The sequence below is a fragment of the Panthera tigris genome, chromosome C1 (assembly GCF_018350195.1).
Source record: "Panthera tigris isolate Pti1 chromosome C1, P.tigris_Pti1_mat1.1, whole genome shotgun sequence".
Lineage (NCBI taxonomy): Eukaryota > Metazoa > Chordata > Mammalia > Carnivora > Felidae > Panthera > Panthera tigris.
Genome location: NC_056667.1, coordinates 92,626,941 through 92,746,642, shown reverse-complemented (window position 1 = coordinate 92,746,642; position 119,702 = coordinate 92,626,941). Strand labels below are relative to the sequence as shown.

Sequence of the window (119,702 nt, the reverse complement as noted above, 5' to 3'; positions counted from 1 at the left end):
TCAGTTTTGGCATATATACATATATGTACTCTCTCTATATATGTCTGTGATTATTAGGTGCACGGTGTTTATAATTTTTATATTTTATGTCTTCCTGCTTTATTGAATATGTTTTTAAAAGTTTATTTATTATTTATTTTGAAGGGGAAGGGGCAGAGAGAGAGGAAGAGAGAATCCCAAGCAGGCTCTGCTCTGACAGTGTGGGTTCGAACTCACAAACCATGAGATCATGACCTGGGTCAAAATATTGAATACTTTTTAATATATAATGACCTTATATATAATATAATATATATATATAATATATATAATGTCCATATATAATATATAGAATATATACATATATTATATACATATTATATGTACATGTATATATTATATGTATATATATATGTACTGTCTCTTCTTTGTCTCTTATAATATTTTTTGACTTAAAGTCTATTTTGTTTGATATTAGTATACACATTTTTGGTCTCTTTTGGTTACTATTTGCATGAAGTATCTTTCTCCATCCTTTCATTTTCAACCTATTTGTGTCTTTGATCCAAAGTGTGTCTCTTACAGCTGGCATACAGTTAGATCATGGTTTTCTTTTATGCATTCTGTCAACCTGTGTCTTTTGATTGGAGAGTTTAATTCATTTACATTCAAATAATTTATTGATAAGGTATAACTTACTTTTATCATTTTACTATTTGTTTTCTATTTGCCTTATAGTTCCCCCCCCCATCTCCTGCATTACTGTCTTCTTTTGTGTGTAGTTGACTTCTTGTCATTACAGTGTTTATTTCCCTTCTCATTTCTATTTGTGTATATTCTGTAGCTACTTTTCTTTGTAGTTCCCATGGGGATTACATTCAACATCCTAAAATATAACACTCTTATTCGAACTTACATGAGATCAATTTGAATGGCACTCAGAAACTCAGCTCTGATGCATCTCTATCCCCTCTCTTTGATTATCAATGTCACAAAATTACATCTTTATGCATGTGTGTCCCAGAACATATAGTAATAATTTTTTTTAATGAACTAGTTTCTTAAATTATGTAGAAAACAAAACGACAGTTGCAAACCAAGGTTGTAATAGTACCATCTTTTTATCATTATCCAGGTACTTACTTTTACCAGAAGTCTTTATTTCTTCATATGGTTTCAAATAACTCTAGTGTCCTGTCATCACAATCTGCAGGACTCTTTTTAGCATTTCTTGCAGAGAGGTCTAGTGGTAGCAAACTCCCTCACCTTTCATTAATCTGAGAATATCTTAATTTCTACCTGATTTTTTGAAGGATAGTTTTGCCAGATGTAGGATACTTGGTTGACGATTTTTTAAAAACCACTTTGAATATATCAATCCACTACCTCCTGATGTTAAAGGTTTCTGAGATATATCTTCTGATAATATTTTGGGGGAGCTCTTGTATGTGACCAGTTGCTTCGTTCACATTCCTTTTAAGATTTTTATCTTTGTCGTCATCTTTTGGGAGTTTGATTATAAGTGTCTTGGTGGGAGGGTCTGAATTTATCCTAGTTGGAGTTTGATGAGCTCCTTGGACATTTATATTCATGTCTCTGGGAGGTTTTCAGTCATTATTTCTTTAAAAAATCTTTACACCCTCTTCTCTCTGTCATCCCCTCTGGGACTCCCACAGTCCGCTCAGTGGTATCCTACAGGTCTCTTAGGTTCTGTTCACTTTTCTTCTATTTTTTTTTCTTTCTTTTTCTCAGATTTGATCATTTCAGTTGTCACTTCTTCAAGTTCCCTGATTGTTTGTTCTTCCTGCTTCAATCTTGTTTTGAATGCCTCTAGTGAATTTTTGATTTGGGTTTTCTATTCAGCTTTGGAATTTGTTTTTGGTTCCTTTTTATGTTTTCTATATCTTTGTTGATATTTCCACTTCATTCGTACATCATTTTCTTGACTTTGTCCAGGTCTTCTTTGAGCTTTTTGAGAATCAAGACTGTTGATTTAAAGTCTTTGTCTAAGGGGGCCTAGATGGCTCAGTTGGTTAAGCATCTGACTTCGGCTCAAGTCATGATCTCATGGTTCATGGGTTTGAACCCCACACTGGGCTCTGTGCTGACAGCTCAGAGCCTGGAGCGAAGATTCTGTGTCTCCCTCTCTATCTCTGCCCCTCCCCCACTTGTGCTCTGTCTCTGTCTCAAAAATAAATAAACATTAACGTTTTTTTAATAATAAAAAATAAAGTCTTTGTATATTATGTCCACCATTTCATCTTCTCAAGAATAGTTTCTATTTTTTTTTCCTTTGAATGGACCATAACTTTCTTGTGGTTTATGTCTTGTGTTCCAAAAAAAAAAAGACCTGGACATTTGAATCTTATAATGTGGTAGCTCTGGAAATCAGATTCTCCCCCTTCTCCAGGGTTTTCTGGTATGTTTGTATGTGTGTGTGTGGGCGCGCGCGTGCACACGTATGTTTTCATTGTTATATTGTGTCCCTTTGCCAGAGATCATCCTGAGGCAGACACTGAGGGTCTATGTGGTACCTTTCTAAATCCCTCCATATATGTGGTTGCCTTTCAATGTCCTAAACCTTAAATGACTGGCTTCCAAAAGGAGAAAAAGTGAAAAATGAAGTGGGGAAAGCCATGGCAATGGCCCTTTAAATCTCCCAGATTTAAAGGACCCAGTTGGTGGGTCCAGGTAGCCAGGAGGCAAAAGACAAGACCCAATAGATGTGGCTCAGCCTGTACCTGGGGATCAGACATGTCTAGAGCTGGGACCAAGTCAGCTGCTACAGTGCACAGTAGTGAAGGGCCCACTTGGCCATGAGGCCTCCACAGTAGGTTGGCACTGTCCTGGCAGGGCAATGGAGAGGGGCCTCAGAGCTAAGTATAGCAGGTGAGAGGTCTATTTGAGTTCTTCAAAGCAGAGTCAACCACAGGATTTGCCCCAGCCCCTCTCCTAAGTCAGGGACCTATTCCTAGGACAAGGTCTCTACCCTTCACCTCACCTCAATAACCCTGACAGCAGAAGAGAACATCCAAATGGGACAAGTGCAGAGAAATGTATTGAAGGCAGTGGGCAGCTGAGGTCTCAAAGCACTCCTAGAACTCTCCAGGGCTCCAGGGTCAGCTATGTTCTGGCCTGGAAGGAGCAGCGGGCTTTCTGCAGGCAAAAATTCTTCTTTAGGCTCTGAGATTGGGGAGGGGGAAGAGCCTGACTCAAGATGTGGAGCCCATCAGACTTCCAGCAGTGAAGGCTTTATGGAAAGCCCAGGGAGGCCAGTCACTTGAGCTTCCAACTCTTGATTTCAGCTCAGGTCATGATCCCAGTGTCGTGGGATCAAGCCCCATATTGAGCCTGCTTGAGATTCTCTCTTTCTCCCTCTGCCCCTCTCCCCTACTCAGGCTCTCTCTATCTTTCTCTAAAATAAGAAAAAGAAAAAAAAGAGTTGTGTTATACAATGTGGTATCCACCGGCCAGCCACATATGGCAATTCAGAGCTTGAGATGCAGCAACAGAGGAACACAAGTCTTCATTTGATTTAATTTCAATTAGTTTAATTTTTAAAACTGATACTCAATTTGGTTATTGAAAAGCTTTTAGGTATGTTTGGGACATGCTGGGTATGTGAATCAATTTTTTTAACTATAAATGTTTTGAAATCTAGATACAGGTCAACTATTTCCCATGAAAATGTAGGGTCCAAAAGGAGATATGCTCCAGATATAAAATAGACATCACATTTCAAAGACTTAACAGGGAGTGGGGGGGAAGCTTGTAAAATATTTCATTAATAATTTTTAAATTGATTTACATGTGGAAATGATACTATTTTGGATATATCAGGGTTAAATAAGATATATTACTAAAGTTACTTTCTTTTTTTTTTCTTTGTACCCAGTAATGTGGCTACAAGAATATTAGGCAGGTGGCCAGCATATTTCCATTGCAGAGTGCTGGTCTAGAGCATAAGAAGATCAACAAAGAGCCACCTGGTGTGGCAGTGCTGGGAGGGAGCCCAGGGGGGTTGTGGAGCCTCTGGACATCACAGAGAGGGAAAGGAACAGGACTCATAAAAAGCGGGTACTTGGAGTTCCAGCAACCCCACTTTGGCTAGTGGGCCCTGGGAAACTACAGCTCACCTTCTTTATGGAGCATAAAAGGAGGACATGTGGCTACAAATACCTTATTTTATCGATTCTATGATGACTCTCTCCCCTCGCATTCTATCATCTAACACTCTAACGTCATCAAATCAAGTGATTTCAGAATCAGGATGTCTTACAATCAACAGTACGTTGTAGTTTACACGGCAGCATTATTCCGATTTCTTATTTATCCATAAAATAATTAACGCATCTTGCAATTGATGGACTAGAGTCCGTATGCTTTCTTCCCCTGATATGGCTTTTTTGTCATAGTCTGTTTCTCAGAGCAGACTTGTTGTACTTTAATATTTTGTGATGCAAAGTGTGTGGGAGGTCTAGAACAACATTCCAGTGCAGCCGCAGAACAGCACATGTTCCTTTAGTGGACCTCAGGGCCACAATGGTCTCAGGAACACCAATCCAAGGTAGTGACAGTCAGTTGTGTCACATGTACCATCAGTGAGGCACCTCTACCCTGTCCCTTGACGGTACTAGGCAGCTAGTTGCTCAATCCCTTCACACTGAATAAAGAAGACTTCCTTCATCTGGAAAATAAGGATTATAATACCTATTGTTCAGATCAAGTGACATATCTTCAAGCCTTAAAGGGTTATGCCCAATTACAAAGTACACAACAAAGACAGAAAGCTGTTGTTTACATGGGTTAGACTAAGAACAAGAAGATGGAAACTATGTGAGAAAGACACAGGCAATCCCTGGCTGGCTCTTCAGGCATGGGCTGTGGTTGGGTTGCTTAACTTTTATTTAAAAAAAAAAAAAAAAGAAAGTCTGGGGCTCCTGGGTGGCTCAGTCAGTTGAGCTTCCACCTCTTGATTTTGGTGCAGGTCGTGATCCCAGGGCTGTGGGATCAAGCCCTGCATCGTGGGGTTCATGCTCAGTGTGGAGCCTGCTTGAGATTCTCTCTCTGTCCCTCTGCCCCTCTCCCCTGCTTGTGCTGTCTCTAAAATAAAATTTAAAAAAAATCAGCCTTTCCCCAGCTCTGTTGACTTAAAAGTAGTAATTTTCAACCTTGTCTGCACATTAGAATCACCTGGAGAACTGTTTCAACAGTACTGATGGCCAAGTCCCATCACAAGCCAACGAAGTCAGAACCCCAATGAAGGCAGTGGCCTCTGTAGTTTTAAAAGCTCGCCAGACGATTCTTTCATGGGCCAGGTTGAACAGCTGTTTTACAGTACTTGCTGTCTCCTTAGCAGAAAGAGAATATCTGCACACCAGGATTTTGTCAGAAGATGGAAACCTAAACCCTGCTACTTGATACTTGTCAAACGCTCTGCTGCAAGAAATAATATTCCATATATTATTTCTGCCATCTGTTCATTCCTTCAGACACATTAAGTTGTAACCTCAGGTTAAAACAGACTTCGAGAGGGGCGCCTGGGTGCCCCAGTGGGTTGAACATCCGACTTCCGCTCAGGTCACAATCTCACGGTTCATGGGTTCGAGCCCCGCGTGGGGCTCTGTGCTGACAGCTCAGAGCCTGCAGCTGCTTCAGATTCTGTGTCTCCCTCTCTGCCCCTCCCCCCTCCTCAAAAATAAGTAAGCATTAAAAAATTTTTTTAATAAAATACAATTTAAAAAAAACTAGACTTTGAGAAAGTGAGTCTTTAGACCACACTTTAAAAAAAATTGTGGAAAGACACATAACATAAAATTCTCCATCTCAACCTAGACCACGCATATGGGGCCCCTCACAGAATAGCTTTAATAGAACAGAGCTGTGGCATTTTGACACCTGCCTGATTTCTGGGGAGACCCTGGGGAAAAAATCCCTTTTAGGGACTTGAGCCCTCCTGACATCTCCACAAAACACTCAAGCAGAAGGAATTGATAGCCTCTGGCTATTGTTTATTGCTCTTACAAAAGGTACTCTGTGTCTCTTCCCAGACCCCGTAGATCCTTGGCAAAGAAAGAACATCAGAGAGTCCTTATTGTGGTGGATCCTAAAACACTTCCTTAGAAGGATGTTGCAAAAGAGAGTCCCTTGAAACCTGTCATTGGATTTTCCCTCATGGATAATATAGTTGGTATTCACTACGTTTAGTAGGATCCTGCAGGAAACATTCTTCCAGGGGTCATTCCTGGAACAGGGTGACTTTCCCCAAGCCACTGGTTCACTTTCTTATTTCATAGCACAGAATTGCATAACACATTGTACTTCATTCTTGTCTTGAGTTCTAGGCATGCCACAGCCAAATTGTGTCATCTGGAAAGAACACAGGATCTCATGACGTTCAATCTGTGTAAATCTGGCCTCTGACTCAATGCTATTTCTTATCTTTTTATTTCACTTTTCCTCTGATTAACTCACTTTTTATAATTTTGTCTTTTTTTAAGACTCTTGAAATGCCTCTTGGAAAAAAAGACCAACATAGGAGAGAGACAGTCATGGACATCTGAGAAGTACAATTATTTTTAAATTTAAAAAAAATTTTTTTTTAATTTATTTGAGAGACAGAGAGAGACAGAGCATGAGCAGGGAAGGGGCAGAGAGAGGAGGAGACACAGAATCTGAAGCAGGCTGCAGAGCCTGATGTGGGGGCTCAAACCCACAAACTGTGAGATCATGACCTGAGCCGAAGTCAGACGCTCAACCGACTGAGCCACCCAGGCGCCCCTAAATTTTTTTTAATGTCTATTTTTGAAGGAGAGAGAGACAGAGTGCAAGCAGGGGAGGGGCAGAGAGAAAGAGAGACACAGAATCCAAAACAGGCTCCAGGCTCTGCGCTGTCAGCGAAGAGCCTGACGTGGGGCTCAAATTCACAAGCTGTGAGATCATGACCTGAGCCGAAGTCAGACGCTTAACTGAGAAATACACTTATTATGAAAGAAAGCAACAACCTGAACAACATTCACCGTCAGACACAGCATTGCTTTAATATATGGGCCAAGAATGTTATTTTTATTTTTTTATTTGAAAGAGAGAGCACACAAGCTGGGAAGAGGGGCAGAGGGAGAGAGAGGGAGAGAGAGAGAGAGAGAGAGAGAGAGAGAGAGAGAGAGAGAGAGAGAATCTGAAGCAGGCTCCATGCGCAGCACGGAGCCTGACACGGGGCTCAATCTTATGACACTGGGATCATGACTTGAGGTGAGTCCAACACTCAACCGATTGAGCCACCCAGGCGCCCCTGGGCCAAGAATTTTAAATAAGTGTGATGGACACTGTCACTGCCCTCCAGCCAAAGACCACCAGGAACACAGAGGAATAACAAGCTGGGTTTATTGGTTCTTGCAGGCCAGGGAGACCTCACAGAAAACCGGAGTGTCTCACGAAGAGAGTGTGAGAAACACCCTGTTAGAGGATTCAGGTTCTGGTTGGGTGATTTGGGGGAGAATCCCAGGAAGCGGGGCTCACTCTAGATTGGATGCTGTCAGAAAATTACGGGGAGGGGGGGAGTTCTGTGGTTGGGTATTTTGTCACAGTGATCTTTTGTTTGTAAGTAAAATCATAAAGTGATCTTGTGTCATTTTATCATGGTCCCAGAGTAACTGGGAGGTTGTTACTCTGTGGGATTACTTGTCCAAGAGGTGAACAGAATGAAGAGGCACAAACTTCCAGTTATAAAATAAATATGTCCTGGGAATGAAAAGTACAGCATAGGGAATACAGTCAGTAAAATTTTAATCATGTTGTATGGTGACAGTTGGTAACTACGCTTACCATGGTGAGCATTTTGTGATGTATATAATGTGTCCAATTACTATGTCGTATATCTGAAACTAATGTCATCTTGTATGTTGACTATAAGTTTTACCACTAAACAAACAAGAGGAGAACAGAGTTCTGCTGTATCAGCACACCTCTGAAAGTCAGAAATCAGGAGCCACTTTATTTCTTTCTCAGGCCCCACCCCACCTTTGGGCCAATGACAGAGTCAGACCGCGGAGCACTAATTCATGAAATCCAGATTTCTCCCAATGCTGAGACTTTCCTAACCAAGATCAGAAGAGTGTGCAGGTAGTGTAGTGTTATAACTAAACCAGAACTCATCCTTCCTTCTCCCTCGATTGTAGGATGAGTCGTTGAACTATCTGACATGACAGTGGCCATGCAGTAACATTTAAGGGCATGATACATTTGCCAACTGTAAAATAGGCAATTATCAGAAACAAATGACGATGCATCCTTGTAATCGGTCTCCACGTCAGAAGGTAAAGGACTGATTTCCTTTTCATGAAAACAAAGTAATGAAGTTACCCATTTTTAAATAGGATTGATGCACTTAGTTTTTAAATTGACCTAAATCAAATCAGATTGTTAATCTCAATCCAAAGTCCTGAGCGGAAGCTGTCTACTTCTGAAGTAGCATTTTCTAGAAGATTCCTGAGAATCTCAGTTTCAGAGTTCCAATAGAACCGACATCCAGCAGTCAGGAGGAAGTATTGTGTATCTTTTGAGCTGGTAAATATTAACCTAAGGATGAATACTTGAAAATTTTGGTACCGGATCAGTTATTAACAGAATATATAAGATTCTTTTCATTGAAGCTCTCTAGGGCCGTTTACTTCAGGGGTCTTTTCCAGAACACAAAATCTGTTGTTGATCGTAAGTGAGCGGTTGGGAAAGGCAGCTCAGACCTGTTGATGATAAAGCTAGAGTTACTTTATGAGTCCCTTCCAGAATGTAATCATATCTCAATGATATCCTGTAATAGAATAGAATCTAAGATCGGAGGTGGGATTTTCAAACACATGGACCAGCCTCTTCTTAATTTATGAGAATATAACCTGTGAGTCCCAGAGGGGGTTGCTCTTATACACATTAATGCTAGTGGTAATATTTTAGGCCATGGAAGTTTAAGGAGGCTTTGCTAATTTGTTTTTAGAATTCCATTAGTTTTGTTTTTCTTAAGGACTATGGATGACAAGAATAAATAGTAAAGGTTTTTGGGTAAAAGGCAAACTTTATAGTGTTTCTTAGTAACAGTACCAGTAAAATGAGTGTCTGTCATTATTAGAAAGACAAGTGGAAATTTCCCAGGGCAGGAAAGGAAATCAAGCAAAAAAAAAAAAAAAAAAATGTTTTTTTGCTACAGTTAGAGCCATAGCTCCCTGGCAAGGAAAATCTTTAATCTTCTCTGAGAAGAAAACAGAAAATAACCAAAACATACTTCTAATCCATTGCAAGGGGTCATTGTATAAAGTCCATCTCCAGGCGTGAAGGGCTCTCAAGACTTCAGTTCTCGTCCATATGCCACCTTTATGTTTCATCAGGATCATATTGTCAACAGTGTGACATGTTCTTAAAACATCCTTGGCAACGCTTCTAAAAGACCCCACTGATGTTGGTTTAATATTGTTGCCAGTGTATCTCTATTATGAGTAATGTCATGAAGCATTTTTGCTAAACTCCGTTTAAAATTATCTATACATTTTATATGTCAGCTGATGTTATACATCAGTCATTCTGAGAGCACAAAAACTATCCTTATGCAATTTTTCCCACTTCTGAGTTTTTCCACTTTCCAGTTTTCCAAATCGAGGATTTGTCTATGATGGTGAAAAATAGCTTTGGGGCACCTGGGTGGCTAAGTCAGTTGAGTGTCTGACTCTTGATTTCAGCTCAGGTCATGATCTCACAGACTTGAGATTGAGCCCCTCATCATGCTGAGCATGAAGCCTGCTTAAGATTTTCCCTCTCTCTCTACTCCTCTACCCCACTCAGGCTCTCTCTCTCAGATAAAAAAATAAAATCAAATTTAAATTTTTTTAAATGTTTATTTAGTTTTGAGAGAGACAGAGTACAAGCAGGGGAGGGGCAGAGAGAGAGGGGGAGACACAGAATCCGAAGCAGGCTCCAGGCTCTGAGCTGTCAGCACAGAGCGCAATGCAGGGTTCGAACTCAAGGATCGTGAGATCACGACCTGAGCCAAAGTTGGACACCCAACCGACTGGGCCAGCCGGGAGTCCCGAGGCTTCTCTTTTCAATGTCATCACTGGAGCACCATCTTGGGGAATGCTGCTTGTGGAGCAGGGAGGTCAGCCACAGCTGACTCTCATTACTGTGAGATTCCCAGTCTTGGTGTTTTGAATGATGTCCCGCTCTTATTATAGCTATTTCCTTAGGTAACAGCAAATCAGCTAAAACCTTTTTTTTAACTTGTCCAATTTGTGTAGGTTTTGTCAAAGTTAGAAAGCTCTTCCTTTCTAAAGCATTCCAAACTTGCAGACTAGAGCAAAAGCACATCTACTAACAGCAGCTGGCAGGCCCAGGTAAGGGCAATTATCTTAGTCTTTGGAACTGATTTGATTTCTGGAACGGTCTATATTTCAAGTGTGAATTTAGGTCCTATGATAGCATTTTAAAATATGAACAAATACAATGAGTTCAGGGCTATCCAAGGGAATTTCTAATAAAATGATTTAAGAGTGTGGGAAAAGCGTTGAAGGTTATGAGAATCATTTGGTGAAGAAAAGGAACCTCTACTTACCTGCGTGTAACAGAACCTAAGCATTTTACATAAAGGACCCCAATACTAATTTTACTCCTAAGGTATGTTATTTTTGTTTTTTTTTTAAATTCTTTTTAATGTTTATTTATTTTTTGAGAGAGAGAGAGAGAGAAAGAGAGAGAGAGAGAATGAGCAGGGAAGGGGCAGAGAGAGAGGGAGACACAGAATCAGAAGTAGGCTCCAGGCGGTCAGCACAGGCTCCAAGATCCCAAGTAGTTCTACACAACAGAAGAAACAACAAAATGAAAAGGCAGCCTATGGAATGGGAGATAATACGTGCAAATCATATACCTGATAAGACAATAATATCCAAAATATATAGGGAACTCATACAACTCGAGGTGGGGAAATGCCCCAATAATCTGATTTTTAAATGGGCAGAGGACCTGAATACACCTTTTTCTAAAGAAAATATACGGATGGCCAACAGGTAAGTGAAAAGATGCTCCACATCACTGATCATCAGGGAAAAGCAAATCAAAACCACAATGAGATAGCACCTCACAGCTGTCAGAACGAGTGGTATCAAAAAGACAAAAAGTAACAACTGTTGGCAAGGATGTGGAGAAAAGAGAACCCTCGTGCACTGTTGGTGGGAACGTAAATTGGTGTAACCATTATGGGCAACGGTATGGAGGTTCCCCAGAAAGCTCGGGTGCCTGGGTGACTTAGTCGGTTGAGCGTCTGACTCTTGACTTCAGCTCAGGTCATGCTCTCAGGCTCATAGGATCGAACCCAGGATTGGGCTCTGGGCTGAGCATGGAGCCTGCTTACGATTCCCTCTCTCCCTCTGCCTCTTCTCCTGCTCGCACTCTCTCTCTCCCTAAAAATGAAAAGAAGGAAAGAAAAGTTAAGTATAGAGGTACTGTATGACTCAGCAATCCCATATATCTGACAGAAATGAAATAACTGTGTCAAAGAGATGTCTACACCCCCCTGCTCGCTGAAGCATTATTCACAATAGCCAAGAAATGGAAACAACCTAAATCTCTATCAACAGATGAAGACATAAAGAAAATGTGGTGTATTTATACAATGGACTATTACTCAGCCATGAAAAAGAAGCAAATTCTACCATTTGCAACAACTTGGATTATGTTATGCCATTATGCAAAGTGAAATAAGTCGGACGAATACGTATGATCTCACTCGTATCTGAAACCACCACACTCACAAAATCAGAGAACAGATTGGAGGTTGTTAGGGGCTGAGAGGTGGGGGAAATGAGATGTTGGTCACAGGGGACAAACCTATAGCTCTAAGATGAAAAAGTTCTAGGGATTAATGTACAGCATGGAGACCATAGTTAACAAAACTGCATTGGCCCCTTGAACGTTGCCAAGTGGATCTGAAATGGTCTCTCTACACCCAGAAAAAAATGGTAACTGTGTGAGGTGATGGATGTGTTAACTAACCTTATTGCGGTAACCATTTCGCAGTCTCTAACCATGCACCTTAAACGTACACAATGTTATATGTCAGTTATATCTCAGTAAAGCTGGAGGAGGCCAAGTGGGCCCCCTCAGTGCCTTAGTTCTTTTCACAGAATCAGCACCGTAATTCTAGATACATCTTGTTTCTTTTTCATATAACCCCGAGTTAAGGAAACCTAGCAACAGGAAGAGCAGCCTGTTAATCAAGGCTGTGCATCAGAACCAGTGGCGGAAGAGAAGCTATTATTGTAGGTTCCTGGGCTCTGCCCAGACCTGCTGCATTTGAATATTGGGTGGATGGTGGTACAGGGCACTTGCATGTACATTTTTTAGCCCCATAAGCACTGCCGTTGGGCAGCGAGGGTTGAGAGCCTCAGACTGGAGAAAGCATCCCTGGGCTGGGTGGGGTACTACCTGAAGTCCTCCAGGATCTTTTTTTTTTTTTAATTTTTTTTTTTAGTTTAACTTTTGAGAGACAGAGAGAGAGTGAGCAGGGGAGGGACAGAGAGAAAGGGAGAAAGAGAATCCCAAACAGGCTCCACACTGTCAGCACAGAGCCTGATGCGGGGCTCACACTCACGAACCACGAGATCATGATTTGATCCGAAACCAAGAGTGGGAGGCTCAACTGATTGAGCAACCCTGGCACCCCCTCTTTTTTTTTTTTTTTTAGAGAGACAGCATGTGAGCAGGGGAGTAGGGCAGAGAGAGAGAGAAAGAGAGAAAGAGAAAGAAGGAGAGAGAATCGTAAGTAGGCTCCATGCTCGGCATGGAGCCCCCACACAGTGCTAGATCCCACGACTGCAAGATCATGACCTGAGCTTAAATCAAGAGTCGGGTGCTCAATTGACTGAGTCCCCCAGGATCCAGAACCAGAGAGTGAGCCTCTGGAGGTGAGGTGGGAGGGGAAATAGTGAGAAGGAGGTGGAGGGGGAGGAGGGGCAGAAGCAGAGAAAAGAGGACCTGAGCTGAGGCAGGGACCCAGCCACACCGGTGGCTGCTCGACTCCTGGCTTGTCCTTCTTTATTTCTTTCCAAGTTTGTTCTCAAACGGGTGACCCCTCCCAGGCTTCAGGGGGTGGGGGGTGGGAAGAGCATGTTCAGACACCATCACATTCATTTCTCACACCCTCCCTAAACATGCAGAACATGCCTGGACAGTCCAGGACTTCTCACTTTGTGTAAGGGCTTCAACCGTGGAAATTGAGTTCCCTTCAACACCCTCTTTGTCTTGAAAAACCAGAGTCTGAAATACTAATAAATGAGGCCCTGAGGCTGGGAAATCAATATCGGGTGGAGCTAAGTGCCCCAGAGGTATTTTGTCTGGGTTATGCAAATGTCTACAGACAGCCAAGGTAGGAAAACTCCAAACAAGCTGATCAACGAGAAGGAAAAGAAACTGGTCAGACATTCAGTGAAATCAGGCAGGAGAAAGACTCGGAATCTGGAGGCAGCTTCTCATGGTGGCATGGGTTCAAATCCTAGCCCTGCCCTTTAGCAGCCAGGGGATCTGGGGCATGTTACTGAATCCCTGTACACCTGAATCTCCTCCTCCGTTTACAGTAGTACATACCTGCCTCGTAGGGTTTGTTTATTCACCACATGTTTACCAGGCACCTAATTAATGTGCCAGGCACTCCTGTGAAATTCAGCAGTGACCAAAATAGACAAAGTTCAGACTTTACAGAGCTTTCATTCGGTGGGAGTTGTTTTGGGGATTAAATCTGCTAAGACGTGAGAAGCAGTTAAGAGCCACGCCTTGCACATAGTAAATGTTCAGTAAATGTGCACCATCTTCCCTCCATGTCTGGCTCCGCTGCCCTCCCACAGCTGTCAGCATATTTGGGCGGAGGGGTTCTCTTCCAATGTCCCTTGAGGCTCTGTTGTTCTCTGACATTTGACCTCACATTTGGCTGTGGGCCTTACAGCTAATACTTCTGGGAAAACACTGCCTCTGCCCAGAGGGCTCTGCTCCTCAAACCAGCAGAGGCTGGGAATGGTTTTTCTCGTGCTTTTTGCCTGAGGCTGCAGGTCCCTAGCACCAGGTGGTAGCCCCCTTCCCCTGGCCTCTGCTCCTGGATGCCTCCAGGAACGAGGAACGATAACTTCCTGGCAACCAATTTAAGTGTGACAAAGGTGTTTAGGAAAGAGCACTATTCCTCTTTATAAAAGGGGCCTGTTGGCTGAGATGGCAGAGAGCATGGAAGTTCTCGCCTTCTCTCATCCCTGAAATGCAGCTAGATCAGCACCAAGCCATTTGCATACCTAGAAAATTGATCTGAGGATTTACACAACAATCCGCATAACTTGAGCCACAGAACTCGGCAGGTACGCGGTGCAGAGAGGTGAACTGGGGGAGAGAGAAGCTGTGGAGGGTAGGGAGCTGTTTTTGTGGAGAGAGAAGAGAGAAAGGGGGGAGAGTGCAGGAAAAGCACTCCCCCCGCAGAATAGCACTCCCCCCACAGAGAAAGAGAGAGAGTGGAAACGCCCACAAGCGACTGAACAAGAAAGGGAGAAAGGAGGAGAGGGTTTCAATACCATTAGGACTCTATAAACAGGGGAGCGCAGAGTCTGAAACCCCATAGCTCGATACCTGGTGGAGCTCTGGTGGGAAGGGCGAATCCCCAGGAGCAGGCAGCGAGGTCTGAGGCGTCCACGGGCCACACAGGAGAAGCGGTTCCCCCGCTGGGAAGGCATCCGGTAGAGGCCGTAAGGCCTCCCACAGGCAAAGGTCCCGGCAGACCCCGGAGAACAGCCACGTTTGCTGGTATTGGAACAAAGATGTGGTGAAACCGCCCCGGCTGTGTGTTGTGTTTTGCCATAAGCTCTGAACTTCCGCCGCCTCATGATCCCGTGAACTTTCCCTGGGGCAGGCAGGCACCCGGCCACAGTCGCTGAGGAGGCTCTGCAACAGCACAACTGCACAAACGTTCCCAGGGGGCAAGCCGGCACCTGGCCATTGCTTGGCGACATCGTCCCCCAGAGGGTCAGAGTGGGCCCGAGCCACAAGGCTCTCAGAGGTGAGGGGTTTGGAAACACAGCCCCAAATGAGATAGAATTCAAGAGGGAGGTGCTGCCTGGCAGGCTGACAGCTTGCACCTGGACAGTGTAGAAGCGGTGAGTGGACAGAAGCTGGCGTCAAAGGAGGAGTGCTTGATTGCCGGTCTGTGAGAGCACAGACTTCTGATACCAGAGACTGGGAAGCTGGGTGAAGCCACTTTCGCCTCTCCCGCAGGTGCACATACATGGGCATGCATACCACACTGATCCACCCCAATAAGCTAAGTAGTGCCACCTAGTGGAGAACAAAGCCATTACACCAAGCCCGGTCCAACTGAGTCAACCAAGTTCAGGACTTACAGGACCACCACAAGTCTCCCCTCCTGCCTAGTGTACAGACTATAAAGGGCTTCATAGTTAGACTTCTAGGGGAAACTAATTTCTTTCGGATTTCATCTGTTCACTGGTCCATCTACTCGTTTCTTTTGTTTTCTCTTTTTCTTTTCTTATCTTGGATACAAAAAGAGAAAAAAAATTTTTTTATCGGGTGCCTGGGTGGCTCATTCAGTTGAGCGACCAACTTTGGCTCAGGTCATGATCTGACGGTTTGTGAGTTTGAGCCCCGCGTCAGGCTCTGTGCTGACAGCTTAGAGCCTGGGGCCTGCTTCGGATTCTGTGTCTCCCTTTCTCTCTGCCCCTCCCCTGCTTATGCTCTGTCTTTCTCTCTCTGTCTCAAAAATAAATAAACATTCAAAAAATTTTAATTGTTTTTATTTTCCCTTTGAAATTTTGAAATTTTTTGATTAAATTTTTTATTTTTTGTAAATTTGTTATTCTATTTTACTTTCTTCACTTCATTTTATTCTATTTTATTGTATACTTTTTTATTTTTAAAAATTTTCTTACTTTTCTTTTCTTTCCCTTTTTTCCTCTATTCTATAAAGCTTCTTTCAACAACCAGACCAAAACACACACCTAGGATATAGCTTCCTTCATTTGATTTTTTGTGTTGTTTTTAATTTTTTAATTTTAATTTTTTATTTTATTAATTCTTTTTCTTCCTCCAAAATGACAAAACAAAGGAATTCGCCCAAAAGATAGAACAGGAAGAAATGACAGTCAGGGACTTAATCAATGCGGATATAAACAAGATGTCTGAACTAGAATTTAGAATCATGATAATAAGAATACTGGCTGGGGTTGAAAAAAGCATAGAATCCCTTCCTGCAGAGATAAAAAGCACAGAATCCCTTTCTATGGAGATAAAAGAAGTAAGATCTAGCCAGGATGAAATTTAAAATACTATAACTGAGATGCAATCTCGAAAGGATGCCATGGCAAAGATGGATGAAACAGAGCAGCAAATCAGTGACATAGAAGACAAAATTATGGAGAATAATGAAGCAGAAGAAAAGAGAGAAACTAAGGTAAAAGAGCATGATATAAGAATTAGAGAACTCAGTGACTCGTTAAAAAGGAATAACATCCAAACCATAGGAGTCCCAGAAGATGAAGAGAGAGAAAAAGTTTAGTTTTTTAGAGAGAAAAAGAAAGCTTATGTGAACAAATCATAGTGGAAAGCTTTCCTAACCTGGGGAAAGACACAGACATCAAAATCCAGGAAGCACAAAGAACTCCCATGAGATTCAACAAAAACCAACTATCAACAAGGCATATCATAGTCAAATTCACAAGATTCACAGACAAGTAAAGAATTATGAAAGCAGCAAGGGAAAAAAGTCCTTAACCTATAAGGGAAGACAGATCCGGTTTGCAGCAGACTTATCCACAGAAAACTGGCAGGCCAAAAAGGAGTGGCAGGATATATTCAACGTGCTGAATCAGGAAAATATGCAGCCAAGAATTCTTTATCCAGCAAGGCTGTCATTCAAAAAAAGAGTTTCCCAGACAAACAAAAACTAAAGGAGTTCGTGACCACTAAACCAGCTCTGCAAGAAATTGTAAGGGGGGCTCTGTGAGCGGAGAAAAGATCAAACAAACAAACAAGAAGATCAAAAGCAACAAAGACTAGAAAGGACCAGAGAACACCACCGGAAACTCCAACTCTACAAGCAACATAATGGCAATAAATTCATATCTTTCAGTACTCACTCTAAACATCAATGGACTCAATGCTCCAATCAAAAGACATAGGGTACTAGAATGGATAAGAAAGCGAGATCCATCTATATGCTGTTTACAAGAGACCCATTTTAGCACTAAAGACACCTTCAAATTGAAAGTGAAGGGATGGAGAACCTATCTATCATGCTAATGGTCAACAAAAGAAAACTGGTGTAGTTTGATGTCAGTATGGCTACTCTGGTTTTCTTTTGGCAACCAGAGTAACCATACTTATATCAGAAAAACTAGATTTTAAAATAAAGACTGTAACAAGAGAGGAAGAAGGGCATTATATCACAATTAAGGGGTCTATCCATCAAGAAGATCTAACAATTGTAAACATTTATTCCCCCGATGTGAAGCACCCAAATATATCATTGATTATATAAATCAATGAATCATAAACATAAAGAAATGCATTGATAATAATACCATAACAGTAGGGGACTTCAGCAACACCCCACTTATAGCAATGGACAGATTTTCTAAACAGAAAATCAACGAGGAAACAATAACTTTGAATGACACACTGGTCCGGATGGACTTGACAGATATATTCACAACATTTCATCCTAAAGCAGCAGAATACACTTCTCAAGTGCACATGGTACATTCTCCAGAATAGATCATACACTGGGACACAAATCAGGCCTCAACAAGTACAAAAGATTGAGATCATACCATGCATATTTTCAGTCCACAATGCTATGAAACTTGAAATCAACCACAAGAAAAAATTTGGAAAGACAATGGATATTTGGAGATTAAAGAACATCCCTCTAAAGAATGAATGGGTTAACCAAGAAGTTAAAGAGGAAATTAAAAAGTACATGGACGCCAATGAAAATGATAACACCGCAGCCCAAAATCTCTGGGAAGCAGCAAAGGCAGTCATAAGAGGGAAGTATATAGCAATCCAGGCCTTCCTAAGGAAAGAAGAAAAGTCTCAGATACACAACCTAACCTTACAACTTACAGAGCTGGAAAACGAATAGCAAATAAAACCCTAAACCAGCAGAAGACGGGAAATAAAAAGATTAGAGCAGAAATCTATGCTTTCGAAACCAAAAAAACAGTAGAACTGATCAGTGAAACCAGGAGCTGGTTCTTTGAAAGAATTAAAGAAATTGATAAACCCCTAGCCAGTTTGATCAAAAAGGAAAAGTAAAGGACCCAAATAAATAAAATCAAGAATTAAAGAGGAGAGGGGCCCCTGGGTGGCTCAGTTGGTTAAGCATCTGACTTCAGCTCAGGTCATGATCTCACGGCTCATGAGTTTGACCCCCATGTCGGGCTCTGTGCTGACAGCTCAGAGCCTGGAGACTGCTTCAGATTCTGTGTCTTCCTCTCTCTCTGCCACTCTCCTGCTCATGTTCTGTATTTCTCTCTCTATCTAAAAAATAAATAAAAATTAAAAAAAAGAATGAAAGAGGAGAGATCACAACCAACACTGCAGAAATACAACCAATAATAAGAGAATATTAAGAGAAATTAAATGCCAATAAATTGGACAATCTGGAAGAAATGGAAAAATTCCTAGAAACATATAAACTACCAAAACTGAAACAGAAAGAAATAGAAAATTTGAACAGACCCATAACCAGTAAAGACATCGATTTAGTAATCAAAAAGTTGGATGGCTTTCGGGGGGAATTCTACTAAACACTTAAAGAAGAGTTAACACCTATTCTTTTGAAGCTGTTCCAAAAAATAGAAATGGAAGGAAAACTTCCAAACTCTTTCTATGAAGCCAGCATTTTGATTCCAAAACCAGACCAAAACCTCACTAAAAAGAACTACAGACCAATTTCCCTGGTGAACATGGATACAAAATTCCTCAACAAGATAATAGCCAAACAGATCCGACAATACATTAAAAGAATTATTCACCATAATCACGTGAGATTTATACCTGGGATGCAGGGCTGCTTCAATAACTGCAAATCAATCAATGTGATACATCATATTATCATATTAATAAAAGAAAGGACAAGAAACACATGATACTCTCAACAGACGCAGAGAAAGCATTTGACAAAATGCAGCATCCTTTCTTGATAAAAACAATCAAGAACGTAGGGATAGAAGGATCATCCCTCAAGATCATAAAACCATATACAAAAGACCCACAGCTAATATCACCCTCAATGGGAAAAAGCTGAGAGCTTTCCCCCTAAGGTCAGGAACAAGACAGGGATGTCCACTCTCGCCTCTGTTATTCAACATAGTATTGGAAGTCTTAGCCTCAGCAGTCAGATAACACAAAGAAATAAAAAGCATTCAAATCAGCAAGAAGGAAGTCAAACTTTCACTCTTCGCAGTTGGCATGATACTCCATATGGAAAACCCAAAAGATCCCATAAAAAACTGCTAGAACTGATCCATGAATTGCAAAGTTGCAGGATACAAAATCAATGCATACAAATCGGTTGCATTTCTATACACCAATAATGAAGCAGAAAGAGAAATCAAGGAATCTATCCCATTTACAATTTCACCAAGAACCATAAAATACCTAGGAATAAACCTAACCAAAAAGGAGAAAAATCTATACACTGAAAACTATAGAAAGCTTATGAAAGAAATTGAAGAAGACACAAAAAAGTGGAAAAAATATTCTATGCTCATGAATTGGAAGAACAAATATTGTTAAAATGTCGATATTACCCAAAGCAGTCTACATATTCAATGCAATCCCTATCAAGATAACATGAGCATTCTTCACAGAGCTAGAACAAACAATCCTAAAATGTATATGGAACCAGAAGAGAACCCAAATAAACAAAGTAATGTTGAAAAAGAAAACCAAAGCTGGAGGCATCACAATTCCGGACTTCAAGATGTATTACAAAGCTGTAATCATCAAGACAGTACGGTACTGGCACAAAATCAGACACTTAGATCAATGGAACAGAATACAGAACCCAGAAATGGACCCACAAACGTATGGACAACTAATCTTTGACAAAGCAAGAAAGAATATCCAATGGAATAAAGAGAGTCTCTTCAGCAAATGGTGTTGGGAAAACTGGACAGCAACATGCAGAAGAATGAATCTGTACCACGTTCTTACACCTTACACAAAAATAAACTCAAAATGGATGAAGGACCTAATGTAAAACAAGAAGCCATCAAAATCCTAGATAAGAAAGCAGGCAAAAAAACTCTTTGACCTTGGCCGCAGCAACTTCTTAATACATCTCCGGAGGCAAGGGAAACAAAAGCAAAAATGAATTATTGGGACCTCATCAAGATAAAAATCTTCTGCATGGTGAAGGAAACAATCAGTAACACTAAAAGGCAACCGACAGAATGGGAGAAGATATTTGCAAATGACATATCACATAAAGGGTTAGTATCCAAAATCTATAAAGAACTTACCAAAGTCAACACCCAAAAAACAAAGAATCCAGTGAAGAAATAGGCAAAAGACATGAATAGAAACTTTTCCAAAGAAGACATCCAAATAGCTAATAGACACGTGAAAAAATGCTCAACATCACTCATCGTCAGGAAAACACAAATCAAAACCACAATGTGATGCCATCTCACATCTGTCAGAATGGCTAACATTAACAACTCAGGCAACGACAGATGTTGGCAAGGATGCAGAGAAAGTGGAACCCTTTTGTACTGCTGGTGGGAATGCCAACTGGTGCAGCCACTCTGGAAAACGGGATGGAGTTTCCTCAAAAAACTAAAAATAGAACTACCCTATGACCCAGCAATTGCACTACTAGGTACTTAACCAAAGGATACAGGTGTGCTGTTTCGAAGGGGCGCACGCACCCCAATGTTTATAGCAGCACTATCAACAATAGCCAAAGTATGGAAAGAGCCCAAATGTCCATCGATAGATGAGTGGATAAAGAAGATGTAATGTATATAATAATATATAATATATATATAAATATATATATCAAAAAGCAATCAATCAAAAAGAATGAAATCTTGCCATTTGCAACAACTTGGATGGAACTAGATAGAGGGTATTATGCTAAGTGAAATTAGTCAGAGAAAGAGAAATATCATATGACTTCACTCATATGAGGAGTTTAAGATACAAAACAGATGAACATAAGGGAAGGGAAGCAAAAATAATATAAAAATAGGGAGGGGGGAAAAACATAACAGACTCTTAAATACAGAGAACAAACCGAGGGTTGCTAGAGGGGTTGTGGGAGGGGGGATGGGCTAAATGGGTAAGGGGCATTAAGGAGGACACTTGTTGGGATGAGCACTAGGTGTTCTATGTAGGGGACGAATCACTGGATGCTACTTCTGAAATCATTATTACACTATATGCTAACTAACTTGGATTTAACTAAATTTTTTAAAAAGTAAAATAAATAAATAAATAAATATTTTTAAAAAATAAAGAAGGGTCATGTTTGTATTTACTAATAATCCCAGCTATATTTATTGAGTGCCTATTACATGTCTACTGCATATACTTTCTCACTGAATTTTCTTTTTTTTTTTTTTTAACGTTTATTTATTTTTGAGACAGAGAGAGACAGAGCATGAACGGGGGAGGGGCAGAGAGAGAGGGAGACACAGAATCGGAAGCAGGCTCCAGGCTCTGAGCCATCAGCCCAGAGCCCGACGCGGGGCTCGAACTCATGAACCGCGAGATCGTGACCTGAGCCGAAGTCGGACGCTTAACCGACTGAGCCACCCAGGCGCCCCTCACTGAATTTTCACAACCTCTCTTTTAACTACATATTTCTTCCCCCATTTTACAGGTGAGGAAACTGAGGCTCAGAGAAATTAAGTAACCTGCCCAAGGGCACACAGTCACTGAGGTACATTGGACTCAGTCAACCCCAAGGTCTGGCTCTACACGGGGCACCACACTGCCTACAAAAGGCTGCGGAGGGAACCCACAAGACTGGAGGATCCAGCAACAATCCAAGACTGTTTCCAAACCCCGTGGGAGCTGACATTAGATAAACTTGGCAAGTAAGCAAAAGGCCCTCACATGCCAAGCACAGTGGATGTTTCTTAGATGGCTTCGTGTCCTTTGCATTCATTATCTGCAACAAACTCAACTTCACAAGGCCAGAATATTTCAATGTAACATAGAGCTTATAAACACTCCAAGTGGTGTAAACACGGCAACAGATATGCCAGAGAGAGACTATAAGCCAGAAAGAATGTGCTGCAAACTTCAGAACAGTGCACCCGGGGTCAAAAGCATCACTGAGTTGCCAAGAGGCCCCTCGTATTAAACCTCAGGGCTTGTGGATAATGTGAGAAGATTAGCGGAGTACTAAATACAAAGAAAGTATGTAGAGAAAGGGTGGGGCCAGGTGCGGAAGGCAGTGAGCCAGATCTGGCAGGAGCACAAACCAGGTTATAGGCTTGGCCCCGGGAGACTGAAGATGGCCTCACCTACAGTCAGGAGATGTGACCTGGAGCAGGGGAGGAGCAGGGATCTCCAGGCGGTGCAGATGGTGGTGGTGGTGGTGGAGTTGGTGGTGTGGTTCAGGACGCTCTGTCCTGGTGGAGCATCAGGGGTTGGGGACCTGATCAGAGGAGAGGCCATGAGAGCTGGGGCCTCGCTGGGCCATCTGAGATTCCAGGCAGATTGCAGCCTGGCTGAAAACTGCCTGATGAAACATGAAGCAGAGGTCGTGTGAGCTCATGCAGAAGGGGCCGGGAGGGAAGGGGAGGCTGTGGCTTAGTAGTATGGAGGGATCAGGACACACTTTGGATCCCCAGGTCTCTGAACCTTCAGCTAGGAGACCAGGCCCCACCCACCAGCTGCTGGGTGGGAGCCTTCTCACACTGGCCCGGCCCTGAAGGCAGAGGGAATGCCGTTAGTGTAGCTGTTGGGGGTGAACTGTCTGCTGTCCCCTCTGAGCTCACTGTCTGCACAACAGAAGGTGCAGTAACCCCTTTACTCTGGAGGGAGCGCAGGCTAGAGAAGCACAGAAGAGGAACCTAGACGGATCATCTGGCTTCTGGTAAGCAACGTGAGAAGGCTGGGGAACCCCGACACATCGCATGTTTAGTAGGCTGCTCGGTTACCAGGAGGGTGCAAGCTTAAGTGTTGATTCTCTGTAAGGCCTAAGTGTCCTCGCCCCATTCCTGGGCAGGACAGCTCCAGAAGCGCCCCCTTGTGGCAGGACGTGCACCAGCCCTATCCTCCCCCCACCCTCCAAGGCCGGGAAAGCCCCGCTTCGCCCTGCGGCCCCAGAACCCTCCAGGCCTCTCACAGAGCCCTGGGCGGCTCCGTTCTCCATGCCACTCTGATCCAGGGAGGGGCACGCCCGTGTCCGCTCTACCGGGACAGCCCATTTGGGCGCCACCTGTAAACTGCAGCTCTTTGGGTTCTTTCGGGTTCTTTGCCCAGGTAGGTAAGCCTCTCCCCCAACCCCCGGCGTTGCAGGAAGACTGAGGCGTCCCTGGTGCATCCCTAGTAAGTGGCTCTCAGGGGACCATGGCTGCCCTTTACTGAATGAAGACCTGAAGGGCAGCCACTTTGCACATACTGTTACTCCCTACCTCCTCCCATGCGGTGAACAGTATTATTGGCCTCTTTGCACCAGTAAGAAAACTGAGGCTGCGTGTTTCTCCTCACTTCCTTTTTCTACCAAAGTGAAATTCACATAATATACAAGTAAACGTTTTAAAGTGAGGGCTTCAGCGGCAGTCCGGACACACACAGTGTTGCGCCACCACGACCTCTAACTAGTTCCACAACATCTTCATCACCCCAAAAGGACCCCGACAGCCATTAAACCGTGAGTCCTTCCCCATTATCCCTCTTCCTCAACCCCTGACAACCAGCCATCTGCATTTCGTCTCTTTGGATTTAAGTGTCCTGGGTATTTCATGTCAATGCAGTCACGTCCCACCTTTGTGTCTGGCTCCTTGCGCTTAGCGTAGTGCTTTTGAAGTTCACCCTTGTGGTGGCCTGGGTCAGTACTCCAATCCTTTTTGTGGTGGAATCATATTCCATTGGAGGGATAGAAGGCATTTTGTTTCTTCATTCCTCTGTTGGTGGGCACTTAGGCTATTTTCACTTTTAGGCTATTGTAAACAGTGCTGCTCTGAGCATGCGAGTGCATATATTTACTTGAGTAACAATTCTCAATTCTTTGGCACAGATCCTAGGAGTGGAATTGCTGGGTCAGATGGTCGTTTTATGTTTCACTCTTTGAGGATGCATCAAACCATTTTCCACAGTGGCTACACCATTTTACATTCCCACCAGCACTGTATGAGGGTTTCGATGTGTCCATGTCCTTGCCAATGCTTGTTATCCACCCCCCCACCCCGTATCTTTTTTTTTTTTTTTTTAATTATAGCCATCCTAGTGGTTGTGAAGTTGTACTGAGGTTGATTTTTTAAAGTGAATTAACTACATATTTAAAGAAAACTGGGGCGCCTGGGTGGCTCAGTCGGTTAAGCGTCTGACTTCAGCTCAGGTCATGATCTCGCAGTCCGTGGGTTCAAGCCCTGCGTCGGGCTCTGTGCTGACAGCTCAGAGCCTGGAGCCTGCTTCAGATTCTGTGTGTGTGTTTCTCTCTCTCTCTGCCCCTCCCCTGTTTGCATTCTCTTTCCCTCAAAAATAAAATAAAAACATTAAAAAAAAATTTTTTTTAATAAAAAAACTGTTAAGAAAATAACAGCATGGCAGTGTGTGGATAGGGCAGGTAAGACTGGCAAACCCAAAGCCTGTAGTTTGGAAGCAGAGAAACAGATTTTCGCCTGTGGGTCACACTCCTCTGGCCCACCCTGCCTCCCCCCAGCAGCCCAAGCCAAACCCAACCCAGACTCTGCAAGAGGATGGCAAATCTCCTCTATCCCCTGCATGAAGGTAAGTTCCAGGCTGAGGCAAAACTCTTGAGTTCAAAGGGCCTTCATTGTGTCTCCCATCTTAATACTGCAGAGAAAGCCCACACCACCTCTGCAGGCCCTGTGGTGGGCCTGTGCGCAAGAATGCCCGGATGTGGTTCGCCAGCGCTCCCCAGTCAGGTCTGTGGGCTAGTCCCACCCTGACCTCTCCCCCGTGATTTTGGTTTTTAACTTCTTATCCAAGTATAACGTACAGAAACTGTAAGTCTATATAATCTGATGTATTTTCACGCACTCAGATAAAAACAGTACATTATCGATACCCCCTAAACATCCCCCCAAATTTGTACCAACCCAAGAGTAAGCACTAATTTGACTTTTTTAAAAAAGGGTTTTTTTTTTTTTTTTAATGTTTCATGTGTTTTTGAGAGAGAAAGCATGAGCAGGGGAGCAGCAGAGAGAGAAGGAAACAGAGGATCCGAAGCTGGCTCTGCACTGACAGCAGAGAGCCCAGTAGGGGACTGGAACTCACAGACTTCGAGACCATGACCAGAGCCAAAGTCAGATGCTCAACCGACTGAGCCACCCAGGCACCCTACTGGTCTTTCATGGATGAGGTTTGCCTTGAGGCTTGCATAGATGGGACTACATAGCACAGACTCTTGTGTCTGGCTTCCTCCATCAGCAGTGTTCATGTCGTGTTCCTTCATGCTGTTTTGTGTAACTGTAGCTTGTTCATTTTCATTGCTGTCCGGCATTCCATTGTGTGGCTGTGCAGGTGACGGGCATTGAGCGGTCTGCAGCTTTGAGCTACATGACTGGGGCTGCCGTGACATCCTACCTAGGGCGGGGTTTGCAGGGCGCCGGTCCGCCCGCCCGTGCTCTGCTTTGACAGGTGCGACCAGTTTTCCGTAGCCTCACCGATTTACGCCTTCCCCTGAATGCATGAGCATTCCCACTGCCTGTCCTTACCACCACGTGGTGTTGTCAAGCTTTTTCCTTTTGGCCATTTTGGTGGGTGTGGGGGAGTAGCTGTTTGAGGTCTTAATTTACATTTCCCCGATGGCAAATAAAAACGATCCCCTCTTTGTGTATGTATTGGTCATTTAGATATCCTCTTCTGTGAAATGCCTAACCAAGCCTTCTATTTTTTTTATAAAATTTTTTTTATTTTATTTTATTTTTTTTTTTTTTATTTTTTTTTTTTTTGAGAGAGAGAGACAGACAGAGCACGAGCAGGGGAGGGGCAGAGAGAGGAAGACACAGAATCTGAAGCAGGCTCCAGACTCTCAGCTGTCAGCACAGAGCCCAACGAGAGGCTCGAACCTCAGATCTGATCTGAAGTCAGCTGCTTAACCGACTGAGCCATCCAGGCGCCCCGCTTCTGTTTGTGTTCGCTGTCTTTTCCTTACTGATTTGGAGTTCTTTATTCTGCATACAAGCCCTTTATTATCCGCTCTCATTCTGTGGTTTTTGATAAATAGAATTTCTTAATCTTAATAGAATCTAAATGATCATCTTTCCCCATCATGCTTAGTGCTTTTTGTATCCTGTTTAAGAAAGCTTTGTATTTCATGGTCATCAAGATGTTCTTTTATATTTTCATCTAGAAGCAGACCTTTAGGACATATGGAATTGACTTTTGTATATGGTGTGAGGTTGGACCTGGCATTATTTCCATATGCATACCCGGTTGACCCAGCACCAGTTATTGAAAAGGCCATCCTTTCCTGACCCCGTTTTGGGGTAAGCGACGATAGCCGTTTCTCTCTTAGTGAAGGCAGGAGTGGGTAGAAGACATTCTTCTTTCTCTAAGTCTGGGAAGAGGATTGTACTTGGGACTATGTCTGTCATAGCCACATGAGTAACAAATAGTCCCTAGGAGAAAAGAACCCTGCCCAGGAGCCAGGAGGCTATAAGGAAGTGAAGGGAAAGCACCAGGAACCGATAGAGACACATAGGTGGGACATTCGCAGGGAGTTCAGGGGATGGGGTTTGGGCTTGGCAGGTGTGAGACAGAAAATGGGGACCAAGAATTAACTAACTTTGGGTCACAGAGCCAGGGCTGCCCCAGAGAGCAGGGGTGGTGACCAGGGCCCAGAGCTGCAAGCACAATCAGGATGTCCCACATGTGGAAATCTACTGAATGGAGCTGGTAAGGCCCAGGACATAAGCCAGCCTCCCCCCACCGTCTGAGGGATCAGTCCCCATCCTGCCCAGCCATGTTGGGCCCCTTGGCCACCTCGTTCACAGAACCCAAAGGAAGGAGGGTGGGCACAACGGGGAGAGCATTGCGCCACATCCTGGATCCACCACTTACTAGCTGTGTGACCATGGGAAGGTTACTAAACCTCTCTGTGCATTTGTTTCTTTCCCTGTACATGGCAATAATAATAGTGCCTACTTCATGGGGCTGATCTGAGGATTAAGTCAGATCACACCTGGCATATGGTAAGTGCCCAATAAATGTTAGCCATTGTTACTATCCTTGAAAGCTAAATTCGGGCCCCCAAACTCCCTGCCAGTGCTATTTCCCGAGCACCCATGCGGAGCAAAATGGAGCGGGATCTAGAACAGCACAACCAAAGGGCCAGAATATGCATCTCCAGCCTTGTCCAGGAGAAACCATGTCCACATCAGTTGGCCCCTGGGCAGCAATCCTTCTATGGGAGTCCTGGCTTAGCCTAAGCCAAAACTCTCTGGGGGAATTCCTATGTGAGCCAGCCTGCCTACTGGATTGGTGGGGTGGGGCCCCACAGATGCCCACTGCATGAGTTAGCGGATATGGGTGCCCAGAGAGGGTGCCCCAGCCCAGCCCCAGAGCCAGAACCTGCAGGGGGAAGCCAAAGCTGGTCTCACGAAGGTCTTAGTACCGTCACCCTGTAGACAAGTTGGACACTGCAGCAGGCCACCAGTGCAGGAGCAAGTTCAGCAAGAAGCTGGAAGGGCTACAACCCCCTGGAGGGAGGGACACTCTTTTCCCTATCCTAAGATACCAGCAGTTCTGTGAGCGATCAGGGTCACGTCTGCCCAGAGGGCCCACCTTTTCCTGACTCACACGAAGGTGACATTCAGGTGAGCATCAGCCCTGGGTTTGTGCAGGACCCAGGTGCCCGAGCAGCTACACAAGGTAGCTGGTGCACCAGGACAGGATATGCCAGAGGGGGAGGGATAAGAGCCACGCACCTGGATTATTCACAGTGCGGACTCCAACGCCCCAGACAGACTGCCCCAGGGAAACCTCGGCGTGATATGTGCACTCCCATAGCAGCATTGAGGCACCCGGACAACTCTGTGGGCGCTGAGCCTTGTTCAGCTACGGGGCAGGATTGGGGTGGAACAGAGGTGACTGTATCTTCATATGATTTATAAGCCTCTGCAGGATGCTGCTGGGAACTCCTAGACCCAGCTGGGGGACATCCTCCAAGAGCAGGTGCAAGAGCTGGTAATACAGCCGCTCGTACACCCTCAGGCTGCAGGCTCGGGGTCAGGTTGCCACCTAAGTTAGGGAGGCTTTGCATTGATAAGAGCCCCTGAGTGATCAGGGAGCCAAAGCAGACTGTTCTCTGCTCACCAAGCTGTTCTCCCCAGCACGAGGCTGTGTTGACCCAAGGGAGGGGCATCTTTTTCTAAATGCACAAAGTCACTCCATAAGCTAACATGCTCTGCCCGGGGGCACGTGGGTGCAGAGGAGGAGGCCTAGGGCCAGTGAGGCGGTTCAAAACCCTGCTTCCAACTCACTCTTCACCAAGCCACTGCTTGCTGACTTCTGGGAAGAAAAGAAAAAAAAAAAAAAAAAACATGCTTGGTACTTTGATTCCCCTGTTACAAGCTGAAAAGTAGCTTGCCTGGTCTGGTGCACATTTCCTGTGAGCTGAGTTAGTGGGAGTCAGTTCCTGTGGACTGGTCATCTCTGGGGGCTGGGACAGACTGAGCATGGAACCTGCAGGACCACCTCCCCCAGCAGCCTCTTAAACCCCGTCTCCATCTCCATCTTGACCTCTGCTAATACATTTCCCTGCCCAAGGCCCTCAGTGAGAACTACAACGCAGTCTCCCCTCCTTCCTCCTCCCCTCTTCCTCCTCCTGCCTCAGCACCAGCCTCCCTCCCAGGCAAATGTCTTTCCAGACTCTGGGATGTGAGTATCCATTATCCACCATGGATATAGAACATCTTTAAATTCCTGTTTGGATCCCACCTTATTTCAAAACAGTTTTAGTCTCCCGGTAGGAGTACGCACACCCCTGTCCAACTCATAAGGCTGTTGCAAAAACTAAATGAGGAAAATTACAAAGCAAGTGTGATGTTGTTGCTATTTTCTCCAGAAAGGAATTAGCCCACCCTTCTCTGACCGCCCCCTGTCCCAGTGGAGTTGCCAGTGGTAACTCCATAATTTTCCAAGTCCTCTGGGCTGAACTCAGGCACCATATAAGATTTTCTCCTTCCCCAGAGTGGAGCATTAGTTTCCACTGAGGCTTTGTGAGTTTCATGGATGCACTGAGAGTTTTCTGTGCGCTGGCCACTCTGCTGAGAGCTGTGTATTTAGCATTCAATACCAACTCAGTAGACCCTCCTATCCCCATTTTATAAGAGAACTGAAGCTCAGAACTCATATAATTTACCCAAGATCTTACAGGGAAGAAGTGAAAGAGCTGTATCATGAAATGGTGATTTTTATCCCGGGGAACACAAACTCGGATACCTCCCTGGCAGTGTGTGGACTGGGTCACATGTAAGGCAACAGGGATTGGGGGTGGCCTGTGGCAATCGGAGCACACACCTGCCTCAGGGCATTCACAATCTCAGTCTTTCATCCGGCCATTCTGCCACGCTTGTATTAACCACTGGTCCTAACTGCCTCCTCTCAAAAGCTGCTCTCCATCCCCGCTGCCACCACCCAGGTCCTTGTCACCCACACCTGGGATGTTGCAGGAGCCTCCTCCGTGGCCTCACTGGTCCTGCCTCTGCTCCCCAGAGCCAGACACCATCCTTTCCCTGAGCACCCAATCCTCCAGAGACCCACCCCCGCAGACACTCGGCACTCACAACCCACCCCCAGGGACCATCAGAGAGCGGAAGGAACAAGGACTTAACAACCAGGCAGTTCTGGGTTCAAATCTCAGCTCTGCTACTTGCTAGCTGGATCACCTTGGATAAATTACTTAACCTCCTTGGCCTTCAATTTTCCCTAAGAGGAGCGTCATGATGGTAACCAGCATGGAGTTTTTAGCCACACTAGATGTATTCACGATCGTGAAGAGTTCAGCCCAGTGCCGGCCCCACTGTGGGAAACATGTGGTGGACACACAAAGCTGGGAAGGGGGCGGTACCCTCTCCCCTTTGTATGTCACCCCCAAATCTTGGAAATCAGGGGTGACTGGGGACTTGCCCCGTTAATAAATGGAACGCTCAGGTTTCAAAGCCAGGGCAGTCTCTCATCGGCAAAACAGAGACAGAAACTCCAGCTACCTGTGGTCTTGCATGGATCTAGAGAAGACTGTGGCAGGAGTCACTTGCCTGTGGCAGGAGCAGGCGCCCCAAATCTGCACAGCCTAGTTAGGGAGGCAGGAGGGCCAGAGGGCCAGCCTGCGGCAGAGGTTGGGCTGATCCCTGGACCGGAACAGGTGCAGGGCGGGGCCGTTTCCAGCCCCTTCCAGACCCTGCCTCTGATTCTTGGACGCCCCACCCTCTTCACCACCAACTAAAACTCATCGCATCCCTCATCAAAGATAACACTGCTTTGCTTTAAATGTAACAGGGCTTTGACAAATTTGCTTTTGACATTACTTAATTACGGGTAAGTCATTGAATTTACTATTGGCTATGATTTCTCTTCAATCATTGTGCATATCCTGGAACTCTTGCCAAGAATCCAACTTACAAATTGTTTTCAAATATAATGACATTTATACAGATACCAAACTGAACAGATATTAAAGTTGACATGCTACTTTCTGAAAGCACTTGATTAAACATTTACCCATTTTGATACGGTCTATTTCATATTTTTGCAGCCCCCCAAAGCTTTTCTTTCAGGGCTTTGGCATCTCCTAGGCCCCTGAGAGCCTGCCCCGGCCCCTGGGCAGGATGAGAGGGTTTGCTCACAGAACCAGGTCACTCGAGTGCACCCAGGCTCCATATCCACAGACTGCTACAAGATCCCCAGGGCGCCTGGGTGGCTCAGCCAGTGAAGCATCTGACTCTTGATCTCAGATCAGGTCTTGATCTCAGGGTTGTGAGTTCAAGCTCCCTGTTGGGCTCCATGCTGGGCGTGGAGCCTACTTTAAAAAAAAAAAATAATAATAATATCTGCCTGTCCAGGGCTACCTGATCTGGGCACGTTTATCCTCAGCCCCAAAACAAAATGACTTGCCAAACATTGGATTAAATGTGATTTAACACTTAAGCTTTTATTGGAGTTTCATAGAATGAATTTACAAATGAGGCAATACCTTGATGGGGCAAATGTTCTGACATAGGCTTTATAAATTAGGAGGACTGTCACCCTAACCAAACACTACCACCATCCCCAATGTGGGGGCACAGCCAGGACCCACCCTCCTCTCCATAACTCCTCTAGGAGGGGGCACTGGGAAGGTGAATGCTTTGTGATTGGCAGGTCAGACTGGATGAGGTGGGTATTGCACTCTGGGGCCTTTTAAAATAGACCAGCTTTGTCTGTTTGTTTTTGTTTTTTATGAAGTAAGCTCTGTGCCCAGTGTCGGGCTCAAATTCATGACCCCCAAGATCAAGAGTCACATGCTCTATCATCTGGGCCAGCCAGGTGCCCCTAGAGCAGACCTGTGTTTTAAATCACCTCCGCTGCCCAGCCTCATTCCCCACCCCTCTCCACACAAGGGGCAGGCACCCTGGCTCCTGACTCCTACCACTACTAGGCTACTCCGGAGCCAGGAGCAGAGGAGGGATGGCTGCCTCCCTCACAGAGACGTCTGCACACCCCTGCCACGCAGGGTACAAGGAGGGGAGTGAGATGATTCCAAGAAAAGGGAAGAAGGTGGCAGGACGACATGAGAGGCATCAGGGAGGCAGAGGGCAAGGAAAGGACTTTAAGCTTGGTTTACACACTTTCACTCATTTCTACCGAAAAGCAGTAAAAAATTTAAAAATCACATCTTGGACCTGGTCATTTCACTCATAGGCATCAAGACTGGGGAAGTATCTGTAAAGCATGTAAGGATAATAACGATTAGTATTTACTGAGCACTTAATGTTTTCTATCCAGAGATGGGATTGACTGAACGAATCCAAAATCAACACACGAGGACAGTGTTATTATTATTCCCGTGAAATAGGTGAGGACTTGGAGGCACAGAGAGGGGAAGTAGTTTGCCTTAGGTCACACAGCCAGACAGCAGTGGAGCAAAATTCAAACCCTGGTCGTCTGACTCCAGAGCGAACACTGTTAGTCATGACATTAGGCCATAGCCATTCTTAATTTTTTTTTTTTTAACGTTTATTTATTTTTGAGACAGGGAGAGACAGAGCATGAACAGGGGAGGGTCAGAGAGAGGGAGACACAGAATATGAAGCAGGCTCCAGGCTCTGAGCTATCAGCACAGAGCCCGACGCAGGGCTAGAACTCACCGACCGCAAGATCATGACCTGAGCCGAAGTCGGCCGCCTAACCGACTGAGCCACCCAGGCGCCCCAGGCCATAGCCATTCTTAAATAGAGAAGAGCTGTGATGGTAAATTTTGGTGAGGCTTACCATAGGACAGCGTGCTGTAATTAAAATTTATACAGGTGTATCTCGTTTTATTGTGTCTTGCTTTATTGCACTTTCCAGATACTGCATTTTTTTACAAACTGAAGGTTTGTGGTGACTCTGCCTAGAACAAGTCTATTGGGGCCACTTTTCCAAAAGCTTTTGCTCACTTGTATCTCTGTGTCACAGTTTGGTACCTCTTACAATTTTTCAAACTTCTTCATTAATATTGTTTTAATATTGTAATATTATCTTCATTAATATAGATCATGGTGATCTGTGACCAGTGATCTTTTATGTTACTATTGTAATTGTCTAGAGCAGCACAAACCATGCCCATATAAGACAGCAGACTTGATAAATGTGTGCGTTCTGACCTCTCCACCATCCAGCCATTCCCATCTCTCTCCCTCTCCTTGGGCCTCCCTACTCCCTGAGACACAGCCATATTGAAATCAGGCCAAGTGACAACCCTACGATGGCCCCCTAAGTGTTCATGTGAAAGAGTCGCCCGTCTCCCATCTTCAATCAAAAGCTAGAAATGATTAAACTTAGCGTCGAAAGCCAAGATTGTCTGAAAGCAAGGCTTCTTATTAGGAAGTTGTGCACGCAAAGAAAAGTTCTTGAAGGAAATTAAAAGTGCTCCTAAAGTGAACACATGAATGATAAGAAAGCAAAACAGCCTTATACATGGAGAAAGTTTGAGTGGTCTGGATAGAAGATCAAACCAGCCACAATATTCCCTAAAGCCAAAGTCTCCTGTTAGGGGCTACTGCAGCTGGTGACTTTGAGTGGAAGCCAGCGCTCATCTAACATTCCAGAGGTCCTCAGGCCCTTAAGAATTAGGCTAAATCTACTCTGCCTGTACTCTATCAATGCAACAACAAAGCCTAAATGACAGCACATCTGTTTACAAGACGGTTTACTGCATATCTTCAGCCCACTGTTGAAACCTACTGCTCAGAACAAAAAAGATTCCTTTCAAAATATTACTCACTGACAATGTGCCCGGTCGCCCAAGAGTTCTGATGGAGACGAACAATGAGATTCACGTTGTTTTCATGCCTCATAACACAACTTCCATTTTGCAACCCATGGATCAAGTCATTTCAACTTTCAAGTCTTATTATTTAAGAAATGCACTTCGTAAGGCTGTAGCTACTGTACATAGTGATTCCTCTAATGGATCTGGGCAAAGTAAATTGAAAAACTTCTGGAAAGGATTCACTATGCTAAATGCCATTAAGAACATTTATGATTCATAGGAAGAGGTCAAAACAGCAACATCAACAAGCATTTGGAAGAAGTTGAATCTAGGCCCCATGGATGACTTTGAGGGGCTCAAGACTTCAGTGGAGGAAGTAGTGGCAGATGAGGTGGAAACAGCAAATGAACTAGAACTATAGGTGGAGCCTGAAGAAGGGACCGAATGGCTGCAATCTCATGCTCAAACTTGAACAGATGAGGAGCTGTTCTGATGAATGAGCAAAGACAGTGGTTTCTTCTTTTTTTAATTTTTTTTTTAATGCTTGTTTATTTTTGAGAGAGAGAGAGAGAGAGAGAAAGAAAGAAAGTGGGGGAGGGGAAGAGACAGAGGGAGAGACAGAATGCGAAACAGGCTCCAGGTTCTGAGCCCTCGGCACAGAGCCTGATGCGGTGCTCGAACTTGGGAACAATGAAATCATGACCTGAGCCAAAATCGGACGCTTAACCGACTGAGCCACCCAGGCATCCCAGGACAGTGGTTTCTTGAGATAGAATCTGCTTCTGGTGAAGATTGTTGAAATGACAATAAAGCATTTAGAATATCACACAAACTTAATTGATAGAGCGGCAGAAGCGTTTGAGAGCATTGACTCTAATTTTGAAAGTTCCACTGTAGGTAAAATGCTATCAAAGAGCAGCACTTGTACAGAGAAATCATTTGTGAATGGAGGAGTCAGCCAACGGGGCAACCTTCACTGTTGTCTTATTTTAAGAAATTGCCACAGCCAGCCTAGCCTTCGGCAACCACCACCCTGATCAGCCAGCAGCCATCAACATCCAGGTGAGAACCTCCACCAGCAAAAAGGTGATGCCTTGCTGAACGCTCAGATGATGGTTAACATTTTTTAGCATATTTTTAAATTAAGGTGTGTAGTCTGTTTCTTAGATATAATGCTATTGCACACTTAGTAGACTGTAGTATAGTGTAAACATAACTTCTATATGCACTTGGAAACCAAAAATTAATTCAACTCACTTTATTGTGATATTCGAGTCCTCATAGTTGTCTGGAACCCAGCCCGCCAAATCCCTGAGGTATGCCTGTATTTATAAAGAATATTTTAATAAAATGTGGACTTACATTAAAATATTTTAGGAACACAAAATTATACATATTATGATCTCCACTTAAAAATTCCTTTTTAGAAAAGAACCTAAAGGAATATATGTATATATATATATTCAAAATACATAAATAGATCACAGACAGATGATCTGTATGTTGAAACTGGTGGATTGTGAATGGATTTTCTTCTTCCCATTTTTCTAGATTTTCCAAATTTCTCTAAATGAAATTTTTTTCAGATAGGAAAAACTATTAAGGCCTTACTGTCTTAAAATTACTTGCTCTCAGTAAATGTTTAAAAAGAGAAATTTCTGAGAAACTAAAAAACCAGAAACAAGTCATTTTTTTAAAAAAGTGGACAGGTTGCTAAGAAACTCTTTAAATTGGTAGTATTCTTGGGGCACTTGAGTGGCTCAGTTGGTTAAGCGTCTGATGTCACCTCAGGTCATGATCTCACCATCGTGGGGTTGAGCCCCACGTTGGGCTCTGTGCTGACAGCTCAGATCCTAGAGCCTGCTTTGGATTCTATGTCTCCCTCTCTCTCTGACCCTCCCCTGCTTGCACTCTGTGTCTGTCTCTCTCTCTCAAAATAGTAAGTAAACATTTAAAAAAAAATTTTTTTTTTTTTAAATAAATTGGTAGTATTCTTAGGGCTAGGCCTCAGCACACACTCAGAATGTACCAGCAGTGAGAAAACGGAATGGATTCTGTTATATGGAAAAGCATCGTTCCTTGGGTAGACGAGGCCCAGTGTGGGGTTGGGGAGCCCTAGACCATGAGCTCCCTAGCTTCCAATCCAGGTTCTGCCACAGACTACTTGCACCTCCTGAGCCTGTTTCCTGAACCAGAAATCAGCCACAGTGGTACAGTCTCTTGCTCATCACTCTGCTCTAACATTCGATTTTACCATGTGTAATGGGTACAATGAACTAGTGAATGACACCTTCTAGAGACTGATGGACCCTTGTCCTTGTCTGGGAGCAAGGCTGGTGGCTAACGGCCCTCAGGAGCCAGGGGCATCAGGAGAGCTTCTGCCCAGAGGCCCCGGGTGAGGTGCAGATGCACTGTCTGCCAAAGGAGAGGCAGGGCTGGGGCAGAGCCAGCTAACAGGAGGGGAGGAAGCCAGCCTCCTGTTCCCTCACCAGGCCCTCGATTGCACACGCTCTCGCTGTTCCAGGGCTAATTGTTTCTGAAGTGCAAGCCCATCCACTCCCCACTTGGTAGCAACAGCATCCATAGGCTTCTCTGTCACTCACCCAAGACCCAGAGCAGCACAGGGCACATTCCACTTTTCTCCTTTACTTGGGCAACACACTCCAGCAACCTCTATGCCTTGGAAGGTGGTCCAGAGAGTGTGCATTGAACATGGACTGAAGCCAAGTTGGTTAAGCCTGGATTCTGAAGGCACAGGCTTGCTCCAACCCTTCTAAGAAAATGTGCCAGGGAGCTTGCATATGTCTGTGCCACACCTCCCACCCACGGACAGAACCTCTGAGGGTAGGACCTGGAAATGGCATTTTATTTATTTTTTAAAAAATGTTTAATATTTATCTTTGAAAGAGAGAGACAGAGCGTGAACGGGGGAGGGGTAGAGAGAGAGGGAGAGACAGAATCCGAAGAAGGCTCCAGGCTCTGAGCTGTCAGCACAGAGCCCGATGCAGGGCTCGAACTCACGAGCTATGAGATCATGACTTCAGCCGAAGTCGGACGCCTAACCGACTGAGCCACCCAGGCGCCCCTGGACATGGCATTTTAAACAAGTTGATGTCCCAAGTTCGAGAACCACTGGCCTCAGGTCTGCTTGGAAATAACATGTTCCCACATGTACCCGGCTATCCCAAAAGGCTGGAAGTGAGAAAGTAGGAGGTGGAAGGGGATGCTGGCCCCCTCAAAGTGGTACAACAGGGGTGTGCCCTAGACCTGGGGTCAAGTGTCTACTTCAGGGGGGACAGGCTGGATGAGAGCCTGGGGCAGCAGATGGGTCCCTGGTGGACCTCTCCTCCCACCCAGCTTCCTTCATCAGTTTCCACGTGTGCAAATACACATCGGCCAAGCCCAGTCACCCACTTTAGGATTCGCTGTGTACCTCTACCCACAGTGCTCCTGGATCTACCCTCAGCCACCCCCACCATGACTCTCCCTCTCCCAATAGACATCCCACCTGCCTCGTTACTTAAATAACCTTTATTTCTCATGCACTAGGAAAGATGGGATTGTATGAAACACTGCATTTCACAGCAAAGACCTCAGTCCAGAACACAACACAGGGGACCAAGTGGATTCAGGTCTGGTCAAAACTCTGGGGATCACAGTGGGGATACCACCTCCAGGGCTGGTGACAGATTCAGGACCCTCCAGCTGCAATGGCTCCAGATACAACACAGGGCAGCTGCCCCCTCCCACAGAGGCACAGGAAGCTGACACCAGAGGAGCATGTAGACCGGAGGAAGGACGGAGAAGGCTGCTAGGCAGTGACTTGGTGGAGGCGGTGGTCCAGCACCTCCGAGGCCCGAGTCCAGGCAGCCAGGGCTGTGACCGAGTTCAGCCCAACTGTGCTCACCACAGAGCTGCTGGAGCTCCACGGACCCTCAGCAGGTATGCACGGGCCCCACCTGACTGCTCCCCGGACACACACACACGACAAGATCTGCCCAGGCAGGACCCCAAGGGCTAGAGGGGCCAGCCCCCCTCAACCATCCCTAGCCCCTGTGGACACTTAGATGCCCACAGGACAGCCAGGCTTCAGAGGGTCCTGGGACAGGGCCATTGGCAGGGCAGCCAGCAAAGCCAGGCCTTCAGGCCCAGACAAGGGCAAAGCAGATTCTGGGCACCACTTTCACAGAGGTGGCACAGGGACAGATCCAGGCTGGAGACATGCGGGACAGAACAAAGAAGAACAGACACATGCAGACACAACAGGGTGGGAGGGGTCTGAGAATGAAACGTGGTCGAGGTGCTGAGATGCAGGGAGCCCTGTGTGGGCCAAGCTCACTGAGGCCCCGGGCTTGTGGTGACACCAGCCTCCTCCGGGATGGTCTCCAGCGTCTCACTCTGGACAGCCTGCGTGATGAGCGCCAGCTCCTGGCACAAGGTCTCATAGCGGTAGCCCACACGGATGTCCGGCACGTTCGTACGGCGAATATCATTGCCCTCAGGGCCCTCCTTGGTATAGTTGGGTCCCAGCCAGTGGCTCTTCACCTGCGGTGGGCACGGTTATCAGGCAGGGCCTTCAGGGGCCACGCCCCAGCCCTGAACCATCCCAGGGCCAGCATCCCTGGGACCTCCCCAAATGCAGAGAAGGAGAGGAGAGGGTGTCTGCCAGGTTCTGGGCGGGCGGCTGTGGTACCTTGTGGGAGAAGCCGCTCATGAGCACACTGTTGCGTGCCAGCTCACACATGTCGCAGGAGCTGAGCTTCCACACCTGGGTAGCGATGCTATATTCCTCCATCAGTGGCTCCTGCACAGGCCAGTTTCCCTCAGACAGGTGCACCCGGGCCTGCCACCCAGTCCCTGCCCACCCCTACCCTCATCCTGTACCCGCGCCCCACTCTCCCCGGGAATTTGCCATGACATGCTGCACACTCCACCAGCAGGGGGCAGCACCAGCCCTGAGGCCCAGGCGGTGGGGGGGGAAGGAAGGGGGGGACCTTTGCAGCCTAGAACCACCGCTGGCCTGGATGCCCTCCAGATTCTGACCTTGGTGAAGTGGAACTGCAGGGGATCGTCAGTGGACAGCGAGACCATGAGACCACGAGACAGGTACTCAGGCAGCGGGTTCCGGTGATAGCTGAGGAAGAGGCTGTTATTGCTGAGTGGGGACATGGCGATGCCAATCTGGGCCAGGTAATACAGGTACTGCAGGACTGGGGCCTGGGCAGGCAACAGGGAGGGAGGACCTGTCAGAAGGCCTCAGGGCTGGGGAGGATACCCGGTTCTGGAGGGCACAGGCCACAGGAAGAGGAGATGGGGGAGTCCGGGCTCAGTCTCATGTACAAAGAATCATTTATGGCCAAAATCCAAGCTGGGGCCTCCCTGTGGAGGCTGGGGTGAGGCAGAGTGCAAACTGAGGGTTTGGTGGGAAGGAAGATAAGCTGCTGATGAGGCCCAAAGGGTTGAAAGGAAGGTGAGCAATTGGGAGGGGTGGCTGCAGGTGCACACCCTGACCTTACGCAGAAGCAGCCCGTGAGAGATGTTCTCCGCCAGCATGAAGGCCGACACCAGGTGGTGGATGGGCCCGGCTTCCCCACAGTGCGGCCTCAGCACAAATGTGTGGAAGCCCCTCTGCCTGGGGGCATAAAGATAGTGTCAGCTCCCGAGCCTGGGCCCCTGAGTCCCCACCCAGTGACCGTGTGGGTCTGGGACAAGGGGCCAGGGGCAGATTCTTGGCTCTGAGAGCTGAGCCATGGAGCCCTGAGGGCGTAGAAAGAACGCACTGGGTCCAGGAGTTGGGGCAGGAGGAGGGTCAGGGCTCTGGTGGCCCCAGGCCAGGGCAGCGGGAGAGACAGTGGGGGGAGTAGAGACCCTACCCTGGTGGAGCACGCACCTGCGCAGATGGTTCAGCATGGCCATGTTGGCAAAGGTGTAGTACAGGTAGTAGGCATAGGGTGGATTGTCCTCCTCCACCCAAGCCTCGGGGAGAGGACTCTCCAGGTTGAAGACGTGATTCTCGGGCTTAGACTCATCATCCACACTGTCAAAGCCATCCACCTGGCACAGGACCCCAGGGTCAGGCCCAGAGCTACAGCCGCACCTGAGGCCAGCCACCCTCCCCACACCCCGCCCTGTGCCGCCCCCTCACGTGCTCCAAGAAGAGGTGCAGCTCGGGGTGGCTGGCAGGGTGCACAGTGGCCTCAAACAGTGGCAGGAAGATGTTCTCCAGCATCTCTTGGAAGTTGGCCAGCTGGCCCTTGGTACGGTACACGTCACTGCAGGCGGGACGTACGCACACAGGACGTGCAGGTCAGTAGGCACCAGAGCTTGGCCCGAAATCAAAGAAGCACTTTTGAACCACACTGGGTGGGCCAGGCTGGACAGACCATGAGTGGAACCGGGCAGTTCCTCTTCTACTCAGAGGGCTTGGCTGGGACGGGGGGGTCAGCCATCCCTGGAGGGCAGGAGGTAGGCCCTGGCCCCTGGAACTCTGGCCCCCACGCTCCCTCCCACTCCAAGGGCCACTCACAAGAGGCGGGGCACTTGCACGAGCCAGCGCACGTTGGGGGAGTGTACTTTGTGCTTCACGGCCCAACAGGCCAGCTTGTCCCACTCGTCCCTTGAGCGCCCATAGATGGAGAGTCGCAGCTCCGCGTTCTGGTATTTGCTCTCCTCCAGGTCTGACATCACCTCCTGAGAGACACACATGGGGCAACCATCACACTCAGGCTCCCACCGTCCCTGTCTCTGCACCCACCATGTGTGCTCCGTCACACGTCTTCATGCCTCTTACCCACCTTCCTCACCTGCCTCCCTGACACCAGACTCCCACGGTCTGGGGAAGGGCTGCTCAAGGCTGCTGCCCCTGCACATGGGCCCTGGCAGCCACTCCTCCTCACCTTGATAATGTGGGCAAAGTACTTTCCAGAGACCCTGTTGTCGGTTTTGATGAAGATCTCTCGGAGGACAGACTCCCCAATGGGGTTGTATTTGGCATTGAACTTGTCAAAGCGATGGAAGGTGTTTCTGTCCTGGGGAAAACAGGCAGGCCCAGGTCACCCCTGCCCCTGGTTCACATACTGACCCGGCCCCCCCGCCCCTGTGCCACCAGGACAGACCGCGTGCATGTCCAGCGTGTCCACACTCAGGTCATAGGCAGTGAGATTCATGCTCTCAAAGACCTCCCGCAGCGTCTGCTCGCGGCCCTGCTCCACGTGCACGATCTCCTCCAGGTGCCACTTCATCGCCCGTTTGATAAAGCGCAGCAGGTGCTTCTGGTTCATGCAGGACGAGGCGTGGATGTGCGTGTCCACCTGGGGTGGAACGGGGCTGCTGGGTTCCCTGGAGGCCAAGAGAGCCTGGGGCTTGGGCTAGGAGAGGACTCTGCACAAGGAATGCTGGGCAGGGGGTCCAGGCCCTGCAAGGGAGGCCAGGCAGGGGTGCAGGACCGGGCATGGTGTGGGGGCCCACCTTGCGGATGTTGTAAAAGTCTCGGTGTGGAACCTTCTTCTGGGCGGCCAGCTCCTTCATCTCGTTGAGCAGCACGTGCATCTGGAACTTGGAGCTCAGGTACTGTAGCCGACGGTAGCAGAAGGACTTTCTGGGCAGGAAGAGAACACGGCAGGGGCTCTAGGACACGAAGAGGCACCTGGGGAGGGCCTGGGTAAGGAGGCAGAGAGGGAGGGGGTGGGAGGGTGCAGGACTGAGACTGCCCAGGGGGCAAAGACAGAGGGAAAGTCTAGGACTCAGTGACTGAGAAGGGGTGAGAGATGGTGGCAGGTGACTGGGGCAGGGCTGAGGCTGGAGAGTCCAGGCTGGGAAGGGAGCCAAATGTCCGGGACAGGCAGGGACTCACATGGGGCCATTGATAATCAGGGCCATGAGCACATTGACATCTGCCACAAATTCCTGCAGGTCAGGGTATGGCAGCTCCATCTCTGAGCAACTGACACATAGTGAGAGCTTAGGTGAGAAGAGCACGTCGTGCCCCATGGAACCCCCTAAGCCAATGCAGCCCCCACACAGCTCCCCCCGCCCCAGCACTCCCCACACCGGCTTACTGATCATCAGGTTCCCTGCGGGTGTAGACGTGCACCACGCCCTGCACCATGCGCAGACCCAAACCCAGGTCCCCAGGCATGGTGCTCGGCTCACAGTGCTCATATGGGTGCTGCTCCAGCGCAGGGGGGTGCACCGGGGCATCTACAGGGATAGGGAGGGTGGAGTCAGGGCCAGGGCTCCTCCTGGCCACCCACTGCCCAGCCCAGAGGCTCCATAGAGGGCGAGAGCTCCTGCCCCTGCCTCCACCCACCATGTACGGAGAGGCTGGAATGAGCCTGGGTGGGAAGAAGCAGGCAGGGTGGAGGTTTCTAGGCACCAGGCTCAGGGAGCCTGGGACACCAGGGCACTTAGAGTAGGGCATGAATGGGGGTCCCACCAGCAGACACAGGGGTGTCAGGGCCCTGCTCATAGGTCCGTGTCTCCAGAGGCTTCTCAGCCAGCTGCTGCAGATACCGCCGGGTGGTAGGGCAAAAACTCTGCAGTGACAGGGCCATGTACTTCTCCCGGATAAAAAGTGCCCGCACCACACTCTTGGCTGCATCCAGCAGGTCTGTGAATGGCACCTGGAGACAAGGACATGGGGTCACTCTCCTTGGTCTCAGACCCACACCAGGCCCACCCTCGCCTCTTCCCCAAGGCCTTGACCCTAGAAACAGCACATCAACTAGCTAACAGCCAGACCCTCTGCCCCTCCAGCTTTTGAAACAAGAAATGCCCACGTAGGCCCACCCAGTTCCCAAGCTGGGGGAGCCAGCCAATGGAACACCGTGGAATTGAGGGGAGTGAGACCCAAGGCCCTGACCACACTGACCCCACACTTCTCCTCGCCGGAGATGGTGACCCGCTGAAATTCCCGCTCTAGCACCACGTCTCGGTCCCGCAGGCCCCGGTCACCTTGCCCCTCGCTCTGCTCCTTGAAGAGCCTACAGGGGGAGAGTAGAAGGGAGGGGGCTGGAGCCAGCGGCGGGACAGGCCCCAGCCCCACACCCCCACATCCCCTGTGCCCCTCTGCCCTCCTCACTGGAAGTCTGATTCACTGTCTGTCTTCAGGAAATCTTGCTTGGCCCGAAGCAGGATATCTGGCTCCAGCCTAGAAGTGAGAAGGGCAAGAGGTCAGGCAGATGACAAGAGACAGCCCTTGTTCCCAGGTCCGCAAACCGTGCTGGCTGCCGTGCACATGTTGTTCCTCATGGCCTCGTGGGGCTGTAGAACCCTGCACTGTGGGTGCTGGCTTGCCCGCATTAGATATGAGAAAGCACACCCAGAAGTTGAGCAGCATGTTCTAGGCCACTCTGGTGGGTAGAAGACAGAACCAGAATTCAACAGCCTAACTCCAAAGCCTGTGTTTCAGACCGCTGCTCTATGCTGCTCCCTAGTGGGCCCCAGAGAGAGGGACAGGATGGGAGAGGGACAGAGACAGGGCTCTGAAAGTGTCCCAGTAGAGACGGAGGGACACTGGGCAGATTACCCTGTGCCCCCTACCCCCAACCCTACAGCTGTCAGGCTGTGCCCTCTCCTACTGCTACCTGGCTGTGTCCCCCTACAACAGTGGCTGCCAGGCTGTGCCCCACCCCCCCACCCCTGCAGCTGACTGTGCCTGGTCCAACCCATAGCTGCCATAGCTGGGGCTGGGGGCTTACTTGACATCCTGGCTGATCTGCCTCTCCAGGCGCTGCCTCCGCTCCTCCAGCTGCTCAATGGGGCTCTCCTCAGGGAACTCGTACGGGGCACTACGGAGCTCGCTCTCAGCCAGGGAGCGGCTGAACAGCTCCTGGTGGGAGGGAAGGAAGGGTCAGTGTGTCCTAGCCCTCAGCTGCCGGGCCCTCACTTGCTGAGTCTAGGGATGGGTAAGGGCAGCAGGAGCTGGAGGTACCTGGGAGAGGCTAGGGATCAGGGCACAGCCAAGCGTGAAGTAAGGGGACAGCTGAGATGGAGGGGTGTGGGGAGCAGAGACAGGGCATGGGGACAGCGGTGGAGGGACACAGGGTGAGGTGTCAGGCGATACCTCGGCAATCTCCTTGCATTTGTCATCCATAGACGTGCGTAGGTCGAGTGGGAAGTGCTTGAGGCAGGGGGCAGGGCCTGGCAGGGATCGGGCAGACTGCAGCGGAGGGGCCCCCAGCCCACCCCGAGCCTCTGTGGAGACAGTGATGCCAGGGTCAAAGGGTGGAGGGCAGGGCCTGTGCGCTCTAGAAGCGCTGGGTCCCCACAGGTCCCAGGCCTGCCCCAGAGAGAGGCCAGGGCTTGGAAAGTGGGCAGTCCCCCCTCAGAGACTGAGGAATGGGCCTGCATGTGGCTCCCAAAGGACCTCACCCTCACAATCTAGCACAGGGCCCCTCACGCATTCCAGGCTCAGGAGTGGGGGTCCTGAGTCTGCCCCTAGAGCAAGTGGATTCCCTCACTCCAGGAATAAGACTCTGAATCCTGGACTAGAAACAACTGCCTCGGTAAGCAGGAGACCCCGCGCAGGCAGGCACACGTACACACACACGTACACACACACACACACACACACACACACACACACACACACACACACACACACACACACACACGGTGCTCATTAAGGACCCGGTGGTCACGCTAGCAATCCCCAGCCCACAGCTTCCAGGCCGGCCAGGCCAGGAGCAGACCTGCCCCTGGCCTCAGCAATCCTCCTCAAGAAACCAGGGCCTGCACCTGATAACCCAGACCTACACAGCCCAGGCAAGTCACAGCTGCCACTTAGCTCTGAACTGGAGACCAGACCCTAAGGGAAGAGGAGGAAAGGAAGTGGAGGACCTGGTTGGCAGCAGTAACCCTACCTCCTCCCCAGTGGCCTGCCTTCTCCCCCAGGACCCCAAGGCTGCCAAGATGTGGCCTGGCCCCGGCCCGCCCCTCCCACTGCTGGCTGCCCCTCCAAAGGGAGCTGCCACAAACAGTCTGCGCCACTCGGAGGCCCCAGGATCTGGGCCGGAGGCCCCAGGGAGGGCCTGGGGAAGGGAGTGTCAGAAGCCAGGGCCTCTCCACATGGAGGACAGAACTCCTCAGCTGTACCACCAGGAGGCTGGCACTAAAGGCCTTGAAGCTGCTAGTCTACAGGGGCTGCCTGAGCTCCCAGCCAACCCCGAAGGACCCTCCTTGGGCTCACCAGCCCCACCCTCCCCACCAGGAAGCTCTCCACACCCAACTGGGCTTTCCCAGCCAGCTCTGAAGGATATTCCCTTCCAGCAGCCTCCTTTCCCCTCTCCACCGCGTCTCAGGGACAGATTGGAGGCTCTGCCCAGGTAGCATGCTTTAAAGTCTGTGGACCCACTTCATGATCCCCCAGAGTAGGGTCCCAAGGCTGGACAAAGGGAAGAGGAGGTGCCTGCGCCAGATCCAGGACCCAGCCCCTGCTCTCCCGGGTGTCTGCCTGGGTCCTACCTGCAGAGTTCAGGCAGCTCCAGCCAACAGCCCTGTGCCCCTGGCCCGCTTGTTTGCTGAGTGGAGCTGTAGCCAGTCCCCCAGGACAGCTCAAGGGGCCGGCACGGGCTGTACCAAGTGCAGCAACATGCAGGGGAGACCCTAGGATGACAGCAAGCAGGGGGCTAGGGAAGCCCAGGGGAGCCAGAAATCAAGGAAAGGAGCATCAGAGTTGGGAAATGAGAGGAACTGGAGAAGTGAACAGGGCCTTAACCTCTACAGTACCAGGGCCCAGCCTAAAGTGGAGCCCCCAAGGGGGTGGACCAGGGTAGGCTGATAAGGGCTGGGCAGTCTGGCTGAGAGAGGCCAAGCCTCCTTAAAATGCACTACCATTGGGGATAGTGAGTGGATAGGGCCCTGCTGGCCAAAGGGTAGGAGGGGAGAGAGGTAGGGGTGAGCAGCCCTCATTTCCAAACTCAACAGCCCCAGGCCACTTCATCTGCCCAGAGGCCTTGTTTTGCTCCCCACAGTCCCCTGGGTCCCCTGACTATGGGGTTCCTTGAGACAAACAAAGCCTCTTCTAGGGAGAGAAGTTGGGTGGCAGTAAGAGAAGTGACTCACTCCAAGTAGGGACCAGTTACTGAGTTTCTCTGCTGCCCAGCGGGGCTGGTTCACAGCTGCCCAGACTGCTAACCCCCCGTTTCAAGCTTATCACTGGGGACGAACCATCCAGGAGAAGCATGGGAGATAAGGGACTAGAATTTGGAGAACTTGAGTCTGACTGTTCCCACTTATAGCATATCTCTGCCTCCCAGAGGCCTCAGGTCCTATAATAATGGGGTGATAAGTGGGTCCTGCCCTGCCTAGCCACAAACTGCCATAAGGCTCAAAGAGATACGTTTCTGCAAGTGTTCTGTAAAACACCATAATCTGTGATTTTGAACTCCAGGGGCCCTCCAACACCTCTCACTTTCCCACCTACTAGAGAGGGTGAGAGGTTCTGAGGCCCAGCTCAGACCAAAACAACCAAGCAGTGAATGGTAGCAAAGAGGACAGAACTTGATGGGGGTGGAGACGGGGGCGGGGGCGGGGGGCGGGGGGGGGGCGGGTGGAGAGACACAATCTCATACTTGGAAGAGGGCAGAGCAGGAAGAGGAAAGAAAAATGGGCACTTGTTCCACACAGAGGGTGTAAGACAGAGCTCAAGGTTCTTGCCTGCCCCAAAACCTTGATCCTACACAACTCCTCACCATTCTAGCCCCCTGCAGGAGAGACCAACCACAGACCTCTGGGGCTGGTCTCTATCAGGTCAACAAGAGCTGAATCCAAGGTCCTAATCTCAACTTCCTCTCTTAGCAGAGTGGCCCAAGATCTACACTGAAATGCAGGGGACACCAGGACAGGTTCCAGCAGCCAGAGCCATTCGTCCAGGCTGCAGGCCCCTGCACAGGGCTGCTGGGGTTCACTAGAGGTATATACTCCCTGAGGCCAGGCCTAGAAGACCCAGCTGCCTGTCTGCTAGTCCCATCCCCTGAGTCTGTGCCACTGCAACACACACACACACACACACACGCACACAAGCAGAGTCCACCAAAAGCCAGAAGGGACTGCTCCCATCAACTCCAAGATCTTGTCACCTCATCTACCCTCTGCCCTGGAGCCCCCTCGCTCACTGCCAAGACTGCCTTAATAGGCAGAGAGGTGTCCGAGGCTTTGACCCATAGATATCAGATGCTCCCACCAAGTGACCACCCAAAGGTATACAGATCTAGCTCCAGGGTACACACTGTCTGGATAGCCCAGACCTGGACACAGAAAACACAGACCCTCAGGACTACTTTCCTCAGGTCAGGATCTTCAATGGCATAAGAAAACAGAGGCGGTGGATGATTAGGCTATAGGTACAGACTGCTGCTGAGGGGAGGGGGTGAAAAGACTGGCTTGACCAGGTCACCAAAATGGGGGCGGTCCTTCCTTAGTCAGGAAGCCTGGGGACAGCAGACGGCAGGTAGATATCCCTCAGCAAGCACAGACTCAGGCAGTCTAGCCCTCGGGGAGATGGGCACAGCTACTCCACGCTGCCTGCTCCAAATGGTGCAGAGATGTCTATCAGAATAGGAGCCAAATCAAAGGGTGTAGGAGCACACACAGGCAGGCAGTGGCCCCAGCCTGAGCCCCCAAACAGGCCTGGCCCGAGGACACCCCATACTTATGAGGAAGCTCACAAGACAAACCAGGAGAGAGCAAACAGCAAATAACAGATACCGTTGAGCCCCCAGCCCTGGGATGCCCGGTAGCAACAAGCGTGCCCTAACATCAGACCCCCAGGAAGGGGAATACGGACCTCGGGTCCTAGGAAGGGGCACTAACCACAGGACAGCCTGAGACTGTCTGGTGAAGCCACAGCTGCCAGCAGTGTGGCCAGCCCACAAACCAGTCAGTCCCACACATCTCCCTCTCCATTCACACACACTCCACATGCAAACGGTCTTAAGCACATCCACATGCTGACACGTGTGCAAACACACCTCTTGCTGCACCCACACCCGCACCCACTCCTCATTACAGAGGGCAGCACCCCCAACATAGAACATAGAGACCTGTCATCTTCCACCCCACCGCCCTCTCTGCACCACCTCCCAAGCCAGCCGTCCCTGGGATAGAGGACAAGGGGCACCACCGCAGAGAGGGCGCAGGAGAAGGGGTACCCCCTCTGATGGGACCAGTAGCCAGGGCCAGCGGTGGTGGGGTAGAGCCAGTGGCTGAGGCCAGGAAGCACACACTCACCTGGTACTGCAGAGGAGGCCTGCAGGCTGGCCAGCTTCTTAAAGGGATATTTGGCCTTGGGACTGCCGGCGCCAGATGGGTTGGATGCCATGGCTCGCGCCGCGGAGATGGCGGGGGGAGTCTGAGCCGCACCAGCTGGGCCTGGCTCTGCCACATCCAACCCCTTCCTCCGCCCCGCCCTCAGCGGGAGTGACTGATGCAGGAAGCAGAAGCCCCGCAGGCGGAAGAGGCCCTGGCCACGATTTCTGATGTTGTCTAGGCAACCTCGGGGAGGGGGACCTCCATCCCCGCCTCTTATCCCTTCCCTTCCCTCCTCAGACCCCGGAGTGACGCGACTGATGGGTGCTGGGCCTGGGGGGATGGAGGTGAGCAAACAAGATGGGGAAGGGCCAGCCCTTAGCACTCCACTGACCCTTTCAGAGCCCTTGCCCCTTGTCAGGGATCTGGGGCAAAGGAGTCAAAGTCCCGGCTAGCTGGTCCAGCCAGCATGGGAGAAAAAAATCATAATAAACAGGAATCCAGCGCCAGCTCCAAGCTCAGAACACACTTCTTTCAGAGCAGGCATGCTCCGTGAAAACCCAGCCCCTCTGGGACACAGTCCCCTTTTCTCTTCTCCGTCAGACACCCAGCCCCAGGGGTAGCCCAGCTCTGGGAGGATGGGGTAGAACAGAGAATCCCAACCCAGTAGGGAGGAGCCTGTCTTGGGAAAATTCCACTGGTCGGCAGGCGCTACCTTCTAGGAAGGCAGAGAGGCCAGGAAGCAGGGGCGTCTCTGGGGGGTCTGGGAAGGAGACCCAGCGACTTCTGACTTTTCTGTCTTTTCCGCACTCAGGTTCTGCTTTCCCAGGCCTGCCCCAGGAGGAGACGGCCACCTTCTCTAGGTCTGCAGACTGTGCTGAGACCCCCCACCCTCTTGTCTCCCTGGCCATGTACTTCTCTGTCCCAGAGACCCTCCCCCCCCCCCCCCCGACACAGGCACAGACACTCACCTGAGGCCATACTGCCGGAACCCGGAGGGGTATGTGGGAGACTGCCCGCCAGGGTCCGCACAACCGGGAAGCTGGGGTCGCAAGGGAGGGGAGGAGGGCTGAACCCAGACCCTGGCCAAATCGCTCCAAGGATCCCTGGCTCTGGCACCGAGATGGAAGAAGTAAGGCAGTCTTTCAAAATTGCCCGCAGGCGGGAGACGGACCTCCGCGGACCTCGGCCGCTGAACTAGCCTCGAAGACCCCGGGGAGTCCCGACTTCCAGCTGTCTGCTCAGGAGGCGAGCAGGCCACGTGCTCCCCAGAGAGCAGGACCCGGAACTCGTCTGTGCTTCTTTCAACACTCTCTGGGTGTTCAGGATCGGACTATCATAGCTGGACTGTGGTGGAGTCACGCAACAGGTGCGACCCCACCGAAGCCTAGCCAGCGCCTCAGGGCGTCTCAGCCGCCCCAGGCCCCGCTGTGCCCGAGGCCCCGCCCCCTCCGGGCAGGCCCCGCCCCCGCCGTGTTCCTCTTCCCCTCGCCACGTGGGCAGCCGCCACTCCGCAGTTAGCCAGGCGGGTCTTGGGCAAGCGTTGTGCGTCAGCTTCCTCATCAGTGAAATGGGGCGGTGTAATTGCACTCAAGGGAGTTGTTCTGAGCATGAAACGTTAAGCACCTTTGCACGATGCCTGGCACAAAGTCGATGGCCCATAAAAGATAACTAGTATTGTCTCAGGACTCCTTCATTTTGTTTTTTAAGATTTTATTTTTAAGTAATCTCTACACCAAAGGTAGGGCTCGAACTCACAACCCCAAGATCAAGAGCCACAAGCTCCACCAACTGAGCCAGCCAGGCACCCCCATTCATTCACTTTTAGAAGTCATTCCTGGGCATTCTCATTCCGTGTCCTCTGCTTTCTTCTGGCAGGCATAGATAAAACAGGGTGTGTCCTGCAATCCAGGCTCTCCTTCCTACATTTACTTATGTATTTATTGGTTAAAAGCTTAGGCTCTGTAGCCAGAATGCCTGGGTTCAATTCCAGACTCTTCCACCTACTTTGTGATTGACGGGGAAGTTACTGGACTCTCTGTGCTCCTATTTCCTCTGGAAAATGACTGTAAGAGACCCTGCTTTGTATAGTGGTCGTTAGGATAAATGAGTTAATATAAATTAAGTGCTTAGAGCAGTGCCTGGCCTGTAGTTACTACTCAGTTATTGTCTGTGTCTTATCATTGCTATGTCCTTGTCCTTAGTTCCCTGTTGACAACCTCATATGGTGATGATTCTCTTGGTGGCCTAGAAAGAAGTGGAGTTGGGATGTTTGGAGAACTGCAGACACCCCACCCAGCCAGCACCCCCACTCCCAAGTAACACAGAATCCTACCTAAAGGGAACGGGGGGAAAGGGGGGAGCTAAGACTTCACTAAACATAATCAAGTGTATTAGCAATAATTAATCTTTTCCCTATTTCTCCACCTGTGGGAGCCCTTTGTTCCCCACACCCAGTTGTATTAATGCTGTTTGTCCAGCTCCTCCCAGTTCTCCCCTACAGCCAAATTCCTTCCCAAACTCTGCCTCCCCCACCTCTCCCCAAGCTGGATTCTGGACCCTGGACCCTACTATCTGTGTGTGTCTGGTGTCACATCTATTGATTTCTGCCTGCTGCTCCTCCTTACCCTGGGCAAACTCAAAAAACTATGGCCTCCATAAACATGGCGGTGGGGGAGTTCACCTCACAAAGAAGCAATCAAACCAATAAAACAAAGGAAATAACGATGTTTACCCATCAACTTAGCAAAGATTAAGGGGAAAAAATCCTAATACACGCAAGGGTGTAGTGAGATGGGACACACATACACTACTGGACACGAACATCAACATAATCTTTCTGAAAGCCATTTGGTAATACATAATCAAGAGTCTTCCAAAAGTTCCTATTATTTAACCTAGTAATTCCACTTTCAGGAAATTGTTCTTCTAAAGAGCTGCCAGAAAAATATGCACAAATTTGTTCATCACTGCAATGTTTATCATATAGAAAGGCTGGAAACATAAAGGTCCAACAACAGGGAAATGTTTCAATTTTGTCATATGCATGCAATGAAATACAACAATTAAAAATTGTTCTTGGAGAATTTCTTAATGAGGTGGAAATGTTTACAATGTAAAGTTTGGTTTCAAAAAAATGAATGTAAAAATCTGTACATACAGTATGGCCCTAATTATATGACATATATGCATAGAAAACAGACACACCAAAAAGTTTACAAATGATTATCTGTGGGTGGTAGAATTGGGAATTATATTTCCTTCTTTATACTTAACTGCATTTAAAAAATTGTCTACCATGCATAGCCATTACTTTTATATAAATCAAGGGAATAGGAAACAACAAACAAATCTGTAACAGCCTCCACACCCCACTCCCAACAGACCCTCCTGGGTCTTAATCCCAGACTAAATTGGTCTTGGGATCTTTAGGAATCTTGAAGCTGTTGGGCTCTCAACAATGAATGACAAAATAAATCTCAAAATTAAAAATCAAGCAGCAGGTAACCATGTAGAATGTCAACTGTACTCTGATAAAATGCATATTTTGACATAGTTTTAAGGGGCGGTAGCTTGCATTGGGCTAGGTCTCATTCGGATTCTCCCTTAATCCGGACCTACTTACCTAACCAGCCCATAGGTGGCAATCCCTGCCCTCCACCCTACCCAGGCAAACCGGTTCACTAGTCCCTTCATGTTCCTCCCTAGTCCCATCTGCAACACACCCTTCACCCCACAACCCTCCCCTATTTCCAGGCCATTTGGTACACAGTGCCTGCTAGGAAGTGTGTCCTGATTACAGCTAAGCATCGATCTCTCCACCTACACAACACCAGTAAGAATCTAAGCGGGGTTCACTGTCTACCCAAAAACAGTTTGGAAAGTGAAGGAGTGAGTCATCCTCTTTGGCCTCCAGCTTCTTTCATGTTGGGGCCATAATGTTGTCTTTGAGCCTCTGAGATCTTCCCTAGCTCTAAATACAGCTCCCTCCCTCCTACTCTATTCACCAGATGGTTCCTTAAATGGCCCTCCCTGAACCCCGGGCCCCCACTCAAGTATGCTCCTTAATTCTCTGAAGAAGGCTTCTCTTAGCCCCTGGCCCGCAGCTCACTTGTGATGTCAGCCTCCCCACTAGGCCAGACCACTCTGCAGACACCGGACTCTGGAGAGAACACCTCTAGCCTCACAAAGATCCTTGGCCAGAACAGTTTCCCAAAGCATCCCCTATGCTTAGATCCTTCTGGAACCAAGCTACTTGGTTCTGGTTTCTCAGCTTGTTCAAGCAACCTGTCCCCCAGCATTGTTTACAACTCCATACAGCTGCATCCACCCATACTAGTTTGTAAGTATTCAAATGGCTCTAGCCATGCCCTGTCATTCCAGGCCCTCACTGGCTAGCCCCAATGCCCCTTTGTTGTCCTCTCCCAGCCCTCCTCTCCACGCACCTTTCCCTGCACCTTTCCCTCTCCTGCCCCACCAGTCACATCTCATTTCCCAGTCTTCCCAGAGCACACGTTGCACCTCGGGCCTCCATGCATTCTCTCATGCTTTCTTTCCTCTCCCCAAAATGCCTTACCTCCGTTTCTATTGTTGTTCTGCTTTCTCTGTTGCAAGTCTGTTCATTTTAGTTGCTCCCTCCTTTCTTCTACAGAATTTTTCAGTCTGACAGTTAAATGTGTTTATAATGGTCTTTCCTACCAGGGGTGGAGGGTAGGTTTTAAACAGCTTTGAATTCTCCAGCACTAGCACAGTGTTCCTTCAATTCAGCTGCTTCTCTGTGAATTTACCCCACCTCTTCCTTTGGACTGGAAGGTCCTGAGGGCAGTTCTTCATTCATGACCTCCCTACTCCAGCTGAGACAAGGCTTTCTCCACAATCCCCATCACTGAGGGTAAGACAGATCCTGAGGTCTCCCCTTAGCTCAGGAAACAGGACCAAATTTGTTGGGAAATGGTGAGTCTTTCTTCACTCAAAATGATTGGTTATCAGGCTGTGAGTAGGACTCCTGAGCTCTAGATGATTTTGATGCTAATTTATTAATGTGAGGATCATATTTCTGTGTTTCTAAATGGGAATAGCACGTACATGCTTTTCCTACTCCACCAGGTCACTGAACCCAAATGCAATAATAAAGTAGAACAGTCACAGTTTCGAAAGGCATCAGAGCTGAAGACGGCAGGCAGGAGGTCACTGGCATCAGGATGGGTCAGCACAATTAGAGGCCAGGCAAGGGTCAGGAGCTCTCTTACTCAGCTTAGTAGTCGGAATGGGAGCCCAGCAAACTACAAAACAAGTAGGAGCAGCACAGAAGTTTGCAGAGGTGGTAGCTGAAAAAGGAACAAGCTCGAACATTTTCTCCATGCGTCAAACAAGTTAGTGGTTCCTTTAACATTGCAAGTGCTACTGTTTTCGAGCTCATGCATGTTGCCTGTTTCCTCCAAGTGTTCTTTCACTGGCTGCTTATGTGGGGGTCGTGGGAAGAAGGATCACTTGATTTGCTCATTAAACTATAGGACCTTGAACAGGTTACTTACCCCTCAAGTCTCAGTTCTCTGGTCTGTAAACTGGGGACAGAGCACTTACCTTGAAGTTAGTGTGAGAATGAACTGATAGGAGCCACATTAACTCGGCCAGCACAGTGGCTGGCAGTCCCCTGCTCTGAACACAACAGGCTTCAGCACAGCTCTGGCCTAGGTGTAGGTTACCAATATTGTGGGTAGGCTAGGGCTGGGCTGGGGAGGTATAATTACTGAAACCTTATAGCCAAGATTCCAAGACAATCACAATTTCAAAGACACTCTCCTGTTTTAAGTCAAGAAGCACTTGCCAATTTTTGATTGGGAAAACATGATCACTAGGGAAGGCACCGTGGCGGCTACCTATTTCTCCATCAGCCCTGAGAGTCTGGGCTCCAGGCCCAGGGCTTCTCAGTCAGATGCTCAGATATGCAGCTGAAAGGTGGTGGAAGGAGGAAAGAGCTCAGCAATGGCTCAGGGTACCTGGTAGGTGGGAGGCCCTGGGGCTCCCTCCCAGCTTCTCAGTCCAAATGCACAGGCCACTACAGTGCAATTCCACTCTAAAAGGAAAGAACACATTAAGCCCTTCAAGCTCAGGTTAAGTCCTCAACTCCTTGGCTGCGCATTAGAATCACCTGGGGAAATTTGGAAATCTCCACACCTAGACTGTATTCCAGACCAATTAGATCAGTATTATTTTTTAAAGCTCTCTGGGTAAATTCCAAAGTACAACAAAAGTTGAGAACCACTCTTCTGGATCAGGTTTTTCCAAACTTGCCAGATGATGATAATCACTTGTATTAGTTTAAAAGAGTTTCTCAGGATCTGGAATTAGCACTATTGCCGGAACTTAATGATTCTAAAGCACACCCCTTTATAAAAACATATAGGATATTTTAACATCTTTGAAATGTGAGTGATCTTCCAATCAGTGAGACCTAAGATTCGATAACACACAGAAACAAGCATCTCAGGTGATCCTCATGATTAGGCAGGTTTGAGGAAAAAACAATTCCCTAGTACCTCCTAGGGCAGCACTTCCCGAACTTTAACATGCTTAGAGTCACCTGCGATCCAGTTAAAATGCAGGCTCTAAATCAGATCTAGGTTAAAGCCTGAGATCCTGCACTTCCAAGAAGCTCCCAGGTGATCTAGGCTGCGCCTTGCACCACATTTTGGGTAGCAAAATCCCGAAGTACTGAGGAGGCTCCACCAGCAACCCACTTAATTAAACGGAAATAACTGGCATAGAGAAATATGACCGATGGAGAGAGTCTTCCATAGGTCCAAAAGAGAACTCCTGGGTTCCTCTCTGGCATTTCTTCCCAGGAAGGGGCAGCTGGAATGAGGGCCAGAGGGAGGGCTGCCCCAACCTTTGCAAAGCCAGAGGCTAGAGTCCAATTTCCCAAGGAAGCAGTTTCCTGTATGAGGCAGCACAAACTCCCACTCTAAACAGCAAAGTTCACTCACCAAGTAAGGGTAGGCCTCAGGTGGCTTTACAGAGTTGGAGGCCCGCTCTCTCTGTGTATACTTTTTCTTTCATTCATTCACCAAACTTTTACTGAGGGTCTGCTAATAAACCACACGGTCTAAAGGACTCACATATGAATCAGATTTGGTCCCTGACCTCCAGCGGAAGCAATTCAGCCTGGGAGAAACCCACTCATAAAGCAAAGTACAGTATGAAGGGATAAGTGCTACAAAGAAGCACATAGAGAGATTACCCAACATAGCAGAACAATGCTAATAACTTCCTGGTGCAGCAGCCACTGGAGGAGCTGGAGGAAACATTTCTAATTTTTCCAGGAAGGGCACCACCCTAAACAAGATTTCCTTGCCAGGACCAGCCTGGTATGATGGAGAGGGTGCTTTGATGCCTTGAAGCCCTTGAAAACAAGACTCTAAAATCTGGAGTCTCAGGACAGGCAGAGCTTCCTATGTTTACACATCTAATCTCTAGAGCTAAAATGCAAGTGAATCCAAGGAAGAAAGAGACTTTTAGGAGATCAGCCCCTCAAAAGGATGGGACAGCTGTGATCTCATTCCAGAAAGCTCCAGTACCCGCATTCTGTCCTCCTGTGTCAAAATCCAGCCATTTTCTTAGTTACAGAAACACGTCTTTGCCCTTTGTCATACTGAGCTCTTAATTGGCTTGACCCATCACATTGCTAGATAAAAAGGCTACAATCCCTAGACTAAGTAGGTCTCCAGCTGGGGTAGAAAGTCTCACCCAAGACAGGCAGGGGACGAGAACCTAGAGCCTGCTCCCTCACCAAGCCCCTTATCGACCAGCTTTTGAGGAAGACTACAAAACTGATACTCGATCCCAATTTACTTTTTCCTTATCTTCCATCTCACAGATAGGAAACCCTAGAGAAGAAGCTTAAGGGCCAGAAGAAGCAGCGGAGAAGGAGATAGCAGAAAGATGGGGAGTGGAGTCAGTGCTGAGGACAAAGAACTGGCCAAGAGGTCCAAGGAGCTAGAAAAGAAGCTGCAGGAGGATGCTGACAAGGAAGCCAAGACCGTCAAACTGCTACTGCTGGGTGAGCGAGATGGGAGGATGAGCCAGAGAAGAAGGTACTGCTCCTTCCTGCTTATCCTGAATGGTAGATGGGTTCTAGCCCACCCCATGGGGAGGACGGATGGCCGGTTATTTTCCTCTCCCCATCTGGTCTCAGGCTAAGGGATCAGGGCTCTAGGGCTGAGCACAGCCACCCCAAGGAGATGCAGAATACCAAAGCTACCTTGGAATAGTTCTGCTCTTCCTTGAACCAGGAAGTGTGCAAGGGCTGGGAAAGACCCATCCATCTCCAAATCTAACCAAACCCCACACCTCACAGCTTGGTAAATGCCGTGAACCCTGGGCTTAGAGTTACCTGATCTGCAGTCAGAAAGCTCTGAGTCAGTGGACTCAGAAGTCCTGCCATAGCATCAGTGCCATGTAGTCCCAGAAGCAGGCCCACTGGTTCTTGCCACATAAATGGGTTCCTTCTCCTTGCCTCCAGTAAACATTCTGTATACATTTTATAACTAGGGAGCCAGCCCTGAGGGAGGAGGAATGTCTACGGCAGTCCTTTCCTGGCTTTCTGTTCAGTAGCTGCCTTGAAAGCCCCTTCCAGATGGGAGGTTCATCAACTTGATGAGCCCTAAGCAGATCACAGGTCTGTGCTGAAAAACGACAAGCACCTTCTTCTGTTGGTCAGAGAGATTGGTCACAGCTGCAAACAGAACCTCTTGGTTCAATAAAGAGTTTGGGACACCTGGTTTAGGAAAAAAAAAACCCAACAGTAGTACAGAGATAGGCTAGCTGGGGGGTCTTTGCAGCAGCAGATTAGCTGGCTGGGCTGTTTCCAAGCCCATGAGGAGCCTGTGAACTGGAGCCCCAGGCGGTGGCACCTCCTTTTGCCCAGCCAATCTGTGAGCATACCACTGTAAGCTGGACTCAGACTCCAAGAAGCCCAAAAGCTACAGAAGGGGAAAGATATAGCAAGGCCACTGAGAGATCTTTTAAGCCTAAGCAGCTTTCTTCTACATTCAGGATAAGCAGCTTAAAGGGAACCAGCATAGACTAAATGGGAGGGAGATTAGGGCATCAGGGCAGTGCAAACTGGGGGAGAGAGTTGAAGGGTATGTGGAGGGAGAGCAGAGTGTAAATGAGAGGATAGTAGGGCATTTTAGCCAATAAGGGAAAAAGCAAGATGATGAAAAAAACTATTTCAGTGAAGTTATCCAGCTCTCTGCAATCCTGCTCCAAGATCACTCTCCTGAGTAAAACTGGGCAGAGGAGAAACGTGTTAAAGGAATTCCCTGACTCTATCGGTGGTTCTCAACAAGATTTTGCCACCACCCTCACCCCTCACCAGGACACTAGGGAATGTCTGGAGACATTCTTAGTTGTCACAACTGGAAGAGAAGAGTGCTACTGGCCTCTAGTGAGTAGAGGCCAGGAATGCCACTAAACACCCTACAATGCACAGGACAGCCTCCCACAAAAAAAATAATTGTCCAGCCCAAAATGTCAACAGTGCAGAGGCTGAGAAACTCTGCTCTAAATCCAGACTGAATGGCCTGAGCTCAAGCCTGGCAGAAATTGAGGGCAGCAATCATCCCTACAGGTTGTCTCCTAACAAGACTCCCAAGCAAGCCCTGGCTTAGACTTCTCACAAGCCATCTACTGGAGGGTTGGGGAGAACTGGTGGAAACCTGAAGCATAAACATTTCTCCCTGCAGGTGCTGGGGAGTCAGGAAAGAGCACTATCGTCAAACAGATGAAGTGAGTAAGAACAAAGCCCCCCGAGGACTGAGGTAGGGTGATGAAGTCAGTAGAGCCAGTAGAGGCATGGAGGGTGAAGGGCTCTTCATCCTGAAGGCACCCAGATGTAAAGGATATAAAGAACCTGATTCCCAATGCCCCTCATCTGCATGCCCTTTTCCCCTCACCCTCCACTTTGGCACAGCAATAGGAATAGATTGTGTTCTTATGACCCTTTCAATCCTTCCAGATCCCCAATCCCTTAGGGCTGGTTACTCAGGTCCAACTATGGGCCGGGTGTCTTGCAGGATCATTCATCAGGATGGCTATTCGCCAGAAGAGTGTCTGGAGTACAAGGCCATCATCTACGGGAATATGCTGCAGTCCATCTTGGCTATCATCCAGGCCATGTCCACACTGGGTATTGACTATGCTGAACCAAGCTGTGCGGTATGTGGTTAACAGCAATGCGGTTAAGGTTGGAAGGAAAGGCTAATGATCAGAAAACAGGCAGCTGACAAGCTATGAGGAAATATGGGTCAGAAAGGAGTTTCATAGAACTAAGTCCTACCTACTGAGCTTCCAGTCTTTTTACTTCAGTCTTGGAGAAGTATGCAATCCCTACCTTTATAATACATTACCAAAACCTGTTCTCAGCTTCCTCTGCCTTTTTGTTTTATCTTACCATCTAAAATGCTCCCCTGGGCTCCTTGCCTGGCTATGGAACTTTTACAAGCTAAATCCCTAGTTCTGGCATTTGTCTTTTCCTAGCTTTGGATCATTGAAAGAACAAAGGTGATGGTTGTCTACCATCTGATCTATGTCATGGTCAATCTGGTCTTTAAACTTCCAACCTCCCTGTGAGCAGAGGGCCCACATTTTGTGGCGGTACTCTTTTGAACTAAGGATGGGAGACAGAAACACCACAGAGGAAGCCCCTGGAACCTATTTTCCCCTAGACATCCTAGGACTGGAGAAATTGCCACCCTCTACATCTCAGAAGCACACTCAAAATTAATCCATATGTTTTCTTAACATCTTCACTGGCTGCAATCTCCATCTTAGGCTTTAGTAGCAATGCAAAATGCTTTCTTTTCAGTAGTATTCCCAGGAGCCTCCTGGAAAGCCATTACTCCTGTGTAGTTCTCAGCCAGGTTTCTGCCTTACAGGATACTGGGCGACAGCTCAACACCCTGGCTGACTCCACTGAGGAGGGCACCATGCCTCCCGAGCTGGTTGAGGTCATCAGGAAGTTGTGGAAGGATGGTGGGGTGCAAGCCTGCTTCGAGAGAGCTGCAGAGTACCAGCTCAATGACTCAGCATCTTAGTAAGACTCTGACTGGGGAAGGGGTGGGATTAGCTATAAACAACCTTCTAGGAGAAATCACAAGCAGACTAAAATTTCAGGCATGAAAGCTGGAGTCACAAAGGACTGAATTCAGCGTGGATACCTGTTGTGTTGGGCTTAAGCAGTGTTTTACTATGCTTTGAACTTAATGCCTTTAGAGAGGGACACAGACATAGTTGCCACCACTCTGCTGCTTCAATCTGGCTCACTGCAGCCTATAGAGCTGAAGACCCCCAAATTAAAAACAAATGTGCCCTGCTTAGTAGCCCTCAGACTGCTGTCCTCTTAAATTCATGCACATAGTCTCTCCTTTCAGAACCACAAACACAAAGACAGACCTGCAGTTCTGCCACATGCCCTCCCAGGAAACAGGTGATTAACGATGGCCTTTTCAGGGTGGAATATTCTAGCTGGTAACCTAGGTGTATTTACTTAGGCCACCAACCAGAAACAAATGCCTCCTTCACACATAGCATTTTACATCAGGGTGCCAGGGCAAGGGACACAGAAACTTCCAGGGCAAACCAAAGGAAGTAGGTCAGGGATTTAAAAGAACCAACTTTGCAAAGCTGATTCCAAAAAGATAAGGTACAGAGAGTTTATCAAGCCTACCTCAAACAGCATGGTTTCATAGATGGGCATGAGCTCTGTAGTCAGACAGACCTGGATTTAATCCCTCTTCTGTCATCTAATTTTGTAACACAGTTATCATTTACCATCCACAGAGCACTTACTCACTAAGGCCCAGGCATTGCTGGGTGTGTGAGGTGCACCACCTTGTTTGATTATTCAAGGTAGATAGTACTTTTTATTAGTCCGATGAAAAACTGAGGTTCAGAGAAGTTAACTAACTTGCCCAAAGTCACATAGTTAAATGGCAGAGGTTGAAGTTGACTCCAGGTCTATTTGACCGCAAAGTTGAATGCTTTTTACAATATACCATAGTGCCTCTTGACCTTGGACAAGTTATTCAACTCTTCTGAAATTAACATTCATCTGTAAAATGGGACATGAAACTTGAAGGTGTATGAGGTTAAATGAGAATTTAAATGTGAAAATACTGGCATATACTACACACTTGTTAATTTTCCTTCCCTTCTTCTCTGTCATCCCACTTCACATCTGCCTTCCTCTTGTCTTTAAAAAAAAAGTTTTTTTCATGATAATTGTCAAACACATATGAAAGTAGAATAATACAGTGAATCACCTGACTTCAACCGTTACCAGCTCATGACCACTCTTGTTCCATTTTCTCTCCATCTCCCACTGGATTATTTTGAAGAAAGTCCCAAATATCCTATCATTACATACTAAAAATTTCACTATGTATCTCTCAAAAAAAAAAAAAAAGAGAGAGAGAGAGAGAGGCTCTTTTTAAAAAAAGAAATCACAACATAACCATCACACCTAAATATTTAATAATTCCTTGATGTCATCAAATATCCAAGCCAGTGCTCATTTAAGTTTCCCCAGTTATCTCAACTGTTTGCCCCTCAACTTGATTCAGGATATAAACAAGGTCCATGTATTAAACTGATTCACGTCTCTTATGTCTCTGAAGTCTCTTTTAGTCTACTCCTGCTTCTTGTTAAATTTATTTTTATTTTAAAGAGAGCATGAGTGGGGGAGGGGGAGGAAAAGGGAAAGTGGGGGAGGAGAAGAGAGAGGCGGGGGGAGAGAGAGAATGAATGAATGAATCTCAAGCAGGCTCCACGCTCAGCACAGAGCCCGACACAGAGCTTGATCCCACGACCCTGGGATCATGACCTGAGCCAAAATCAAGAGTCGGAAGCTCAATCAACTGAACCACCCAGGAGCCCCTACTCCTGCTTCTTGTTGGAACTTTTGACACTCATTTAAACCACCAAATCTTACTGAAGGATCTAGAAAACTTTGTAGCCAGGCAAAACTTAAGGAAAAGTTATCTGATTTGACTTAAATGCGACAGAACCCCTGCCACAACTGGGCATGCCTCTCAGCCCACACTCCCTTTTGTAAGGACACATGAGGGTTTGAAGGAAAGAACCCTAGATTTAACAATATGGACTCTAGTCCTGATTCCATCACCAAGTTAGTTATATAACTTTGGGTAGGACCTTTACCTTTCTTGGCCCTGGCTGTGTAAAGTTTAATCCATTCCAATCTCTTTTCTCTAGCTACCTGAACCAATTAGACCGGATTACAGCCCCCGACTACCTCCCTAATGAGCAAGATGTGCTACGATCCAGAGTCAAAACCACAGGCATCATTGAGACCAAGTTTTCCGTCAAAGACTTGAACTTCAGGTGAGTACACAGCTCTCTGGGGGGCATCACAGATACACACATGGTTCCCTGGGGTCACCTCAGATACCAAAAAAGGGGACTGGGGATGCCTCTTGGCCTTCACTAAAGCCCAATCTGAATAACTATCCTATTTGTCCCTCTTTCCTCCCCATTTCCCATCTCATTGCCGACTGGCCCCAAAGTGGCCACCCCTCTGTAAACACCAAGTACATGTGCTGCTTCTTCCCTCAGGATGTTTGACGTGGGAGGGCAACGATCAGAGAGAAAGAAGTGGATCCACTGCTTTGAGGGAGTCACCTGCATCATTTTCTGTGCGGCCCTCAGTGCCTATGATATGGTGCTAGTGGAAGACGACGAAGTGGTAAGTGGCCCTTACAGTAAGCAGCTTTGATAGACAGTCCCCCTGTGACCCTTCCCCTAAGCTTTGTGTCACCAATTCTTCAGCTTGGGTGATTTCAGCTAACATTGACAGTCTAGCAGTCCTCTGGCACACAAATCAATGCCTCAGTAAATAATTCTAGAAAAACTTTCCCCTTTTGCAGGTTCCAGGTTAGCACTTTGGAGGTCTAGATTTACTAGAGGTGAGCTTGGTCTCAAATTAGACATCCAGGAATCACCTGGATATCACACAGCTCACAAGAGGAACGGAGTATTAAAGGGACAAGGGATCACAACTGGGCAAAGCGCAGGGGTTACACTTAGGACTCTTCCAGGCCACCTATGGAAATAAAGGATAGGAGATGAAAATGATACAGCAGAAAAACAATGTATGATGTGCATCTTTGTGCAACAGGATAGAAGGGTTGGACTACTAACCTCACTTGGAAGCCTAAATATGTACTGTCAACAGGACTAAGGGGAGACCTGCAGACCAGGTTTCTCACATGCCACTTAAATTGGCACGTGGAAGACTACCTGAGGGGTGAGTCTCTTGAGCCTGCAGAATTTAACAAGATAGGAGCTCTGCAGACCAAGTGTCAGCCCGCCCAGTCTTGGAGTCTGAGACAGAGAATATCAAGGCATGGAACATGCTAATGGAGGCCCATAGCTTATTGATAGGAGACAAAGCTCCTATACTCCCATCCCTGTCTCAGTTGTTCTCCCTTCTCCTTAGTAGTTCAAGTTCACATTAGAGCACTATGAATATCCTCTAGCCAAAATGTCTTATGGGGTCATTCATTTTTCAAGATCTCTTCCACCTTCAACCCTGAAGTCTATGAAGTCTTAAGGGGTTCTACAGGAGCATTAGCAATGACAAAAGGCCACAAAAAGTAGATTTGTTTTCTTTCTTCATTGGGTGAAAAGATGGAGCCCAAGTCAGATAATAGCATACTTGAAATCCTAAAGGCCCTGCTCCCTAAAAACAGGCTGGTCTGGGGCACTTGGCAACATCTAGACTCTGCAGATACATAGCACCACTTCTCACCTGCTCAGAGTGGCAATCAGAGGAAGAAATAAGGGAGAAGGGCTTGTGGTATGGCGCTGAGAAATTCTCTAGTCCTCACCATTTGACACTGGGGCAATAATTCCTATTACGTTCCTGCCCACACAGAGATCCAGGACTCTGTAACAGAAGCTTATCAAAATCATCCTGAAAAGAAAAATTATCATGGAGATGCAAATGGGCACATGACAACTCAGGCCTAGTTTCAACTCTGTATAAGCAGCACTTACGGAGTCAAAGTCCTTCGCAGTGCCCTGGCTGCCAAAGATTGACCTAACATTTATTGTACACCTATATGCCAGCCACTATCATAGACACTCATACATGATCTCATTGAACTTCCGTAACAACCCTATGAGACAGGGAAACTAAAACTCAGAAAAGTTCAGGGATTTCCCCCAAGTCACACAGCTATGACAGAAAAAGGATGAGAAAGGCAGCTAGATTTCTTTGGCCCTATCCCACCACACTAAAAAGAGATAAGCTATTCCCCAACTTTCCTCTTACATTTGGAGCACTAGTCTCTCCAAGGGGAACAAGAACAGGAAGTAGACAATAGCCCATAAGCTCAGTCTGATATCTCTGATGATGTCTCCTCTTACTAGAATCGCATGCATGAGTCATTACACCTCTTCAACAGTATATGTAACCACAAGTTCTTTGCGGCTACTTCCATTGTCCTCTTTCTCAACAAGAAGGACCTCTTTGAGGAAAAAATCAAGAAAGTCCATCTCAGCATTTGTTTTCCAGAGTATGATGGTAAGTGTCAAGGGATGGAGATAATGGTAATGCTTTCTTGGTAACGACTGGTGATTGCCTCATTTCCTATACCAAGAAGACATAAAGGAACCTGTCTTTAAGAGGTACTAAGTGTGAAACTCCTTTGCTTTGCCAGGCTGATGATCCCTTATCCCTTAAAAAAAATTTTTAGTGTTTATTTATTTTTGAGAGAAAGAGAGAGAGAGAGAGACAGCATGAGTGGGGGAGGGTCAGAGAGTGACACAGAACTCAAAGCAGGCTCCAGGCTGTCAGCACAGAGCCGAACATGAGGCCCAAACTCACAAACCATGAGATCATGACCCGAGCTGAAGTCAGACACGTAACTGACTGAGCCACCCAGGCGCCCCCCTGCCCCGCCCCGCCATATCCCCTTAATACTCAGTTCCTCTTACGCGCTTTGTGATGTCCAAGTGATACTTCGATGTCTAATCTGAGAAACTTGGGTATTCAGTCGTAAGTTTAAAATCAAATGTCCCTGGAACAGAATAGACAGGATGCAGGAGAGCCACAGACTATTTAAATGATACCTCCCAGAAATCAAGGGCAGAGACAAAGAGATCCCTCTCCTCAATTCTGTTGCTCAACTCAAGTGATAAACACTGGAGTACAATAGAGAAGAGGACCCTCCCTTTAAAATTATGTTCCCAACTGCAGCTGTCCAACACATTTCAAGGATCAAGTGGGTCACCTAAAAAGTAAGTGAGCAGGGATGCCTGAGTGGCTCAGTTGGTTCAGGGTCTGACTCCTGATTTTGGCTCAGGTCATGATCTTGTGGTTCGTGGGATCAAGCCATGCATTAGTGTGGAGGCTGCTTGAGAGTCTCTCTTTCCTCTCTCTGCCCTTCCCCCAACTTGTATGCAAGCACACCATGTGCACCTGCACTCTCCCTCTCTCAAAATATATAAATTTTAACATTAAAAAAAAAGCCAGCAGCTAAAAAGGGTTAATTTATCCCATTTCTTCACTATTTTTTCTGGAAAACCAGGGAACAACTCTTTTGAAGATGCAGGGAATTACATCAAGAGTCAGTTCCTTGACCTCAACATGCGAAAAGATGTCAAAGAAATCTACAGTCACATGACCTGTGCTACAGACACACAGAATGTCAAATTTGTATTTGATGCAGTTACAGATATTATTATCAAAGAAAATCTCAAGGACTGTGGGCTGTTCTAATCCTCATCACTCCTCAAGTATACATTCCACAAACAGGCTTGGAATCTGGTTCATTTCAAGCAGAAAAATCATAGATCAATATACCATGGCATGAAGAGTGAATCCATTCTCCCTTGGAGACAGACTCTACATGATCACAACTGTGTCCCATATATTCTTTTCAAAGTGGGGTAGCTAGTGCAGTTTAAAGAATACAAACCCAAGAGTCAGAAGACCCAGGTGCCAGTACTGGTTCTGCAATTTACTACAAAGTATAAATATTTCATTTCTCTGAGCCTTGAGTCCCTCATCTATAAAATGAAGGTAACTTTTCTACTACTTCACAGGGTTATTCTTAATGATCACAAACATAACTAAAGGGAAGGAACATAAAAGCTGTGTGGTCAGAGTCACAGAAAGAAATCCTATGTAAAAGCAGCCATTTATGAAATTCAAGACCAAGTTTTTAGATGAACTATCCCAAGCACAATAGCAACTTTCCCTACTGTCTGGAAAAAATTAAAAAATAAAAAATGAGATCTCAGCAAACCTTACCATCATTTTTTACTAACAGACCCTATGTGCCTTAGCTCAGAGATCTGGATCACTGAATAGAAGATGTAAGTTTGTTAGTTTCTAAGGCACATGTCTAAAAATGATCATCTTTATTAAGCAGACTCTCTCTCTGCCCCCCAACTACTGTAAAAACTGAGTTTCCTTTATCTCTGTAAGTAACTGTCTCAGGTGCACAAGACACTTTCTGAATAAATTTAGAAGACTTCAACACACTCCCACTTGGAGTATTAATGATTTTTATTGCTACCACTTCTCGATCACAGAATTTAGAGTAACTGAGCAAACCTAGAATTCTCATTTCAACTGCTACATGTTTCAGAACAAAAAAAAGCAGCTGATCTTGCTTTGGGCATTGAAAATCTTTGCAGTTGGATCCATGTGATGCCTGGCTGAAAACAACATCTCCTGATACAGGACAATAAGTAAATTATTTCTCTGAACTCCTTTGAGGGGAAACGAAGCTTGCATTTATCTTGACAGGAGGTGGCGAAGTCAAGTACAGATTTAGCATCTACAACTACTAGTGAGGAAAGCTCCTGGCGTCCAAGATTTAGTATATAAAGGAAAGTGTCAATTAAAATGAAAATCTGTTCCTTGCCAGAAACACATATTCACACTTAGCCTGTTACTAGCAATATTGATACTAGAGAGCCATATGAGCTTGAAATACACTGAAGAATAAATTTGCAGCTGTTAAAATTGGACTCATTTAATCGTCTTTTTGATTCCATGAAAAGAAGTCAACTTGGGAGAAGTACCAGAGAAATAAGGGAAAGTACTCTGACTATTGCCAATTATAAAACTTTACCACATAAAAAAAACCTGGGCAAGACTTCATGCATCCAAGAGCTCTGTTCAGGGACTGTTTCTAAATGGCATATTCCAACTATCACTAACCTGTTTTGCTTTAACTCCATATACAGGGGTTATGAGCCTTTTTTTGCATGATGGATCCCTCCAACAGTCTGATGAAACCTATAGACCTCTTCTCAGGATATTTAAAAATGCGTAAAATTATAAGGGAAACCAACATACTAGGAATAAATTCTACCTTTGGAGCCCTGAAGTCCCAGGTTAAGAATCCTCACTCCAGCTAAGATCTTGTCTATTCAGGCCCCAAATCTAATTTATCTCACTTATCCCATCTTCAGATAGGGTAGCCCAACTTCCCCACAAATTGTATCAGATTGTTTACTTCTTTTATTATCTTCTCCTTGCTCTTTGACTCTAAGCAGGACTTGGTTAGAGGCCAAACTATAAAAGCCTACCCTAGGCTTCTTGGTTACGGATGTTCATATAGAACCGGCCCTATAGTCCAAGCATGAAAATAGCCAATGGGCCTGGTCTTCTGGTACTCTACTCACTCTGCTGTCTTTGTCTTCTTTTGCTTCCTTTTAAATTTACACTATAATGTTGAATTTTATCATCAGAAATTCTTTCTTGTAACAAGGTAGGTCAGAAACAATTCGACCTGATTTTCATGAACTGCAATCTTAATTCTTAAAATGGTAAAGCTAGAAGGAAGTTTAAAATAGTCCAGGCCCATCACTAGTAATTTATAGATAAGAAACTGAGGCCCAGGGAGAAGGAGTGTCTTCATCAAGATCAAACTGCTAGGAAGTAGCAGAACTAGAACTCCAAAATAGGTCTCCTGAATCCCAAGCCAGCATTCTATATATGTACCATGCTACTGAAAGCCCACCATACACCACACTATTCAATTTTCTCATTTCCCTAAGCTCCTCCCACTCCCAAATTCTTGGTTATTTTTAAATTATGCCATCTCTAAACCATATTTAACAAAATCATCTCCAAACTGAATACAAATCAGTCTCAAAGTGGAATGTGAAATTAGCATAAAATAACAAAAATATAAATAACTTTAAGTTTGTTCGTTGAAGGTGTAATTAATATCCCGTTCATATCCTTAGAGGGCAGAGATCTTAATGTAGTTCCCTTGCAGCGCATTTAGCCACTGATGACAGTAAGCCAAATGTGAAGTATGTTCCATTTCTTGTAGATCTGATGACAGTTGCTTTTCTTTATCTTTTTTACAAAAATACAGTACAATTAACACAAAAGGACAAATACTATACGATTGTACTTACATTCCCAGGGGCTGGGAGGAGATGGGAATGGGGAGTTAGTGTTTAATGGATACAGAGTTTCAGTTTAGGAAGATGAAAAAGTTCTGGAGATGGGCAGTGGTGACAATTTGCACAACAATGTGAATGTGCTTAGTGCCACCGAACTATGTACTTAAAAATGATTAAGATGGTAAAGTTTATGTTATGTATAGTTTACCACAATAAAAATATAATGGAAAGAATACAACAGAATCGGAACTGTGCTTTTACGTTCTGTGGATAAAAGCAGCACAAAAATTCAGTCTTAAAAGCAATATAAAAGACACATTTACTTGTAACACTTCCTACTCTGATAAAAAAAAAATTCACGCAACATGTACCCCAAATAGTCCAAATCAGGGTAGCCCCATTCCCGAGGTAAGAAATAACAGCATTGAGAACCCACTCTATAACTGGAGATGTGCCGTAGACCAAAGTGTGCTGGCCATGCTGGGTGGAGAAGGTGGTGAAGGGTGAAGAGCTCTTACCTCCCACTGCCCTCTCTACCCGGCACAGCCCCCGGAGCACAGATTCCAGCAGGCTTCAGTGTTGGCCCAGGGATTGCAAGTGTGCCAGAGCTTCTGGTGATCCTGCTAGGTAAAAGCATGAAGACATTTCTGTGAGGTCAGACAGACATAGTGCAGACTGCAAAAGGGAACTTTTCTGCCATCTGGCCATGAAAAGGCAAGCACTAGTATGAACAGAAATAAAGAACTGAATTTAAATGCAAAACAAAGACCTTTGTTTTTACCCAGCTGCACAAATTTTAGAGAAATTTACAGTTGAACTTCATTTCAGGTGTTCAAAATGAATATGGGAAAAGTGATGCTGAGAAAAGACGGCCGGCTACAATGAATACAACTGTTGGGACTGCCTTATAAGATTACTTGTTTTGCAGTATAGTATAATCTTGAGTATCATAAAGAATATTTACAAAAGCACTTTTAAATGTTATTTCGATTGCCTCAGGATTACAGAATGTCATAGCTGAAAGGAATAATTTAGTCCAACTTTAAGTAACAGATGAGAGATGTTAAGACAGAGATTTCATAGATGATTGGAAGCAGGGAAAAGACCAGAATCCAGAGTGACAAACAACTCTCCATAAGATTCTGAGAGATCTCAGGACCTTTATCCTCCATGAGCACAGATGAACAGTTTAGGAAGAACAGAAAGAACAGGTAATTTCTTGTGATTTGTTATGTCTACTGGGAATCTCTCTTACATTTAAACAAGCCTCTAGGTAAAAATGTTTGGATAACTGAAAGGAGTATGGGGGCAGGAGACGAGGTTGGTGGGGTGGGGGGTAGTAGAGGATAGGAGATAAGCCACATTGTACAAAATTTAATATTCCAGCTGTCAAAGATCTTACATCTGAATGCTAATACATTGAGACGGTGTATCCCAGCAGTGTTATTTGCTAATATTGGATTATTTCTGCTACCTTGTTGATTTCCACTAGCTTTCAGGAAGAGAACACGGGGTTAGCAGCAAACATACATAAGAGTCTTCTATTTGGCTGCTCAAACAGTCCTCTTATTTATCTTTTCCCTAGCCTTGTTTCAAAAGGACTTTCCAGTCTGTAATTTAGAGCTAGCTAGCTTTGCTCTTTATCCACCAACTGTAAATGAATATTCATGTTATTTCATATATATAGTTAGACCTCTGTCACAGGATTTTGTCTTTACTTTGAGGTAGCTTTCCATTTTCACTGAATAAATGCAGTAAAAAAAAAATTAAACCAATGTTTGGAAACTTCAAGTGTTTTGTCTTAATTATGTATAAAGATTAAATACTCTGTATCAAAAGTGTAAGAATGTTCTTTGACTTAACAGTTCTCATACTAATTTTTTTGGTGGACGGCACTCTAAGTCACATACAAAAGGTGCTTCTGATTTCTTGGCAAATAAAAAATGCCTCAGTCGTTTACTAGTGATTTTTTTAAGGTTAAATCTGTCTACTGTTTGTGTTGATCTTTAACATTGGGTCCCATTCAGTTATCCCCCAAATGTTGGCCCAGGTTAGCTTCATCAGAACCACCTGAGAAATGTATTTAAAAATACATGTTCCCAAGACCTGTAGACTTAATTTAGTAGAGTTTAGCCAGGGAATCTGTATGTTAATCTTGCACCTCAGGTATCTACTACCATATAACCTTCTTTATTATCTCTCACTCCTAAGAAGACTGGAGTTGAGCCAGGTATGTAAGCCTGACATAGTATCAGAAAAAACTGTCCTGTCCCGACTTGTTCTGGAGTATGTTCTCCTAGCAGAAGTAATTCATATAAGTTATGAGAAAATGGGGGTGGGGGTTAAAACTTACACAAAGGTAAAGGAACACAGATCTTGACCATCCAGGAAGTTCATTCCTTGTACCTCACCTAAATCTTTTACTTCCTGCTAACTAGCTCCTAACAAGCTAACTAACTGCTAACAAGATCAACTTTTGATTTCAGTCCCCTAAGCAGCCTGGTTTTCTCTTGTGCTTAGACAGCCATAAAGCTATGTGGAGAGTTGTGGCTGGTCCAGGTCAGATCTCTGACTTGTACTGTGAAGCCTGGAGAATGAGCTGGCAGTACTAGGAAACTGAAATAACCTTGTTCTTCAAGTTAGTATAAGAGGAACACCTGGGTGGCTCAGTCAGTTGAGCGTTCAACTTCAGATCAGGTTGTGATCTCACAGTTTGTGGAGTCAAGTCCCACATCAGGTTCTGTGCGGACAGCTCAAAGCCTGGAGCTGTTCCAGGTTCTATGTCTCCCTCTCTCTCTGCCCCCTCCCCAACTCATGCGCACGCATGCTCTCTCTCTCAAAAATAAACATTAAAAAAAAATTGAAGTCAGTATAAGATATGAAAGATTTCATAAGTGGTAAGAGTGAAGAAAATTAGTGCTGTTTTAGTTATATTTAAATGAGTAAAGGACTGTGGTTTTTTTGAACATCTGGAAGGCGACGGGCACCTGGGTGGCTCAGTTGGTTAAGCGTCCTACTCTTGATTTTGGCTCAGATCCTGATCTCATGACTCATGAGATCGAGCCCTGCATTGGGCTCTGTGCTAACACGTGGAGCCTGCTTGGGTCTCTCTCTCTCTGCCCCTTACACACGCGCACACTCGCGCTCTCTCTCTCAAAATAAATAAACATTTGAACATCTGAAAGGGGTAAAAAAGATCAACCAAAGGGAGGTTTTTAATGGGAATGAAAGACTACCTTATATGTAACTGCCAATACAGCAACAAGCTGTGCAACGCGATTCTCCAGAGCTATGCTAAACAAATGTATAAATATATGAAACAACTAGTCAGGCTAGACAAGCAATGTACAAAGAAAGTCACAGCTACAAATAGGACAGTGGCTAGGATATAAGAATATAAGGTGGGCAAATGAATTAGAAGAACCAGCAGTTATTTTTAAATGCTCTAAAATGTGTATATAATAAAACACAAATAGAACACATAAAAGAAGAAGAAACAAGGCAAGAAAATAGTTTTTAAAATTTGGTCCATCTATTCTTAGAATGCAGCACTTTATAAAAAATAACAATCCATCATTGGAAACAATAATAAAATGACACACTGAACTAGAGACTTAGAATTTAAACTGTCCAAGATGAAATGTCATCCCAAGATCCACTTATGAATAACTGTAAAAGTTTTTGGAATTTTTGTGCCAGGAGGTGAAATCTGCTGCAAGGCTGAGTTTGTAAGGTCGGGCAAGACTGGCCTTTAAGGAGACTATATCCTCTTTAAATAGAGCCTAATGAATGGCATTTCTACAGCCCAAGGTTTTAATCAGGTGCAGATGGAACAAAATAAACAGCAAAATAAAGCTATTGTTCCAGTCCTTCCTACTAGGGTCTATTTACTGTTCTTTATTCATTAAAATTTAATTTTCTTAGATGTGCTGGTTTCTCAGATGGTCCAAAGCCTGGCCACATGAATACTGAAATGCAGTCCATCACAAACCTCCAGCATTCTCCACAGAAAAGACACAAGGCAACTTTTAGTTTCTTTGATTACAAATACCAATCCTTTTTTCTCCAGGCTAGTACACATGATGTTTCACCCCCACACTCTGGCTCTGCTATTAGAAAAGATCTTTTATTTCAAAACACAACAGTGATTTGCAAAGCTGGTAAGAATCACCTTTTTAAAATGATAGATCACTAGGCCCACCAGCCAAGAGTCAATCTCTGAAATGGATCCAGGTGATTTTGACTTAAGGCATATCTGAAAAACAATGACTTGAATTGTGTCCCTGTGTCCTCCAGGAATGTGCATTTAGACAAATTACTTGGGATGGTAGGGTAGGGGGTGATCTTCATGTAAATAAAGAAAAATGTAAATGGCATGGGGGCAAAAAAATCAGAGAATTACTATTTTTTCATTAACAGAAAAGCTAAAAAATGAACGTATCAGATAGACATATTCAAATGAAAATACAAGGTGCATTTCAAAGTAAAATTAACGCATTCAGATTATTTGTTATTTTGGATTATCATCAACACCATCCCATTAGCCCTGACTATAGAAAGACTACAGTTAAAACAATATTCCACGAGTTCTCATTTCCAGATGATTCTAGATCACAAAATACAATAAGGAAAAGATTATTCAAAATGAACAGGAACTATCGGTCCTATCTACATTGTGGGCATAAACTAATCACCAATCGAAGCTGATCATTTTTTCTTTCTTTTAGATGCAGTTTTCCCAGCCCTAAAGAAATTGTTTAGATAGTACCGTTATAGCATCTGCATAGTTATACTTTTCCAAAAAGAGTAAGAAAAAAAATTCCAATAAAGGCACTGAAGTGCTGTGGCTTGCTTTCTGAATTAGCTTTGCTGACCATCATTCCTTTTTCTTTTTTTTTTAAACTAGTAAAAGGTCACATCAAAAGATGACATAGAATCCAATCTGAAAAGACTGGACCCCAAAGGCACTGCTCAAACTGCTGATTTGGAATGCTCACAATACATTCTCTTCACCTGCCTTCCCCCAAAGGCCCATTCGATATTTAAAGACATTTGCTGTACATTATACAAAAGGACCTACAGGCCGAGGTGAATAAAGCTCTCCACAAAACCAAAATGTAAACCCGGAAAATGGATTATGATTGCATGTCACTGACACAGATATGACATAAGACCCTCAGTCAGGCCAAAATAAAACAATACTACTACACCAAAAGACTAGACCTTCAGGGAACCCTCTACCTAAACCCACTCTCAGACAAAGGCCAAAGCACATTCAGCAGGAACAAAAAGAAACAGAAGAAAATATTTCCAGAAAGGACTAATTACAAACAGGAACAAACCTGGACTCTTTACTCACCATTTTAATACTGCTGCCAACTATAACAGATTAAAATCTGTACATACAACATAGTGGAAAAAGTCCCAAAATGCAGGAGTTTTGTCAAAAGAAGGTACTGACTAAGGATTACTACAATTAACATTGCTACAATAAAAACAATGGCAAACAGGGATTTGGCACCACATTTACAAAGTAAAAGCATGCACTGTTAATACACTTTAGATGTTTCCCAACAGAAAAGGCCATGGAAGATGGAAAACAAGGGGCATCTTTTACAGAACTCCCTATGACTGAGACAAACAAGCAAGAACCAAAGTGGTCAATTTAGTAGATATGTAGCAGCAAAGTCACGGTTTCCGTTTGGAATTTTGCAATTTGCATTTCTAATTGACAGCTGCCCTGGGTGTGTCCATATCCAAGAAACTAACTTTACATCCTACATCAGCATTTACCTAGTAATTTGGTAATCAGCATAAACCAGGTTAACCTTAAACCATAAACTTAAACAAAAGTTAGAAAGTGAGAATCTTATTACAGAACTCTCCAATGTAATTACCACTTAAAAACCATGATGGTACTTTGAGCAGGAGAGTAACATAAATTTCATCCAAAAAAGCTATAGTCATAGCCCCAATAACCATAAAGAATTAAGTAATTATGGAAATATGATGTTCTGACCATACCAAAAGTTAAAAACAAAGAGCTCCTACTAAGAGGAGTATTTTCAAGATGATCTGGTCACATCATGTGCATAGTTAAGATTGTGTTTTAATAAAGATTCTCTTGCAAACAAAGAAATAAAATTTAGTAACATTATTCTCTTGATGAAAAAAAAAACTTTAAAAATGAACTGGTGGTTTGTTAAGAAGGAAAAAAAAGAGTAAGCTACATATTAAAGTTCTGGAATGCAGCACCTCAACTTCACATCGGCCCTAAACATTTGAGATTATGAAATCCAAGTGATGTCTTAATGATCGAATCATACTTTATACAGTCGTTCCAATTCCAATGTCTGACTTTAGCATCTCATGTCAATTAAGAGTTCCCTAATACAGAAGATTGTGCTAAAGAGTGCTAAGATTCTGCATGCTGCTGCCATTCCCTGGTCCCGTTCATGCTTGCAGCTGCCCAATGAGACAGCAAAAGAAGTCTGGTCTCAACACTCCACACTGTAATAACTAGAAAAGAAGAACATTCTTAATTAGAATAGTTTACAAAGTCCAGGGACATCACTAGAGCACTATAACTAAATTGTCTGAAGTTTTACCTTTCATTAATCTCCAACCCTCTTCAGTAAAGTCCACATTCCTTTAAGTTGTTTTTAATGATGACATCCGTAACAGCATCAAAAACAAACTGCACATTCTTGGTGTCTGTGGCACAGGTGAAGTGAGTATAGATCTCCTTGGTGTCTTTTCTTCTGTTCAGATCTTCAAACTGGCACTGAATATAAGCAGCTGCTTCTTCATATGTATTGGAACCTGAAGCAGACACTCAATATTCTCAGTTTAAATTATAATAGCTGCCTGCACTCAACTAAGTCAGGCCATCCCCACTGACTGATGAAGAGAGGGAATAACCCAAATGAATATAGACAGATTTCTTTAATTCTATAATCATTAGGCTTTCTTTTTTTTTTTTTTTTAACGTTTATTTATTTTTGAGACAGAGAGAGACAGAGCATGAACGGGGGAGGGTCACAGAGAGAGGGAGACACAGAATCTGAAACAGGCTCCAGGCTCTGAGCTGTCGGCACAGAGCCCGACGCGGGGCTCGAACTCACGGACCGCGAGATCGTGACCTGAGCTGAAGTCGGATGCTTAACCGACCAAGCCACCCAGGCGCCCCTAATCATTAGGCTTTCTTGAGAGCAGACTCTAAGTAAAACAAAATCATCACACGAAAAGATCTAGGGAAACGAGCCTTTTCCTTTTTCCCCTTTCATTTAGACGTTTCAGCTAAAAAACCAAAAATGTATAAAAGGAAACTAGGGAAGTAGGAAGATGCGTTGCTAGGACACAACTGTTGAAAAGGTCAGAGAGCCTGTGCTCCTTGGAGTGATCTTGACATAAACAATTCAAAAGAGTTAGTCACGCTTCTTTTCAAAATCATACCAGTTTTAAGGAAGCTGAGCTTCAGAGCCTTATGGCAATAATTTAATGAAAGGTAAACTAGTACATGTGAAAGGGAAAGGGGCCTGAATTATGCCCTTTAAAATGTGTTTCTGTGGCATATAAATTATTAACTTATCTCAGTTAAGCTGTCATTTTTTAAAGGGGAGGGGGCTCAAAAGAAAACCTTATTTTCAACTCTTAACACTTACCCACACGCTTCTACACCATCTTAACTGCCTGTGAGCCTTTAGAATTGCCCTAGAAACTGACTACAGAACCAGAAAAACTCAACAACAAAAACACAATACTTTATTCTTGTAAACCAGAGGCTGTTTTCCACAAATAACATTTGTGAAATTAAGTGACGTTAGACACAGCAACAAATACCAACAAGAAAGGAATGTTATTTAAGCAGAATATTTAAAGAAATAAAGGAAGACAGCCTGGTAGGTGCTTGAAATAGGTTTCATGAGCTCTGCAGAACTTCTGTATATTAAAGGAGAGAGGGGGACTGAAAAGCGAATTCTGGCTGGTAGAACAGATACTGACACTTGGGAAATGAGGACCGTGAGACTTCTTAAGAAGAACGAAGCCAGTGCAAGACAGGCTTACAAGTTCACCACAAAAAAAAAAAAAAAAAAAAAAGCTATGATATTGAGGGCTCTTTGCTATGTGGAAGATTTTCAGCTAGAACACTGTCAATCCTTCGACTTAAGATTTCTCTCCACCTTAAAACCTGGCTACTTTTCTACTCACCTCTCTCCTGATTCTGACTACATTTGCAAATTCCCAAAGAAAGGCCAGGGGGCTTATGCTACATCTCAACTTTTTAGCCCACCACCTCACTTAAAAAGTTACCTGTATCTCCACTTATTTATACCTTTGGTCTTAGAGAGGTCTCCCTTCTGGTTCAAAATTTAACTGCTCTACCAAGACTTTTAAGTTGAGGTGAAATTTACATAACATACAAGTGCACAATACAGTGGCATAATGTATTCACAATGTTATGCAACCACCTTCTCTCTCTAGTTTCAAAACGTCTTCACCAACCCAGAAAAACAACCCATTCCCAATAAGTAATCATTCCTCATTCTCCCCACAGTACCTCCCCCCATCTCCTGGTAACCACCAACCAATCTGTTGTCCCTATGGATTTGTCTATTTGGGGAATATTACACAAAACAATCACACAAATGTGACCTGTTGTGTTTGGTTCCTTTCACTTGGCATAATGTTTATCAGGTTCGTATAAGTTGTAGCATGTATCAGTACTTCATTCCTTTTTATGGCTGAATAATAATAATAATAATAATTCCATTGTACGGAATTCCTTGATTCCTTCCTTTCCCACCTGCTTACAAATCTTGCTCCATCAATTACATCCAATTTTTACAACTTCTGCTATAAAATCTTACCTCCAAGCTTATGAACATTCTTAAATCTTTCCTTCCCCTGTAATCCAAGTTACAGTAGGCTATACCTATCTTCATTTCTCCACTTCCCACTCAGTAACTCACTGTCCTGACTCTACTCTTACTGACACTGCTCTCAGTAACACTCACGATCTCCTGGATCGCTAACTCCAGAGGCCATTTTTCAATGTGTATCTTACTTTGTACACAACATTGCTGACCACCCCTCACTCACTTCTTAAACTCCTAGCTTTTGATACCTTGGCTCTCCTGGTTCTCGTCTTTATACCTAATACAAACCTTTCTTTCTCTCCTGCCAAAAAAGTCTGAAATTCTCTCTCATTCTATCCATGGTCCTTTTCTGTTTTCATTCTATATCATCACCCCATGTCATCTGATCCATTTCCATGCTGTATTTATACATGATCTCAAATCAATATATCTAACCCCCAATCTCTCCCAAAACTCCAAGGCCACATATACACCTGCCTATTAGATACCGCCATCTGGATGTTCTTCAGATACTTCAAAATCAATATTCCTAAATATCAGTTAGAGACCACAGCACCAGCAGCCAATCAAGACAGAACTCTGGGAGTACCTTTGACTCTTCTGGCTTCTTTACCTTAGCTACCCTCTTCACTTTATTACAGAAAGCATTTACAGTGTCTGCTCAGCTAAAAAAAAGTTCTCCTTCCCTGAAAATATCCAATTCTGATCTAAAGGTTATAGTGGTGCAGCCCTGGCATTTCGTGTTTGCATCCCTGACATTAACTGGGCTAAGTATTTTTACCTGGCTTAACCTTGGCCAGAATCTGTCCCCTAGGAATTTGAACATGGGGCCAACCATTATCAGTTTAGCCTGGTCTTTTATTTAAAAAAAAAAAAAATTGTTTTTAAGATTTTATTTCTAAGTAATCTCTCCACCCAACATGAGGTCAAACTTACAACCTTGAGATCAAAAGTCACATGCTCTACCAAATGAGCCAGCCATGTGCCCGAGCCTTACCTTTTAAATGCAGGAGAAAAGGGTGCCTGGGTAGTAGTTCAGATGGTTAAGTGCCTGACTCCTGAAATTGGCTCAGGTCATGATCTTATGGTGGTGGTGGGATCAAGCCCCATGTCGGCTCCACGCTGACCATGGATCCTGCTTGGTATTCCCTCTCTCTTTCTGTGTGTCTCTCTCTCTCAAAATAAACATACATACATACATACATACCTACCTACCTACCTACCTACCTACCTACCTAACTGCAGGAGAAAGACCATGGCAGGGCCATCTTATATCACATAAACTGAGTAGCACAGAAAGTTGGTAAGCAGAGAAAAATAAAGAAGATACACAGAAGGAGAGAAGAGATGGGGAAAGAAGTACTTCCAGGATCCCTGACACTTTTCTATTTTCTAGTTCTAAATGCATTCTTAAGATATGTCTGCGTTCTTGCCCTTGGCTTCTATGATATATCCCTGTATCTTCACCTGAAGTTTTTATTTGTATCCTAAGTGACTCCTTACTAATTCAACTCCCCTACTATCCATCTTTATTGCCATTTATTATATCATCTTTCTTTTTTCATATTTTTTATGCTTTATTCTTTTTAAATTAAAAAAAATTTTTTAATGTTTATTTTTGAGAGACAGACTGAGAGTGGGGAGGGGCAGAGAGAGAGGGAGACACAGAATACAAAGCAGGCTCCAGGCTCTGAGCTGTCAGCACAGAGCCCGATGTGGGGCTCAAACCCACGAACCGTGAGATCATGACCTGAGCCGAAGTCAGATGCTTAACCAACTGAGCCATCCAGGCTCCCCTGTATCATCTTTCTAAAGCAGTTTCTCCTACATCATGTATCCGAATCAAAATCCTTGGACAGCTTGCCCCTATCTCAGTATGAAATACAAAGCCCTCCGTGAGCATCCCACCCATCACTTCAACAACTCCCTCCCATCACTTTAAGCTCTGACAATACCAAATTCCTTCTAGGTTCCAAAATGCATCATGGTTTTTTTTTTTTTTTTTTTTTTTTTTAAACCTCCATATATTCCTACAGGTTATTCCTTCTTCCTAAAATGCTTTTATTCCTCAGTATACCTCGTCATTTCTAATTCATCCTCTCGTTATCTCACTCCAAGTGTCATTTCCTCTGGCAAAAAGAGGACACTGAACCCACAGCAGTAACCACGTCTTCTGTTAATGAGCATTTCATACTATAATGAAATTCTTTATGTGTGCCCCTCTCTCTACAACTACTGTGTCTTGAGTGCAATGACTGCATCTTCTCGTATTTTGTTAACATACTTACACCAAATTTTGATTTTTATTTTTCTCTATTTTCCTCAAACGGTGAGGAAGACAGAAATATAAAATAAACACAGTAAACTCAATTATGTCAGGAACAGCACTTTAGACTTAACTGGTCTTAATCACATGCTTAATGTTAATACCACTACCAGTGAACACTCCATAAGGTTATACATGCATTGTTTAAAATAAAAAGGCAGGTATAGGAATGCCACTGAAGTGTGAACAAAATCGTTCATGATCTCTTACCCGTGTATTCTGGATAACAGATAGTTAATGGACTCCTCTTTATTTTTTCCTCAAAAAGATCTTTCTTGTTGAGGAAGAGAATGATTGAAGTGTCTGTAAACCATTTGTTGTTACAAATGCTGTCAAACAGTTTCATGCTTTCATGCATTCGGTTCTGAGGGGGGAAAAAAAGGATGTCAGTAACAGAAAGCAAAAGTGGATTAACTGTTAATGAAAAAACAGACCAACAAGTTTTAAAAGCACTGAATGGCATTCATGGAAATAAACCAGAGACTGACAACTCAAAAGTTAATCCAGTCCTCATTTTTGTAATTCTTGGAGGTTGGGAGATGGGAAGAAGAATGGCTACCAAGAGCACTTAATCCTGCCCACATACTCAGTGTGCTGTCATATCTCTTAAGAATTAATAGAGCATGGATCAGTATTTTAAAATTCTAAACCCACTGACAGGGAAAAAAATTAAGGAATCAAGTTTTGGTCCAACGAGCAAATGTATGCACTGAATCTTCCTAAGTTATTTTCCATTTCCTGGCTGCATTAGACTGCCTTTTTACCAGAAAACCCAACATACCATCTCCTCATCCTCAGCCAGAACAAGGTCATAATCACTGAGGGCCACACAGAAGATAATTGCTGTCACTCCCTCAAAACAGTGAATCCACTTTTTGCGTTCTGATCTCTGGCCACCTACATCAAACATCCTGAAGTAAAGGGAAAGAAAGCACAAATTCAGCAAGGTCACAAACACACCTCTCCCTAAACTGAAATGTTTAGGGAACCTCCCACTATTGCGTGTGGAACACCCCATTTATAACAGAAAAGACAAACAAGCAGCAGATAAAATGTAGTCGAACTAATAATCCATGGTCAAAAGAGAATAACATGAGCAAATAAAATCTAGGGATAATCAAAATTCTCATTGTAAATAACTAGCTGAGCCTTCTCTATCAAAGCTTCTATCAGATGAAATTATATCTCAAAAATCAGCAGAATAAGCACTGAAACGGATTAAAGGAAGACGGGGAAAAAAAGACAGGAAAAATGAAGAGCTGAATAATATAACTTAAGATAACAGCAAGAATAACTAATATTTACCATTTACCATGGTGCCAGATACAATCCTAAACATCTTAAGTACATTAACTCATTTGACCCTCACAACACTCCTATAAGTACAATTATCATCTCCAGTGCACAGCTATGTTAAGTAATTTGCCCAAGGGCACACTACTAACAAATGGGGACTGGAGCTCTGAACCCAGGCACTCTAACTCCAGCGCCCTGGCTCTTACCCACACCACCACTCTACCTCTCGAAATGGTTTACTCTTTAGTTAAAGAGAACACTGAAAAACTAGAAATCTCCAACTTGCATTCTGCTTCCAAAATGTTTGTTTCCCTTACTTTGTAAAAAAAAATTCTTCCTTTTTTAAAGGCGAGGTTTAAAGCTGAGGTTTTTTAAAGCTGAGGTTCCTTACTTTAAGGAAAAAATATTTTAGAGATTAATTATGGAGAAGGCAAATTGTATTTCAGGGTAGGACTCTAAGAACCCAATATCTAAAAACCAAACTTATTTAGCCTGTGTCTCCGAACTCTTAGGTCTCATCTAAAGCTAACTCAGCTGTTGACAAACTTTATGTTCCACTCCAGATGAGTTTCAGTCCATCACTCCCTTTTGGGGGGCTTACTTAATATCCTGGCTCAACTGCTGTACTTCTGTCAACAGCATCCTCATCTACTTCCTACAGTAAGGGGAACACCTGCAGTGCTTTGTCTGTTAGCTGGTACCAGTGTCTGAGGAGGTATGCAGGTAGGTTTAGTATGTCAAGATCGACAGTGGTGACGAGGAGTCTATTTCCAAAGAATTTTCCCAGAGAAATTGAGAGAAATAAGACATCACTGAGTAATTTCTCAATGTACATTTGAAAAGAACAATCATATTATCTCTTCATGACTCAGCCTTTTCTTTTAGTTGATTTAGCACCTTTTTTTCGTTTGTTTGTTTTTCCAGCCTTTGGTCATGACAACTGGAATGATACAATCACAAGCTGGCTTTGATACAGGGTCATATTATAGGTTTGAGGAAAGTGGACATCATATATATCACCATAAAAGTCTCTCAAGGGGAGACACACACTGGTACACCAATAATTTCAGCTTACCCCTTCATTTTCTTCTACAAAGTCCATGAAACTGGAAGAATATTAAGATGTCCCCAAGGTGGGCTTTTAGCACATATTAACATTTACAATATAATTTACTAACAGATGAACATTTTATAAACATTACCTCATAACTGAGAGGCAAGTAAGCAATTACACAATGCCTTGCATATAGCAGATGCTCAATAAATGTTTGAATGAATGGATAGTGGTTTTGCCTAGAGAGAAGAGGAAAAGGAAGAAGTGATAGTACTTCATAACAAGATATCTACATGCCAACAATTAAGTGGGTACAGCACCTTAACGAAGCCTGGCTACTGATCCTGACGTAAGAAGACCAACAGGATTTACCCAACTAAAGATCAATCCATGACATCAACAAGAATGTTTCCCGCACTAAATAAGGTTCACCGCATATAATTATAAATGGATTACTAATCTTACTGTACACAAAAGGCATCTCATTCTTATGGCTTCATGGGTGATAGATAAATCCATATGGTCTTTGCTACTCTAGTTAGATACATTCATCAGTGCTAAAGAGAAGTAGCTCTCCTATTCTACCAATATTCAGCTGAACTACTATTTTTTTGCACCATGTTTCAAACCTGTTTTGGTTTATTAAGATTTCAAGACCTCCACTGGAATCTAGTAATACCTAAACTCCATGTGGATTTCACAAATCCTGCGAAGCAAATATTTTCAGAGAGAAAAAAACTGAGAAGCTCCTAGCTAGAAGTTACATTTGCGTTTGACACTGCGGAGTATCACAGGCTACATACAAGCATAATGAAGCAACTGGAAAGAACATCATATAGTGAAGGGGAAAAGCTTACTCCTAATCTCAAAGGTCACAAAAGCAGAAAGTGGGAACCAAAAAGACAGTTCTAGTATTTACAAAAGACCATTAACACACAGATAAGCTGAAGCCTATTTTAGAATAACTAATGCTAATGAGAAAGTCCTTTGTATTCATATTCTAGAATTCTCTCTCTCTCTAAAACAACCACTTTTTCTATATCATCATAGTTCCCCAAAATACCTCTATCTCCAGATTGATTTTCCATTCTATACTACATTAAAAACTCAGTTGTGCATGATACTGTGCACAATGCAGTCCAAGAGCCATGACAGTATCAGCTCCATTCCATTAAACTTAAAGGGAAATGCACTCCAGTAAGGAAGGATTGACATGGGTGAGTAAAGCATGTCTATTTTAATATCAAAATGGCAGAACAAAGCCACACGACTAAGCCAAAAAACTAGTTTTCTAGCCTTAGTATTGTTGTTACCTTTCTAAACGACAAACGTTCAATACCTGTTTTGATGATTCCAACAAAAAAGCAGCTGAAAAGAATAAAAATAAAATAAACCGATAACCATATGATTACTTTTATTGATATTTACACTTTAATTTTGAATTTAAATTCCTCCAAATGGACAAAAATATTTGATGTTATCTGGACAAAGAAGAAAGGTTTGGGCCCCCATTCAGTTAAAACATTCAAATACTGGCTGACGAACATGACGGTAGGTTTTTAAACCAAAGAATATTGCCTAGAGAAATTTTACCCTGATTAAGAGATTAACTAAAGGAAAGATATCTGTCTTTGGCACATCTAGCAAAAAGGCGAATTGAGGACTTACTTGAAGTATAGGTCTTTGAAGGTGAAGTGCGTTTCCACGATGCCTGTGGTCTTCACTCTTGTCCGCAGGACATCTTGCTGAGTTGGAATGTAGTTGGTTTGGGATATTCTATCCAAATCATTTAGGTAACTAAATAAAAAATACATTTATTTTTACCTGGTGAAGCCAACCACGTGCACAGCAAGTCAACAGACTAAACTATAAACTCGTTCCTTACCAAAAGTAGATTCTGAACTTGTCACTAAAGTGGCAGAACAAAACCAGACCTGCAGTATCACAGAAGTCATCATGAGAAAAAGCATGAACCTAGCACAGAACAATTAAAGTTCTATACATACCACACAAAAGTGGTTTTAATTCTACCAAAACTAAACTATGAGGGCCAATTAAAAACAAATATCGAGATGTTATTCTTATTAAAGAAAGATTCCTGAAATTTAATGCTAAATACTGAATCAACTGTGCATTGCACAGCACGAAAACAAAACCAAAACAAAAGCCCTCAGACATTTACAGTCAATGGGTCATTTGTAGGCTCTGATGTTTGATAGGACATTAGAGAATGGTGTCTACATTACTAAAATTAAAATGAGAACTATTTTCCATTTTTCCATATTTCCTGTTTTCATTCATGAAATGGAAAACTTGTGGTTTTCTTAAAAATCTAAGTCCAAAAACAAATTGTAAGTATTCAGTGAAATAATTAAAAGACTGCTTCAAAGCTAAATTAAAATTCTGGTAATTTCAGGGTTTCTAAAGATTTTTTGGCTAGGGGCGCCTGGGTGGCTCAGTTGGTTAAGCATCCGACTTCAGCTCAGGTCATGATCTCACACATGGCTCGTGAGTTCAAGCCCCACATCAGGCTTGCACAGGCTTGCACAGGCTGTCAGCACAGAGCCTGGAGCCTGCTTGGAATTCTCTCTCCCTCTCTCCCTGCCCCTCCCCAGCTCACACACTGTCTCTCTGTCTCTCAAATAAAAATAAACATTGAAAAAACATTTTAAGATTTTTTTGGCTAGAAAACTGAAGAACAGGTGGCACCATTATAAGTGAATCATTAACGAGCTTCTATAAAACTAAGTACTACTATTAATGTTAAGGAATCAGTCAAGCCTCAACCAAAACTCAGGGGGAAAAAACTCTATAAATCACATGTTCTCTGGTGTAGTTAGACGATTCAGAGCTCAATGAAGTATGTTTTTTTTTTAAAAAAAGGTAATAATTACAATCTACCTTTCATGACTATTGGGAGAATTATTGAAACTACCAACATTTGCAACTAAAACATATTAAAAGATCCTTGTTTCTAAAGTTAAGTTTTCATTTAAATAATAACTAAGTTTTTCAAATATAATTTAACTTCTTTCAGGGTGCCTGGGTGGCTCAGTCAGTTAAGGGTCCAACTTCAGCTCAGGTCATGATCTCAGTTTGTGGGTTCGAGCCCGGTGTCAGGCTCTGGGCTGGCAGCTCACAGCCTGGAGCCTGCTTCGGATTCTGTCTCCCTCTCTCTCTGTCCCTCCCCAACTCACACTCTGTGCCTCTCTCATTTTCTCAAAAATAAACATTAAAAAATTTTTAATTTAACTTCTTTCTAGAACAAATTAGAAAAATATGAAAACAGATTATTGAAGAAAATATCTTAATGCTCAGAAGTGCCTTCAATTAATACAGAAATGCATACAGGTACCAAGAACTCACCAAGCCCCCAAAAGGCACATTCAAAAAATACATTCTGGATACAGGTCGTATAAATAAACGTAAAAGAAGCAAAATAGGATAGCATGTAATAGCCTAGCACAAGTATCAATTACAAATTCTCTAAATATGTAACATTTAAGAGAATTTCCTTGACAAATAGACGCTTTGACTTCCTTCCAAGACTCAACATTCTCTTTCTGTACAAAGTCTACTATTGTGATCTGGCAAAAGATTTATAAGTGATGACTAGTACCAGAGAAATCCATAGTGCAGCCCAGTCACAGAGCTGGGTGCATAAAAAGGGATATCACTATTCTAATTTCCCTCACTAGCTGGCAAAGTCCTTATGCAGACGGAACTTAAACTGCATTGGAAGAGATCCCAGATCCAGCTGCAAAAGATTTCTCTATTTCATTTACTTATTATAAACTACCACGGAGTTACTTTTCATCGTGCCAATTCTCCCATTTACATTTCAAGAGGAAACATTTTTCTCCAAGTCATACAAAATGACCACGGGCTATATAGCCCTAAACTGAAACCATCTTTACAAGGGATACTATAGACTTCTAAGAGTGTCTGTTACTTAAATGTTTCCTTATGAACAATGAACTTTGTTAGGGTCACCAAATTATTTTGTTATAGTTTCACAGGGAAAAATTACTTACTATGAAGCAGAATCATTAAGCTGATACTCCCTGGATCTGCTGAAGCAAGCTTGTACCCCACCATCTCGCCATAACCGTTTAATCACTCCTGCTAGTTCTGGAGTCATGACTCCTTCTTCAGCACTGCCAGCCAAAACAAATAATTGTCGAGCATCATCCTGAAAAAAGCAATTAAGAAAGAGAGACAAATGATTCTCCATTCCTTAAAGATCTGACAAGAGTCTCTGTAAAACACACACATACACAGGGCTGCTTGGGTGGCCCAGCGGTTAAGCATCTGATTCAGCTCAGGTCATGATCTCATGGTCTGTGAGTTCAAGCCCTCTTCAGATCCTCTGTCTCCCTCTCTCTCTGCCCCTTACCTGCTTGCTCACTCTCTCTCAAAAATACACACACACACACACACACACACACACACACACACACACACACAGTATGTTACGTTATTTTAAGAGAGGTATTAAAGAGACCTTTCCAGGCAGGGCAGTCTGAGAGAATTTACAATGAAGTCATTCCCCCTATTCACTCCACTACAGTTAGAGGTGCAGAGCTAAGCTGAGGAATTATTTCAGTCCCTCTACCACATACCACCATCCCCTGAAAAGATCTCTTCTGACTACCCTACAAATCACCCTGGTTAATCATGATTTTTAACAGAAAAAACTGGTCTGTGAGATGGGCACATAGAACATATTCCCATTCTGTTAAAGGAAGCCTACAATAAAAGCAGAAATGAATAAACTAACATGTAAGAGGTAAAGTCTAAACACGTCAGAGCAAGTAAAACATTAATTGCATTTAAGGAAAAAGTGTTCTCTTCCCCTCCGGCTCAGACAGAAGAACAGGAAGAAGAGGAAATTGAGATAGTTAAGAAGTCTGGAAGCCTAGTGGGGGAAATAAATCCCTCAGAGAAAAATTCAGTTTCTAGATTCCCCAAGGATTAATAATCCTCTGAGAGAAAGGGGAAAAAAAATAAAGAGGGAAAAAAAAAGTTACAAAGAGATCTGATCAAAACTCATGAGTCAAAGACAGAGCTTTGTAAGTGGTTATAGTTTTTAAACCTGAAACATGTGAACTGTAGAGAAGACAGAAAAGGGCTATGAGAACTCTTGATTGTTTTTGCTTTATTCTACCCACCCTTACTTGTTTAAAACTCAACTAAGTTTAGGGGCGCCTGGGTGGCTCAGTCGGTTAAGCGTACGACTTCGGCTCAGGTCACGATCTCGCGGTCCGTGAGTTCGAGCCCCGCGTCGGGCTCTGGGCTGATGGCTCAGAGCCTGGAGCCTGCTTCCGATTCTGTGTCTCCCTCTCTCTCTGACCCTCCCCGGTTCATGCTCTGTCTCTCTCTGTCTCAAAAATAAATAAAATTTAAAAAAAAAAAAAAAACTCAACTAAGTTTAACACTAAACTAAGGTCTCAATCTTTAAAAAAAAAAAAAAAAAAAAAAAAAAGATTAAAAAGAAGAATTTGTGGAGTGCCTGGCTGGCTCCATCAGTAGACCATGCAACTCTTGATCTCGGGGTTATGAGTTCAAGCCCCATATTGAGTGTAGAGTACTTAAGAGATAAAATTAAATCTTAAATAAATAAACCCAGGTCTCATGGGATGCTTTTCCCACCTCAAATCTCACATTTATCTTCCTCAAAAGATTTCCAAATAACTATTAAAATCAGATACTAAAGAACACATATACTGGTTAAAGAAAAAATAAAGGGGGAAGAGGAGCAATCAATTGTATCAATAAGTAGTCATTATGAAAATAAACTAGCAAGCAAAAAAGCATTTCAGACCACAGGTGAAATCACAACCCCACCCAAACTCCTAAGACCTCTGTGTTCCCAAAACTCATGCACCCACCTAAGCAAAACAAAACAAAACCAACCATGCCAAATTTGGGATCTTCAGCCTTAAAAACTTTTGCCAAGTAACAGCCCTCCTCTAGAAGATGCTTTCCTGCATTCTTTCAGTAATACTTTAGGCCCATCCCTAAGAAACTTCATCTAACATGTATATTCCCCTCCTCTCTTTTCAAAGATAAAAATTTTATTTTTTTTTTAGGTTGATTTCTTTTTGAGAGAGAGAGAGCGAGGGAGCAGGGGAGGGGCAGAGAGAGGAGACAGAGAATCCCAAGCAGGCTCTGTGCTATCAGAGAAATAAAGGCACCCCATTTATTTAAAATTTTTATCTTTGGGGAGCCTGGGTGGCTCAGTCAGTTAAGCGTCCAACTCTTGATTTCCACTCAGGTCAGGATCTCATGGTTCATGAGTTCAAGCCCCATTAGCCTGCTTGGGATATTCTCTCTCTCTCTCTCTCTCTCTCTCTCTCTCTCTGTCTCCCTCCCTCCCTCCCTCTCTCTCTCTCCCCCTACCCCTCCCCTGCTTGTGCTCTGTCTCAAAATAAATAAACTTAGGAAAAAAATTTAAAGAAACAAATGACTGAGGGAAGTTGAAAAAGTACACTGATTGGCAAACATAATACTGAGCATGTCCTTCTACGTATATATAGTATTGTGCTTTATTTAACATGTGAAGACTTTATAGTCTATTCTGAAATTTGAACTATACTCATGCAGGTATTCAAAAAGATCAATAAGCATTACTTTTTTTTAAAATACTACAATTCTAGCTTTAGAAACTTTATTAACAGAGAGACAGCGAACACTATAGCTACATATTTTTGCTGTCCTGACTTTGTAAACACTGCTTTAAGAAGCAACACTTTTTCCTTACCACTTGATCTCTTCCACTGACCTACTCTTGCTTCCCCACAATAAACCCTCTTTACAGGACTTTAAGGAGACCTCTCTTGGGGCACCTGAGTGGCTCAGTCGGTTGGGCATCCAACTTCAGCTCGGGTCATGATCTCACAGCTCCTGAGTTCGAGCCCCACATCGGGTTCTCTGCTGTCAGCATGTAGCCCACTTTGGTTCCTGTCTCCCTCTCTGCTCCTCCCCAGCTCAGGCTTTCTATCTCAAAAATAAATAAAAAGATCAAAAAAAAAATTTTTTTTAAAAGAGGCCTCTCTTTACAATGAACTTCATATCTCTACCCTTAAGCAGATATGAAAAAGCAACCTACCCGCCATCCAGCTCTATTCTTGTCCATTCACTCTCTAACCAACCAAAGAAACTGGACAAGGATAAGTGAGGAATTATAAATATAAACCTTTACATATGGAAGAAAAAGAGAAACTTCAAAAAAATTATGTAGGGTTGTTGATTAGGATGGGTGTATGCTGGAAAGCTAGGTGATTCAGGAAGCCTTAACAGGCATTAAGATGTCGACTACGTCTGGTGACACAGGAGTGTTAGGACCAAAAGATTAATGACACAGATCTGACAAAGGAAAGAAATGAAAGGAGGTCATTTAAACTATGGTCTGAATGTCTGTGTCCCTCCAAAATTCATGTGTTGAAAACTTAACGCCCAATGTCATAGTATTAGGAGTTGGGGCCTTTGGGAGGTACCTCGGTCATGAGGGTGGAGGCCCCACGAATGGGATTAGTGTCCTTATTAAAGGGATGCCAAGGAGTTTCCTTCTTCTTCTGCCATGTGAGGACACAGTGAAGTCTGCAACTGAAGAGGGCCCTCACCTGACCACACTGGCACTCTGATCTCACACCTCCAGCCTCCAGAAGTGTGTGTGATAAATATCTGTTGTCTATAAGCTACTCAGTCTGTATTTTGTTACAGCAGCGCAATTGGACTAAGACACAAATCATCAACTGTATCTGGTGACAAAGCAGTGTGAGGACACAAACATTAATAACAGCTAATTTGACAATGGAAAGAAAAGAAAGGAGGAAGGATGATTAAGAGATATAAAGGACAGATGGTGATAGATAAAGGAAGAAACAAAGAGAAGGAGTAAATAACTGAGATGGAGTAAAAGCCAACAAAGAGAGGGAAGGGACTAAACACAGTAGTACTGACCAGTTATCGGATATGGCAAACATGACAGAGATGGAGAGTTAGGTGACAGGAAGGGATGAGAAAAGGGAGGGAAAAAATAAGAACACTGGGGAGAGCTGGGGGGAAGAGGAAAGAAAGGAAAAGAAATGAAAAGCAGGAGGTAGAGAAGGGATGGAAAGATGTAAGACAAAAATGCTTTGTTTACTCTTGCATTCACTAGCATACTTTTCCCTCTCAGATGCTTAGAGAAACAAAGTCTTCAATTTTTGTAATATGGCACCTTTTTACAAAACATAAAAGTCGTGCCTCACACATTTCCTCATCCCTTCTTTTGCTACTCTTGTCTCCAATCATTTTACAACCTTTTCCCTGGCTCCTCTTCCCTTACTCCACTTCTAAGATTCCTAGTCAAATACCAACCAATTATGACCATCCTTTTGTAATTTCTCCCATCAACAATTTCCCCACTTATTTACTGAATATTAATCTGCATTAATAACTTATTATTTGATAAGTTGAGAGTAGATAAGAATTCCTAAGCTAGTTCACAGACACAGAGGCTTTGCTTTTCCAGGCAGAGCCTCCTTTTATTGTCCATAGCGCCTAGGAATAACACTCTGAACACAGCGAATGTCTGCCTTAGGTCTAGGAAATCATTCTATACTTTACAAGCCTTCTCTTAGACAATATAGACTTGGACTATATAAAAGATCTCCTACCTTCATTTTAGCCTTCTCCCCACTGCACCAAACACTCTAATTGACAAACAAGAATTACAAAGTACATGAAGTGTTATAATTAATCAACATAACTTTTGACTATCTGACATGTGTAATTATCATCATAGGACGTCGTATCATCCAATTCTATAGGCTGTAGTCCAATGTAGTATAGGGATATAGTACCTTTGAATACCTAAAAATCGCCCCTAAAATTTTGACTTAGTGTCCATGTCCTTATCAAGTTTACTTTGGGAGACTGATTTTGTCTTTTATCTTTACACCTCAGAAGTCAGAGGCACCTCTTTTAGATTATTTCAACTTATTAGCATTTACTACTATAAAATAAAAGTAATCAGTGCTATAAAAGAAGTGAATAAAAGAGTTATCACAGAAACCTACAGTATACCCACAGAATCCCATTTCCTTGACTCTTCTTTGTGGCGGTAATCTAATATCTTCTAAAGCTGGTTGCTAATACTTCTCAAATGAGCAACCGTATTTTGCTACATCTTATCTTGTTGCTTACCTTCATTTCCCTAAAACATGAAGCAAATTTTGCCTAACTGCATCTACTCAAAGGGAGCAAGTGAAGAGGAAATGAGAAACACTTACTGCTCTGGCAGCTTCCCCAAAGTCAATCTTTAGCCGTCCCATGGCTCTTATGATTGCAATGATGGACTGTATGGTATTGCTGTAGACAACTACTTTATATTGTTTACATTCTTCCTCCGAATAGCCATCCTCATGAATGATTCTTTAAAAAGAAAACCATAGATCATTACCACGGACATAAAATAAAAAGATACTACAGACTTCCATGCATTATGAGGAAGTGTAGTTTTACAAAAGGCCATGTTCCAACTTACTTCATCTGTTTCACGATGGTGCTTTTACCAGATTCTCCAGCACCTGAAAGAAACAAAAACCAGACTTTGCATTCACTTGTAATTGAACAAAGTATGAAATCGACATGAGGGATAATTCTAGACTAATGGAAACCACAGGTCCTAGGGCAAACTTAGGTGAGGCTTTCTGTCAAGAAAAACTACTAAACTGGGGTGCCTGGGTGGCTCAGTCAGTTAAGCCACTTCCACTCAGGTCATGATCTCCCGGCTCAAGGGTTCAAACCCCACGTCAGGCTCTATTAGAGCTGACAGCTTGGAGCCTAGAGCCTGTTTCAGATTCTGTGTCTCCCTCTCTCCCCTGTTCATGCTGTCTCTCTCTCTCGAAATAAACATTAAAAAAAAAAAAAGAAAACTACTAAACTTTCCTATTAGAGTTTTTTACTTTCTTAGCATAACTCAGCAACCAAATATAATCACTGAAAGTAATCCCAGGACCTATTTGATATCATTTGTGTAAAGTAGGCATGCTCAAGGAGATAGGGCAACGTAAACACCTCTAGGAACTCATCCTCTACACAAAACATCATGATGTAGAAAATAAACACAGGTAAAAATGAAATGATTAGTTTTTGGCCTATTAGTAATTGGCCTATTAATTCCTCTGTCAACATCCATGGATCTGAGGAATGTTCCAAGAGCAATCCTCTCAGCCATGTGACTTGAGTTCAAAATAGAAACACAGGAGCCGTCGCCTCCACTGCTTTTTTTCTCTATATATGCTCTCAAAACCACATTTCCCCCGTCTGCAAGCTGGAATCACTTTAATGATCACCAATGTCAGATGAGTCCTCTGAACTTGTTATTTCACCTGCATTTCCCACCTTTTTAATTAATTAATTAATTAGTTAATTCTCCCACCTTCCAATATGCCTATATCATACCACCTCTTCTCTCTCTCAAACCTTACAAACTCTTTCCCACTTCTGACTCTCTGGTGATGATCTTTCCTCTCCCTTCTTGGAAAAATTAAAGCACTCAAGAAACTAGTTCATAACCAAATCCCATAACCAAATCCACCAATCTACCTGTACCCCTACTAATATTCTCTATCTTCATCAATGGATGAACGGTCTCTGCTAATGTCTAAGACTAATCCCTCCAATTGTGCCCTAAACCACCTGATTTTACCTATTGACAGTCTTGGCTACTGCAATTATCCCATGTCACTCATATGTGAAGTTCTCTCTTCCCACTGGGACACTCTCATCAGTATACAAACTTGCTGTAGTATCTTCCATTTTAAATCAACACACACCCCCATTCCAGCCTTTCCTGGACTCTGCACATATTCCTCTAACTACTACTCCATATTCTCTTTTTCTGAGTTGTCTATATCCATGTTCTCCGGTTCTGTACTTCCAATTCTCTCCTTAAGCCACCCCAACCAGATGTTCATATCTACCACTCTACTGAAACCACTTCTCATGGTGTCTAACAGCTTCCATTTTAACAAACCCAATGGTCAATTCTAGGTCCTCATCTTACCCAACCTCTTGCACAGAATTTGTCCAATGATGACTTCTCCCCTTGAAATATTTTCTTCACTAGGCAGGCTTCCAGACCCCATATCCTCCTCGTTTGACCCCTAACCCACTCCTCAGTCTCCTCCCTCTGGTCTCTGAATCCGAAAGGTTATAGTGTTTCAGCACTTCTTCCTTGGGCCCTTTTCTCTACCTACATTCATTCTTTAGGTCATTTCATCAAATCCCCTGGTCTTAAACACCATTTATAAATCGATAGCAATAGTTAATATCTAGGGTACACTGCGTGCCAGACGCTGTTCTAAGCACTTTGCTTTTATTAACTCGTTTAATCCTCACAATAACCCAGTGAGGCAGACACTTATTTTCTCCATTTTATAGATGAGGTAAATGAAGCAGAGAGATGCCGAGTTAACTTGTCCACAATTAAAGCCAGTAAGTGGCAAAGCTGAAATCTGTATTCACACAATTAGGCTCCAGTTGTTGGATACTGCTTCTATGCTAATGATTTCCAAATTTATATCTCTAACCTTGGCTCCAGAGTCATACATCTAAACCACCTACCTGATAAATCTCATTAGATTTTGAATAGGCACCTCAAACTTAAGATGCCCAAAAGTGAGTTCCTGCTTTCTTACCCTTACCTCCAAACAAACCCTGCTCCACCCTGTTCTCATCTTAGTAAATACTAGCACTTGCCCGGTTGCTCAAGCCAAAAATGGTAGGTCACATGGAACTAATACACAGATGGAATGTAGGTACCAGTACCAACATGTATATCAAATATTAGTAAAGCTTAATTTTTGAAAAATAAATATATAGTTGTAACAGTTTCTTCTTATACCACATAGATTATCATAAGCACATTGGAAACCACAAGGCCTGGATCACTATAAAAGCTTCCTAAATGGTCCAATGCCTGAGACCTTGCCTTTCCTATGGTCAGTTTTCCACTCAGTAGCTGGAATGAACTTTCAAAAGGTAAATCAAATCATGTCGCAAATCTGCCCCAAAACTCCTATGGTCTCCAATTACAGCTGACCCTTGAATAACACAGGTTTGGACTACACAGGTCCATTTATACACATTTTTTTTTCAATAAATGCAATACACTACTGTAATATTTAAAAAATTTTTTTAACGTTTATTTATTTTTGAGACAGAGAGAGAGCATGAATGGGAGAGGGTCAGAGAGAGGGAGACACAGAATCTGAAACAGGCTCCAGGTTCTGAGCTGTCAGCACAGAGCCCAACGTGGGGCTCAAACTCACGGACTGCGAGATCATGACCTGAGTCGGCCGCTTAACCGACTGAGCCACCCAGGCGCCCCAGTACTATAATATTTTAATAACATTTTCTTTTCTCTAGTTTACTTTATTGTAAGAATACAGAAAATAATACACATAACACAAAAAATGTGTTTATTATTTGTTACTGGTAAGACTTCCAGTCAATGGTAGGCTACTAGGGAGTGCCTGGGTGGCTTGGTCAATTGAGTATGGGACTCTTGGTTTCAGCTCAGGTCATGATCTCACAGTTTGGGAGTTCAAGTCCCACATCAGGCTATATGCTGACAGTGCAGAGCCTGCTTGGGATTCTCTGTATCCCTCTCTCTATATCCCTTCCCTGCTCTTGCTCTCTCTCAAGATAAATAAGTAAATAAATTTTAAAAAATAGTAGGCTTTTAGTAGTTAAGTTTTGGGGGAGTCAAAAAGTTATACACAGGTTTTTCAGTATGCAGGGTGGGGTGGGGGTATTAGTACCCCTATGCCATGTCATTCAAGGGTCAACTGTACACTCAAATTAAAATCCATGGGCAGGGGCACCTGGGTGGCTCAATCGGTTGAGCATCTGACTCTTGGTTTCAGCTCAGGTCATGATCTCAGGGTTTCGTGAGTTCAAGCCCCACATCAGGCTCCACGCTGTGGCATCAGGGAGCCTGCTTGGGAGTCTCCCTCCCTCCCTCCCTCTCTCTCTCTCTCTCTGTCTCTCTCTGCCCCTCCCCAATTTGTACTGTCTCTGTCTAAATAAATAAATAAATAGCTTTAATTAAAAAAAAATTTTTTTTAAACGTTTATTTATTTTTGAGACAAAGAGAGACAGCATGAACGGGGGAGGGGCAGAGAGAGAGGGAGACACAGAATCCGAAACAGGCTCCAGGCTCTGAGCAGTCAGCACAGAGCCCGACGCGGGGCTTGAACCCACATACCGCGAGATCGTGACCTGAGCCGAAGTCAGACGCCCAACTGACTGAGCCACCCAGGCGCCCCTAAATAACTTTAATTTTAAAAAAATCCATGGGCAAGAAGGGAAAACAAGCTCTGGTCCCTGCCTACCACTTTACCCTCAATTCCTATCATTCTCCACTTTGTTCTCTCTGCTCTTGTCAGACCAGCTTTCTTGCTCTTCTTCCAACATACCAAACTGGTCCTCAGTGAGCTAGATCCTGACTCATGCTCCCTGGCATTTACTATTCCCTCTGACTGGAAAGTCTTTGCAAGAGTTTCTTCTTCCCTCAGAACAGCCTTCCCTGATTAATCCATCTAAACAGTCCCCACCCCATCACTCTCTCTCTTACTCTAGGTTATATTTTTTCAAAGCACTGATCAGTTCTTCACATCACAGATTTGTTCATTTCCTATCTCACTAGACTATAAACCCCATGAAGGTTTAGTCATCTCTGTATTTCCAGGACCTAGAACTGGTCATGACATAAATTGGCTAGCAAATAAATATTCTGGAACAGATAAATTACTAATGCTTAATAAGCACAATCCTTTACTAAATATTTCTCAACTCTACCAACCAAAACTGTTAGTTAAAACAAAATTCAAATAATTTGAAAATTCCAGGAATCTACATTTTTACATACTCAAAAAGGACATTTCTGTCCGACTTTATCTCTGCTCTTATCATAGCAGAGATATTAGGGGTAGCACTAAATATTCATATAACACAAAGAATTTTTTTTTAATTTTATTTTTTTAATTTACATCCAAATTAGTTAGCATACAGTCCAACAATGATTTCAGGAGTAGATTCCTTAGAGCCCCTTACCCATTTAGCCCATCTCCCCTCCCACAACCTCTCCAGTAACCCTCTGTTTGTTCTCCAATATTTAAGAGTCTCTCATGTTTTGTCCCCCTCGTTTTTATATTATTTTTGCTTCCCTTCCCTTATGTTCATCTGTTCTGTTTCTTTAATGACACTGTTAGAAAAAAGTGCTTTCTCCCATAGATATCTAAAAAAAAACCTGAGGCACCTGGGTGGCTCAGTCAATTAAGCATCCAACTCTTGATTTCTGCTCAGGTCATGATCTCATGGCTTCAGGACTTCGAACTCTTGTGTAAGAGCCTGGGATTCTCCCTCTCTCTCCCTGCCCCTCCCCTGCCTGAACTCTGTCTCTCTCAAAATAAATAAATGAACTTAAGAAAATAAAAAAAATTTTTTAAATGATTCAATTCTGGAGAAGAGAATACAAAAGCATACAAGGTATATTTTAAATACTAATTTAAAACACAGAATTCCTAGATGACCCCATGTTAGCAACAGCTACTAAATTAACTAGGAAAAATAGAAATAAATGAAGTAATGTGCACATTTTTTAATATATTGAAAGCAGGATTTCTATCATTTATGTTGGACTGAATGAAATAATCAATGAGTCTATTATTCTCAGAACCAATTTCTACCCATCTCATTAAGTTCCACCCTATGAAGGTGGTGATTTTATTTATTTTTTAAAGCTTTATTTTATTTTTGAGAGAGACAGAGACAGCACAAGTAGGGGAGAGGCAGAGAGAGAGGAGAGAGAGAATCCCAAGCCAACTCTGTACTGCTAGCACAGAGCCCAATGGGGGGCTTGAACTCACAAACCGTGAGACCATGACCTGAGCCGAAACAAAGAGACGCTTAACCAACTGAATCCAGGCACCCCTGAAGGTGACGATTTTAAAAAAGTATGTTGCCCTGCTTCTCATGTTTCCAAGGTTCCCTGATAAAATGTCAGTCTGTCCTTCTCTTTACTATCACACTACATATATTCACCCAAGCTTTTACTAGGCATTCAGTTCCACCTCTTAAAGGCACCTCTTACTGACCACAGAACTAAATAGAAGATGTATTTTATTGGGTGTTCCAGGGCATTTTGTGCAAAGAATGAATTGCTTTATACCAAAAGTCTTTGACCATTCAGCTTCTAGATCAGCAAGAAAAGTGCCACCATCTTACCTGTCTTCCAAGTACGAAATCTAAGAATCATCTGGAACCCACTCACTCTTCTCTCCTTACATCAAGCTGTAACAAAATCTCTCTTCTTATGCATTTCTCAAATGAATCCTTTCTAATCCTCACAGGGCTGAGCCTGACAGTGTTACTATTATGTTACTGCTGAAATTTCTCAAACTTGTAGCTCAAAGCCCCTCTTTCTTATCATTTCCAAATGGCACTAATAACTCTCTAAATTCTTCTAACATTTTCTATAACCCTTTCTTATTAGGTCTGAACTCTTAATTTTTACCTCAATCCTCTTGTGTTCCATTGCTTTGGTAGTAAGTTTCCTCTCTAATAACATCTTGCTCTTAGGCCTTCCCAAAACTGCTTCCCATGTCTCATCTCCCTCCCCCAATACGTATTACATGATGTTTGGAACTTTCCTAATTTTATTCACTTTTTTTTTTTTTAATCTATCTTCCTTTAAAATTCATCACAAATTTGGAGCGCCTGGGTGGCTCAGATGGTTAAGCAGTTCACTTCGGCTCGGTCACAATCTCATGGTTCATGAGTTCAAGCCCCACATCAGGCTCTCTACTGTCAGAACAGAGCCCACTTTGGATCCTCTGTCCCCTTCTCATTCTCTCTCTCTCTGTCCCTCAAAATAAATAAACTTAAAAAGAATTCACAAATTTAAGCAGATATTCATTTTCCCATCTTCAATCTACCACAGTAAAAATATTAAAGAAACAAAGAATGGAATAGATACAAAGGAACTGCAAAGATACAACCTATAGCTTGGAGAGGGAGGAAGTAAAGAAGACTCTGTAGGCAGGAGGGATGGAAATGGTCAGGGTATAGGATACAGAGGGGAGAAAAGTCAGGAGGGAATGGAATCATTTCGACTTAGAAGACTCATCCTTAAAACAGTATGTATCTAAAGGACATCTCCTATAAAGAGGAAGAAAGGATTGGGGAGGGGAGGGGAGGGAAGTATGGAGATTTTTGAGAGAAAAAGGAGAAAAGGAGCCAAATTAGATGGTCTTACTCACAATAAAAGGAAGGCAATCTGCAGAGGATAAAGGGGTAGAATTAATTTAGAAAATCTTATAAACAATCAAATAGAACAAGGTCAGATGAAAAACAATTCACCAGTATATACTCTACCATAAAATCATTATATTTACCTAAATACATCCCACATTTCATTCTTAAGGAGCTCCTGGTGAGGAGACACCATCACATGTTCCCCCTATTTCTTCCCATAACATAAATTATGGGCATGAAAAATGAGAGACGGTGACAATGTCTTTGCAAAACTTTTAAAGGCCAGTGAAGTGCTAATATAAGTAAATAATTATCATGAGCAAATACATTCAACTTACATACGCACTGATTTTAAAAAATTAATTAACCCTAGGGCACCTGGGTGGCTCAGTCAGTTGGGTATCCGACTTTGGCTCAGGTCATGATCTCAAAGTTTGTGGGTTCAGGCCCCACATCAGGCTCTGCGCTGGCAGCACAGGACCTGCTTGGGATTCTCTCTCTCTCTCTCTCTCTCTCTCTCTCTCCCTCTCTCCCTCTCTCCCTCTCTCCCTCTCTCCCTCTGTCCTTCCCCCACTCTCAATCTCTCTCAAAATAAACTTAAAAAAAATTTTAAAGAAATTAACCCTAAAAGATGGTTGATATTCAAAAACACAGTCACTCGATGCCTTCTCTTTCTTCTTTCATTTTGACTAAAAGAAACCTTACAGCCAGTCCAAGCAAGGTACCGGAGTATATTATGCTTTTTTATACTCCTGTGCCTTCAGACACAATGAATTTCCTTATCTGTAAAACAAGGGTCAATAGGAGATGTTCAGAACAGTACCTGGTACATAGTAGGCACTCAATAAATGTTAACCAGCTATTATTTGTGAATGCTGTTTTCACTGTTTGGAATACTACCAAGTAATATTAAGTCCCCAAAAGTTTAATTTAATAAAAACTCCCTAGATAGTGTATGTTGGTTCAAAATCCAGCAGAAATGGTAAAACTACTTAGCAGCTATTTCACAATAATAAAACCCTAGATGGAGGCTGGATTCTCACACTACAACCGAAACTTAGAGCCTAAATGCCACAGCAAACTGTGTCAAAGCATTAATCATTTTCTCCACCCTACCATGAGGAACAAAAACACTCTCTTCTTTAAATATATTTTCAGCCCTTAGATACTCCTAACTACCTCTCCTCCCACACTTCTCACCCATCTGCACTTCTTACAGCTTTTCTTTGAACGTTCCTCAAAGGTTTTTGTACCACTATCATGGGTACTAGCAGTTATTCCAATAGCAACCCAAACATCTCCTTTTCCTTTTTCCTTTGTGGAGAAATCTTGAACTCCTAGAAGTTCAGCATTTTAAGTAGGGCATAGCCCCCTTTCTAGAGGTCTGCATAGCTAAGTCCCAATATGGCACTATTTTTAGACAATCTTCTAGCCAGTGCTAAACCAAGATACTCTTCTTGGTCTTTCTACAGCCCACCCATGCTCTCCCTTCCACCCCTTCCAGACACATGGGAGCATACGACTAGATCACGCATAGACAGCCTCCCACCCACAATAGGCTGAAAGCCTGATCAGCAAATATATTTGATTTTTCTAACTTCACTTAAAAAGATTTTTTTAGTCAATGATACCATGTCGTAATAAATTCAGTGGAAAAGCAGATTTTAGTGCTAGCTCTACAATGACTACCTGTGTGACCTTGGGCAAGTCACCTAACTTCACAATGCCTGTCTATCTCCTTATACATAAAATGTGAAGGGCTTTGGCCTAGATTGCACTCTAACATTCTATGACTACAATTATTATAATGCTAAAAGTAGATTAAAACTCTACTTCTGACACACAGAGGCTTCAGATCAAACCACAGATCCACATCTTCCTATTATCCACGTCTTCCTATTTAACCCAACCATTCAAAATAGCTGCCATAATACAGTGATCAGCATGCTCTCCAATCACCCACTCCTGCTCAAGACTGGACAAAAAGTACAAAGAATTAAAGAGTGCAGCAATGTAAAGAAGTAAGAGTTATCTGGCAGCCAACCTTCTATATTTGTTTTTCAGGGTATTCTATAATTACATAGGCTCAAACTAACAGAACATTCAAGTTAGCAATTCAAGTTACATTGCTTTTCTTAAAAAAAAAACAAACAAAAAACAAAAACAAAAAAATATGAGTACCTCTAACTAAAGATCACAGCAGCAGTCCATGCTGTTTCTAATAATAAACTTATCTACTGCTCCCATTGATTTCTTTTTATTAACAGGCATAAGTAACTAACAAAATGAAAATTCAGATTAAAGTTAAAAATGACATTCGTTCAAAATGCTTTTCAAAGTACCATACTTAATACAAAAACCAGTTGCTCCCGAATCAGTAAAAGAAAAGGTTAGCAGAATTACAGACAGGAAAAACATTATGTAGCAAATAAAGATTGTTATTCATTCTTTTTTTTTTTTTAAACAAACATTCTCTCAAATGTGCCTGGAACTGGTGGACACAGAGACTTCAAATACAAAAAAGGAATGTGTGGTCTCATGGAAAAGTTAGATCTATTTTTCTTAGGAAATTAGTAAGTTTCCATAGCCTAAAATATCAGAATAATCACTTCACCCAGCCCCTGTCCCTCCAAGCAAGCCATGCCTCTACATATGAACACCGTTGAAAACCTACTCAATTCAAACTACAGCTCTCTGCTGAAGCCGTCTTCATTCCCTCTCCACGGAGTTACTACTCCCACTCTGATGGCTGACACAGATTCTACCCTTTCGGCATGAGTCCCAGAGGTTAATTTCCAAAACTAAGTCCCAAACTATCATTCTAAGCCACTTCACCTCATTACCTCTAGCCAAGTCTGTCTACTCTAAAAAAAATTATTTGCTTGTCTTTCCAACTCCTAATCTCCTTGCTTTTCATAAACTGCTAATTGGTTTTCTTGATTTTGATTAAAATGGTAATGAAACTCTTTCTAGTAGGATCTGAAAACCCTTCCACATCTATGTACTTCTCCCTTAAGGGCATGCAACGATGCTCAACCTGGCCCTACGGCTTAGTGTCAAACACCATAACACTAATATTTGGTCAAACTACTGTAATTACTTGGGTTTGAACCTGTTTAGGACTCCATTAGTCCTAAACTCAAAAGCACACTCCTAGAAAGCACCAAACAGTGCCTTCCTTCTTTTTGTGTTTCTACTCCCCCACCCCATCTAGGACAGAGTAGGCACGTAATAGCTGTGGGATGAATGGCTTGAGTTTCTGTGAGATTCAGTAGTTGCCTAATCACATTTTGTAAATGCCAGCTGCAATGGATGGAATTTTCAATGTGGGCAGTTAACAGAAGATTTCCATTCCTTTGCTATCTTTACTCAGCCCTACACCCATGCCTGGCTAGGCCTTCAACTCTCACCCCACAAGTATACCTGACAATAAATATGGACTCACCCACAAGGCTTCTATTCTTCTTATTCCCCTCTAAACCTTACTCTCAAATTCTACCCCAGCACCCTTGCACCCACCATCCGCTTCAGTGAAATAAACTGCTATGAATATGTCCTGAACATCCTGTGTCCCAACATCTAAAAGAGCGCATGGAACATAGTGAGTACTCAAATGTTTGTTCAGTGAATGGATGAATGAATATCTTAAAGGTAAGAGATGACAGTAAGTTGTGACTGGGACAGAGATAATGGGTCTCGTCTGTGAAAAAGATTTTTCTAGGAAGCAATCACATACCCACAACCAAAAAGGCTTAAAGCACATTTAAGAAGTTTCTGATAAAACTAAACTGACATAGTAGACATAATTTCAGAATATATGCCTGCCTATATCCCCTAGAGATATCCCCACCTAGCTTCCTCAGTGGGCAATTGCCTACAAGACCTAAGCCACTCCCCAATCTGTGATTGGATCAGGAGTAAATACCTGACACAGGAATCACCCAGTCACAGGCTGACAAATGGCCTACACCCTGTGTGACCTAGCTCCAAAAGATGAGTAGGACCAATGAGATTATCTGAGGAATCTGCACTAGAGGATACAGAAAAAGTCATCCTAAACTATAAGATCACAATGTGTAAAATCCTAGATTAATGAGGGGGGGGGAAAAAAAAGAGGCAGCTCACTCACTTTAGAATATGAAAATGGTAACTTGAGTGTTGCTAAAGATCATGTGTCCCCTTTGGGCAGCTGGCCAATCAAGAGGGAGAAGTGGGGTTTCTTCTACACTTTTGTGGAATATAAAAAGAATGCTTAAGGGAGCAGTTATTTGTAAGCAAGGAGGGGAGGATTATCATGACTGCCTCAATGTTCTGATTTTGGACCTGGTGAGTAAATTTCCTTTTATTTCTTTAAAAGCAGAGCAACAGGAGCGCCTGGGTGTCTCAGTTGGTTGGGCGTCTGACTTCAGCTCAGGTCATGATCTCACAGTTCGTGAGTTCAAGCCCCACATCGGGCTCTGTGCTGATGGTTTAGAGCCTGGAGCCTGCTTCAAATTCTATGTCTCCCTCTCTCTCTGCTCCTCCCCCACTCATGCTCTGTCTCTCTCTCTCCTTCAAAAAATAAATAAAAACATTAAAAAAAAATTTTAAAGCAGAGCAAAAATTGTCATTTTAGTGCTGATGCTAAATTATATGGTATGTATATCTGACATGATTGAAAACTATTTTTGCAAAGGTGTATTTCTTTCTAGCTCTGCCTCAAAACTTTTCTTGTGAGATAGAAAATGTAAAATACTCATTTTTAACCCATACAGAAAATTTTTTATATATAGTGATGTCCTCCAAAATTAACTGGAATATCACATCCATTCATCAAAACCCACATTTTACATTTAAAAATTTTACATTTAAAAACGTTAGAATCAGATCCCTACTTAAGTCTCCTAAACATTGATGGCACATACAGCACTTTTCTATACGTCTATTTAATCAAATATAAATGCCACATCTAAAAAATTCACAAATAGAGGGGTGCCTGGGTAGCTCAGTTGGTTAACTGTCTGACTTCGGCTCAGGTCATGATCTCATGGTTCATGGGTTTGAGCCCCAATCGGCTCTGTGCTGACAGCTCAGAGCCTGAAGCCTGCTTCAGATTCTGTGTCTCCTTCTCTCTCTGCCCCTCCCCTGCTCACGCTCTGTCTCTCTCAAAAATAAATATTTAAAAAAAATTTTTTAATTCACAAACAGTAAAATACTATAAACTGAGTTGTCAGGTCACAAAGATGCCTACAATTCCAATTTCCTCTACCACATAAATGTTCACCAATACTGAAAGTCAAAACTCAAAAGTGTGGAGTTCATATATATATTTACTTTTACTAACCTTTTGCTACAGCATGAATAGCAGTGGAATGGCAAAAAAAGGCAGCTAAGAGGAAGGAGAATGCAAAGTCCCTAGATGATTTACCTCCAAATTATATCTATATTCACCTCTATAAAATAAAAATATGGCTTAAAAGACAGCTACTAAAATTTAGAATCAACCTCTCCAAAGCCCTTGCACACCTTTCCAGCTTTTTCTCCCACATTCCTCCTATACCAACCCTTCATCCCAGGCAAATCTAACTAGTTGCTCACTCATGTTTCTGAGCCTTTGTATATACTACTCCCTCTGTGTGGATGCACTTCCCTCTAGTCTTTGTCTTAAGAGTTCCTATTTATCCTTCAAGGTCCACCTCAAATGTCGCCTCCTCTAGGAAGACTTCCCTGGCATGTTTCTTTCTCCTCCTCCCAAAATTGGTTACTCCCTCTGTAACCACATTCCACGTATATTACCATGGTTTACTTGTATATCTCTACAACTTTAGCTGCTTAAGAGTTCTATTTCTCATTTATCTCCAGGCTAAAAAAGTACCTGTGCACATAAAAGATGATCTGAGATACCTTATCATAAATAAGCTCATAAATGAGCCTCCTCTGGATAGTGCAACACTAAAAACCAAAAAGTTCAATAAAAAGCAGCCTTGACTAAACGCAATGCAGTGTCCTAGATTAGATCCTGGAGCAGAAAAAGAACATGAGTGGAAAAACTGATGTAATCTAAATAATTATGTAGTTTAGTTAACATTAATGCACCAATACTATGCACTATTGTACACCAATATTATACATTGTTGACCAACATACCACAGCTATCTAAGATGTCAATATTAACAGGAACCAGGTAAAGAGTATACAAGAACTCTAGGTACTATCTCTGCAACTTTCCTATAAATGCGACATTATTCCGGGGCATCTGGGTGGCTCAATCGGTTAAGCACTTTTCTTCGGTTCAGGTCATGATCTCGCAGTCTGTGAGTTCAAGCCCCGCATCAGGCTCTGTGCTGACAGCTCAGAGCCTGGAGCTTGCTTCAGATTCTGTGTCTCGTTCTCTCTCTGTCCCTCCCCCACTCCCACTCTGTCTGTCTGTCTGTCTCTCTCTCTCTCAAAAATAAACAAAAAAAATTTTTTTGAAATAAAATGTGACATTATTCCAAAATAAAAAGTTTATTAAAAAAACTTTTAAGTAATCTAGAAAAATCCAAAAAAGTACAAATATTAATGAGAGTGTGAATGTGGATTTTAGTTATAACCACAATAAAAAAAATAAAAGGATGAGAAATATACTTCTCAGAAGCAGAGGGAGGAAGGACATTAGTTTTTAACAACCTGATATGAACCAAAAATACGTGATGATTTAGTAATGCTGAAAAATGGTCTAAGAGATTGGTATTTTTAAACTGAAGTAATTCAGTGTTTAATTTCAAAAGTACATAACTCAACATTGAAATAACTTCCATGGAAAGTTTAAGACTGCACTATCCTAACACATACATCAGAACTACATTATCTATGAAAATCATGATAGTAATTATATCATTACATCAAACAGAACCTTGTTTTGAAGTTAATGATTCCGACGTTCTAACTTCAGGAAATAGATGGGGAAATGTTCTATCAAAAGTGTGTCACTTTAAAACAATCCTTCTGTAATTTACAGTAATCTGTAAAACATAATTTCCAAGAGCCTGGGCAAAATTCATTTCCATACGACACTATTTAATAAAAAAATATAAAAACTAGAGATATCAATATATGACTACAACAGAAATCCAAACATAGTGTAACATAGTAAGTTCTTAGAATTCAATGGAATACTATTCAATTTTAAAATCCAACCACTGGGGCACCTGGGTGGTTCAGTTAGTTAGGCGTCTGACTTTGGCTCAGGTCATGATCTCATGGCTTGTGGGTTTGAGCCCCATGTTGGGCTCTGTGCTGATAGCTCAGAGCCTGGAACCTGCTTCGGATTCTATGTCTCTGTCTCTCTCTGCCCCTACCCCACTCTCTCTCTCTCTCTCTCTCTCTCTCTCTCTCTCAAAAATAAATAAACATTAAAAAAAAATTTTTTATATCCAACCAATACAGGAAATTATAAGATAACAAGAATCAAACTACCTTGCTAATTAATTTTAAAGAAGTCTGATTTAGGGGTACCTGGGTGGCTCAGTCGCTCAAGCGGCTGTCTTCAGTTCATATCACATTCTCCCGGTCTGTGACTTTGAGCCCCACATTCATGAGTTCAAGCCCCCTATCAGCGCAAAGCCTGCTTCAGATCCTCTGTCTCCCTCTCTCTCTCTCTCTGACCCTCCCCTGCTCACTCTCTCACACTCTCTCTCTCAAAAATAAACATTAAAAAAAAAGTCTGATTTAAATGGTCCCTATATCACAAGAGTAATAAGTGTTAACAGCAGGCCACATAAATAAAAGTAGGAGATACAAGCACAATTTAAATGTTAAGAGTGTATGTTTTAATCATGGTGAGACACCTGACTGTATAGCTGTAGATTTATATGAGCAACTAAAGAAATTTTTGAATAATATCTACTTCAAAGTTAAGCAACAAAAATTTTTCAAGATATAAAACACTAACATCATCCAAAAAACTCAGTCTTTTTGTATTAATATTAAAAATATTTACCCATTTGTGAATTAGACTTGGTGACAAAGAGAGGCCCATAACAGCAAAATAGTAACGGAACAATGAACACACTAACGTCTCTACTAGCTCTGAACAAATCTATTAAACTTTTAAGTATCTTCCAAGTCTAACTTGAAAATCAAAAGAAATCCATGTGTAAAGACTATACCCTTCTGAAGCTTGTTTCTAAGATCAACCAGGCCATTAGTCATGTACAACAAGTCAAAACAAATTTGGTCTTTTTGGTCCTTCTTGTTTGGTTCATATCAGATATATTCATTTCTGTTACAACTTAATAGTAGTAAGACATGAAAAATAGGATAGTTCCCTTACATAGAGCACTGTATAAAAACTGGGACAATTAAACAGTGATCCTAACACAATGTTATACAGTTCAAGCAGCTTGAATTACAGATAGGATACAGACGACTGCTAAGCAGGTAACAGGATAGCCCAGGTAGATAAAGGCTTAAAGATAACTCTAACTTGCTAAACACTGAAAAAGAATTTTACCAAAATGAAGACAATTAAAACTGGAGGGGAAATCAATCACTACAACGCTTTTCCTAATATTCTCTTGAAAATTTACATTATGGGCACTTTATGAATTTATGTCTTCCTAAACAGCTTTATTACATTAAACTAATTTCGGTCAAACTCAAGAATAAGAGAAATGACAACAAAAACAGCCCTCCTTATAACTCACTAAAATATTTTATCTGGCCGATAATATTAATATCGCAGACAAGAAACCCCTAAGATTGGACCTCATTGTACAGAAAAAGTAAAATGAAGCTCAAAGATTAGGATGAATCCCCAATTTTCAGTATCTTTGTTCTTTAACCCTACACTACATGGGATCATCTATTTATGAACTCAGTTACCAGTTCAAAGAACTGTCTTTTATTAGTGCTAGTCTATTACATTCTGCTGACTAGAAAACAAGTTTTGAAACAAACTTCAGTTATCTGAACCAATTTAGTGTCCCCTGCTCTATACACTTCTTATGAGACCCATATTTCTATTTTTTGGACTTTACTGCTAATCTTCTAGTTCCTGAGTACTTAAAATATCTTTTCCTCTCTACTTTCCCTGACAAGCCCCATTCTCCAATAAAATAAAACTAAACTAAACATAAGAAGACAGCATGGACAGTTGCAGCAATGATTCAAAGGTTACATGCCTTGTCAAATCTATTAAGTACTAAGACCCTACTCTAAGGTTATCTCTGTACTTACTTCAGAATTAGCATATATAGGGAAGATTACAATATTGTAACTCCTGAAAAGGACCATAATTTCAGGCTGAAGAAGTGATAAATGCATTTAAATAAAAGACACAAGAGACACAAAAAAGTGCTTATAAAAAACTAACCTATTTTTGAAATAGGACTTTTTATTTTTTATGCCAGTTTCTTCTTCTTCTTTTTTTTTTTTTTTTTTGTACTGACACAAGATGCATCCTCACAAGAAATGAAATAACGGTCTATGAATCTTATGCCAAAAAAATGGCAAACATTATAAAGAATACCATCCTATGAGAATCTAATGAAACTATGAAAGTATTACTGTTATTATTAAAGCAAAATGAATGCTACAGATTATAGGTACTATGGAAATTCAAATTAAGAAGCTAGTGTAACCTAAATTAAAGGAAAAGTTCAGTATTATAACTCTCTAAACATCAAAAAACACTACTTTCAATAATAAGCATATTCAGCCAGTAAATGCAGGTATTTAAATGTGAATAAATTGTATAAGGTTTAAGTGAATTAGATGATTCCAATCCTCTGCATGCAACTTAATTTTTGCCATACCACCCCCAGCAAAATCCTAAAGAACAAAGCATTAATCTCGTTTTGTATAAAACTATTTTCTCAAGATCCGCTAAGGGATCTTGATGTAAATGTAAATCTTTCTTTATATCAAGAAATAAAAATCTAAAGATAACACAAAACTAAATAATTCAATAACTTACAAAACCAAATGATAATATTTAATTTCTTTTACCACAAGAGTGTTATTTATTAAAATTCCTTGAAGACCTCCGAAAACATAGTATTTGAAAAAATCAAATTAACTGTCTGAAACACCCCTGAAAAAAGTAGCATTTTAAAATGATAAGCTTTCACAGACATTACCATAAAAAACAGAAGTTACCAATATCGAATACTTGCTTGCTAAGGATTTTACATACATTACCTTAGTGCATATTATGAAACAGGCATCATCATCCCCACTTTATGTATGTGAAAAATAAGATTCATATAGTTAACTTATATGCTCTGGGTCTCACAACTAGGAAATGAAAGTGGGAATTGAATTCAGTTCTCTGTGACTCTGTAAGCAGTGCTCTTACCCATTCTTACACTAATGCTTCCCAACTTTTGTCACATGATGGCACACACTAAAAATTGTATTTGTAAGCCTTACTAAGGTAAACTGGTGGAGCTTGGTGAAAATAATATATATTTTCCTTAGATCAAACACTTATGACATGAAAAATAAAATGCCAAGTATTACAGATGATATTAAACACTAATTGGCATAGTAAAATATTTTCATGTGCCGTGTTTCCAAAGTTTACAGAAGGAATCATACTAAAAATGTTCAAATATCATTTCAACTGTTGTGAAATTTTTAAGTTATGAAAATGACTTAAAGTTTCAAAACTATAAAAAAATTTACAAACAGCACACTTATATGCCATCCTATGCACTGCACTCTGGTTGGGAAGCTTTGCATAATATAATTTGTCTTTCCACAGAATATTATGATTAATTTGGCATTAGCAAGATCTTCCCAATAACACACCTAAAGGAAATTCAAATCAAAGGTAATAAAAAAATTTTAACATTCAAGTATTCCTTCCATTGAAGTATAATTCTTCCATTGAAGTATTACTAATTTGGCCCACACCAGGTTCTTAATTTGAATTTCTATAGTACCTATAATCTGTAACATTCTTTTTGATTTAATAATAACAATAATAGCTAGGGGTGCCTGGGTGGCTCAGTTGGTTAAGTGTCTAACTCTTGATTTCGGCTCAGGTCATGAACTCAGTTTAAGGGATCCAGTCCCACGTTGGGCTCCAGGCTGAGCATGGAGCTCTCTTGAGACTCTCTCTCTCCCACTGCCCCTCTTCCGCACTCACACTCCTCTAAAAAAAATGTTTTTAATAAATAATAGCTAATATTCATTGAGCTAATCCTATGTGCCAGGCTGTGTTTCACTTCACATTATTATCATATTTAATGCTCATAGCAGTCCTATGAAGTAGCTCTATTTTCTCCATCTTACAGATGAGGAAACAGAGGCAGAGAAACTGAGTAAGTAACTTCCTTACAATTAGTAAATGGGAACTAGAATTTGAAACAGTTTGACTTCATAGCCCTGGTTGTTAATCACTATACTAAACTACATTCCTCCAGATAGAAAATACCGTAATATTTAATGAACACATATTACATGCCAGGAGAGACAAAAGTAAGTAAATATATCTCAACTTAGATTAAGTTTGACAGTTTCACAGTGATGAAGTAAAAATGACTACATCAAAAGAGGTATTCTACAGAAAAAGAAAAAAAAAGGTATCTGCATACTGTGATGAGTGCATTCTGCTTACAGAAAAGAAGGGAAAACTTTAACTTCTGCTCATAATGATATGCTTCAAGCAAGAGCATCTGTGTCTGCAACCTATTTGAATTTGTTGATTTAACTTGCTCAAGAATATAAAAAAATCTTACTTAAAACAATGAAATTGATAAAAATTAAAAGCAAATGTTTTAGTACTTTGATTTTTACTTCCTGCTTTTGAAGTCCCTAAGTCATCATGTATTTAATGTTGTTTTTAATTAAATGCACTATTTATAAAGTTCTGAACAAAGATTTTTCCAGACATTTGCTTGCCTAAATTCTGCCTGCCAAATCCTGCCATTTGGAAGAAAGCCTCACAGTTTACAACTGTATTACACTAGGCTAATGTCCTAAGGGGATCTCTGATGGCCAATGTAAATCAAAACTTATAAATACACCTTTAATTTCATAACCAATCAATCAATACAGACAACATTAATGCCTTGGGTATAATGGTTTATATTAAGTGTCTAAAAAACCCCAAAGAGCCATGTCCAACATTAGCTGGTTCATGCTAGTTAATAGCAAATATTTAAGGAGCACCTACTATATGCCATGGACCATGCTCATCCACAAAAGATACCTGTTCTATAGAGAGTGGCAGTCTAGAACTACAATTCGAATTCATATGTTATAAAAAGTCAGATATTGAAACCAAAAGCTCAAGCTCCAATGCATAACTTTCCCCCTAGATCCAAAGAGCCGTTCCCAGTCGTCCGCAATCGACAAACCACTAGATACATTAACATCAAGAGACTAGCATGGGCACCCAGCACATCCTGGAATACAAAATATGCCTTGGGTTATGGTAGTGCATTCTGCCCTCTGGAGCTTTACACCCTGAAAATCTGGCAATTCTCCTAAAGCGACTCATTTTCCTCAAAAACCAATTGTTTTAAAAAGTTCTTTTGTTTACAGAAACCAATACTCCTACTTACTCTTCTCTAAAAGAATTGTAGAAAATACTAATAGTAAAGGAATCATGGCTTAACTTATCAGTAAGCTAATACCAGGGTCTATGACTTACTGAGTCTCTAAAAGCCAGTCTCCAAAATGTTTAAACTAATCGTGCGGAGCAAAATGCATCTGACTGTACCTAAAAACTGCTCAAAAGGAATGTCGGGTAAAATAAACAGTAATTTTCTGAAGCCAGTATTTTTAGTTTGAAGAAACCAAAAAAGATTAAAAAGTTCACCAGAAGTTTGTCACAGCTTTTATACTGTGTCCAATTCCATAATTTATCCTAAGATAACTCCATTCCCACTGCAGTCACCCCTAGCAACTATTCAGCAGCTCCCAAGTATGTAATCTTTTGTCCGCTGTATCTTTTGCCACAAACCTCAAACAAGCCAGTCCTTAGATTTCCTCAGCTCACACCACCTCCCCCCTTTATAATAACAAAGGAAAGAGTTATAAAACCTTAAGGGAGTAAAAATGATAGAAAAAGGTGGAAAAGTATAGACAGCCTCTGTACCCAAGCTCTTTTATATCTGAGAACTTATAATTTTATCTCAACCACACATCTTCACGTTCCAGGATAATCCAGGGTTCCTTCACCCTACCAACAGTTCAAATTGTCCACTCGCTAATAAATGACAGGGCCCTTATGTGACCACTCGGTCCCTGCCCCTTTATTTACATTAATCATTCAAGCATCCCAACTACATCCTGTCAAAGTAAGTTATCACCACGCTCCAAACTCATAAGCCATTCTACAACCCCAACAAACTCTACCCCGTCTTCTTTGCTATGAACACATTCTAACCCTCTGAAAAACCTTCCCTAATACCAGCTCTTCCTTTATGAGCCTTTCCCATATTCCTAACATGGGTCTCAATGTCCTACTGCCCCACACTCCCAAGCTCTCTTCAGTAAACGCAATTCCAGCACGGAGTCACACCCTCCCTCCAGCCTAATTCCTACAACTCCAAACCCCACCCCCTCCCCTCATCACGCCCTCCAGAGCTTCAGCCACCAACGAACACCCCGCCCCACGGCCGTCACGCCTCCAGATCCCTTCAGGGTCCTTTCCGCCGACTGGGCCCGACCCTCCTCAGGGCTCCCGAGTGCCTAGGCCCTCCCGTGCACCCTGCCAGCTCCGCCCTCAGCCCCTCACCGAGTAGCAGCAGCTTCACTTCTTTGGCCGCTTTCTCCCCGTCCTCCCGCAAGTTGCGGTCGATCATCTTGCTCCGCTCCACCGCCGCCTTGTCCTCGGCGCTCAACGTGCAGCCCATGGCGGCGGCGGGAGAGGGGACAGAGCCCGGGCTCACTCACACACCGCGGAGACTGCGACTCGGCTCGCTGAGACAGCGTCTAGTGCTGGGCGGCGGCCCTCTCCGTCAGCTCCCTGAGCGCCCGAAGGAACCGGATATCCGGCGTTTACGACACTTCCGGAAACGCCCCGCGACGGTTACTGCTCAAACCTGTCCAGCTGGGGTAGAGGAGGAGCAACGAAAAGCGGAAGTACGGGGAGAGGGCCGGTAAGGCAGAGCGGCGTTTCCGCGGAGTAGCCAGGTCTGATCGAGCTTCTGTTACGCCGCTCGACCTTAGTGCCTCTTCTCCTTTTCGGCTGCCTTATTTGGATAAATGGAGGAAAACCAGGGACTGGCTTCTCCCGTTCGTGGCACCCTCCTGAGGTCACACAGCAGGCTTTGGATTGGAGGTTGGGGAGGGTCCCAAATTAAGAGGCCACAGCCCGCGCCGGAATTTCTGCTGGGGATTTCTCACTGGTCGGAAAGCCCCTTTGATCTCTGGCTATGGAGACCCGGAGCCCCTTCCCAAGTGTAGGAAACTTTCTCTGCCAGGGTTGTCTCAGCCCGGTCTACGGGATGAGAACAAACTGCAGAGCCTGGGGCCCGGCCACGCTTCAAATCTGAGGTCTGTAAGACTGACCATGCCTGGGACCTTAGCGATCCCTTTCTGCCCTCCTTTGGCCCACCGCTTCCTGCTCTCAAAATGTACCTTGGTCCTTGTGCCGTTAGCTACGAGTTGCCAAGTGACTATGTTGGCAAAAGGCCACTTGAAATCGCCAAGATATTCTGTTACCTGAAAGGTAAGCGTGTAGTTCCTCCAAAAAATTTCCATGCCGCCTTTCTCCAATATAAGCCAGTTTTAGTGCCGATAGATGATCCTGCGTTAAGGGGCTTCGGACTTCTACCAAAATCAGTTAGCCTCAGTCCCACACCCCGAAACAAACCAGTGCATCCTGCGAAACTCCTACTAAAATTTCCCGTTGTAGTATCACACAAAAAGGGAAGTTCTAGTAGATTTGTTTCTCAGCTCTCTCATCACCTGAAAATAAATCCACTGCAAAAGCTGGAGACTCAGCCCTTTCACTCCTAATTCTGGGTACTACCGTGAAAGTGGTCCTAAATCACCCTTACTACCAAATAGCTGCACAAATACTCTCATCATACATTCTAGAGAGGAAAACTCTCGTAGTCCCCCAAACTTTCCCCTGGGATTAAAAACTATTTCCTTAATAGAATTTAAACCTTAGAAGATAAGGCCCCACCAGAAAGCTCTCTGTGGTGATGATTCATTAACTGGGGGGATTTCTTGAGAGCCACAATAAACAACTTCATCCACTATAATTTAGTAATGCAGGTTCTTCAAAGTTTAAAAAGCCTCCTACTCATTCCCAAATGACTGTTAGAATAAAAGGGATGGCTTTCTCATAATCAATACTTATGGGGGAATAGGGCAAGAGGAAAGGGAAGAAAAACCAATATTTATTGAGTACCTATTTGCCAGGTATGGCTAGGTGCTTCCACATGGTCATCTCTTTTCATCCTCACAACAACCCTGTGAGGTAGGTAATGTTACCCCCATTTTACAGATGAATAAATAGGCTCAGAGAAATTAAGCATCTTTCCCAAGGTCACACAGTGAGTAAGTAGATGTCTGCCTCCAAACTCACCCCTTTTCTACCATGCCACTATAAGATGTTACTTGGGGAGCCCTGATGACACAAGATTTTCATCTAGGCTTGAGGGTTACCCCAACACCACTGGGGTCCAGGAAAAGTGACAGGAAAGTTGTCTCAACCTGTTGATTCTTGAGCTGACTAGAGAAGTCAAATTTGGTCCAGGAACAGCTTGCACAGTCAAGGATTAAATAGCCAACTTTACCAAGCGATCCTGGTGACTAGAAAACAACTGGAAGGTGGTCATGGCAGAAATTGTTGGGAGAATTCTCAGCATAATAGAAGAGAAATTTTTGTTTCCTTCATGATCCACTCAAGCAGGGAAAAATAAATGGCAAATGAACCAGCATGTGTCAAATTCTGTAATAAATGCCAGTGAGATCACAGTGTCAGGAGATTTCAGCCTGAATTAGAGATACCCTTGCACTTAAAATTTTTTTGATATATTTGAAGGAAGGGTTGGAGGGCAAAGTCAAAGGAAAAGGAAAAATAAATTAACAAAATGGCTGCCAGGCAATGTTTAATGTCCCCCTCTCCCCATTCCCTCTCCCCACAGCCCCCGTCCCCAACACACACCTTTCCTGTTTCCATTGGACTCACACTGCCACCTGCTGGCAATGCTTAGGGCCTACTAGCTGATCAATGATGTTTGAAGAGGTTTTTTCCTGTTATCTAGGAATGAGGTTCCTCCCTTAACAGGTTTATCTTAAAAGGGAGGAAAGCGAGGAGAACTTGTTTTTCAGTCACGAAAGATTCTCCTTGGTATATATACTATCTAAGGGATTTCCTCAGTGTAATGGGTCCTAGACTAGAGTAAGTCTGGTGGTAGGGAGACAGAAACCTGTAAATTTTCCTAGATCTAAAGGGAGATTTGCTCAGTCTCAGTAAGTAAATTATTTTCCTCAACTAGGGTTTCATTTACAACCTTCACACTTTCCACACTTTCCACAGCCCACAGGAAGTTTCCATGTAAGTATCTTGCTGCAGTGGACTGAACTGCAATGTGTTCTTTAATATATTTCTCCAACATTCTTTAGTGTTTTACCAGATATAAATGCTCTGTAAAAATACAAGGTGCCTGATCAAATTAGACTATGAACTCCTCAAAGGCAGTGACTCTGTGTGGGTCCCAGAGAATACTGGGTATTCAACTATTATGTACTGAATTGGACTAAAATAGGAAATGTTGATATCAGTATAACTTTTTATAATAAAAATTATTTATTGGCCATTCAAAGGGCCCACTCCCACCAGCCCATCTTACCCTTTAATGTTCAATGAGTCAGGAATTTGTTCAAATACAGATCAAACCACCCTCTGGTCCTGCCTCAATCCTTTAGTGTTATTTGATTCAACAGAGGGAAGTGGATGGACAGGTAGTCCCAGATGAGTGTCCTGTCCAATTTTCAACTATTCCCCCTGCTTGAAAATACCACCACCAATACCAACCAACAAGTTCCTATAGTCTCAATCAGTAAACAGCTGAACCCAACTCTTGTGCCCTCTCTCCAACCCAGGGCTTCGGGTAGGAGAGAGATTTAAGTCTTTTGTCACTGAAGCTAATTTTGAGAGCGATGAATGGGAGAAGGGAGGCATTTAATGGACCATGGAAACCCCACCCTTCCCATTCCCAACCTTAGTCTCTTGTACCCGATTGTCCAGGGGGCTGGAGGTGGGTCACTGCCATGAGGAGAGAGATCAGGGAGGCCAATCCTAGAAAGGGAAAAAAAAAAAAAAAAGATTTACAGTTTTATTGGTCAAGGTGATTATCTGGCCTCTCTGTATCCAACCATCTTAGCCATTCAAATGCTAACCCCCACCTTCAGCCATCCAACTCCCAATCTTTCCACTTCTTCATTCTAAAAAAATGAGGAGAAAGAGCCATCCTGTCATATCCTTGCCTTTGCTGAGATCAAGCCCCAAGTTTGATCTCCCATGTGAAGTAGAGCGACAGAAGAATAGAACAGAAGGGCTCTTCCTCGAGGGTGGGAGAGAGCTGCAGTCAGCTTTCCTGCCTTCTACTCTCTGTACCCTGGCTGCTATTTCCCCCTTGCTTCTGGCCAAACTCAGGAAAGGAATAAATCCAGCTGGCCCTCAGGTCTAAAACTAGAAAAAGAGCCATTAACTCAAATGGAAACATTTGGCTGTACTTTATTTCATTCTTAAACCTAGCAAGGAAAGGAGAAGACAAAGATCATTTTCTTACCTTGCCTGAGTGGAGTTACTGCCCTGGACAATTGCACTGAAAAATGAAATATCCTAAAGGATCCCCAGTTTAACTCCAAACCTGGCCTGCTGCTCTATACCCTCCAACTCCTACGCTTAGAGAGTTTCCCTGCTTCCTGAGGCATGGAAAGTTCACTGGTTGAAAGGCATTATCTCACCTTGGTGACCGTTTATTCTCATTACCATCTCACCAGGTTCCCTCCCCCAGTAGTCAAGGATCAGAGCCATGTCCAAGGCTTTTGCCACACATTCATCCTGTTGGCATTGTTCCTGACCCAGAAAACGCTAAGCAAAAGCTGTGTGCAGAGACCCCAGCCCCAGCCCCTGCTAGCTGGGAAAAGGTGATTCCACAAGATGTTCCTTCAGTCGTCAATGGCCCCAGCCCCATCTCCCTCCAAGTGTCCAGAAGCCCATCAGGATTCCAGTCGAGGTGAGGGGGCGGGCCGGAGGTAGCTGTCCGACATGATGATGTCGCTGGTGAGTTGTTGCTCCAGGAACTCCGAGGTCTCCTCAGCTATCTGGCCTGGAATTCGAAAGTCAACGGCAGGTGGTTCCTGCTTGGGGCTGGGTACGGGTCGGGAAACCCAGGACTCGGAAGGACAACCAGTACCCTGAAGGAACTGCAGGAAGTTCTCCTCAATGGAGCCCTCCCGGCTAGGTAGCCTCAGCTCCTCCTCCGGAGCCGGCTTGAAGAAGCAGACAAACTGCTTGCTGAGCTCGCCCCGGATCTGCCGGTTGAGACATCCATAGAAGAAAGGGTTGGAAGTGAAGCAGAAGTAGCCGATCCAGGTCACCACGTTCTCCACCTGCCCGGTCGAAATGGGCTGAGCACTCAGGGCCACGTAGAGGTGGAAAGAAAAGTAGGGCAACCAACAGAGCAGAAACTGTCCCCCCACAGCTAGGAGGACCACCGCAGCCTTCCCTCCCCCGAACGTCCGGTGCGGAGTGGTCTGGGGAGCCCCCGAGCTGGTGACCATGGTGGAGCGGCTGCTGAGAGACTCGGAGCGTTGCCGGGGCGTCTCCATCCACGTGGGCAGCGGTCCGTGCTGCATGGCAGCCACTCGAGCTACTCGGAACATGCTGCAGTAAACCACAAGGATAAGGAGCAGAGGCAACAAAAAGTAAAGGGCAGCAAAGACCACCACGAAAAGCTGGCAGTAGGCACTGTGGCTCCATTGGAGTGAGCAGCCTGGGGGGGTGCTGGGCGCTCCCTCCTCCCGGGAGACCCTTCCCAACACTGGCACAGAAGCCATGGCCAAGGCTTTCACCCACACACCCACCAGCACAGAGGCCACCAGCCCCAGCGTCATGCGCACCTCGTAGCGCATGGGGTGGACAACGTAATAGTAGCGCTCCACATTGATGGCCGACACCGAGAGAATGGCCAGGCTAACGAAGCATATGCTCAGGAACAAGTAGAGGCGGCAGGCGACCTCCCCAAAGAGGTCATGGTCAAAGAGGGCAGAGCTGGAGAGCATGGCCAGGGGCATGAGGGTCAGGGCGGCCAACAGGTCCACCAGGCACAGGTGGAAGACGAAGACGAATTTTCGGAGGGCAGGTGTCTTGGCGATAACAGCCATCACAGCGGCGTTGCCAGCCACAGCGATCAAGTCCAGCAGGAGCATGAAGAAGAGGGCCACAGATTCTGAGGCCACGTCCCGCAGCCCCACCTCTGGGACCCCACTGGCAGTAGAGGGACCTGGTGTTTGAGGGACCCTCCCCAGAGTGGAAGAGTTCCCTGATGACTGGGGGATGGGAGAGGACTCCATGGGGCCGGAAGAGGACACCCAGGGCACCTCCCGTCACAGGCCCATCCCCCATCCTAGTCCAGTGACCCTGGGATGGCCAGCCCAGGCCCAGGCTTCCCAATTTGGTGTGTGGGGATAGGGGGGGAGGGCGCCTCCTGCTGGAGCCTCCTGGACAGGCTCTTACCGCCAGCCTCCCAGGTCAGACTGTGCATAGAGAACGGAGGGCTCAGAAGCTCATCTCTCCTTTCTGGAAGATGGTGGCTCTGGTCCACTTTGGTGACATCGAAGAAGCAGGAGATGTGAGAGATGCTGGAGCCTCACTCACTCAACACTCCACCTTCTGAGTGGTCTCGGGCTCCTTGTTTCTTTTCCTTTCCTCTGTTCTCCATACCCTTCTCCCCTCTCAGGGATTGTTAGCCAGAGATTCTAAATCCTCTTTCTCCCTCTCCCAGGGTCCCGCTGAGCTCCAGGATAGTGCCCCAGTTTTAAAGTTGCTTATGTAAATTTCCCGATCTCTTGACTCTCCAAATGGCAGGAGCTGTTGGGGAGTAGAAGGGACACAGGATCTGGTTTCCAGTTTCAGGTCTGGGAATTGCTAACTCTGTGACTCTTGTGAACTTCAGTTTCCTCACAAAGACATCTGTAAAATGAAGAGAATAATATCTACTTCACAACTGTGTTTGGAGGGTCCGGTGAGACTTCATAACAATACTACCAATAAGCATAACATTTACGTGGTGCTTTCCACATGCCAAACCCTGTTCTAAAGCACTGTACGTAAATAAACTCATTTTAATCCTCACACAACCTATGAGGTAGATGCTATTCTTATCCCCATTTTGCAATTGATGAAACAGGCCTAGAGAGGGGAAATAACTTACCAAAAGTGGCAAGGTCTGCGTGTGTACCCGCAGCCCAAGCACTCGGGCTCCAGGGCCAGTACTCTACCCACCAGACGGTGCCCCCCACGGCGGCTGGAACGCAGTAGGCATTCGATGAATAGTCGTTGAACTTGAACCATCTCTAAAAATGTCTGTCAGTGTTCTGGGGCTCCCATTTGGAAGAGATCACCTGAAAGGGGGAAGGACCTTGCTTTAGTCTCCTGTGACATCACCATCCCCCCAGACACAGAGTTGCCATTTGGGGAGTGTTGAAAAGGAACAGTGAAAACAAAATGTCCCAGCTGGAAGGAAGCTGGGATGTCAGCTCATCCAGCCTCCACTGCCCCCCAAGCCAGAAGGGGTAAGTCACTTGACAGCTGCCCTTCCTCACCCACTCATTAGCTTCTCAAGGCCACTGTGCCCCTGCAGATGGGAAAGGAAATGCTCCCAACCTCGCACTCCCCAGGTCCCAGGTCTCTGATCACTGGAGCAGATCCCTGGCCCAGAGTCCTCCTGGTCCTGGACTGTTAGCAGAATCCAGAGTAAGGAGGGAGGAGTAGGTGTCTAAGAGGGGCACAGGGGTGAGAGAGGCTAGGTCACTGTTATCATGGAAATAGGGGAGCATAAAGCAGAGAAGGCAACTGAAGGAAATTGGGAGAGGACGAAGTCTGGGGTTTCAGCGTCCCTCATTTCTGATCAAAGGGCAGATCAAATGTTTTATGTGTCTCGTTATCCATATTAAGTTTGCATATAATTGAAATAATAATGCAATTATAAATTATTTTCATTTCCATATCCTATTCTTACAGTCTCTCAGTATAATGTGTGAAGGTATGCAAATTAGAGGCAAACTATGGACATGCCAAGTCTGATGGTCTGTCTGTAGACAAGTCACAAGTTCCATGGATCACAGTTTCTTCATCTGTAAAATGGGAAGGTTGAACTGGACGACCGCCAACTTAATGACTCTGTGAGTTCCTGGGCTATAAAGGGCCTTGTGGTCGCTCAATTAAAAAACCCATCGTGGGGCATCTGGGTGGCTCAGTCGTGACTTCGGCTCAGGGCATGATCTCGTGGTTTGTAATTTCGAGCCCTGCATCAGGCTCTGCACTGATGGTGCAGAGCCTGCTTGGGATTCTCTCCCTCCCTCCCTCTCTCTCTCTCTCAAAATAAATAAACTTAAAAAAAAAACAACACATCATTTCTCTGACTGTAATGAAGTGGACCATGTAAGGCAGACAGGCCCCATTCCCTCTCCATAGTTACAGCCTTACAACCACCCTTGGGTTTTGGCATTACCACCAACCTTGCACTAATGCATGCAATAAGTACTCAATATAACTTTGTCAATTATATCAAACTCAAACTTATCTGTTAAATCCCTGCCCCCGAGTACGTACTCCCAAGTACACTCAGTAGATCAACTATGTGTCAGCCAGGGGACTCTGCTTTGGAAAGGGTAACCTGGGCTCCTGGACTTGGGGCAGCCCTAACTTTGGACAATTGCCTAGAGAGATGCCTTTCCCCGGGGATAACAGAAAGCTCGTTTCACAATTAAAATGGCCACATAGGCTCAGGGTCTACAGAGAAGGTGAAGAGAGGGCTCAAAAGTGGAGACATCAGCTTCTCACAAGACAGTCTGACAGGAAAAAATGCAGAGAGCAACGCTAGGGGAGGTGTCCTTGCCCCTTACTCTCCAGGCCGTGACTTCTTCGTCCCTTCCACCTGGGAGTGGGGCCCAGAAGATGTGGCTCTGAGGCCTTGGGAGCTGAAGGATAGGCCTCCCGTGTTTGCATGGACATCAAGAGTCTGCCAGCAAGGTGCACCCAGGGTCCCAGACTGAGGGAAGCAGACATGGTATCCACGTGGAGATGGAGGGGATTCTGTGCAGCCATGATGGAGCCCTAGGCAAGAAGGTATTGGACGTTTCTCGTTTCCATAGCCCCCTCGGCCTTGCCGGTATCTCCACACTGACTCCTAAATACCAGGATTCCAATTTACCTCCTAACAGATGGACCAACATTCCTGCTCCCCAGCACCCTTCTCACTGATGGGGGGGGGGGGGGGGGGCGTTGGGGATGAGAAGGTTGTGCAT

The 119,702-nt window shown here is 44.1% G+C and overlaps 4 protein-coding genes across 7 annotated transcripts; 1 reads left to right on the top strand and 3 right to left on the bottom strand.

Moving 5' to 3' along the window:
• Window positions 1-37,183: 37,183 nt before the first annotated feature.
• Window positions 37,184-49,523, bottom strand: AMPD2 (adenosine monophosphate deaminase 2). Of its 4 annotated transcripts, XM_015534969.2 has the most exons (19): window positions 48,886-49,057; window positions 47,897-48,128; window positions 43,731-43,861; window positions 43,366-43,496; window positions 42,747-42,815; window positions 42,537-42,648; window positions 42,102-42,288; window positions 41,725-41,866; window positions 41,520-41,609; window positions 41,135-41,264; window positions 40,783-40,977; window positions 40,564-40,695; window positions 40,194-40,357; window positions 39,813-39,939; window positions 39,558-39,721; window positions 39,179-39,299; window positions 38,711-38,884; window positions 38,361-38,471; window positions 37,184-38,212 (listed from the first exon to the last, which is right to left on the bottom strand). In XM_015534969.2, exons 2-19 carry the CDS (start codon window positions 47,985-47,987, stop codon window positions 38,003-38,005), a joined length of 2,481 nt encoding a protein of 826 aa, XP_015390455.2. In that variant the 5' UTR covers window positions 47,988-48,128; window positions 48,886-49,057; the 3' UTR covers window positions 37,184-38,002. The 4 variants fall into 4 exon arrangements, with proteins under 4 accessions (XP_015390455.2, XP_007076476.2, XP_007076477.2 ...); XM_007076414.3 differs by lacking the exon at window positions 47,897-48,128 and having other exon boundaries at window positions 48,886-49,523; XM_007076415.3 differs by lacking the exon at window positions 48,886-49,057 and having other exon boundaries at window positions 47,897-48,351.
• Window positions 49,524-55,615: 6,092 nt separating this feature from the next.
• GNAT2 (G protein subunit alpha transducin 2) lies at window positions 55,616-64,799 on the top strand. Its single transcript, XM_007076418.3, has 8 exons — window positions 55,616-55,973; window positions 57,661-57,703; window positions 57,991-58,132; window positions 58,852-59,009; window positions 61,187-61,315; window positions 61,547-61,676; window positions 63,365-63,518; window positions 64,525-64,799. Exons 1-8 carry the CDS (start codon window positions 55,856-55,858, stop codon window positions 64,713-64,715), a joined length of 1,065 nt encoding a protein of 354 aa, XP_007076480.2. The 5' UTR covers window positions 55,616-55,855; the 3' UTR covers window positions 64,716-64,799.
• Window positions 64,800-72,063: 7,264 nt separating this feature from the next.
• Window positions 72,064-111,206, bottom strand: GNAI3 (G protein subunit alpha i3). The gene is made up of 9 exons (XM_007076419.3): window positions 110,944-111,206; window positions 90,454-90,496; window positions 90,200-90,341; window positions 84,956-85,113; window positions 82,590-82,718; window positions 79,353-79,482; window positions 78,782-78,935; window positions 73,975-74,188; window positions 72,064-73,885 (listed from the first exon to the last, which is right to left on the bottom strand). The coding sequence occupies exons 1-8, from the start codon at window positions 111,059-111,061 to the stop codon at window positions 73,998-74,000; spliced, it is 1,065 nt and encodes a 354-aa protein (XP_007076481.1). The 5' UTR covers window positions 111,062-111,206; the 3' UTR covers window positions 72,064-73,885; window positions 73,975-73,997.
• A 2,778-nt stretch (window positions 111,207-113,984) lies between these two features.
• Window positions 113,985-116,762, bottom strand: GPR61 (G protein-coupled receptor 61). Its single transcript, XM_007099234.3, has 2 exons — window positions 115,137-116,762; window positions 113,985-114,465 (listed from the first exon to the last, which is right to left on the bottom strand). The coding sequence occupies exon 1, from the start codon at window positions 116,745-116,747 to the stop codon at window positions 115,392-115,394; it is 1,356 nt and encodes a 451-aa protein (XP_007099296.2). The 5' UTR covers window positions 116,748-116,762; the 3' UTR covers window positions 113,985-114,465; window positions 115,137-115,391.
• Window positions 116,763-119,702: the final 2,940 nt, after the last annotated feature.

Excerpts from the sequence above, each read along its gene's own strand:
- AMPD2 (XM_015534969.2), bottom strand. The coding sequence starts at position 47,987 with ATGGCATCCAACCCATCTGGCGCCGGCAGTCCCAAGGCCAAATATCCC. Across the intron at positions 43,497-43,730 it reads AATGCAAGGAGATTGCCGAG|GAGCTGTTCAGCCGCTCCCT; the intron begins GTATCGCCTGAC and ends CCCTCCCACCAG. Across the intron at positions 42,289-42,536 it reads CCGGCGAGGAGAAGTGTGGG|GTGCCATTCACAGACCTGCT; the intron begins GTCAGTGTGGTC and ends CCTTGTCTCCAG.
- GNAT2 (XM_007076418.3), top strand. The coding sequence starts at position 55,856 with ATGGGGAGTGGAGTCAGTGCTGAGGACAAAGAACTGGCCAAGAGGTCC. Across the intron at positions 55,974-57,660 it reads CGTCAAACTGCTACTGCTGG|GTGCTGGGGAGTCAGGAAAG; the intron begins GTGAGCGAGATG and ends TTCTCCCTGCAG. Across the intron at positions 59,010-61,186 it reads CTCAATGACTCAGCATCTTA|CTACCTGAACCAATTAGACC; the intron begins GTAAGACTCTGA and ends TCTTTTCTCTAG.
- GNAI3 (XM_007076419.3), bottom strand. The coding sequence starts at position 111,061 with ATGGGCTGCACGTTGAGCGCCGAGGACAAGGCGGCGGTGGAGCGGAGC. Across the intron at positions 78,936-79,352 it reads TGGCTGAGGATGAGGAGATG|AACCGAATGCATGAAAGCAT; the intron begins GTATGTTGGGTT and ends TTCCCCCCTCAG. Across the intron at positions 74,189-78,781 it reads CTGTTATCCAGAATACACGG|GTTCCAATACATATGAAGAA; the intron begins GTAAGAGATCAT and ends TGTCTGCTTCAG.
- GPR61 (XM_007099234.3), bottom strand. The coding sequence starts at position 116,747 with ATGGAGTCCTCTCCCATCCCCCAGTCATCAGGGAACTCTTCCACTCTG.